Consider the following 121896-nt stretch of genomic DNA (forward strand, 5'->3'; position numbering starts at 1 on the left):
GTAAAAAATCACAGAAGGCAGCTTTGACCCCAGAGCTCAACTTCCTGAGAATCTCAGCTTGCTTTACTTAGAGAGAGAGAGAGAGAGAGGTTCTGGGAAATATTCAGTCCATGTGCGGAAGAGCCATTCAGAAGATGTGTCACCCCCTCGCCTCTCCCAGTTAACAAGGGAGAAGAAGGCATCCCACAGCCCACTTGCCTCGGTGGCGACTCATACCGCCTTGTCGCTAGACTGGGATTTCCAGAAGCAGGAGAAGAGGTTCAGTAGCCGTTTTAAGAGCAGATGCAGAAACCGGCTGCAGATTTTTTTTCCAGAAACCGGGGAAGGGGAGGGGAAAGACAGGCTCTCCCACCTGCCTCAACTAGGAAAACCAGAATGATGCAAAATAAGAAGCGCTGCACACATTTCCTCAATTTGCATTACGGGTGAGGGACGCTTATTTTGGCGCAGGTTTAGGATATGAGTCCTTGCGCCAGAGAGAGCACATAACCTCACTTGTCACAGGGAGGGGACTGCCGGGAGGCCGTCGGAGCTGGGCCTCAGTGTCTGGGCTGGACGATGTGGGTGGAGACGCTCCTTCAGGTCTACTGGGCTGAGGCTGTTTAGGGCTTTCAAGGTCAGGACTGACACTTTGAATTGTGCTTGGAAATGTCCTGGGAGCCGATGTAGGTTTTCCAGGACCGGTGTTATATGTATGCCCTCAGCCAGCCACTAGCTTCTTGTTTTTAGCCACACTAGAGAGAGACGCTGACTCCCAGCTTCCTCCTGCTCCTCAAGTCTCAAGTCTGCCTCACCAGGGTGGTGCATGCTCTGGTTATCTCCCGCTTGGACTACTGCAATGCGCTCTATGTGGGGCTACCTTTGAAGGTGACCCGGAAACTGCAATTGATCCAGAATGCGGCAGCTAGACTGGTGACTGGGAGTGGCCGCCGGGACCACATAACACCAGTCCTGAGAGATCTGCATTGGCTCCCAGTATGTTTCCGAGCACAATTCAAAGTGTTGGTGCTGACCTTTAAAGCCCTAAACGGCCTCGGTCCTGTATACCTGAAGGAGCGTCTCCACCCCCATCATTCAGCCCGGACACTGAGATCCAGCGCCGAGGGCCTTCTGTCGGTTCCCTCACTGCGAGAAGCAAAACTACAGGGAACCAGGCAGAGGGCCTTCTCGGTAGTGGCGCCCGCCCTGTGGAACGCCCTCCCATCACAGGTCAGGGAAATAAACAACTACCTGACATTCAGAAAAAACCTGAAGGCAGCCCTTTTTAGGGAAGTTTTTAATGTTTGATATTTTTGCATTTGATTTCTGTTGGAAGCCGCCCAGAGTGGCTGGGGAAATCCAGCCAGATGGGCGGGGTACAAATAATAAATATTATTATTATTATTATTATTATTATTATTATTATTATTATTAAGTCTGCTCCTGTAGCACTCAGGAGGGAAGAGGAGGGAGACCAGACTAGAATGGCTTAGCTCTAATGGTAACAAGAGGAATTACCAACAAAGGAAGAATGGTTAATTAAGTTAATGGAGTATGGGGAACTGGCTAAAAGGACGGGAAGAATCCGAGAACAGCGGGACCAGAAGTTCATCAAAGATTGGACTAAATTTGTAGACTATTCGAAAGACAATTGCAATCAACCAAATACATTGGTAGGATTGCATGAAGCCTTGTAAGTTAAATTATAAAAATCATTCCAGTAGCACCTTAGAGACCAACTGAGTTTGTTCTTGGTATGAGCGAAAGCTCATACCAAGAACAAACTCAGTTGGTCTCTAAGGTGCTACTGGAAAGAATTTTCTATTTTGTTTTGACTATGGCAGACCAGCACGGCTACCCACCTGTAACTATAAAAATCATTGTAGGGATGGAATTTTACTGATATATTTGGATGTTATAATTTTAAGCAGTGGTTAAGTACAGTGGTTAAAGAGACGTGGGTGGCGCTGTGGGTTAAACCACAGAGCCTAGGGCTTGCTGATCAGAAGGTCGGCGGTTCGAATCCCCGCAATGACGGGGTGAGCTCCCGTTGCTCGGTCCCTGCTCCTGCCAGCCTAGCAGTTCGAAAGCACGTCAAAGTGCAAGTAGATAAATAGGTACCACTCTGGCGGGAAGGTAAACGGCGTTTCCGTGCGCTGCTCTGGTTTCGCCAGAAGCGGCTTTGTCATGCTGGCCACATGAGCCGGAAGCTGTACACCGGCTCCCTCAGCCAGTAAAGCAAGATGAGCGCCACAACCCCAGAATCGGACACGACTGGACCTAATGGTCAGGGGTCCCTTTACCTTTACCTCTGGTTAAGTACTTAATTCGTTCTGGAGGTCCGTTCTTAACCTGAAACTGTTCTTAACCTGAAGCACCACTTTAGCTAATGGGACCTCTCGCTGCTGCTGTGCCGCCAGAGCACGATTTCTGTTCTTATCCTGAAGCAAAGTTCTTCACCTGAAGCGTTATTTCTGGGTTAGCGGAGTCTGTAACCTGAAGCGTATTTAACCTGGTGTATATAACCTGAAGCGTATGTAACCCGAGGTACCATATAATATAATATAATATAATATAATATAATATAATATAATATAATATAGAAATTAGTAATGAATGTAAGAAAACCATAAGGAAGGTTTGAAGGAAGTCACGGCCCTAAAAGTTGAGAGGAGAAAATGTAATGGAAATTATTATTGTATCATTGTAAAATGAATAAAAATAATTTGGCTAAAAAGAAGAAGAATGGCTTGGCTCTGCATTGCCGTTGGCTCTGGGTCCAGTCACAAAGAGCACCAGACACCACTCTGCGCATGGCTCAGGAACAACCATCTCAGTCAAGGAGAGCATGCAAGCATTGGGGGGGGGGGAATCGGCCACAGCATGCAGAACCGGGAGGGGAGGAGCAGGGCCTTGAAATAAACATGCTTCCCCAAACAAAGTTTTCTCGCGAAGCGGCTTGGCAGCGGTCCTCCGCTTCTCCGGAAAGCACTTGAGATTGCAATACAGTAAAAATTTATATGGCTTAAGACACTCAAAGGCGCCTGCCAGCTTCTCGACAGAGCAAGCGGCCAGAGGTATTTGAGGAACCCTAAACAAGAGAGCAATCTACAGGTGAAACTCAAAAAATTAGAATATCGTTGAAAGGTTCATCAATCATAGCAGAGGCTTGACAGCCACCTGTCAGGAATGCTTTGATGGTGTTTCCTGCTTGGCAGGGGGCTGGACTGGATGGCCCTTGGGGTCTCTTCCAACTCTAGGATTCTAGGATTCTGTGAACTTAAAAGGTGAAATTAATATAAGCGATAGACTCATGACATGCAAAGCGACATATGCCAAGCCTTTATTTGTTATAATGGTGATGATTATGGCGTACAGCTGATGAGAACCCCAAATCTCAACTTTGGGGTTTTCAACAAAGGTCCGTATAGTTAAAGCTATGGTTTTCCCAGTAGTGATGTACGGAAGTGAGAGCTGGACCATCAAGAAGGCTGATCGCCGAAGAATTGATGCTTTTGAATTATGGTGCTGGAGGAGACTCTTGAGAGTCCCATGGGCTGCAAGAAGATCAAACGTATCCATCCTTAAAGAAATCAGCCCTGGGTGCTCACTAGAAGGACAGATCCTGAAGTTGAGGCTCCAAGACTTTGGCCACCTCATGAGAAGAGAAGACTCCCTGGAAAAGACCCTGATGTTGGGAAAGATGGAGGGTGCAAGGAGAAGGGGACGACAGAGGACGGGATGGTGGGACAGTGTTCTCGAAGCGACTGGCATGAGTTTGGCCAAACTGCGGGAGGCAGTGGAGGATAGGCGTGCCTGGCGTGCTCTGGTCCATGGGGTCACGAAGAGTCGGGACACGACTGAACGACTGAACAACAACAACGCCATAATCATCACAATTATAACAAGCAAAGGCTTGACATATCTCTCTTTGCAGGTCATGAGTCTATCTCATATATTAAACTCCAGTAGCTAATGAAAACAATTGCTTACATAAATGGACTTTTCCACGATGTTCTAATTTTTCGAGTTTCACCGGTATATATATATAGAGAGAGAGAGAGGTGGAACCTTGAAGCTGAGTTCAGGATCACAGAATCATGGAATTGTCAAGTTGGAAGGGAACTCCAAGGCTCATCTAGTCCACCCCTTCTGCAATGTAGGAATCTCAGCTAAAGCATCCATGACAGGTGACCACCCAACCTCTGCTTAAAAGCCTCCAAGGAAGGAGAGTCCGCCACCTCCTGAGGGAGACCGTTCCAATGTCCAACAGCTCTTGCTGTCGGAAAGTTCTTTCTGATGTTCAGTGGTAATCTCCTTTCTCGTAACTTGAAACCCATTGGTTTGTGTCCTGCCCTCCATAGCAGAAGAAAACAAGCTTGCTCCACCCCCCATATTTGAAGATGGTTATCCTATCTCCTCTCAGTCTCCTGTTTTCCAGGCTAAACATACCCTGCTCCTTCAACCGTTCCTCATCAGGCATGGCTTCTAGACCCTCGGTCATCTTGGTCGCCCTCCTCTGCACACCTTCCAGCTTATCAGCATCCTTCCTGAACTGTGGTGCCGACAACTGGACACAGTATTCCAGGTGTGGAATAAGAGGTCCACCTGCAAACCTCGGTTTCCCCTCCCAACCCCATCCCACTTCCAGTTTGAGAAGGCAATGGACAATTGAAAGCCCCAACCCTCATTTCCTTCAAATGCCCTTTTCAACAGATGCTCCTCCTCCAAACCATTCTTGGCTTCTTCACTGGCAGTTAGTACTTCCTTAGTGGGGCAGATTTGGTAGCAGAGCAGTCTAGCTGCTAACTTTTAAGAAGAGAAGAAGAGTTTGGATTTGATACCCCGCTTTATCACCACCCAAAGGAGTCTCAAAGCGGCTAACATTCTCCTTTTCCCTTCCTTCCCCACAACAAACACTCTGTGAGGTGAGTGGGGCTGAGAGACTTCAGAGAAGTGTGACTAGCCCAAGGTCACCCAGCAGATGCATGTGGAGGAGCAGAGATGCAAACCCGGTTCACCAGATTACGAGTCTACCGCTCTTAACCACTACACCACACTGGCTCTCAAATATCATATTTTTCTATGTATAAGATGCCCCCTATTTGGGGGGACTCAAAATTAAGAAAACACCCCTCAGCACTACCCATCTCTAAGACGAGCCCCAATTTTAAACCTAATTTTTTGGTTAAAAAAAAACCAAAACCCTAGTTCAGTGGTGTCCAAACTTTTTTCAAGAAGGGCCAGATTTGATGAAGTGAAGGGCTGTGAGGGCCGACCAAAGTCATTGGCCATTTTTTAGGATTGAAGTTGTTGAAGGTTTTTTTGGGGGGGGGATTTTACCCCAGGAAATAACCTCCCACAGGAGCTGGATTAAATTGACCAGCAGGCCGGATTAAGCCCCCGAAACGGAGCTTGGACATGCCTGCCCTAGTCTTATACACGGGAAAAAATACGGTATCTCTTTCAGCACCTGGCTTGCGTTGACCAGATTCGGACAGCGGTGGTGAGACGACCACAAAACTATTCCTTTTTTTGACTCAGGTGTCCCTGCGTTCCAATTTGCAAAGGACGACACCTCTCATACCCTCCAACATTTCTCTGAAGAACATAGGAACATTAATAATAATAATAATAATAATAATAATAATGTTATTTCATAGAATCATAGAATCCTAGAGTTGGAAGAGACCCCAAGGGCCATCCAGTCCAACCCCCTGCCAAGCTGGAAACACCATCAAAGCATTCCTGACAGATGGCTGTCAAGCCTCCGCTTCAAGACCTCCAAAGGAGGAGACTCCACCACACTCCTTGGCAGCAAATCCCACTGTCAGACAGCTCTTACTGTCAGGAAGTTCTTCCTAATGTTCTGGTGGAATCTTCTTTCTTGTAGTTTGAATCCATTGCCCCGTGTCCGCTTCTCTGGAGCAGCAGAAAAGAACCTATCTCCCTCCTCTAGATGACATCCTTTGATATATTTGAACATGGCTATCCTATCCCCCCTTAACCTTCTCTTCTCCAGGCTAAACATATCCAGCTCCCTAAGCCGTTCCTCCTAAGGCATCGTTTCCAGGCCTTGGACCATTTTGGTTGCCCTCCTCTGGACACGTTCCAGCTTGTCAGTATCCTTCTTGAACTGTGGTTTATGCCCCTCCCATCTGACTGGGTTGCCCCAGCCACTCTGGGCAGCTTCCAACACATATAAAAACATAATAAAACACAGAACATTAAGAAACCTCCCTATCCAGGGCTGCCTTCAGATGTCTTCTAAAGGTTGTATTGTGACTTATCTCCTTGGTTGGGGGGGGGGGGAAGTCACATAACTCCATACCCTCCAACGTTTTTCCGATGAAAATAGGGATGCCCTAAGGAAAAGCGGGACGTTCCGGGTTCAGTTCAGAAACCAGGACGGCTTCTGTAAATCCGGGACTGTCCCTGGAAAACAGAGAGGTTTGGAGGGTCTGCTCTCTGTTTGGGGGTCCGTCCAGCCCTAGCCTAGTTTAAAGATAAAGGCTGCCAATTCACATCAAGCACATGACCAAGGAATCCTGGGAACTGTAGTTTGCCATGGGTGCTGGGAAATGTAGCTCTGTAGTGGGTAAACCTCAGGATTCAATTGTGTGTATTTGAATGTATAGTCTGAGCCACTGGAAGGACAGATCCTGAAGTTGAGGCTCCAAGACTTTGGCCACCTCATGAGAAGAGAAGACTCCCTGGAAAAAGACCCTGATGTTGGGAAAGATGGAGGGCACAAGGAGAAGGGGACGACAGAGGACGAGATGGTGGGACAGTGTTCTCGAAGCTACTAACATGAGTTTGGCCAAACTGCGGGAGGCAGTGGAGGATAGGCGTGCCTGGCGTGCTCTGGTCCATGGGGTCACGAAGAGTCGGACACGACTGAACGACTGAACAACAACAACTGAACCAGGGCCAGATTTAGCTTCGATGAGGCCCTCAGCTACTGAAGGCAATGGGGCCCTTTATGTGTCCAGCTGTCCTTTGTCAACAACAAATTGTCACTGTTTTTTGTGTTGAGTATATGCTAGATGGTCATTTATGGACCTAATAGGTATCTCAAGCCATTTGCCCATGTTGTCATGCAACCAGTCCATGCAGGATGTAGGCACCCTATATATAGAAAGGAGCAAACCAGTGATATTTTAGGGAGCAGGCTAGCAGGCGGGGGCCATGACTTACATCATAGGAGCCTACACAACACAAAACACTGTTGCTGTATGTAGGTTTTCTTTTATTTGTTTTTCATCTTATATTTTGGAAATGTACAGCCGGGGGTTTTTTCTTTAATTTTTTTGGGGGGTGGGGTGGGGGGCTAAGCTATAGCTTGTTTAGCTCAGTGTTTTTCAACCTTTTTTGGGCAAAGGCACACTTGTTTCATGAAAAAAATCACGAGGCACACCACCATCAGAAAATGTTAAAAAATTTAACTCTGTGCCTATATTGACTATATATAAAGTAATTTTTTCACGGCACACCAGGCAACATCTCGCGGCACACTAGTGTGCCGCGGAACAGTGGTTGAAAAACACTAGTTTAGCTTATACATAAATCCGGCACTGGTCTGGACACTGCCAACGAACGCCAAGAAAACAGATCTGAAAATACTTCCACGCTTCCCATCCACAGTAAGAACATCAGCAAACAGATTATGATATTAATGTCTTTTCCCCAGACAAAGACTCAAGGCAGCTCACAGATGCAGCCCGCAATTGCCTTGTCAGTCTCCCCCATTCCTAGGAGATGGAATGGAATGAGTCTCTATGTAAACCTTAGCAATTACAGTATTTCTAAACGTGCACCTAGGGCGTATCAATGACCATGTGGAAGCTCCGTGCTCTTTTGTCGCCAGCGAGCGAGGGAATAATCACCCTGTTCCCCAGACCGCGAGAAAACCCATTTCTTGCCTGAGTCGCCTGCTTTTCAAAGCTATCAAACAGAACCCTGGGTTTCCAAATGAATTCCGAGTTTGCTATAATCGGCTATGCAGTTTTGCTCCCAATAAGTAGAAGTTGGGGCAGTCCTGGAAACCAGTTCATAGCTGATGTGAGCGGCTGATCTGATACTCATTTATGTATTGGTGAAAACGGAGGAATACGTCCTGCCCTCGTTTCCCTGCCCTGCACTAACTCTACAGGGAGAAAGGAGAGTTAGCCTTGAGTTTACGCACTGTTGAAACATGTGCGCTGAACCATTATTTCAAGTGCAAAAATTCTTCCCTTAGGATTTTAACTTTGCACATCCCTGTCAACACTGGGGAGATGTGCTATTCATTAATTAGTGAATGAAGCAGTTGAAACAGTTGATCAACTGCTTCATTCACTAATTAACAAATAGCTCAGATATCAGTGTGTTTGGTATTCTCCTGACCCCCCCCCCTTTTTTTAAATAATATTTAAATCTAGGGAGAAATTCTTAGTCCAAATTAGCTGAATACTTGGCAACGCCCTTCCCATCTAACAAGAGGTATGAAAACTATTCTCTATCCAGGATCTGAGAGCCACCCAAATTTGTAAAGTTCGTTCGCTATAGGCTACATTAAGCCACCCAGAAAATAAATTCCCGACTCCGGTCCTGTGTTCTAGAGTTTCCACTTTGCCCGAACGCATGGTCCCGAGGAGGAAATGAGTAGAGGAATGTGCTGCTTTCAAGGTTGCAAGCAGAAGGGAAATGCTGAAATGCTTCCTGCCATGTAAAATGGAAAAGGAAGAGAGAGAGAAAAAGCTCCTTGCTTCACCGCAAGGAGAAAAACCTTGCCCTCTGTGTGCTGTGCTAGATTTCTGCTCGCGGGGCATTATCCTTTGCTTTCATTTTAATATGGGGGAATGTTGAAAACTGTGGCTGAGGAAGGGACGAAGCCCAGTGGTAGGGCAACTGTTTCGCACGCCAGGGTTCAATCCTTGGCATCTGGGGGGGGGGGGGGACTGCAAATGACCCCCTGTGTGAAACACTGGAGAGTAGATAAACCAATGTATAATTTCCTATGTCCCCCGCCACTCCATGCAGCCTGAAGGGTTATAATAAATCCATTCTACTTCCTCAGGATCCGACCCCCTCATTCTGCTGCAGGGATAGATCTGATTTGAGATGGCACGGGGGGGGGGGGGAGAGAGAGAGAAAGAAGGAAATGTACACATCTTTCGTCACCCTCCCATATTTAAGACACTAGTTCTCCTCTTGATCTGGTTTCTTTCTGGTTGTTAAAGCGAATCTCAGCAAGTTTGTCCTCAAACTCTGCATGTCCTCAAACTTCCACCCCCCCCTGCAAACCAGGATCTCGCCCTTCCTTAACAGCCCGGAAAACAAGAGAGAAGAGCCCCGTTGTCTTACCTTCGCAGTTCGCAGTCCAGTCTCTCCAAAAGTCACCGGTCAAAAAGTGTTCCAGAAAAAGCAGAGACCTCCGAAAGAATCGAAACCTGCAAGGCCAGTCATCCTTGCAAAAAAGAAAAAAAACCACCCAGAAAAACACAAGAAGAACACAGATCACCTCAAAGGGCCCATCTCATCCAGGAGAGTCCAAAAATAAGAACAACCCCCGCCCCAAATTCAGCAGCGACCCCAGAAAACCTCCACACCCGGCTTTGGGTTAATCCTCCTTCCGATTCCCAACCGCCCTGCAGGACTTCATTCTGCTTTCTGCATTCTGCCAAACCAGGGCAGCACTGCTACCCAAGACCCATCTCGTTGGTCCCTGGGGATCCAGACTTCGAGGGACATCGGAAACGGTCCGGTGGAGGACACCCAGTTGCAGATTCCAGAAGTTTTTGGCGGCGGCGGAGGGCGCTCCCTCTTCTGACCTCTCTCGTTCGCCTCGCCCCGAAGGGAGAAGAGGTCCTTTGGGAGTGGGGGGGGGGGAGAGCAAGCAGGTGGACTCCTGTCTCCTCCTGCCACCCACCTCTTCCCGTGGGCCAGGTGCGGTCCTCGCCAGCAGAGCCTCCCTGTCGGCACCTGGCGAAGCGGTCTCCCCCCCCCCCCAAGCTGGCTAATTTCCTGCCACTTCTTGCTGCTTGTCCCTGCGAGGAAGGTGGCCGGAGAGTCTTCAGGCCTCCAGAGGTCACACGGATGCCCTCTTCGAGGCAATTCTCCCGGCCGCTGGAAGCCGCAGCTGGAGTCTCTCTTTGCGCTGGTGCGCCTGCTGTGCGTAAACGCTGACTTTTTTTTTCTTCTCCTCTTCCTATCCAGCTGCCAGCCTCAATTCAGGAATCCTTTGGAGAGGGAACAGCAGGGTTGTTTGTGGTGGGGTGGGGGGTGGGGGGAGAAAGAAAACAAGAAACACACATGCAAAAAAAAAAAAAAACCCACACTCCAAAAAAACAACAACACCAAGGCTTCTGGATCTGTCACTTTTCAAGAAGTTATTTCCTTCCACAGCAGCTATATTCCTTCTCTTCTGCTTTGCATTTTTAAAGAAAAAAATCTCACACACACACACATTCATTCACCTTGGAGCTTCTGCCTTAGGGGGAAGAGAGAAAGGGTTTGCAAGTGTTTGGTGGATCCGTTCCTGCCTTCCAACTCTTTTTTTGTGGGAGGGGGGGGGGGAAAGAGGGTTGGCGGAGAAGGTACCGTCCACAGAGCTGAATGCACGAGGGGAGGGGTTTCGGCAAGCCCCGCCCTCCACCACCAAGGCTGGAGGGTGTCAAATTTCCCCCCAGTGCCCAAAGGATTAAGCGTGTCTTTCCTGAGACGATCGGAGCTGCTTCTCGAAAGGCATGGGAAGAGAGAAGGATGAGAGGGCTGGAAAATCTAGATGTCAGGGTGGGGGGTGGGTGGGGGGTGGAGAGAGACTAGAGGAGTGATTTTATTTTAAGTACCAGGTGAGGACGTTTTATTTGAAATAGTTTAGCGAGGATGTCATCCGGGCGTCTGCCGTTGAAGAGGCACTTTTTGTACACATCGTCGATTCTCAGGCTATCTTCCCCGCGGAGGCAAAAATATGGGAGGCAGCTCTCTGCCTCCTAGGAGCTTACAAAGTAAAATAAACAAACGAGGCGGCGGGGGGGGGGGGAGAGGACAGGGGGGAAACCAGGGAGTGGGTGAATACAGACGAGGGCAGTCAAAATTGCGAAAGGTGATTTTCGGAAGTCTAAAGCCACACAGGGAAGTCTTGTCTACAAACTGAAGAGTGATTTGAAGGAAGGAGAAAGTGCTGTGCAGGACCTGCTCCTTCTCCTCCACCTTTCTTTCATAGACTCATAGAATTGTAGAGTTGGAAGGGACCCCCCGAGGGTCATCTAGTCCAACCCCCTGCGATGCAGGAATCTTTTGCCCAACGTGGGGCTCGAACCCACGGCCTTGAGATTAAAGAGTCTCGAGGCTCTGCCAGCTGTGCTGTCCCAGGAAGCCACCAGTGGGTTAACCCCAGCCCTCTCTCACAGCCAATATTTGGAAATGCAACATTATGTAGTAAAAAATAAATAAAAATGCATTATTCCTGGACGTGTGCAGAGTGCCTTTCCTTCATTCCTGATCAATTCTCGCGAAGGAAATGGTGGTAGTTGTGTGAGATTTCGTGAGTCTAGTTGGAGGGGGCTCCTTGGCAGTGTCTGGGGTGAGATAATAATTTATATATAATAAATTATTATTTGTACCCCATCCATCTGACTGAGTTCCCCCAGCCACTCTGGGCAGCTGCCAATCGAGTGTTAAAAACAATACAGCATTAAATATTAAAAACTTCCCTAAACAGGGCCGCCTTCAGATGCCTTTTAAAAATAGAATAGCTGCTTATTTCCTGACCTCTGATGGAGGGGCGTACACAGGGTGGGCGCCACTACCGAGAAGGCCCTCTGTCTGGTTCCCTGTAACCTCACTTCTCGCAATGAGGGAACCGCCAGAAGACCCTCGGAGCTGGACCTCAGTGTCCGGGCTGAATGATGGTGGTGGAGACGCTCCTTCAGGTCTACTGGGCTGAGGCCGTTTAGGGCTTTAAAGGTCAGCACCAACACTTTGAATTGTGCTCGGAAATGTACTGGGAGCCAATGTAGATCTCTCAGGACCGGTGTTATGTGGTCTCGGCAGCCGCTCCCAGTCACCAGTCTAGCTGCCGCATTCTGGATTAATTGCAATTTCCGGGTCAACTTTGTAATGGAAAAATCCCAGGTGTGGAACTGCCCAGCCACCTGGCCCTTAGGGATAAGCCCACTGGTTTCTGCGGAGTTAAATAAAAGAAGTCCAGCCACTGGAGCAAGGACAAGACAGGGTTTATTGCGCAATAGGTTACAGTCAAAACTGCACACCCAGAGCAGTGTTACAAGAACTTTTAAAAACTCCTTATCATATCCCAGAATACAGTTTGGAAACATCATTACTACATCATCACTACATCGGGAAAGGGAAGGGTTATACATGATTGACATATAGGAAAAACAGGAAAAACAAGATTAACATATGGGGAAAACAGAGCAATATCAGGGAGATAGCCCTGAGAAGTGTGAATGGGTGTTAAGTATTGGCAAGGATACCTTGAGCACTTATCTGGGAGAGAACAATGGGATTCTGGTTGAGGGATATTAGCCTGAAGCACCCAGAGATTACCTGCTGAGGCATTTCCCTGTGTATGGTGGTCTCCCGCCTACTGGATCATGGCAGAGAGATGGGTCCCCTTAAGGGCATCACTCCATACCCCAAATGAGTTTACTCGGGAAGAGACTTTGCTTAGGTGACCCCCCCCCATAATTTCCGTAACAACTTCAAAGGTAGCCCCACGTAGAGTGCATTGCAGTAGTCCAAGCGGGAGATAACTCAAGCACTTCTCTTACACTGACTGTGTGGCAGCATTTAAAGCAAGAAAAACTGAATCTTCCAGGCAGTATAGAGAGGCTAAGAAACCAAAGGAGGAGATAATTCCAGCATGAACATGAAAATGCATGTGTGATTTAGGCAGAACTCGATGCTCTGCTGGAATTTCCCCCCGTGTCTTCTCCATCAGTTAAAGAGAAAAGTAAATTTCATTTGAAAACTAGCAGAGAACGTTTGGGTGAAATGTCGGGGTTTTACTGAGCTTACCTTCCAAGGTGTTGTGTGCTTGTGTGCGGACGTAAAGGAATTCAGAAGGTGCGCTGATCTCAAATCATTCCATGGTCGGTCTCCTCGGCTTCCCATTCTTCGCATTTCCAAGGGGAATGTTGTGTTTCAAGGAGGAAACAATATTAGGGGACCTCTGCAATTGCGTGCAAGTTTCAGATCAGAAAGCGCTGGGAAGTAGGGAGGCTAGAGAAGTGTTTAACAGAACAATTACAAGCACAACACTCTCAGCTTAGGGATGCAGGAGAATTTCAGGTCAGTTTGCATTCACCCTCGCAATACGTGGATCGAAAACCAGCCACCCTTTGACATTCACACTTTTCTGAATTTTGCAATGCGGTTCTCCGAGAGAACTGTTCAGAAATGCAGGTGCCCGGGCTTGCCGATCATAGAGGCTTTTTGTGTTGGGTTAGGTGCCTTTAAGGGACACGGGTGGCGCAGTGGTCTAAACCCCTGAGCCTCTTGGGCTTGCCGGTCAGAAGGTCGGCGGTTCGAATCCCCGCAATGACGGGGTGAGCTCCCGTTGCTCGGTCCCAGCTCCTGCCAACCTAGCAGTTCGAAAGCACGTCAGAGGGCAAGTAGATAAATAGGTACCACTCTGGCGGGAAGGTAAACGGCGTTTCCGTGCGCTGCTCTGGTTCTCCAGAAGCGGCTTAGTCATGCTGGCCATATGACCTGGAAATTGTACGCCAGCTCCCTCGGCCAGTAAAGCGAGATGAGTGCCGCAACCCCAGAGTCGGCTGTGACTGGACTTAATTGTCTGGGGTCCCTTTACCTTTTACCTTTTATAGGTGCCTTTAACATCTCCCGACACTTTTTATTCATTGGTTTATATTTTATACATTTATTTACATTTTATACATCCTTTTTTTTTTTACAGAGTAATAATCATAAATAAATAAATAAGAAAAATGTGCACCCCGCCTCCAAGACCATTCCATGATAACCTTCCAACCTCCCAACATTTCAACACCTCTTGCGATGGTTCAACCCCTTTCCGTTTTAACCACAAATTCACACTTTCCCCTGAAATTCACACTTTCCCTGAATTTTGCTAAGCCAAAGAATACGCGCATAAAGGCATCCTCTGGAGGAAAGTGAACATGATATAATGTTATGGCAAATTATCCCAGGCGAACGTGCAGCCAATCGGAAGCCGCGGAACCCATGCTGGGCCCATGCTGAACCTACGCTAGACGTTCGGGTTCCAAAGAACATTCGCAAACCGGAACACTCCCTTCTGGGTTTGCGGCGTTCGGGAGCCGAAACGTACCAAGGCGTTCAGAATCCAAGCTACGGCTTTATTTCAGACCCTCCAAGTGTCCCTATTTTCCAGGGACAGTCCCAGATTTACAGAAGCCATCCCAGTTTCTGATATGATCCCAGAACATCCAGCTTTTCCTGTGGCATTCCCATTCTCACTGGAGAATTGTTGGAGGGAATGGAGTTGTGCAAACCCCAACCCAAGGAGATAAGGAGATAACTATACAAGAAGAGTTTGGATTTGATATCACGCTTTATCACTACCCGAAGGAGTCTCAAAGCGGCTCACGTTCTCCTTTTCCCTTCCTCCCCCACAACAAACACTTTGTGAAGTGAGTGGGGCTGAGAGACTTCAGAGAAGTGCGACTAGCCCAAGGTCACCCAGCAGCTGCGTGTGGAGGAGCGGAGATGCGAACCCGGTTCACCAGATTACAAGTCTACCGCTCTTAACCACTACACCACACCGGCTCTCAACCTTTAGAAGACATCTGAAGGCTGCCCTGTATAGGTAAGTTGTTTTTTTTTAATGTTCAATGTTTTATGATGTTTTTATCTATGTTGGAAGCTGCCCAGAGTGGCTGGGTATAAATGATAAAGTTGTTGTTGTGTTTGAATAGGATACCCCTATTTTCATCAGAGAAATGTTGGAGGGTATGCTTGCCCTTCTTCTGATAGGAAATGCTGTGCAGGGGGGGGCATGATGAGGGTCAATTGTGGGGTGTGTGTGTGAGAGAGAAATGTCTCTATTTTAATCTTTATGTCCGAGGGTATATTTTTTGCATGCCATGCCTTTTCCGTTCATTCATAATATCCCGAATGCTTTTTTGGGGCGAATCACGCCAAGGCAATCAAGATATTTGCAGCGGTTCTGGTTTGTTATATCTCTTTCTTTCTCTTTGGCGATCCCTCGTAGCTGAGTAAGATTGTCTTCCGTGGTCTTAACAGTGAGTCCGTAAGTGACTACAGAAGAAGAAGAAGAAGAGAAGAAGAGTTTGGATTTGATATCCCGCTTTTCACTACCCGAAGGAGTCTCAAAGCGGCTAACATTCTCCTTTCCCTTCCTCTGCGAGGTGAGTGGGGCTGAGAGACTTCAGAGAAGTGTGACTAGCCCAATGTCACCCAGCAGCTGCATGTGGAGGAGTGGGGAAGCGAACCCAGTTCCCCAGATTACGAGTCTACCGCTCTTAACCACTACACCACACTGGCTCTCTGCAGAGACCAATTCTGGACCCACACATCCTTTCACAGTGGGGACAGAGGTTTCCAGGCAGGAGTTGATCCCGGTGAGGGTTTGCCTTCCTCTTAGCGCGTTTCTCCCTCGCATCCTGAGTTCGCGTTTCTTCAGAACCCCCGATTGATAAAACGAAAAAGAAGTTTGGAAAAAGAGAGACGGAGAAAAACCAAAACTGGTTCCACAGTCAGCCTTGCAACTTTCTGGCATGGGAGGCTGCTTTCCTCTGGGTTCCCTGCCATTTCGTTTTGTAGTCGTGGCTTCTTGTCTAAATTTATGTGAAACGGGCCTCCATTAAGGTTAAAAAGCTCTCCAGCTAAAATGTCATAAAACACAATTACAACCATAAAACCCCTAATAATAGCCAGACATAAAAAAGTGATGTTAACATCCAGCACAATCCCTGCGCACTCCTTCCTATGCCGCACCCACTCGATATATGTAAAGCACATTGAGTGCACATGGCTTGCCCCTAAAGGTTCCTGGGAACTGTAGTTTTCTTCTTCTTCTTCTTCTTCTTCTTCTTCTTCTTCTTCTTCTTCTTCTTCCTCTTCTTCCTCTTCTTCCTCTTCTTCCTCTTCTTCCTCTTCTTCGTCTTCTTCTCAGAGCTACCGTCCCAACACCCTTGGCAAACAACAGTTCCTATGGTCATTGGAGTGAAGCCCACGTTGTTCTGTCCCTGCTCCTGCCAACCTAGCAGTTCGAAAGCACGCCAGTGCAAGTAGATAAATAGGTTCCACTCCGGCGGGAAGGTAAACGGCGTTTCCGTGCGCTGCTCTGGTTCGCCAGAAGCGGCTTAGTCATGCTGGCCACATGACCGAGAAAGTTGTCTGCGGACAAACGCCAGCTCCCTCGGCCTGAGCGCCGCAACCCCATTGTCGTCTTTGACTGGACTGAACCATCCAGGGGTCCTTTACCTTTTTACCATTACCTGCAGATACGGACCTCCTCCCTTGTACTTGCCTTCCAGTCTAGCTGTTTCCAGAGGCAGAGAATCCTGACCATTAGGTCCAGTCACAGACGACTCTGGGGTTGCGGCGCTCATCTCGCATTACTGCCCGAGGGAGCCGGCGTACAGCTTCCGGGTCATGTGTCCAGCAGGACTAAGCCGCTTCTGGCGAACCAGAGCAGCGCACGGAAACGCCGCTTACATTCCCGCCGGAGCGGTACCTATTTATCTACTTGCCCTTTGACGTGCTTTCGAACCGCTAGGTTGGCAGGAGCTGGGACCAAGCAATAGGAGCTCACCCCGTTGCGAGGATTCGAACCCACGACCTTCTGATCAGCAAGCCCAAGAGGCTCAGGGGTTTAGACCACAGCGCCACCCGCGTCCCTTAAAGGCACCTAACCCAGCACAAAAAGCCTCTATGTATTTCTAATAATTTTGTGAAGAAATAAGAATGTTATAGGAATCCATTGCTTTTTCCTTTAAGTAACACACTAGTGTCAAAAGTGTTCTGCACAGCAACAATAAAAACCCACAGAAGAAGAAGAAGAAGAAGAAGAAGAAGAAGAAGAAGAAGAAGAAGAGTGAATTTCAAAGTACGTGCACGTCTTGTTTCAGAAAGTGCGAAGTATGGGGATTCTCCTTTAAAAGTAAAGGTAAAAGGTAAAGGACCCCTGGACAGTTGAGTCCAGTCAAAGGTGACTATGGGGTTGCGGTGCTCATCTCATTTTCAGGACGAAGTAGCCGGCGTTTGTCCACAGACAGCTTTCCGGGTCATGTGGCCACTTCTGGCGCAACAGGACACAGTGACGAAAACAAGAGTGCATGGAAACGCCGTTTACCTTCCCGCTGCAGTGGTACCTATTTATCTACTTTGCGCTGGTGTGCTTTCGAACTGCTATGTTGGCGGGAGCTGGGACAGAGCAACGGGAGCTCACCCCCCATCGCGGGGATTCGAACCGCCGACCTTCCGATCGGCAAGCCCAAGAGGCTCGTTGGCTAAATTTATTCCTACTGTGAAAGGACTCCGCTTCGTAAATCCAGTGCTTTGCTCAAAGCAACGGAGCTCTGGTGCATTTTTGTACACAGGCAACAGGAAGGTGGAGGAGTGGAGGGAATAGCGCAACAGCAGATTCCGAACCGGCAAGCTGTGTCTGGTTATCTCCCCGCTGCCCTCACATCCTGTCAGCCTCCTCTCGGAGGAGGGTTTTTTGGATCATCCCGGCTTCTCCGCGGCTTCTACCTAAGGCCCCTTTAATACCTCTGCACCACCTCGGGGACGCCCAGCCCGAGCCCTGAGTCATCGGCAGTAAAACAAATTCCGTCTTGCAAACCAGATGTCAGGGAAAGAAGAGAGGCCATCCATCAGCCAGCAGCCCCCAAGGCAAAGGTGGGGACCCGGGTGCGTGGGGTGGGGGTGGCTCAGTTGCGAGGCGCAGAGAGGTCAGGGTGTGACTCACACGCCGATGCCTGGTGGAGTCATGCCCATCAGGGCCATATTTAGGTTTGATGAGGCCCTAAGCTACTGAAGGTAATGGGGCCCTTTATATGTCCAGCTGTCCTTTGTCAACAACAAATTGCCGCTGGTGCTTTTTGCGTTGAATATATTTGTTGTTGTTGTTCAGTCGTTCAGTCGTGTCCGACTCTTCGTGACCCCATGGACCAGAGCACGCCAGGCACACCTATCCTTCACTGCCTCCCGCAGTTTGGCCAAACTCATGTTAGTAGCTTCGAGAACACCGTCCAACCATCTCATCCTCTGTCGTCCCCTTCTCCTTGTGCCCTCCATCTTTCCCAACATCAGGGTCTTTTCCAGGGAGTCTTCTCTTCTCATGAGGTGGCCAAAGTACTGGAGCCTCAGCTTCAGGATCTGTCCTTCTAGTGAGCACTCAGGGCCGATTTCCTTGAGAATGGAGAGGTTTGATCTTCTTGCAGTCCATGGGACTCTCAAGAGTCTCCTCCAGCACCATAATTCAAAAGCACCAATTCTTCTATACCCGGGGAGGACAATTGGTGATCCCGGCAATAAGAGCTTTTGTTGGGAAAGCTATTCCCCAGATGTTATATGGGGTAGAGCTCTGGGGGTGGAACCAGAGGCTGTTGGAACGGCTTGAAATCTTGCAAAATTACTATCTCAAGAGGATCCTAGGCCTTCCTCAAGGAACTCCGGCAGCTTACTTGAGAGTGGAGGTAGGATTACCTTCTGTGTCTGCCAGGGCCCACTTGAGATTTTTATGTTTTTACATCAACCTGGCAAATACCTCGAACACCTTACTGGCCAAACAAGCCTTTGTTTCTCTTCAAAAGAACACCACTTGGCGTCAAAACCTATCTGATATCCTGGTTAGATACACCCTACCGGAGTTTAATACACTCAAATTGTGGAGCCCGGACAAAGTTCGGGAATGGATCCTGGAGAGAGACGCCCTGTTAGACATCACAAAAATACAGAACCCAGGGTCCTCCCACTGGTTTCCCTGACTGAAATCAGTTAAAACCTGCGCCAATTACTTGGCGAATATCACCGATCCCACACTTCGGAGAGCTTTCACCATGGCCCGTTTTCAAACTATCCCTACGGCCTATCTGTCAGGCAGATATGCAAAAATCCCGGTAGAGCACCGTTTATGTCCTTGCCACATGAGAACCAAAGAGGACCTCACGCATTACTTGTTGTACTGTCCCATTTATTCGGCCTTCAGGGATGCGATCTTACAAACTATTCCCAAGTCATTAGTCAATTCTGAGGACCAAGTAAAGTTTCTGCTGGTGGATGCTGACCCACGGATTACCCACGTGGTAGCGGTTTTCATGGCGAGGGCTATGAAAACCAGGGTGGGGTTCCTGAATGAGGTAGTGAAGGCCCTCCCATCGCTCTCCTAACCTGTTGAATCCTTTTTCCTGTATGGGGGGGTGTTGGGTTTCATTTTTTGCCTCTTTGTTTTTTTTTTTTTTGGTCTGGATCTGTCCCCTTTGCTGCGACAGCGCGGCACAGGCTTTTAAAATCTTAAACCTATTTTAATAATTTTATTGTTTACTTTTTAACGGTGTTGTATGGTGTTTTGTGTAAAGGCATGGACCTCACAAACCTAATAAATGTTGTTGTTATTTACATGAGATGAAACTGGAGAAGGAAGCAATCTCAGAGACCAATTTTTCGGCGATCAGCCTTCTTGATGGTCCAGCTCTCACTTCCGTACATTACTACTGGGAAAACCATAGCTTTAACTATACGGACCTTTGTCGGCAAGGTGATGTCTTTGCTTTTTAAGATGCTGTCTAGGTTTGTCATTGCTTTTCTCCCAAGAAGCAGGCGCCTTCGAATTTCGTGATTGCTGTCACCATCTGCAGTGATCATGGAACCCAAGAAAGTGAAATCTCTCACTGCCTCCTACTGAATATATGCTATATGGTAATTTATGGACCTAATAGGTATCTGTGGGACGCGGTTGGCGCTGTGGGTTAAACCACTGAGCCTCTTGGGCTTGCCGATCGAAAGGTCGGCGGTTCGAATCCCCGCAATGACGGGGTGAGCTCCCGTTGCTCGGTCCCTGCTCCTGCCAACCTAGCAGTTCGAAAGCACGTCAAAAGTGCAAGTAGATAAATAGGTGCAGCGGGAAGGTAAACGGCGTTTCCGTGCGCTGCTCTGGTTTCGCCAGAAGTGGCTTAGTCATGCTGGCCACATGACCCGGAAAAACTGTCTACGGAAGTGGACAAACGCCGGCTCCCCTGGCCTGTAAAGCGAGATGAGCGCCACAAACCAAGAGTCATTTGTGACTGGACTTAATTGTCAGGGGTCCTTTTACCTTTAATAAGGGGGCAATAGAGTGGGGGCCTAAGCCAGGCACCCCCAAACTTCAGCCCTCCAGATGTTTTAGACTACAGTTCCCATCATCCCTGACCACTGGTCCTGTTAGCTAGGGATCATGGGAGTTGTAGGCCAGAACATCTGGAGGGCCGCAGTTTGGGGATGCCGACCCTAAGCTATAGCTTGTTTAGCTTATATGTTTATTTTATTTTATTGCTATGGCGAGTGGCCGACGCAAATAAAGATTCTATCTTCTATCTATCTGTTCTGAACATGGGACAAAGAAGCAAATATCAGCGATTTACACTCCCCTTTCTGTTTCCGCCAGGATGTTGTGCCGTCTCTCCATCGAGCTAAATCCTGCTCGGGAGAAACCCACTGAAATTAACAAACCTACCATAGCCTTGTCCGTTAATTCAGTGGGCCTGTTCTGAGTTGGGCTGGCATTAGACACAATTCCCAGTTCTCGGTCAGTAAAGTGGGCCAACACGACATTTGCTCATCTACTCGTTCCAAAACGAGTTCAGCCAGATGGTTAAAATTAAAATTTAATGTGGCATTTGTTTTCTGTAAGCAAGTATTTCGACCAAACTGTTCCCTTTTCAGAGAAAATGGTGGCAGGGAGGGCTGGGGGGGGGGGCTGGGGAGAGGAATAAAAATAGAAGGCAGGCTTTGCCTGGGGGTGGACATTTTCCTGCACGAAGAACCGTCAACCCTGTTTGGAACTTGCAAAAATTGGGTATTTCCATAGGAGATAACATAAAGAAAGGGGTCAGTATATTTCTGACAATAACATAAGGCCATTATAAAAATCTATGGTATAACTGCACTAGGGATATTGTGCTGAACCAGAATTGAAGAAGAGGAGAAGAAGAAGAAGAAGAAGAAGAAGAAGAAGAAGAAGAAGAAGAAGAAGAAGAGGAGGAGGAGGAGGAGGAGGAGGAGGAGGAGGAGTTTGGATTTGATATCCCGCTTTATCAGTACCCAAAGGAGTCTCAAAGTGGCTAACATCCTCCTTTCCCTTCCTCCCCCACAGCAAACACTCTGTGAAGTGATTGGGGCTGAGAGACTTCAGAGAAGTGTGACTAGCCCAAGGTCCCCCAGCAGCTGCATGTGGAGGAGCAGGGAATCGAACCTGGTTCACCAGATTACAAGTCTACCTCTCTTAACCACTACACCACACTGGCTCTCAGTTGGATGCCTCTTGAGATATCATCACAAAACTTGCCATGAGGGTTTCTGAGGCTTAGGAGGTGGAGTATAACCCTGCTTGGATACTGCGCACCATTTAGAATCAAGATAGCAGACAAAAATGTAACTTTGCCTGGTTTGGGGGGCATCGGTTGGGACACCTGTTGAGATACCATCACCAAACTTGGCACACGGCTTCCTGAGGTGGGGGGTGGGGGCCATTTTCACCCATATTTGAATGCCAGCTGCCATTTTGAATTGAGACGCTGAACCGAACCACTACTGTGGGGTATGACTTTGCCCGTTTTTTGGCCTCGGTTCGTCTGCATCTCCAGATGCCGCTGCTGAAACCCACTTTTTCTGGAAGCCGAACGTGCTCCGATTTGAGTGTTACGCTTCCGATTTGAGTGTCATGCTTCGGAACTGAGTGCCACACTTCCATATTGAGTACTACGCTGAGGTCTGTCTGTTTTTTGCATTTTGTTTTTACTGGGGTTTTTGTTTTTTTTGTTTTTTTGTGTTGTTGTTTTTTTGCTTTTGTAACTGTGTGGAACCCAGTTCAGCTACTGATCGATTCGATTTGTGTGACTGCAGAAATGGATAAAAGCTGCAAAGCCACTTCGGACAGTGCAGTTGTGTGTGTGAGGGAGTGATATTACCTTTTCATTTTTAACAAAATGACTCTGTATTGTATTTTGGTATTTGTTGGAGGCCGCCCAGAGTGGCTGGGGAGACCCGGCCAGATGGGCGGGGTATAAATAATAAATTATTATTAAATTATTATTATTATAACATCTACAATGCCGTTTTGCTGATTTTTGCAGTTGTTGTTCAGTCGTTCAGTCGTGTCCGACTCCTCGTGACCCCATGGACCAGAGCACGCCAGGCACGCCTATCCTTCACTGCCTCTCACAGTTTGGCCAAACTCATGTTAGTAGCTTCGAGAACACTGTCCAACCATCTCATCCTCTGTCGTCCCCTTCTCCTTGTACCCTCCATCTTTCCCAACACCAGGGTCTTTTCCAGGGAGTCTTCTCTTCTCATGAGGTGGCCAAAGTACTGGAGCCTCAACTTCAGGATCTGTCCTTCTAGTGAGCACTCAGGGCCGATTTCCTTGAGAATGGATAGGTTTGATCTTCTTGCAGTCCATGGGACTTTCAAGAGTCTCCTCCAGCACCATAATTCAAAAGCATCAATTCTTCGGCGATCAGCCTTCTTGATGGTCCAGCTCTCACTTCCGTACATTACTACTGGGAAAACCATAGCTTTAACTATACGGACCTTTGTCGGCAAGGTGATGTCTTTGTTTTTTAAGATGCTGTCTAGGTTTGTCAATGCTTTCCTTCCAAGAAGCAGGCGTCTTCTAATTTCGTGACTGCTGTCACCATCTTTTTTTTTGCAGTACCGTACATCATTCGTTGCTTTCATTTTGTGGATCAAAGGTCTCGTTAGACAATAAAATTCATGTTAAATTTCTGTTTTAGGGAGGCTTTTAATGTTTAATAGATTATTGCATTTTAATGTTCTGTTGGAAGCCGCCCAGAGTGGCTGGGGAAACCCAGCCAGATGGGCGGGTATAAATATATTATTATTATTATTATTATTATTATTATTATTATTATTAATTATTATTTTAGGGGTTGTTTTTAAAAGTCTCGAACGGGTTGTTCCATTTTGCATTACTTTCTGTGGGGAAGCGCACCTTGGTTTTAGAACGCTTTGGTTTTGGAATGGACTTCCAGAACGGATTAAGCTTGAAAACAAAGGTACCACTGTATTGAAACCAACAGCGGCAACAAGTATTGTTCCTGAAAGCGTTAAGTCTTCCCTGGAGTCCAGCCACTATTTGCCCCCAGGCCCTTGCAGAGCTCTGGGGATCTCCAAAGTCTTATAAATAAATAAGTATATAAATAATTTTCACAAAAGTTATGCTGACAAATAATTTTATTTCCAGGCTTGAACCGTATCTGCATATAAAGACAAAATCGAAAACATAGATATACAATAGTGCTTTTTAAAAACACTGTATTTTTCGCTCCATAGGGCGCACCTCGTTTTTAGAGGCGGAAACAAGAAAAAAATATTTTTTCTGGTTTTCCTCGTCTAAAAGCCCTGTTTTATTGAGGATCAGGATCAGCTAAAAGTCTTGCAGCTTTTTTTGCAAAGGGAAAAGCCCTGGGTTTTTTTTGAGGATCAGCTAAAAGTTTTGCAGCTTTTTTTGCAAAGGGAAAAGCCCTGTTTTTTTGAGGATCAGCTAAAAGTTTTGCAGCTTTTTTTGCAAAGGGAAAAAACCCTGTTTATTGAGGATCAGCTAAATGTTTTGCTGCTTTTTTTGCAAAGGGGGAAAAGCAAAGCTCCTTTTGCAAAGGGGGAAAAGCAAATAGGAAAAGGCCCGTTTTTATGGGGTTCAACTCACATTTCTGCAGCTTCTAAAGGAAAGGGAGCCTTTTCTACAGTTTCCAGACAGATAATCTAATCAGCCAGTCCCATGTCGCTGGGGAAACAAACAACCTCCCTCTGCAGCACATTCAACAACGGAGGGCGGGGCTGAAAGGGAGCCGGGGACTCTTATCTCTCTCCCGATCTCTTGCTGATCAGCTGCTGAGCGGGTCCTTTCAACACCCCCTTTTCTCTTTGTAAAATAAAAAGCATGATCCTCTTTTGGCCCCTGGGCTATTCAGCTCCAGGGACCACCATTCGCTCCATAAGACGCACAGATATTTCCCCTTACTTTTTAGCAGGAAAAAAGTGCGTCTTATGGAACGAAAAATACGGTACATAGGGAAAGGGATTGTTTTAAGTATTTACATTTAAATAATGGTGAGCGATTGTGAATATCAATCACCGAGGCCCCCTTTGGAATCGGAGGCCTGGGCCAAGTGGCCCATAAGACCCCCCAACTCTGTTTGGGCCTGGCTGCCCCCCCCCAAAATAGCCCATACCACGTGACCTTCCTGTAAATCTCAGGGTTGCACGAAGAAGAGAAATCTCAATGCTTTTTTTGCGACTCTGGTTTGAAACACCGACACTGTGTATATTTTTCATAGGATTTAAATTCCTTGACATCAGCCTTTATATAGCTGACCTGGATTTAGAATTATTATGATTAATATGTCATGTTTCCCCGTGGCACAGTTTTGACCATTTAAAGCGTCTTCTGGCTTTGGAAAGGTGTGGGGTCAGGAGAAGGTTTGTTCTGGCCCGGTCCCACAACATGCTTTCCCCTGGGGCACCACAGGGGTGAGTGCAAGGGGCAGGATGGATCCTGCAGCTTGAGGATTTCGCCCCAGGCCTGTGCGTTGATGGCTCCAAGCAAGTGCATTTCACCACAAAGGGAAGGCACACAGTTCTACGTATTCTTCCCAGTTGGCCCTGACAAATTTTTGGTCTTAAGATTGTAAGACGAGCTTGCTGAATCAGGCCAGTGGCCCACGTAGTCGTCAGGTGTGGCCCGTTCCAGTTTGCTGCCTGAGCTAAAATGGGAAAGTACCACCCTGCAATTGAAAATAGGGACATCCTATTCCATGTTTTCCAACATTTCCCTGATGGAAATAGGGACGTCCTGGTCCACCTCCTCCAACACTTCTCCTATGAAAATGGGGGCGTCCTCTTCCATCCCTTCCAACATTTCGCCAATGAGAAATGTGTGGTGGCACCCGAGAAGCGGTGGCAACGGGTTCCAGCGAGATTTTGAGGAACTCTCACGCGATCTCACAAAGCGCATGAGATCCTAGAATCCTAGAGTTGGAAGAGACCCCAAGGGCCATCCAGTCCAACCCCCTGCCAAGCAGGAAACACCATCAAAGCATTCCTGACAGATGGCTGTCAAGGCTCCGCTTCAAGACCTCCAAAGAAGGAGACTCCACCACACTCCTTGGCAGCAAATCCCACTGTCGAACAGCTCTTACTGTCAGGAAGTTCTTCCTAATGTTTAGGTGGAATCTTCTTTCTTGTAGTTTGAATCCATTGCCCCGTGTCCGCTTCTCTGCAGCAGCAGAAAACAACCTTTCTCCCTCCTCTATATGACATCCTTTTATATATTTGAACATGGCTATCCTATCACCCCTTAACCTTCTCTTCTCCAGGCTAAACATATCCAGCTCCCTAAGCCGTTCCTCCTAAGGCATCGTTTCCAGGCCTTTGACCATTTTGGTTGCCCTCTTCTGGACACGTTCCAGCTTGTCCGTATCCTTCTTGAACTGTGGTGCCCAGAACTGGACACAGTATTCCAGGTGAGGTCTGACCAGAGCGGAGTACAGTGGTACTATTACTTCCCTTGATCTAGACGCTATACTCCTATTGATGCAGCCCAGAATTGCATTGGCTTTTTTAGCTGCTGCATCACACTGTTGACTCATGTCAAGTTGATGGTCTACCAAGACTCCTAGATCCTTTTCACATGTACTGCTCTCAAGCCAGGTGTCACCCATCCTGTATTTGTGCCTTTCATTTTTTTTGCCCAAGTGTAGTACTTTACATTTCTCCCTGTTAAAATTCATCTTGTTTGCTCTGGCCCAGTTGTCTAATCTGTTAAGGTCATTTTGAAGTGTGATCCTGTCCTCTGGGGTATTAGCCACCCCTCCCAATTTGGTGTCATCTGCAAACTTGAGATGAGAGCTTGCCAGGAGTCGCCGCTGCCGCTTCTCCACCAACAGCGAAGGCAGTAGTTCAAGCTGAGATGCCCCTTGCCTTCATCTCTCCCTGTGGAGTTAGAAAAGTACTGCAATTTCCAGCCACATGGACTTGTCTCTTCGTTTCCAAAGGGGCGAGAAGGAAACACCGACAGAGCCCATCCCTTTGCTCTGCCAGCCACGCCAGTGCAGATGTTAAGAGTTAAGCCTTTCCAGCTGTCCCCAGAAAATAACGTTTCCAGATGGGGGAGGGGGGAGGGGCTCGTGGTACCCACTGGAGAGATGTTATGGGTGCCTTTTCTGCAAAAGAAAACAGAAATAGGACCTTTAAAAAGAAAAGGGGGGGATGTAAGTAACAAACCATTTCACATTATGCTGCTTGATCTATCTGGACCTTGGAGTCAGTCATCACCTAACCTACGCTGCAGGGTTGTTGAGAAGAAGAAGAAGAAGAAGAAGAAGAAGAAGAGTTTGGATTTGATATCCCGCTTTATCACTACCCGAAGGAGTCTCAAAGCGGCTAACAGGGGCGTACCCAGGATCAAAACTAGGGGGGGGGGGGCAAGCCATGGTCGTTCAGGTTCAAAAACAAAAACAGCTTCAAAAAACAAAAACAGCTTCAAAAAACAGAAAAACTTCCCCCCAAAAAACAGAAAGCCCCCAAATGGCTGAAAAACTCAGTTTCCCAGGATCCTCAGCCCTGGCAAAGGAACTACTCACCATGCAAGGGAACTCGGTTTGCCAAGCTCCCTTGCGACGATGAATCCCAGCAACGATGAATTCGCCCCCTGACACTGCCCAAGTCTCAACCTGCATCCCCGTTTGACCAAGCAGGGTGCAGGCTAGGATCCGGCCAGCTCTTTGTCAGCATGAGGGAGGGGGAAACAGCCGGTGCAACACACACACACACACACACACACACACAGTCGCCAACTGTGCCTCCGCAAGAGGGCAAGAGCTCAATTGTTATTGAGATTTTGGGAGGGGGAGAAAGACCAGTCTTGAGCTTTTTTCCCTTTTAGGCTGCCGATAACCATTTAATTTTTTTTTTTTGCTTGGGGGGGGGGGCAGCTGCCCCCCCGGGTATGCCCATGGCAGCTAACATTCTTCTTTCCCTTCCTCCCCCACAACAAACAGTCTTGTGAGGTGAGTGGGGCTGAGAAACTTCAGAAAAGCGTGACTAGCCCAAGGTCACCCAGCAGCTGCATGTGGAAGAACGGGGAAACGAACCCGGTTCCCCAGATTACGAGTCTACCACTCTTAACCACTACACCACACTGGTGAAACAATTAAAAAACAACAACCCAACAACTGTCACTTTGGACAGAGTTTAATTTAATAGAAGCAGGCGTCTTTTAATTTCATGACTGCTGTCACCATCTGCAGTGATCATGGAACCCAAGAAAGTGAAATCTCTCACTGCCTCCATTTCTTCCCCTTCTATTTGCCAGGAGGTGATGGGACCAGTGGCCATGATCTTAGTCTTTTTGATGTTGAGCTGCAGACCATATTTTGCTATCTCCTCTTTTACCCTCATTAAAAGGTTCTTTAATTCCTCCTCACTTTCTGCCATCAAGGTTGTGTCATCAGCGTATCTGAGGTTGTTGATATTTCTTCCGGCAATCTTAATTCCGACTTGGGATTCATGCAGTCCAGCCTTTCGCATGATGAATTCTGCATATAAGTTAAATAAGCAGGGAGACAAGAACTAGAATAGGCATAGGCAAACTTGGCCCTCCAGATGTTTTGGGACTACAACTCCCATCATCCCTAGCTAGCAGGACCAGTGGTCAGGGATGATGGGAATTGTAGTCTCAAAACATCTGGAGGGCCGAGTTTGCCTATGCCTGAACTAGAACCAGGGTTTTTTTGTGAAAAGAGGTTTCCAAACTCTCTCTCTCTCTCTCTCTCTCTCCCCCCCCCCCCCCGCTCTGCTTCTATGTTTCCTCTTCTGCAGTGAGTCTGGTTCAGATTAAGATGTTTGCTTTAGCAGCTACCGAGTCTGACCAGGACGGTCTGCATTTTATAGTTTGTTGTTGCTCTTCTGAAGCTCCAAGTCGTTTTATTTCTTTTCTCCACGAAGCCGCCCTGAATCTCAAATGAGGTATCATTACTCAGAGAAGGGATTGGTGGTGGGGGGCCTTCCTGCCCCTTCTCTCTCGCCCTCCAGACTTTGCCTGGGCCAGGCAAGGGAGGGAGAGGGTGAAAATCTGCCCATCGCATTCCCCCTCCCCTTCTCCTGCCTCCAGTCTTAAATTCGCTTCTCCGCGTTTCCAGATCACATCTGGTCACATCCAATACCATACATGTAAAAGCTCTCTTATACCGCTTTAAGAGTCGTGGTTCCACCCAAAGAACTCTGGGAACTGTAGTTTGTTAAAGGTCCTCATGAAAACTCGCCAGCGTTTCAGCGCAAAGTTCTCCTAACAGCATATCCGTCAACTGCCCGGGGGGGGGGGGGAACGGGGCATCCCATTTTTTTCTTGACGCCACCCCGATCTCGTGCAATTTCAGGCTCTGCTTTTTGGGGTTCGGTGGGCACTCCGCTATGGGGGGGGGAAACACATTTTGGAGGGCTGCAATCTCATGCAGGTCACATGACTTGCACAAGAGTGCAGACCAGGAAGGTGGTGGCCCAAATCTTGTGTTGGAAGTTGTGTAACAGACATGTTTTCCATATGCCGTTTTGGCACCTTGACATGGTTTCGCCATGCCATTTCCGTTCATACTTGTATGTAGGCTTTGCGAACGATGCAAGCGCATTGTTGAGCACATGTTGCGTTACTGGAGAAGCACACGGCTTTATGTGGAGAAGAGGACATTTTGAAGTGCAGCAGTTTCAGCTCATGTAGAGTTTCAGGACCTGAAGATTTGGCAGGTTCCCCTAACTTGCTTCCACCCAAGCAAGCAGGAGGCCATGCCTTCCAACATTTCTCAGAAGAACATTTGTTGTTGTTCAGTCATTCAGTCGTGTCCGACTCTTCGTGACCCCATGGACCAGAGCACGCCAGGCACGCCTATCCTTCACTGCCTCCCGCAGTTTGGCCAAACTCATGCCAGTCACTTCGAGAACACTGTCCAACCATCTCATCCTCTGTCGTCCCCTTCTCCTTCTGCCCTCCATCTTTCCCAACATCAGGGTCTTTTCCAGGGAGTCTTCTCTTCTCATGAGGTGGCCAAAGTATTGGAGCCTCAACTTCAGGATCTGTCCTTCTGGTGAGCACTCAGAGCCGATTTCCTTGAGAACGGATAGGTTTGATCTTCTTGCAGTCCATGGGACTCTCAGGAGTCTCCTCTAGCACCAGAATTCAAAAGCATCAATTATTCAACGATCAGCCTTCTTTATGGTCCAGCTCTCACTTCCATACATTACTCTCATTCTCAGAACATAGGGATGTCCTATTTGATAACAACAACAATAATACAGTTGTACCTTGGTTGTCAAACACCTTAGTACTCAAACAACTTGGAACCCAAATGCTGCAAACTCAGAAGTAAGTGTTCCAGTTTGCGAACATTTTTCAGAAGTCGAACGTGCTCCGTTTTGAGTGTTACGCTGACGATTTGGGTGTTACACTTCTGATTTGAATGCCACACTTCCATTTTAAGTGTTGCGCTGATGTCTGTCTGTTTTTGATATTTATTTGCCATTTTTGTATTTGCGGCTCTTTTTGTGTTTGTGTAACTGTGTAGAACCCAGTTCAGCTACTGACTGATTGATTGAATGATTATGTGGCTGCAGTACATTGTTTATTGCTTTCCTTTTATGGATCAATGGTCTCGTTAGATAGTAAAATGCATGTTAAATTGCTGTTTTAGGGGTTGTTTTTAGAAGTCTGGAACGGATTAATCCGTTTTGCATTACTTTCTATGGGAAAGCGCGCCTCAGTTTTGGAACGCTTTTGTTTTGGAACGGACTTCCGGAACGGATTAAGTTTGAGAACCAAGGTGCCACTGTAATAATTTTACACCCTGCCCATCCGACCGGGTTGCCCCAGCCACTCTGGGCAGCTTCCAACATACATACAAACAAACATAACAAAACACTGAACATTGAAAAACTTCCATATACAGGGCTGCCTTCAGATGTCTCCTAAAAGTTGTATAGTTCCTTATGACCTGGGCTTGGGAGTCAAATAACTCCATACCCTCCAACATTTCTCCGATGAAAATAAGGACGTCCTAAGGAAAAGCGGGTGGGACGCGGGTGACGCTGTGGTCTAAACCACTAGGCCTAGGGCTTGCCGATCAGAAGGTCGGCGGTTCGAATCCCCGCAATGACGGGGTGAGCTCCCGTTGCTCGGTCCCTGCTCCTGCCAACCTAGCAGTTCAAAAGCACGTCAAAGTGCAAGTAGATAAATAGGCAACGTTCCGGCGGGAAGGTAAACGGCGTTTCCGTGCGCTGCTCTGGTTCGCCAGAAGCGGCTTTGTCATGGCCACATGACCTGGAAGCTGTAGCTCCCTCGGCCAGTAAAGCGAGATGAGCGCCGCAACCCCAGAGTCATCCACGACTGGACCTAACGGTCAGGGGTCCTTTTGCCCTTTACCTTTATTCCAGGATCAAAACAGAAACCAGGATGGCTTCTGTAAATCTAGGACTGTCCCCGGAAAATAGGGACACTTGGAGGGTCAGTAGCTGGGTGTGGGAGGAGAGAGATGGGTTGAGGGCTAGCCAGACAGAAAAGTCTAGAACTGGAAATTGGAAGAATTACCTACGATTGAACAATGGCAGATGAAGATGTTGGAGTATTTGGAGCCTGCAGAAATGACCGGGAGAATCCATGACCAGAGAGACGAAGCGGTGGAGAAAGAATGGGGGAAATTTAAATTGTATTTAAAAGAATATTGTAAGATTTAAAATTAGGCGTGTTGAAGAAAAAGGATAGGCTGTCATTTATATAATTAGATTTAAATGATTTGAATGTTAGGAGAGTATAAAATTTAGAATTTAGAAAAAAGTTTTTTTTTTTTTTTTTGAAAGATCAGTTTTAAAAAGATGTGATAGATTTAAATTGGGAAGTTACGTAAAATGTTTGGTAAGGGACGCAATAAGGGGAAACAGGGGGAAGTCCAGTTAAAGATGTGAAGAAAGTAGATATTTTTAATAATAGAATATTTTTGTTTTTATTTTTGTAAAATGTTTTGTTTTTGTAGTTTTGTATTTTTCTTTTATGTATGTCTTTGTTGTTGGTTTTGAAAAATTTTAATAAATATTATTATATATAAAAAAAGAAAAGTCTAGAAGACCACATTTGCCCCCCAGGCCTGAGAGTCCCCAATCCCCCCTGAAAGGATTTCGACACCACCGTTTTATACGGTCACAAGAACATGGCTTTCCCGCGGCAATTTATCAGTGCGGACTCAGCAGCATGGGCCGAAAGATGCAAGCGAAAGAAAGGAGCTGAAACATGGAAGCAGCTGCGTTCATCCTCCGAGTCTGGAGCTGATATTAATTAGCTGTTTTAATTTTAATGTTTTTTACGCTGCTGCCTTCTGTGTTTGATTTTTTTGTGATATTATCGGAATTTATTGTTTCGGATTTTAGACTGGGTGTCTCGTATGTTAGGGTTTTGAACTGATCCAGGCCACCTCCAGCTTCTGTTATTTGTGCTTAGAAGATCGCTAACTTGCCATTCAGGGCAATTTAGAAAGGAAAGCAAGGTGCAGATTATTATTAAAGTTATTATCGGGGTTAAATCACGCAGAGGCAAAAATAACTTAATTCTGTTTAACAGATTTCACTCGATTAGTTCAAAAAACCTCGGGGGGAAAACCCAGAAGCCGTTCCCATAAAGCCTTGACACAGTAGTTCGTCTGTTGATAACTTCATGGCTGGACTGCTGCAGTGTCCTTCATGGGGGGCTTCCCTCGCCGTTGATCCGGAACTGGCAGAATGCTGCAACACAATTGCTGACACAAGTGAGGCCTTCTTAGAATGCAGTTCCTGTGCTCAGAGATCCGCACTGCTTGCCGGTTTGCTGCTGGACCAGGTTTGTGGTTTCGCTAGTAGTATAGAAAGCCCTCAACAACTTGGGACCAGTTTACCTACGAGATCATAGAATTGTAGAGAGGGACCCCAAGGTTCATCTAGTCCAACTAAAGCGTCCAAGACAGATGTCCATCCAACCTCTGCTTAAAAACCTCCAAGGAAGGAGAGTCCACCATCTTCCGAGGGAGTCCGTCCCACTGTCAAACGGCTCTTACTGTCAGAAAGTTCTTCCTGATGTTGAGTCGGAATCTCCTTTCTTGAAGTCGTTGGTTCGAGTCCTACCCTCCAGAGCAGGACAAAACAAACTTGTTCCCTCTTCCGTTTGACAGCCCTTGAGATGTTCGAAGATGGCTCTCGTATCTCCTTCTCACTCTCCTCTTTTCTCCAGGCTGAACATAACCAGCTCCTTCGACCGTTCCTCATCAGGCTTGGTTTCCAGACCCTTGACCATCTTAGAATCATAGAATCATAGCATTGGAAGAGACCACAAGGGCCATCCAGTCCAACCCCCTGCCAAGCAGGAAACACCATCAAAGCATTCCTGGCAGATGGCTGTCAAGCCTCCGCTTCAAGACCTCCAAAGAAGGAGACTCCACCACACTCCTTGGCAGCAAATCCCACTGCCGAACAGCTCTCACTGTCAGGAAGTTCTTCCTAATGTTTAGGTGGAATCTTCTTTCTTGTAGTTTGAATCCATTGCCCCGTGTCCGCTTCTCTGGAGCAGCAGAAAACAACCTTTCACCCTCCTCTATATGACATCCTTTTTATATATTTGAACATGGCTATCATATCACCCCTTAACCTTCTCTTCTCCAGGCTGAACATACCCAGCTCCTTCGACCGTTCCTCATCAGGCTTGGATTCTCCAGACCCTTGACCATCTTAGAATCATAGAATCCTAGAGTTGGAAGAGACCCCAAGGGCCATCCAGTCCAACCCCCTGACAAGCAGGAAACACCATCAAAGCATTCCTGACAGATGGCTGGCAAGCCTCCGCTTCAAGACCTCCAAAGAAGGAGACTCCACCACACTCCTTGGTAGCAAATCCCACTGTCCAACAGCTCTTACTGTCAGGAAGTTCTTCCTAAGGTTTAGGTGGAATCTTCTTTCTTGTTGTTTGAATCCATTGCCCCGTGTCCGCTTCTCTGGAGCAGCAGAAAACAACCTTTCACCCTTCTCTATATGACATCCTTTTTATATATTTGAACATGGCTATAATATCACCCCTTAACCTTCTCTTCTCCAGGCTGAACATACCCAGCTCCTTCAACCGTTCCTCATCAGGCTTGGTTTCCAGACCCTTGACCATCTTGGTTGACCTCCTCTGCACACCTTTCAGCTGGTCCACATCCTTCCTAAATTGCGGTGCCCAGAACTGGACACAGCATTCCAGATGTGGTCTGACCAAGGCAGAACAGAATGGGACTATGACCTCCCTTCATCTGGAATAGCGTTAGCCTTTTTTTGCTGCTGCATCACAATGTTGACTCATGTTGTGGTGCACCAAGACCCCTGGATCCTTTTCACACCTACTACTAGCAAGCCAGGAGCCCCAAATCTAAGTAGAGGCATGGCGGGCGTCTCTCAGGGTTGCTCTCTTGTCGTCTTCCATGGGGTGGACTAGATGAACCCTTAGGTTCCTTGCCGCTCAAGATTCCTGCAATTTCTGCGGCGTTTTGCTGGGGAAGCAAGGCCTCGGCTAGAAGGGAAGCCCTTTTTCCTTCCTCTCTTTTGCAAAGAGAGCCGTCATGCCTTTGGACACATGTGCCCAACATGTGGCTACCCCAATAAAAACAGTTGCCCGTAGCAACAGAAACTTGAAAGCTTTTTTGCTATTTCCTCTGAGTTATTGGTACGAAGAAAGCGGGGAGTTGGGGGGGGGGATCATCCAGGCTGGGGAGCGACGGCTTAGCATGGGGGGGGGGGAGTTGTGCCGGACAATAAATTTTCAGGGGAGGGGAGTGCATGCGTGAGAGAGGAAGGGGATGGGGGTCCCCTGCCATGGGAGTGATCTGTAAGGCTGGAGACAGATGACGAGTTTATATTCGTAGCGCTGAAAGGACTAGGATAGAGACATCATGGGGCTGTGTACACACCATATTGCCTCTGGCAAACAGATTTCGCAAACCTTTGTCGCGGCGCCTCCAGAGTTGACGAACGGGCAAAGGAAGTGGGCGCGTGCTCAGTGGAGGGGGGTGGGGACAGATATACCTCTTCGTTTTTCTAACTTATTTTCCAGTTTCAGAAAATAACAACAACAACAACAACAACAACAACAACAACAACAACAACAACAACAACAACATAATTTATTATTCTGGACCATCAAGAAGGCTGATCGCCGAAGAATTGATGCTTTTGAATTATGGTGCTGGAGGAGACTCTTGAGAGTCCCATGGACTGCAAGAAGATCAAACCTATCCATTCTTAAGGAAATCGGCCCTGAGTGCTCACTAGAAGGACAGATCCTGAAGTTGAGGCTCCAGCACTTTGGCCACCTCATGAGAAGAGAAGTCTCCCTGGAAAAGACCCTGATGTTGGGAAAGATGGAGGGCACAAGGAGAAGGGGGCGACAGAGGATGAGATGGTTGGACAGTGTTCTCGAAGCGACTGGCATGAGTTTGGCCAAACTGCGGGAGGCAGTGAAGGATAGGCGTGCCTGGCGTGCTCTGGTCCATGGGGTCACAAAGAGTCGGACACGACTGAATGACTGAACAACAACAATTTATTATTTGTACCCTGCCCATCTGGCTTGGTCTCCCCAGCCACACTGGGCGGCTTCCACCAAACGTTAAAATACATTTAAAATATCACAGTTTAAAAACTTCCCTAAACAGGGCTGCCTTCAGGTATTTTCTGAATGTCAGGTACTTGTTTATTCCCTTGACTTCTGATGGGAGGGAGTTCCACAGGGCGGGCGCCACCACTGAGAAGGCCCTCTGCCTGGTTCCCTGTAGTTTTGCTTCTCGCAGTGAGGGAACCGACAGAAGGCCCTCGGCGCTGGATCTCAGTGTCCGGGCTGAATGGTGGGGGTGGAGACGCTCCTTCAAGGTATACAGGACCCAGGCCGTTTAGGGCTTTAAAGGTCAGCACCAAACACTTTGAATTGTGCTCGGAAACGTACTGGGAGCCAATGTAGATCTCACAGGACCGGTGTTATGTGGTCTCGGTGGCCGCTCCCAGTCACCAGTCTAGCTGCCGCATTCTGGATTAATTGCAGTGTCCGGGTCTTCAAATATCTTAAGGGCTGTCACGTGGAAGAGGGAACAAGCTTCTTTTCTCCTGCTGTGGAAGGTAGGACTTGAACCATTAGGCTTCAAGTTACAAGAAAGGAGATTCCGACTCAGTATCAGGAAAGACTACCTGACAGCAAGAGCTTTTTGACAGTGGGTGGACTCCCTCGGGAGGTGGTGGACTCTCCTTTCTTGGAGGTTTTCAAACTAAGGTTAGCAGATTTTTTTCAATGAATCCGAGGACACTTCTCAACTTCAATGGATTTTCCATGGGGGCTGATTTGTAAATCCGGGGACTGTCCCCAGGGAATGGGGACATCTGGTAACCTTATTTTAAACAGTGTTTCAAATTATCATCTGTCATTGATGCTTTAGTTGAGATTCCGGCATTGCAGAGGGTTAGACAAGATGACCCTGAATTGTCTATGATTCTATGAAATGCAGAAGGTCCCGGATTGAAACACTTCCCCTCCTTCCAGCTTAAAGGGTTCCATACAGCAGAGCTGGGATTGGCTTCCTGAGTGAAGAGGAGCAGAGCAAGTGATCCACCCTATCACCTTGCTTACCACAGTAGCTTATCAGATGCCTTTTGGGAACCCCGTTGCCAGAATATCAAGGCAACAGTCTTCTAACTAACATAGAAAGTTGCTCATCTAGCCCAGTGTTGTCTGCACCAACTGGCAGCATCTTGCTAGGGAGTCTTTTCCGGCCCTACCCAGAAATGCAAAGGATTGAACCTGAGGACTTCTGCACGCAAAGCAGATGTTCCACTGCTGAGCTACTGGCCTTTCCCCGATTGTTTGGCATTTACAGGTAGACTGCTCCTGTACAGGGAGAGCCCAGACAACCACCATAACTAATAAAAAGAGGTTGTCCACGGGGACAACTGGGGGTTACATTTAATTGTTTATTAAGCCTGCTGTTTGGCTCCTCCAGATTACCGGGGGGAAATGCCTGGCCAAAGAGGGATCCCACTTCTGACACCACGTTGCACCAGGACTAGCAGCTGGATACCGGAGAAACACATTCCGATAATAAATAGCCAGTGTCATCTAACCTCCCCGCAAACAAATCAGGATGGATGCTCAGTAGACCAGTTGCTTGGGAGTGCTCTGGCCAATCCCAGCATCCAAGACCATCGTTTTGCCAATGATCCTCAACTCACTGCACCTGCTCAGAATTAGTTTTGTTCTAGAAGCAGAATTAAATTATCAGGCTTCAAAACAGATGCCTGGGCTCCGATGGTCCTGATGTTGTTGTTGCTGTTGTTGTTGTTGTTGTTGTCGTCGTCACACTAGTGTATAAAACCTACGTGCCTCTCCTCCTTTCCCGGCCTGGAGCCGTAATAATTTCCATCTGCAGCTCACTGTAACCCGATCAGCCGGGGGAACCTCGCAAAGTGCGCTTTCGCTCAGATCTCGCGTCCCCCGCGCTCGCAAATCTATTTTAAATATTTAGGCTGTCTTGTTAAATGGAACATGATCACAAATTAACTGGAGTCTTGGCAATGCAAGGCGGGACACTCTCTCCCCCCTCCCCCCCGGTCTCCCTGCTCTCTCCCTAAAGGGAGAGGGGATCCTGTTTGCTCAACTCTTTCACCAAGATGTGGCACAGAAAATGTTCCACATCCTTGGCGACCTAGGTCCATTTTTGCTGATCAGGTGAAGGAAGATTTGGGCAGGCTGGTATTTATACCCACAACTTTCAGCAGTAGCTGGGGGCAGCTTCGCACGCCCCCCTCCCATTCCTTCCTGTTCCTGAGGAAAGCTTGGGGGCCGGAGTTAATATTGTCCCCTCCGGTTCAGCTGAGTATTGGAGATGCAGATTCTGAACTCGAGCACCTGCAGAAGCTACCCGATAATGTGCAGTGCGACCGCAAGTCAGGAGTTAACAGTGGATTTCTGTCCTCACCCGCCGTTATAGTGCCGTTGGTCACAGCCAGGAAACCGGAGCCGTGTCGACACGTGTTGCCACAGTTCCTACACCAACTCCCAGATGTTTTCGGTGCAGATGTTGAAAGTCAGAGGGGGCCACGTGCTAACTCCAAACTGAGCTGCGGGAGAACATGCCCGTGCAGAGGAGAAACCCCCTTACCTGGTCTCGTGCCACTTTCTTTCTGTGCGCATTAGGCACGTAACCGTCTGGCCCTGCTATGCAACGCGGTCAACGGAGGGTTGACCAACAGGCCCTGTTGCTCCACGACAAATTCATTGCCTCGGCTCCGCTGCATCTGTCCTGCATTCTGCGCCTCCCGGATTTGAATTCAGCCACAGGAATTTCGAAAATCCGTTTCCAAAATTGAAGCGTGCTCGGTTTGGCACAGGGTTTGAATCATTTGTGTTTTCGGCATTACTGAGCTGCAGCCCTCTCCCAAGCAAAAAAATTAATAAATTAAAGTTAAGGGCACACCCACACTTAACTTTTGCCCTGTGTTTTCTAGGCATGTCCGTGCTTTAAAGCCCAGTGTCCGAGTGCTTTCCCCGCCCCCACTGCCTTTCCCCCTAGGAAAACCCACTCTCTAATGCTGAATTGGAACAAACAGCAATTTGTTCTTCCAGTGATTAAACCATTTGCTCCGATGCAGCTTTAAAGTGCATACCCTCCAACATTTCTCCAGTGAAAATAGAGACGTCCTAAGGAAAAGCAGGACATTCCTGGATCAAATCAGAAACAGGAATGGCTTCTGCAAAACCGGGACTGTCCCTGGAAAAATAGGGACACTTGGAAGTTCTTCTAATGCAGCAGAATCCATGTAATCATCTTCAAAAGTCAATTGTATTGCCAGATTGATTGATTGATTCCCTACCCATAATAAAACAATGAACACTGAACATTAAAAACCCTTCCCTATACAGGGCTGCCTTCGGATGTCTTCTAAAGGTTGTATATTTCCTTATCAACTTGGCTTAAAAGGTAAAGGTAAAGGGACCCCCTGACCATTAGGTCCAATCGCGTACAGCTTCCAGGTCATGTGGCCAGCACGACTAAGCCGTTTCTGGCGAACCAGAGCAGTGTACTGAAATGCTGTTTACCTTCCCGCTGGAGCAGTACCTACTTATCTACTTGCACTTTGACGTCCTTTCGAACTACTAGGTTAACAGGAGCAGGGACTGAGCAATGGGAGCTCACCCCGTCGCGGGGATTCGAACCGCCAACCTTCTGATTGGCAAGCCCTCTGTGGTTTAAACCACAGCGCCACCCCTTGGCTAGGGGGTCGCATAACTCCACCCCCTCCTAAGGAAAAGCGGGGCATTCCGGGATAAAATCAGAAACCAGGACGTCTTCTGTAAATCTAGGACCATCCCTTAAAAATAAGGGCACTTGAGGGTCCGAAAACCCAGACCTATATCTGGAAAGAAGCACAGCACAAAAGGAAGTGCGAATGAGCCCTAAGATCGCAGTCCTCGTGATTCTGAACAGATTTCAACAGGAGCATGTGCTCTTGCCACTGAACTGCAGCCTTTCCCACTCCCTTCGGTTCGCAGGAACTTTTAAAAATCTTTGGTTTTCTTTCTCACGGACCATCACCCAAGCTCCTGCCTGACTCGGCGGTGCAGCCCGACTCCAATCTTGTGAGAGAGAGCTCGGAAGACTGAAAGCCCCACAGTCCTTATCAGTCTGATCTCCCGGTGGCAGCGGCCGTGACCTTCCATTCCCGCTGCTCTGGTCGTGACTGATCCCCAAATCACGCTGCCTCCTCGTCTAATTCCGTCTCCTTCGCATCTTCCAGGACCGACTGGGAGCCTGAGAAGCACACGGCTGGCCTTGACGTATTTCTGATCTCCTCGCAGAGCCTGGAAGAAACCGGAGGCCCCCTTTCCCACACGTTGTCAGGGCGGATTTTCGCAAACTCAAGTGACGGGCCTCGGGTGGAACATGCGCCCCCGCCCTGCATGCGCACAGCCCTGCCCGTTGGGGGCATCTCTCTGCCAGCATCTTCGAGACTTCGGCGTGGGCCAAGGAGGAGATGCCCAAACATCACGTTTTTCTGCCCCCTGGAGGATCCCGCTCAGATGCAAGCGGGAGAGGGAGAATTGTGTAGGGTATGGAAAATACCACACTGAGGCCAACTTTTCCATTTACGGGTGTGTCAACAGCACGGGCCACAATCGAGTTGCATCCCCTTCTGCTTCTCAACTGCCCCAATAAATTAAAGGTAAAGGACCCCTGGATGGTTAAGACCAGTCCAAGGCGGCTATGGGGTTGCGGCGCTCATCTTGCTTTCAGGCCGAGGGAGCCGGTGTTTGTCCGCAGACAGCTTTCCGGGTCATGTGGCCAGCAGGGCTAAAGAAGAAGAAGACGAGTTTGGATTTGATATCCCGCTTTATCACTACCCGAAGGAGTCTCAAAGCGGCTCACATTCTCCTTTCCCTTCCTCCCTGACAACAAACACTCTGTGGGGTGAGTGGGGCTGAGAGACTTCAGAGAAGTGTGACTAGCCCAAGGTCACCCAGCAGCTGCATGTGGAGGAGCGGAGACGCGAACCCGGTTCCCCAGATTACGAGTCCACCGCTCTTAACCACTACACCACACTGGGCGCAACGGGACACCGTGACGGAAATCAGAGCTCACGGAAATGCCGTTTACCTTCCCCCTGCAGTGGCACCTATTTATCTATTTGCACTTTGACGTGCTTTCAAACTGCTAGGTTGGCAGGAGCTGGGACAGAGCAACGGGAGCTCACTCCATCGCGGGGATTCGAACCACCGACCTCCTGACCTTCTGAACGCCGGCTCCCTCGGTCTGAAAGTGAGATGAACAATGCAACTCCATAGTCACCTTTGGCTGGACATAACCATCCAGGGGTCCTTTACCTTTAGCACAAATAAAATTGTGTGTGTGTAAACAGGTGGAAGAGGGGGGTCAGAAAAGCTCAGGGCATTTTATCACACCCAAAACTGGGAGGGAACAAATGTCCACAAGCACTGGAAAGGGTGGGGGGGTGAGATGAAGCAACCGAGTCATCGGAAATGTCAAGCAGCCGTCGGGCTCCACATCGCGACACAAACAGATGAATCAAAGCAAAGGCATTAAGAAAATCCCGGAGAACTAACAGGATGTCATGATTAATCCCTGCCCATTCCAGGACAATCATACTTACAAACACAGCGAGGGGTAATAAAAATTATTGGATGAGAGTCACGTGAAACAGAGATTCCGCAGCCCTCTCAACTGACGCCGAGAAGGTAGGAGCCATAGGCACCAACTCCTAGGGGCCGAGGCAGTTTCGGGGCCCCGAATATATACACACACACACACACACACAGGTGAAATTCAAAAAATTAGAATATCATGGAAAGGTTCGTTTCTTTCAGTAATTCAACTTAAAAGGTGAAACTAATATATGTGATAGACTCATGACATGCAAAGCGAGATATGTCAAGCCTTTATTTGTTATAATTGTGATGATTATGGGGTACAGCTGATGAGAACCCCAAATCAACAATCTCAACTTGGGGGTTTCCATCAGCTGCACGCCATAATCATCACAATTATAACAAGCAAAGGCTTGACATCTCTCGCTTTGCATGTCATGAGTCTATCTCATATATTAAACTCCAGTAGCTAATGAAAACAATTGCTTACATAAACGGACTTTTCCACGATATTCTAATTTTTCGAGTTTCACCTGTATATTTTCTTATCAACTTGGCTTAAAAGGTAAAGGTAAAGAGACCCCCTGACCATTAGGTCCAGTTGTGTACAGCTTCTGGGTCATGTGGCCAGCATGACTAAGTCACTTTTGGCAAACCAGAGCAGCGCACGCAAACGCCGTTTACCTTCCCGCCGGAGTGGTACCTAGTTATCTATTTGCACTTTGATGTGCTTTCGAACTGCTAGGTTGGCAGGAGCTGGGACTGAGCAATGGGATTATTGAGCTGAGATTCCTTCATTGCATGGGGTTGGACTAGTTGACCCCCAGGATCCCTTCCAGCTCCACGATTCTAAGACTTTTTCGTTTCAACGGGCTTCTGGGAACCTGCTGCTTCCAATTAAAGGCCTGGTGACATGTTCTTTTCATTGTAATTCTCTGCATGGCTTTAATAGATTTTATGTGTATGTATCTGTATATAGATGCAGAGCTATTTTTTTTCTGGAAAGGAGGTGCCAGAACTCACCATAAACATGTCCCTCGTTGTCTTAGAATGGCAACGGCGTCCACCTGAGAGGCGCCGGAACTGATTTCTGGTGAGTTCTGGCTGAGAAAAGCCATACATGTGTGTGTGTGTGTGTGTGTGTGTGTATGTGTGTGTATTCTATTTTGTTGTTGTTCAGTCGTTCAGTCGTGTCCGACTCTTCGTGACCCCATGGACCAGAGCACGCCAGGCACGCCTATCCTTCACTGCCTCTCGCAGTTTGGCCAAACTCATGTTAGTAGCTTCGAGAACACTATTCTTTTGAATTCTGGTGCTGGAGGAGACTCTTGAGAGTCCCATGAACTGCAAGAAGATCAAACTTATCCATCCTTAAAGAAATCAGCCCTGAGTGCTCACTGGAAGGGCAGATCCTGAAGTTGAGGCTCCAGTACTTTGGCCACCTCATGAGAAGAGAAGACTCCCTGGAAAAGACCCTGATGTTGGGAAAGATGGAGGGCGCAAGGAGAAGGGGGCGACAGAGGATGAGATGGTTGGACAGTGTTCTCAAAGCTACCAACCTGAGTCTGACCAAACTGTGGGAGGCAGTGGAAGACAGGAGTGCCTGGCGTGCTCTGGTCCATGGGGTCACGAAGAATCGGAGACGACTGAACGACTGAACAACAACAACAACAACAAAGGTAAAGGTAAAGGGACCTCTGACCGTTAGGTCCAGTCGCGGACGACTCTGGGGTTACAGCGCTCTTTCCATGGGGTCACGAAGAGTCGGACACGACTAAACGACTAAACAACAACAAGGACCCTGATGTTGGGAAAGATGGAGGGCACAAGAGAAGGGGACGACAGAGGATGAGATGGTTGGACAGTGTTCTCGAAGCGACTGGCATGATTTTAGCCAAACTGTGGGGGGCAGTGGAGGATAGGGGTGCCTGACGTGCTCTGGTCCATGTGGTCACGAAGAGTCGGACACGACTAAACAACAACAATCTGTAAGCCAACTTGAGTTCCTGTCAGAGGAAAAGAAGGGACCTAAAATAATCATAATCATCATCATCATCATCATCAACATATTGGGGATATGTGGGAATGATCTGTGAAGATAGCAGCGTCGAGAAATGCCACCCCCAGAAGCGAAAGCAGCTCAGCAGAGAGGTCACAGAAGCTGTGCCAACTTCCAAGTCACGGTGACAGGATTTGGTGCCCCGAGCTATTCCGACTTCTCTGCCTTCTGCGCCAGGAAAGATAATTGTGGTACATAGTATAAGAAAAACTGCTCCCTTTCCCTTATGGGGTATTCTGGAGCCTGTATAGAGTCCTTTTTTTAAATTAAAAAATAGCTTTATTTAAATTCAAGATTTACATTTTCAAATGAATACATAAGAATTACACAGACCAACATAACTTACATAAACAAAACATAAATCCTGTGTCACAATTACATTCCCTGCCCTTGCCCCACCCTCACTGATTGCCCTCCCCCCTCACCCCCCGTTACTTCTCAACCTCCCCATTACAGCATTGGTATGAATCTTTACTCTATCTACATGTTCTTTTGTCCCTTATATCCATCGTATTCCTTTACGTCAATTATTTGGGTCTTTAACATTCTGCCAAGAGGTCGGCCTTCTCAATATACAATTTTGTATACTCTTTAAATGATTTCCAATTTTCCTCTCTCTCTATCTCACTTATCCCTTTTAACCCCTCATATTTAGATGCCAAATTGTAATATGTCAACATTTTTAAATGCCAATCCTCTCTGTCTGGTACCCTTTGCGATTTCCAATTTTTAGCTATTAAATAATCAATGTTGGCGTTGTAGAAAGGAAATAGGTACGTACATCCACATGTGGTGGCATTGTAACGAAATCAAAGTGTTTTGGGAAACTCAAGAAAATGATCAAATATTAATTTAGAAAAAAGTGGAGATGTTTCTTTTAGGTATGATGGACAGGGATATCAAAGCAAAAGATAGGCTTATACCGTATTTTTCGCTCCATTGGACGCACCGGACCATAGGGCGCACCTCGTTTTTAGAGGAAACAAGAAAAAAAAATTCTGGTTTTCCTCCTCTAAAAGCCCTGTTTTTTTGAGGATCAGCTAAAAGTTTTGCAGCTTTTTTTGCAAAGGGAAAAGCCCCGTTTTTATGGGGTTCAACTCACATTTCTGCAGCTTCTAAAGGAAAGGGAGCCTTTTCTAGTTTCCAGACAGATAATCTAATTAGCCAGTCACACGTCGCTGGGGAAACAAACAACCTCCCTCTGCAGCACATTCAACAAAGGAGGGCGGGGCTGAAAGGGAGCCGGGACTCTTATCTCTCTCCCGATCTCTTGCTGATCAGCTGCTGAGCGGGGTCCTTTCAACACCCCCTTTTCTCTTTGTAAAATAAAAAGCATGATCCTCTTTTGGCCCCTGGGCAATTCAGCTCCAGGGACCACCATTCGCTCCATAAGACCCACAGATATTTCCCCTTACTTTTCAGGAGGAAAAAAGTGCGTCTTATGGAGCGAAATGAGCGTTCCCCACATCAAAACGGGGTGCGCATGTTGCGGGGTTGCGAGGGGTCCCTTTGAATCATGGTGGCAGCTCCTGGCAGTTGGATTGGCTTCACCTTCCCAGGTTGGGATACCTGTGGACTCCACCTATGCTAGCAGCCGCCCAATCCCAGCTGGGAGGTGTTGCCAAAGGGGGATTGGCCAGGTAGAGGGAGGGATTATGCACTACACACAATAGATCTTGAGTCATACCTGGGAAGCAGCCGTTGGAGTCAGAGCTTCCCCACCCTCCACTCCCTCAACTGATGCTTACTTTGCAGGTTTAACCACCCTTTTCCCACAGCCACACAGGCACGCAGGCGCTGCTATGACAAGGTCGCTGTTGAAGGGCCGGAAAGGAATTTTCCTGCATTGGCAGGTTTCGCCTTTCCCGTAGCAATTCGTCACAACTTTGGCGGTTGCAGGCCTTGGGCGGATTCCTTTAGTCATTTACAGGATTGGGGGGGCGTGGGGCGGTGACCCCAGCCCCCATTGTGGCGGCGATAACAGGGTTCCCATTAAAGGGGTCTCAGGGGGAGGCATTGACCAAACGCCCAGGGTCGTCAATGCCCTCCCCTTCCAGCGGCAGCGAACATAGGGGGTGGGCTATCTGCTTGAACATATGTTCTCCAGACTAGCCCACTTCCCAATCATGCTGGATAACCCTGAAGGTACCCAGAACCCCGGCTGGGGGGCTGGGAAGGATAAACGCCCAATGCCTGAGCCAAGGTCTTCCTACATCTGAAATATTAATAAAGTTGTGGCCAATTTAATCCCATAGAACGTTGTCATGAGTCTTTATTTCCCTCAGGGGCTGCCCCGGGGTGCGGGGGGACTTCGCCTGACCGCGCAAAATACGGTAGGTACGTACATCCACATGTGGTGGCATTGTAACGAAATCAAAGTGTTTTGGGAAATGGTGTGTAAAGAACTCAAGAAAATGATCAAATATTCATTTAAGAAAAAGTGGAGATGTTTCTCTTAGGTATGATGGACAGGGATATCAAAGGAAAAGATAGGCTTATAATTATGAGCCTGCATAGAGTCCTTAAGTGGGTTCCCTATCGGTAGGAGAAAATAGCAGAGGCCAACCAGAGAATATTGAGAAGCAAAGCTGTTCGTAAGCCTGATCTTTATTAGAAGAACTGTTACAACAGGGTCCCCACTCCCCACACGCAGGAGGGAGGAGAACCCCAAACAGTGGTGCGGAAGCCCCTATATAGACTTTTGAAATTGCCCACCCTGTAACCCGAGACCACCCCCCAAAGCATCATATATACATCACAGAAAGAGGCGGTCTACTGCAGAAATCCTGCCTGCCTGCCTGATAATAGTCACCGATTGCATTTGCCTGGGCAGCCTGGCCATTCATTTGTGATGGTTAATCCTTTAGTTCCTGAGTCCAGGTCACAGGCTCACCCTGTTCATACACAAAATACGCCCTTAAGACAGTTAAGCAAAAGGCTGACTTCAGATGTGGAGCCAGTGTGGTGTAGTGGTTAAGAGCGGTGGACTCGTAATCCGGGGAACCAGGTTCGCTTCCCCGCTCCTCCACATGCAGCTGCTGGGTGACCTTGGGCTAGTCACACTTCTCTGAAGTCTCTCAGCCCCACTCACCTCACAGAGGGTTTGTTGTGGGGGAGGAAGGGAAAGGAGAATGTGAGCCGCTTTGAGACTCCTCACGGGGAGGGATAAAGCAGGATATCAAATCCAAACTCCTCCTCCTCCTCCTCCTCTTCTTCTTCTCCTCCTCCTCCTCCTTCTCCTTCTCCTTCTCCTCCTTCCTTCCTTCCTTCCTTCCTTCCTTCCTTCCTTCCTTCCTCCTTGCAGAGGAATATTTGAGGTCATTAACAGAGTCGAAATGGCTTCAGGATTGCTCTCCCAAACTATTTCAGACACATGGTTCATATACTTAGATATGTGTGCATTTATGAATATTTATTCTATATTTGAGACCTTAAAATTCCCATAACAATTGAGTAACGTGTCTGAAGAAGTCGTAGCCCACCGCCAGGGATGTTGATTGAGGGCCTTTCGGGTTCCACCGTCGCCACGGCACCCAGTCATCCTATCCAGCGTGAAGCCAAAAGAAGGTAACATGTTAACTGAAAGCCTGTATTCCCCGTGGATAATTGTAGGAAAAGTTGAGCAATTAAATATTGGGAGGCAGAGATGGGCAAGAGCAGGACAATGTCTGGAGGGGGCGAGAGAACACAAATGGGATTAAATTTTGACAGGAAGAAATTACCGTAAGCATCCCTTAATTGCCAAGCAATTAAAAGAAAACGTTTCCTGGAAACCTTTTGGCTCGCGGTGAATGCTCGTAGGTGTCTATGCAAAGCGTTGCAAGAAAGCCAGCTAAGACTGCTCAGAGCCGACGGCAGGTCCCGAGTGTCGCAACAAGTCCGGGCATTTTCCTACGAAGGGGACTTAAGAACCAGATGCACTTTATCCAACGTTGTCGTAACGTTGGTTGGCAACATCCAGGAGGATGTGACCTCAAAACATCAAAACAGCCCTGAAGGATCACACCAGTGGCCCATCGAGTTAGGCACCCTGGCTTCCAGATGTTAGGTACGCTTGGGACGCTGTGGTCTAAACGACGGAACCTCTTGGGCTTGCCGATCGGAAGGTCGGCGGTTCGAATCCCCGTGACGGGGTAGGCTCCCGTTGCTCTGTCCCAGCTCCTGCCAACCTATCAGTTCGAAAGCACACCAGGGCAAGTAGATAAATAGGTACCGCTGCGGCGGGAAGGTAAACAGCGTTTCCATGCACTGCTCTGGTTTTCGTTATGGTGTCCCGTTGCGCCAGAAGCGGTTTAGTCCTGCTGGCCACATGACCCGGAAAGCAGTCTGTGGACAAACGCCGGCTCCTTCAGCCTGAAAGCAAAATGAGCGCCGCAACCCCATAGTTGCCTTTGACTGGACTTAAACGCCCAGGGGTCCTTTACCTTTTTACCTTTTCCTACAGATGCCAGCCGGTAAGAAACCCAGATGCACAATTCGGGCATAAAAGCCCTCTCCTGTGGCTTCCTGCAACTCATATTCAGAAGCATTACTGTGGAAGCAGAGCAGAGCAGTTGTGGTTAGAAGCCCAGACCCTCCAAGCACCTCTTTTTTCCAGGGACAGTCCTAGATTTCCAGAAGCCATCCTTGTTTCTGATTTGATCCTGGAATGTCCTGCTTTTCTCCTTGTTGTTGTTTAGTCGTTTAGTCATGTCCGACTCTTCGTGACCCCATGGACCAGAGCACGCCAGGCACTCCTGACTTCCACTGCCTCCCGCAGTTTGGTCAGACTCATGTTGGTAGCTTCGAGGACACTGTCCAACTATCTCGTCCTCTGTCGTCCCCTTCTCCTTTGTGCCCTCCATCTTTCCCAACATCAGGGTCCTTTCCAGGGAGTCTTCTCTTCTCATGAGGTGGCCAAAGTCTTGGACCCTAAACTTCAGGATCTGTCCCACATGTCTGAAATAGTTGTTGTTTAGTTGTGTCCAAATCTTCATGACCCCATGGACCAGAGCACGCCAGGCACTCCTGTCTTCAACTGCCTCTGCTGTTTGGTCAGACTCAGGTTGGTAGCTTCAAGAACACTGTCCAACCATCTCGTCCTCTATCGTCCCCTTCTCCTTGTGCCCTCCATCTTCCCCAACATCAGGTGTCTTTTCCAGGGAGGCTTCTCTTCTCATGAGGTGGCCAAAGTCTTGGAGCCTCAGCTTCAGGATCTGTCCTTCCAGTGAGCACTCAGGGCTGATTTCTTTAAGGATGGAGAGGTTTGATCTCCTTGCAGTCCATGGGACTCTCAAGAGTCTCCTCCAGCACCATAATTGAAAAGCATCCATTCTTCGGCAATCAGCCTTCTTTATGTCCCTGTTTTCATTGGAGAAATGTTGGGTGGTATGGAGTTACATTACCTCTAACCCCCCCCCCTCCCCTCGAATATTACTTGCCAAAAAATGGAAAGAAAAAGAAATCCCAGAGAAAGAAGAATAGATACAGAAACTCATGGAATACGCAGAAATGGCCAAAAAAAAATAATGTACCGGAAAGATATGAAATCAAGATAGCAAACTTTTAAAATAAAAGGATGGAAAGGGTTTATGGAATATTTGCAAACAAACTGTAAACAGATAAGAACATTGGCAGGGTTATTGTAACAACCTGCAGTTTTATAAGAGCATTTATTTAAAGCAGATGAATATAGAAGGAAATTAAGTTAATTTGGATACGCAGAAAATGTTAAAAATAAATTTAAGGAACTGCAGAAAGGGGGGGAGTGGGAAGAGGTGGAGTTTTGAAATGTTAAAACTATTGAAATGTGTAAAATTGAAAACCATAAAGCAAAGAGTTATGAAACCCCCCCTCCCTCAGTCAAGGAGATAAAGAATTATACAGCCTTCAGAAGACAGCCCTGTATAGGGAAGTTTTAAATCATAGAATCATAGAATCCTAGAGTTGGAAGAGACCCCAAGGGCCATCCAGTCCAACCCCCCGCCAAGCAGGAAACGCCATCAAAGCATTCCTGACAGATGGCTGTCAAGCCTCCACTTAAAGACCTCCAAAGAAGGAGACTCCACCACACTCCTTGGCAGCAAATCCCACTGCCGAACAGCTCTCACTGTCAGGAAGTTCTTCCTAATGTTTAGGTGGAATCTTCTTTCTTGTAGTTTGAATCCATTGCCCCGTGTCCGCTTCTCTGGAGCAGCAGAAACAACCTTTCACCCTCCTCTATATGACATCCTTTGATATATTTGAACATGGCTATCAGATCACCCCTTAACCTTCTCTTCTCCAGGCTAAACATACCCAGCTCCCTAAGCCGTTCCTCCTAAGGCATCGTTTCCAGGCCTTGGACCATTTTGGTTGCCCTCCTCTGGACACGCTCCAGCTTGTCCGTATCCTTCTTGAACTGTGGTGCCCAGAACTGGACACAGTACTCCAGGTGAGGTCTGACCAGAGCAGAATACAGTGGTACTATTACCTCCCTTGATCTAGACGCTATACTCCTATTGAGTATATACTCCTATTGGGTAGAAATAATACAATTATTCTTGACGTTGTAGTGGAATAGGACGTCCCTGTTTTCATCAGAGAAATGTCAGAGGGTATGTCCTGGACACAAGCTTGCCTGCCTCACTTTGTGACTCAGGCTGACGGAACTCCAGAGACGGCAAAACACACACAAGCGCTCCAGAAAAACCCCCGAGTGTCATTCAACCCGCCGCAAACCTTGATTGTTTATTTGCACAGCGGTAATAAGATATAATTACTCGGAGGAAACGCTTGCTTTGGCTCACACGCGCTGTCTCTCACGCAGAGCTCCTGCCAAGAGCAACTCAAAGGGTCTCGTATAACATCCCCTTGTATTTATTTTCGGAGAGAAGCCGCACAAACGGAGGAATGAAGTTTAAGCGTTTGGGCTGGAGGAGTCGCTCTCCGATAAAGGGAGGAGGGGCTGGGAGGGTAGGTGCCTTGAGGGGGCTGGGGTGGGGCAGTGCAGTGGTTAGAGCGTGCAAAGTGCTGCACCAACAAGTACAAAACAACCCCTCTGCAGCGCCACAAATCCAACTCAGTGGTGGAATGTTGGAAAATGTCAATCACTTGTCCTACCTGGGCAGTTATCGTTCCACAAGGGCCAACATTGATGCCGAAAACCAGCATCGTCTGAGCTCTGTGAGCGCGGCTTTCTCTCGATTGAAGTGCAGAGTGTTTGAGGACTGGGACATTCTCAGGGAAACCAAAATGCTCGTTTACAAAGCTATTGTACTACCAACCTCACTGTATGCTTGTGAAACATGTTGTTGTTCAGTCGTGTCCGACTCTTCGTGACCCCGTGGACCAGAGCACGCCAGGCACCCCTATCCTCCACTGCCTCCCGCAGTTTGGCCCCAAACTCATGCTAGTCGCTTCGAGAACACTGTCCAACCATCTCATCCTCTGTCGTCCCCTTCTCCTTGTGCCCTCCATCTTTCAAAATAGAACATGTCTATTTTGGGGGTCCTGCCCTATGAAATTCTGTAGGGTTGGGTGCTGCAGGTAGAATTTCCCCAGACAACCTAAGTGATCGTACAAGCCTGTGCAGGGCCAGGTAACCCGGTTCCAGGTTGTTCAGAGCTTTTTATACATTTATAGGACACTATTTATTTGGTGGGAAGCGAGTGGCACTGTGGGTTAAACCACAGAGCCTAAGGCTTGCCGATCAGAAGGTCGGCGGTTCGAATCCCCGCGACGACGGGGTGAGCTCCCGTTGCTCGGTCCCTGCTCCTGCCCACCTAGCAGTTCAAAAGCATGTCAAAGTGCAAGTAGATAAATAGGTACCCCTTTGGCGGGAAGGTAAACTGCGTTTCAGTGCACTGCTCTGGTTCGCCAGAACCGGCTTAGTCATGCTGGCCACATGACACGGAAGCTGTACGCCGGCTCCCTCGGCCAGTAAAGCGAGATGAGCGCCGCAACCCCAGAGTCGTCCGCGGCTGGACCTAATGGTCTGGGGTCCCTTTACCATTTACCTTTATTTATTCGGTACTGTTCATTAGGGTCTGCATAGAGGCAACAGGTTCTTGCCCTGCTGTGGGGCAATGCAAAGATGGTTGTGTTGCCACCAACACGTGTCACAAAATAAACTTTGATGGTAAGCAAAACTCTCAGGCATCACCTCCTGGCAAATAGAAGGGGAAGAAATGGAGGCAGTGAGAGATTTCACTTTCTTGGGTTCCAGGATCACTGCAGATGGTGACAGCAGTCACGAAATCAGAAGACGCCTGCTTCTTGGGAGAAAAGCAATGACAAACCTAGACAGCATCTTAAAAAGCAGAGACATCACCTTGCCGACAAAGGTCCGTATAGTTAAAGCTATGGTTTTCCCAGTAGTGATGTATGGAAGTAAGAGCTGGACCATAAGGAAGGCTGATCGCCGAAGAATTGATGCTTTTGAATTATGGTGCTGGAGGAGACTCTTGAGAGTCCCATGGACTGCAAGAAGATCAAACCTATCCATTCTGAAGGAAATCAATCCTGAGTGCTCACTAGAAGGACAGATCCTGAAGTTGAGGCTCCAGTACTTTGGCCACCTCATGAGAAGAGAAGACTCTCTGGAAAAGACCCTGATGTTGGGAAAGATGGAGGGCACAAGGAGAAGGGGACGACAGAACAACAACAACAACAACAACAAAACTCTCAGGGCCAAGGAGTTTAGCCGGTCCGAGGCAGGCAGCAAATTGAAGGGTGTGACAAACTGCATAACAAGAGAAGGTGAAACGGCTTCTTATCCTTGAGCCAAAGGACCCACGTCGATCAAGAGGACCCAGAAGCCGGATTTCCACCGGCTGTGGGCCACAGCTTTGCCAAAACCAGCCTCAGTAGCCCTTTTCCTACGCTGAGCCCTCCCTCCGCCCAACACATGTCTAATTTCTCCTGGTTTTGAAACAGCAAAAGAACAGCTCCAAACAGTTGTTTTCCCCGCAAGCAATTACGATGGCATTTTCTTGGGGAGGCCCTGCTGGAACATTCTGGAAGGGCTGTTGTTTTCCCGCTTCGCAACACAGCTGCTCGCAAGCAGCCAGTTGTTGCGAAAACAGAGGAGAGCATTCGACGTGACCTCCCTTTTCGCAGCGCACGGAGCAACAGAGGGATCCCAGTCCATTGGTTCCACTTTAGGGCAATCAATGGGCATCGACGGCCCTTTATGGCTGGTGGCTACTAGCTAGCAACCAAACAAACGCAACGTCGCTCGGAACGAGCACCGGAGAGGAGAAAGCCACCAAAATCTGGGGAGAAGCTTAGATGGGGAGGGTTCTGGAAGCTTCCCTGCTCAGACCGTTTAGCAGTTTCGACGTTGGCGGCTTGAGATGGGACCCGTGCGCTGCAGAGGCCAGAGGGTTGGCTCCCAATGTGGGTTCTCAAAATAAGCCCTGGTCTATCTGTGTGCTTACACTTCGGCAACTGTTTAGATTACATAGATGAAAGCCAGCTGCGAGCCAGCACGGAGCAGCTATAATGGGGTGTTTATTTTTTTGTAATTGGATGGATCTGCGGCTGAAAGGGGAACGAGCCAGGAGGGGAGGGCAGGGGTGGAAAGGGGGGAAAGAAATGTCCCCACCGACTGAACGACAGGTCTTCTCTTTCAAGCTACCATCTGCCCTGGTGTCTCTGCAACAGGGATCTCCCATACAAAACTGATCTCGCGGGAAGGCAGCGGTGAGAGAGGCTCCTGTTTGATCCGCAGTCTGGAAAGACAATGGAGATCCCTTAAAAAACATGAGAAAAGGCTGCTGGATCAGGTCCACTTGGTCCAGCATCTTCTTGTTGCCTGCGGGAAAACAGCTAGCAGGATTCAACTGTTATAAGAAAAAACTACCACCTTATGGGGTATCCCAGAGCCCGTACAGTCATACCTCTGGTTGCATTCGCTGCGGGTTGCGTTCATCACAGGATACGAACGCGCCAAAAATGGAAGTTCCGGAACGGGTTACTTCCAGGTTCAGCGCTTCGCGCAAGCACAGAACTGCTAAATTGCACTTCATGCATATCGGTTAATATCTTGACCCTCCTCCACCAAAATAGCTGTTTACTTGGCTGTTTTCCTATGTCGTGAAGGCTGAAATTTCAGTTCAGTGGCGCACTTACTGTTCCCAACCTTAACCCTGTGGAAAGCCATCTCATTAGACTTTAATTTGATTTTGAGATGTTTTTTAGGAGGTAATTTAATGATTGTTTGATTTTATACCAATGTTATGTGCCTGATGTTAGCCACCCTGAGCCCGACTTCGGCCGGGGAGGGCGGGATACAAATAAAAGTGTTTTTTATCATTATTACTTTTTATTATTCCTTTGTAAGAAAATATGAAATAACGTAAAACCATTTTTGCAGGGGGGGGGAATCAATGGTGGGGGTGACAAAAAAATTTTTTGGCCCCGGGTACCAATTTACCTTGCTACGCCCCTGCCCCCACCTGGCATGCACCGAGTTGAACAGATGACCATGGCATCTCTGCCTCCATCCAGAATAATAATAATAATAATAATAATAATAATAATAATAATAATAATAATTAATAATTAATAATTAATAATTAATAATTAATTTTTATTTATACCCCGCCCTTCCCCGCCAAACCAGGCTCAGGGCGGCTAACACCAATAAAATCACAACGAAAACATAAAACACTTCATTAAAATACAGATTAAAATACAATTTAAAATTAGATCTAAACTGCAGCCTCATTTTTCAGTAGTCCACCAATCGCACCAAAAGAACGAAACATCAGGGTTAAACTGAAACCAACCCAAAGGCCAGGTGGAACAGCTCCGTCTTGCAGGCCCTGCGGAAAGATGCCAAATCCCGCAGGGCCCTGGTCTCTTGTGCCAGACTGTTCCACCAAGTCGGGGCCAGTACTGAGAAGGCCCTGGCCCTAGTTGAAGCCAACCTAGCATCCTTGTGGCTCGGGACCTCCAACTAATTATTATTTGAGGACCTTAAGGTCCTACACGGGACATACCAGGAGAGGCGGTCCCTTAGGTATGAGGGTCCTAAGCCGCATAGGGCTTTAAAGAAGAAGAAGAAGAAGAAGAAGAAGAAGAAGAAGAAGAAGAAGAAGAAGAAGAAGAAGAAGAAGAGTTTGGATTTGATATCCCGCTTTATCACTACCCGAAGGAGTCTCAAAGCGGCTAACATTCTCCTTTCCCTTCCTCCCCCACAACAAACACTCTGTGAGGTGAGTGGGGCTGAGAGACTTCAGAGAAGTGTGACTAGCCCAAGGTCACCCAGCAGATGCATGTGGAGGAGGAGAGACACGAACCCGGTTCCCCAGATTACGAGTCTACCGCTCTTAACCACTACACCACACTGGCTCTCAAAGGTCAAAACCAGCAGCTTAAACCTGACCCTGTACTCCACCGGGAGCCAGTGCAGCTGGTGGAGCACTGGATGAATGTGGTCCTGCGGCAAAGACCCCGTGAGGAGCCTCGCCGCGGCATTCTGCACCCGCTGGAGTTTCTGGGTCAGCTTCAGGGGCAGCCCCGCGTAGAGCGAGTTACAAGGCTGAGTGGCAATTGCTTTCTGCAAAACGCCTCTCGGCACAGCTGGTCCCTCGCCCATCTGCATTGCAGATGTCAAGATTCTCAACACACACACACACACACCCCACACACACCCCTGCCACATCATTCCTCCTGCTGCTTCTCTCCGCCCCCCCCCCCCCAACCCTGCAAGGCCAGTAAAGAACATCAGGAGATTGGACCCTCCAACATTTCTCCGATGAAAATAGGGACGCCCAAGGGCGTAGGGAGCCGCTTTGCCGCCCGGGGCAGAAAACAAGGGGGCACTCCCCTGGGGGTGGGGCGCCGCTCCCTGGCGCGCGTGGACTGCGCATGTGCGGACAAGTTTTAAGGCTGCAGCATGCAAACAGCAGCACAGACGCTGTGCTGCTGTTCACGCGCTGCAGCCTTAAAACTTGCCGCGCCCCACGCACGCCGGTGGCGCCGATCGCGGGGGCGGGGCACCACCCCGAGTGTCACCCCCCCCGCCAGGGCAGTACCTGGGACGGACCGCCCCCCGCCCCCTTGCTCCGCATTGTTGCTCTGGCCAGGTCTGCCTTTCTATTGGATGCTGTTGGAGTCTTCATTCCTTTTGCTGGTGAGGTATAATAGGCGCGCCATTATTTTGCCTTTATTCTATATTTTAGGCATGACAGGTGTGGGTTTTTTTAATTTTTATGATGCCAGGTCCTTCCTTGATGGTCATGTTACGCTTGGTATTAATTTGATGCTGTTTGGTGCAGCGGTTATGGAGAACATCAGTGTCCGCCGCACACACAATGGGAAACATTTATATATATATAGATGGTTTCCTGTGAGGAGTTGGAGGACGTGCAGTCCAGCCACTTTCTCCTGGGAGCGGAGTCTGGTGTCCGGGCCTCCCACATGGCCCAAAACAACTGGTGCCCCTTGGCAGACCTGCTGGCCCCTTCATCATCTCGCTCCGGTTAATGGATTTCCCCGTTTCAAGGCTCAGAACTAAGGTTTCGCTTCCCAGATTTGAAGAACACAAAGCAAAGCTCTCCGCCCGCATCGGTTTCAGCTACGGGTCAGCGCTGGTTGAAGACAGCTGGGAAAGGCCGCCGTTATCGTGTCCTGGCTCTTAGTGACAGGACAAGACAGAAAGCAGACAGGGTACTTGAGAATCAAAGGAGCTTCATTCATCAGTGGTTATCTCCGTCGGCACATAGGCGGGGGAATGGGGAAGAAGCCACGGTCAAAGATTTCCATTAGACGTTCCTCTGCGATCTCCTGTCCCAACCGCAGTGAGCTTTTCTCCTTGAGTGACCTCCAAGCCTTATCTTGACAAGGCGATGACTGAAGCCTGGCTGGAGATCAGGGGGAAGGCTTCCCCCCGGTACATCGAAACCGCACCGTGTGTGGCCTCCCAAACAGCAGCGCCCATGTTCAACACAAGGCCTGATTAGATAACGGTCAGCATCGGAGCAAAGCCATGCTTGCTTTGACCAGCGTGGAGACAGGGTGGGGTCAAGGGAGCTGCCTTGGGCGGTGGTGGCAGAAAATGTTGAAAGCAGATATTACTAGGGGGGCATCTTACCCATAGAGACTAGTGGAGTGGGGCACCAGGTTCTGGAGGATGCCAGGGAAGAAGCGGAGGCTGGACTCTTTTTTTATATCATAATTTTTATTAAATTTTTTAGTTAAGACATACATAAACAAAAACACAACTAACACAAAAAAATACATAACAAAAACACTAACATATTACTTCTCTAAAAATATAATCTTTCCTCACATCATCACGGGACTTCCTCCTATCTCCTCCTCCTGCGTCCTTTGTGAATGTCTTTTGCGTAACTTCCCAAACTTATTCCTATTCTAATCTTTACACTAAAATCATTTCTATCTCGTACCTCTTAACATTATTATAACATTGCCTAATAATTAACTTATATCTTATCTTCATCCTTGTTGTTGTTGTTGTTCAGTCGTTCAGTCGTGTCCGACTCCTCGTGACCCCATGGACCAGAGCACGCCAGGCACGCCTATCCTCCACTGCCTCCCGCAGTTTGGCCAAACTCATGTTAGTAGCTTCAAGAACACTGTCCAACCATCTCATCCTCTGTCGTCCCCTTCTCCTTGTGCCCTCCATCTTTCCCAACATCAGAGTCTTATCCAGGGACTCTTCTCTTCTCATGAGGTGGCCAAAATACTGGAGCCTCAACTTCAGGATCTGTCCTTCTAGTGAGCACTCAGGGCTGATTTCCTTGAGAATGGATAGGTTTGATCTTCTTGCAGTCCATGGGGCTCTCAAGAGTCTCCTCCAGCACCAGAATTCAAAAGCATCAATTCTTCGGCGACCAGCCTTCTTGATGGTCCAGCTCTCACTTCCGTACATTACTACTGGGAAAACCATAGCTTTAACTATACGGACCTTTGTCGGCAAGGTGATGTCTTTGCTTTTTAAGATGCTGTCTAGGTTTGTCATTGCTTTTCTCCCAAGAAGCAGGCGTCTTCTAATTTCGTGACTGCTGTCACCATCTGCAGTGATCATGGAACCCAAGAAAGTGAAATCTCTCACTGCCTGCATTTCTTCCCCTTCTATTTGCCAGGAGGTGATGGGACCAGTGGCCATGATCTTAGTTTTTTTGATGTTGAGCTTCAGACCATATTTTGCGCTCTCTTCTTTCACCCTCATTAAAAGGTTCTTTAATTCCTCACTTTCTGCCATCAAGGTAGTATCATCAGCATATCTGAGGTTGTTGATATTTTTTCCAGCAATCTTAATTCCGGTTGGGGATTCATCCAGTCCAGCCTTTCGCATGATGAATTCTGCATATAAGTTATCACCTTCTAATTTATTCATCTGTCTTCTACTCTACAACTTATCTTATCCTCAGGTTATATCTAACTTTCCATCGTACAATGATCTTTCAAATACAATTTAAATTTCTTCCACTCTTTCTCAACCGCGTCGTCTCTCTGGTCACGGAGTTTCCTGGTCATTTTCTGCAAGCTCCATATAGTCCATCATTTTCATCTGCCATTCTTCTGTTGTTGGTAATTCTTCTGTCTTCCAGTTTTTAGCTATCAAAACCCTAGCTGCTGTTGTGGCAAACAAAAACAAATTTCTATCACTTTTAGTAAGAGGAGGCTGGACTCTGCCCCCAAACACTTGGTAGATGTGCGTGGCGTCGTCAGCCTGTCAGTCACTTCCAAGGACATTTGTAACACCCTCCATTAAAATTAGATCTGTCTATTTTTAGATCTGCTCTGGTTGCCATCTTGTTGTTCGGGGAAGGGGGAGAAAGAGGGAGGAAAAAAATGACACCATAAGTGTGTGAGCCAATGGTACGAATGAGCAAATCTTTTCCGTTGCGGCCCGGTTCTAAGGCAATAACCATCGCAATTCAAGCTCCGTATTTCAAAAAGGCCAATTTAATAATTCAGGGTGTTGATGGCAGGACTATTCCCTGTCCCGGAGATTGGGACAGGAAGTATGAAAGGGAGAGAATGATGGAAGGCTGGAATGAGAAAAGCCAGACAGCATCTTCAGGGAAATCGTTGGGAGTGTGAAGTGACACTGCTGAGGGTGCCTGCCAGCCAGCCAGCTGTGCCCTTTTCCTTCAACTCCATTTCATTCCTTCCCACTCGCTTTCCCCTCCCGCAGTCAGATTCCTGTGCCCCTTACATTCTCCGTTTTCATTGAAACTGTTGTAACGTGGGGATCGTGATTCAGCAAGTGATTTCAGCTCTGACATAGCAGGCAGGAGACAGCTTCTTCATGTAACTCTCTTTATTCAGACAAACAAGACTGGGGAACTGAGGAGAGGGATGCTACATTTATAGGGACAGAAGACTGGCTAGAAAGGATGCATTTTGGAGGGAACAATCTCAAGCAATCGCAAAGCTGCCTTTTGGTGGGAACCAATAAGACTGGGGATCCAAATGCAGCAACTTAAATGAACCAATAGTAGCTGTTCCTTCTTGACTTTCCCCTAATGTGAATACAGACAATAATAATACAGAAATGATAACCCTTGAATCAATACACAACAGAAACGTTTTAGATCCACATGCACACTTTCTGGTAGTTCGGCAAGCCTCGGGTTTTACGTAATCATTTATCGCATTGGATAACATCAGAAGGTCGGCGGTCCGAATCCCCGCAATGACGGGGTGAGCTCCCGTTGTTCGGTCCCAGCTCCTGCCCACCTAGCAGTTCGAAAGCACGTCAAAGTGCAAGTAGATAAATAGGTACCGCTCCGGCGGGAGGGTAAACGGCGTTTCCATGCGCTGCTCTGGTTCGCCAGAAGCGGCTTAGTCATGCTGGCCACATGACCCGGAAGCTGTACGCCGGCTCCCTCGGCCAGTAAAATGAGATGAGCACCGCAACCCCAGAGTCGTCCGCGACTGGACCTAACGGTCAGGGGTCCCTTTACCTTTATGTATCCTTTAGAAGAAGTGTCTTTTTATGGACTAGAGAATGTAATCAGTGATTTTATAGTCCCTGTTTTATATTCCCTGCCTTATGACTTTCCATTATTGTCACGGAAATTAAATCCAAGTGTGCACTGCTGCTCACAAACTGTTAAAATACCTTCTACCACCACAGCACTACCTACTGAGTCTACAAATGAAACGGTGACAGGGGCGTAGCAAGGTAAATTGGTACCCAGGGGCAAAAAAAAATTGTCAACCCCCCCCCCCAGGCATGGGAGGGTCAGGTGGTAGCGGTGTGGAAAATTTCTTGTCAACCCCCCCCCATTGATTCCCCCCCCCCCCGCAAAAATTGTTTTACATTATTTCATATTTTCTTACAAAGGAATAATAACAAGTAATAATAATAATAATAAACTTTCCTTTATATCCCACCCTCCCTGGCCAAAGTCGGGCTCAGGGTGGCTAACATCAGATACTTAACATTGGTATAAAATCAAACAATAATTAAATTACCTCCTAAAAACATCTCAAAATCACATTAAAGTCTAATTAGATGGCTTTCCACAGGGTTAGGGTTGGGAACAGTAAAGTGTTCTCTGAACTGAAATTTCAGCCTTCACGACATAGGGAAACAGCCAAGTGAACAGCTATTTTGGTGGAGGAGGGTCAAGATCTTAACCGATATGCATGAAATCTCATATATGGCTATATAATCCCTAGTATAGTAAGATAAGACCTTCGGAGCAGGCATTTTCAAAAAAATTTGTTCCTTGATAATTTGTCACCCCCTCCATTATGGAATCCGGGGCGGCCTGCCCCCCTTGCTACGCCCCCTGAACGGTGAATACACACAAGATGAAAATGATGTGCCGCTGGTATATTACCCCTACAAAATTAGCAAAAATGTATAGAACAGGAAACAAGAAATGCTGGAAGTGTAAGATGCAGGACGGTGACTTCTATCATATGTGGTGGGGGTGTGAGAAAATTAAGCAATATTGGGAATTAATATACAATGAGTTTAAAAAGATGTTGCAATACACGTTCCAGAAATTACCCGAAGCCTTCTTACTAGGAATGGTTGGAACCGAAATTATGAAAACTGACCAGAGATTGTTCCTATATGCCACCGCAGCAGCTAGAATACTGCTAGCGCAAAAATGGAGAACACCGGATCTACCAACAATTGAAGATTGGCGGGTAAAATTATTAGAATATTTTGAATTAGCCAAAATGACAGGAAGAATAAGAAACCAAGGTGAATATTTAGAATTGGCAAAATTAACAGATATAATAAGAGGTAAGCCCAGAAGTTTAGTTAAAAATGAGTGGGAATGCTTGAACGAATATTTTAAAAAAAACAAGGATCAAAATCGACAATCTGGTTAAGTTTAGAGTGAAAGAAATTTGTGAAGAAAGGAAAGAAAGTAGGAGGATTTATTTTGAATTAAAATTAAGAAAGATAAAAGATAGGGAAATGATTTAAAGCAGACGGAAGGATGAATCTGAAGTAAAGTACTGTATGGAAGGTGGAAGTCACTGTATAGACTATTTGTATGGAACTGTATAGATTATTTGTATTGAACTGCAGCAATGCAGGGAGGAATATAGGAAAGATAAAAAAGTTGAATAATGTGTAACTAGAATTAATTAAAACAAAATAGAAAATTCTTTCCAGTAGCACCATAGAGACCAACTGAGTTTGTTCTTGGTATGAGCTTTCGTGTGCATGCACACTTCTTCAGATACACTGAAACAGAAGTCACCAGATCCTTAAATATAGTGAGGGAGTGGGGAGGGGTATTACTCAGAAGGGTGGTGGGAATGGGTGATCAGCTGATAGGTGTGGAAAACCTGTTGACGACTCTTAACGGCTGCAATTAGTCTTGCAGGGAAAGGCAAGGGGTGAGATGGCTAAAGATAGCTTTGTCATGTATAATGAGATAAGAATCCAATGTCTTTGTTCAGACCAGGTTTCTCCATGGTTTTAAGTTTGGTGATTAGTTGCAACTCAGCCACTTCTCTTTCCAGTCTATTTCAGTAATAGAATTAATTACTGCTTTTTGTTTCCTTTGTTTGTATCTCTCTTGCATTGGAAGAAGTTTCCTACGTGACTATACACTTAGTCTTCCTTTTTCTTTTCTTTTTTCTTTTCTTTTTTCCTTCCCCCTTTTCTACTTCTTGTGGTTCTTATTTCTGTTGTTTTTGTTTTCGGTTTTTTTGGTTTGTTTGTTTTGTTTGTTTTTTACCTTTTGTGGTTGTTGTCATTCCTTTGTATTTGCATCTGCGAAAGGTTTTTAAATTCGTTGTGAAATTGTTAATTCTAAATCTAAATAAAGTTGATATTATTTAAAAAAGAATAAAGAAACCAAGGCGACCAAAGGGTTGTAACAGAGTAAGTTTATTGGCTACTTAAAAAATCATTGTAATAACATGACAACACCAACAGGATTTGACAAAATACTTGCAATGTGATAGTGAAACATAAATTTAAAATTAATGAAATATGTTAGATTAAGGAAATGTGAGGATAAATAAAGCGTAAGAATGAAGGGAAGTAATAAAAACCAGAGTTGGAGGGGAGGGAAGCCAAAACACTCGGCGGAATATATGTCTAGATAAGGAAAAGGCGATGATATAGAAATGTGCTATGTTTCTTTCTTTTTACTTTTTGTTTGTTTCCTTCAATTGTAATACAGAATAAAAACTTTTTTTAAAAAAGAAAAAACGCAACACAACGCAGTTTCAATTCAACGATTTATTCAATAAATTCAATAAATGAACCGCAGACGAATTCAAAGCGAACTCCTGAAAATTAAAAGAAAAACAGAACTGTTAGTCAAGGAAAAGCAGATAGACACCTTTTGCTCCCGACCTCAAAGAAAAACGCCACCTCCCTTAACACCACCCAAGTTCTTACAACCCCTTCCAAATAGGGTGCCCACTTCCTCTTACCTATGTTATTTTCGGGGGGGTCTCAGCAGCAGCCACAGCGGTGCAGGATATTGATGTTCCTGCAAGAAAGAAGGAAACTTTGTCCCAGGCCGTCCCAGGTGGGCAAAGGGCTCTTGGGCTCTGGGAGAAGAGGAGGATGGACCAGGCGGGCCCTTGGCCTCATCCTGCGGGCCCTCCTCGTGTGTTTCCCAAGGCCCCCCTCCTCCCCCCTGTCCCATTACCTCTAAGGCGAGAGGCCTTCTCCTGGGCTCCACTCCCTCCCGGGATCCGGCGGCTCCCAGCCTGGCCCTTTCTCTCCCTGCAAAACAAACGGAGACGTCAGTAGATGCCTGGCTCCCAGCCCCATAGCCCCAGTCTGGGCCAGGAGGGTGGGGGACTTGGGAAGGGGGCATTTCCTCCTACCTGATTTATAGAATTTCCATAGCTCCTCCACCACCTCCGTATGGGCATTTTGGATGCGTCCCGGCCGGCTTGACGCAGAAGCAGCAGCCAAGGTCTCTGCTCTGGAGCTGGATCTTATAGGTGGGAACCTTGGCTGCTGCTTCTGCGCCAAGTCGGGCTGGGACGGAGGCACACCCATACGGAGGTGGGGCAGCGGGGAAGCCCTTTGAGGGTCAGGATCCGGGAGCCGCCGGGATGGTCTTTTCTTCGGCCCGGGAGCCGGATGTGGAGCCTCATCCCTGGGGCCGTGGCTCTGTGGAGGAAGCAGGACATGTTATAAGAAAGGGCTGGGGGCGGACCCAAAACTACTTTCACAAGGACACCCTCCCTCCCTTCAGTCCCAGTACCTGATGTTCGTCGCCACGTCGCCCCAGGGATTGGGCCAGGATGAAATAAATGTTGGGGAAAGGCTCCCTCTCTGCAAAAAAAATAATAATGGAGGAATTAGCAAGCGCCTGGCTCCCCGCCATGCTTGCACCAGTCTGGCGCATGAATGAGGGGGGGGGGGGCAAGGGAAGGCAGCATTCCTAAATTTTAACACAATTGGCATTTCTACTTACTTGAAGTGGGAGCCTTTCCCCGTTCATCCTGGCCGGCCTCTCGCCTAAGGAAGAAACAGGCTCAGTTAGTGTGTTTGGTTGGAGGAGCCGGTTTTGCGCCCCACCTGTGCCCCTCTCACCACCCCCTAACTACGGTCCTGCCTGGAAAGGGAGCCCTGACCCAAATCCCTGGGAAACACTGCCCCTGCCACGGAGGCTCACAGCTTACCTCCTCTCTGCACCGCTGGGCTGCTGCTGCTGCTGCTGGGGGGTTGGTGGCTTTGGCTTCCCCAACCCACGTCCCTGCAAAGGAAGAAGAACATCGTGCTTTTTAAGACGCAGGGGTCCCGTGGGCCTGCAACCCCCCAACCACTCAGGTCAGCCCCACCACCTCCCTGCACATGTGGGGGGACGGATTCCCCATGGAATTAACTTACCACAATGCTAAGGGGTGCCTCCTCTGGGCGCTTCAAAATTCTCTTGTGCCCTAGGAGACAGAAAGGAAAATAAAAACAGAGGTTAGAAGTGGGAAATATCCAGGAATCCCAAAATCAGAGGCCCTGGCTTATAGGTTGCACAGGTGGATTCTGGATCCACCCTGGACCTCAACCTTCCTCTGTTCCCTCCCTGTGTCGTACTAAAGATTGTAAGCCCCTCGGGGCAGGGACCTTTTGACCAAGGGTCACGTGCAGCGATGGCGCAAAAGAAATCTCACTAGGCTCCTGCCCCGTTGTAATAGGCAAAAATCTGCCCTTATTCCCTTATGGGGTACACAAAAAGCCCTTTGTAGGTTCTACATGGGTAGGAGAATATAACAGAGGCCAACCAGAGAAGATTGAGAAGCAAAGCCTTTATTCTGGCTATTGCAACAGGGTGCTTTCCTCACACACAGGTGAGCAGGGAAGAATCAAGGACAAAGGTGTGCCTGCCCTTATATAGACATTTAAATTTCCCACCCTGGAGTCCAAGACCACCCCCCCCCCAGATGCATCATGCATACATCACAAAAGGGATGTAACCCATGACCAACCCCAGATACATCATATATACATCACAAAAGGGATGTAACCCAAGACCACCACCACCACCACCCCCGATACATCATGGTTATATCATGAAAGGGGAGGTCTGGTGCCCTCCTCTTGCCCTCCACCCAACACCCACCAAGTGAAACAAAAGAGATATTTACCCATTTCCCTGTTTCCCAGGCAAGTTAATCACACCCTTTTTATGGCACTCAGGTATCAGGATGCCAGGGATATTATAACTTTAATTCCTGAGGCAATGGGAAGGTTACCCCCACCCTCTCCCTCCTTGCAGAAAAACACTTTGGTCACCTTGGGAGTAAAAAACGGTGTCAGGCCTGTCTTCCTGTACTGCTTCAGACATGTGGCCTCGTTTGCTTGGCACACTTATGAACTATATATATATATATATATATATATATATATATATATATATATATAACACACACTTAAAATTCTTAAAATATATATATCCTTAAATACCCTGTTTCTCCTAAAATAAGACATAGCCATAAAATAAGCCATAGCAGGATTTCTATGCATTTGCGAAATATAAGCCGTTCCCCAAAAATAAGCCATACCCCGAAAATAAGCCATAGTGACGTGGTACCTCCCATTAAAACACCTGGAGAGGCGTGGCTGTGCAGCGTACCGATGCAACACGGTTAAAATAAGACATCCCCTGAAAATAAGCCGTACTGTGTTTTGTTGAGCGAAAAAAAAAACATAAGACGGTGTCTTATTTTAGGAGAAACACGGTATATATATCCTTAAAATTCACCGTGTAATAATAATAATAATAATAATAATAATAATAATAATAATAAACTAGGCCTCCTACCAGAACCATTCATACTGGTACAATCAATTAGTGATTGTCTCTCTGTCATCTGACAGGCATCCCCCCTTGCAGGGCATTTATAAGGCTTTCCTAAAAATCAGCACTTTGTGACATCAGCTGGCAAACAGGGGCCAGGCTGCCTTATTAAGAAAAATATTTTTCTTAATTAGGCAGCCTGGCCCCTGTTTGCCAACTGATGTCACAAAGTGCTGATTTTTAGGAAAGCCTTATAAATGCCCTGCAAGGGGGGATGCCTGTCAGATCAAAGTGTGCTGGGATGAGGCCACCATGGGTCAGGCAAGAGGGTCTCACAGACCTACAAATCCCAGAACCCCTAACAAACTACAACTCCCAGGATCCTATGGGGGGAAGACACCTGCTTTTTAGAACAGGGAGGAGAACCTGCAGGTCACTCCCCCCAATTTCCTAAGAACCAGGAACGGGAAGCTCAAGTGCTGCTAACTGGGTGACTTCACAGAGCAGGGTGGATAAAATATTGCTCCAAAAGTTGGGTGCCTCCCCTGGCTGTACATTTCTAAAATAAAATATAAAAAACAAAACAAAATAAAACCTACATAAAGCCAGAGTGTTTTGTGTTGTGTAGGCTCCTGTTTGTTATGAGCAAATGGCTTGAGATACCTACCGGTATTAGGTCCATCAATTACCATATAGCAACACAAAAAAACAGCGGCAATTTGTTGTTGACAAAGGACAGCTGGACATATAAAGGGCCCCATTACCTTCAGTAGCATAGGGCTTCGTCAAACAGGCGTATATACAAATATAATAAAACATTTTAAAAAAAGCTTCCCCATAAAGGGTTGCCTTCAGATATCTGGGGTGGGGGGGTGGAAGTGGTGTATTAATGGAATAAATAAATAACTCTGTTGCAACAGAATCAACAGGAAGTCCCGTGGTTTGTTTTGTTTTGTTTTTTTGCTGACCAGTTGCAAAGGCATTATCTATCGAGTCTCTGTCTGTCTGTCTGTCTGTCTGTCTTTCTTTCTGGATCAACGCGCATGGCCTAAGTGATCGTACAAGCCTGTGCAGGGCCAGGTAGTCATCCGGTAACCCAGTTCCAAGTTGTTCAGAGCAAACTCGGCCCTCCAGATGTTTTAAGACTACAATTCCCATCATCCCTGACCACTGGTCTTGTTAGCTAGGGATGGTGGGAGTCGTAGTCCCAAAACATCTGGAGGGCTCGAGTTTGCCTGTGCCTATTCTAGTTCTTGTCTCCCTGCTTATTTAACTTATATGCAGAATTCATCATGCGAAAGGCTGGACTGGATGAATCCCAAGCCGGAATTAAGATTGCCTCAACAACCTCAGATATGCTGATGACACAACCGTGATGGAAGAAAGTGAGGAGGAATTAAAGAACCTTTTAATGAGGGTGAAAGAGGAGAGCGCAAAATACGATCTGAAGCTCAACGTCAAAAAAAACTAAGATCATGGCCACTGGTCCCATCACCTCCTGGCAAATAGAAGGGGAAGAAATGGAGGCAGTGAGAGATTTTACTTTCTTGGGCTCCGTGATCACTGCAGATGGTGACAGCAGTCACGAAATTAAAAGACGCCGGCTTCTTGGGAGGAAAGCAATGACAAACCTAGACAGCATCTTAAAAAGCAGAGACATCACCTTGCCGACAAAGGTCCGTCTGGATAAAGCTATGGTTTTCCCAGTAGTAATGTACGGAAGTGAGAGCTGGACCATAAAGAAGGCTGATTGCCGAAGAATTGATGCTTTTGAATTATGGTGCTGGAGGAGACTCTTGAGAGTCCCATGGACTGCAAGAAGATCAAACCGATCCATCCTTAAAGAAATCAACCCTGAGTGCTCACTGGAAGGACAGATCCTGAAGCTGAGGCTCCAGTACTTTGGCCACCTCATGAGAAGAGAAGACTCCCTGGAAAAGACCCTGATGTTGGGGAAGATGGAGGGCACAAGGAGAAGGGGACGACAGAGGATGAGATGGTGGGACAGTGTTTTCGAAGCTACCAACATGAGTCTGACCAAACTGCGGGAGGCAGTGGAAGATAGGAGTGCCTGGCGTGCTCTGGTCCATGGGGTCACAAAGAGTCGAACACGACTAAACAAGATGTTTTTATCTATGTTGGAAGCTGCCCAGAGTGGCTGGGGCAACCCAGTCAGATGGGTGGGGTATAATATTAATATCAGTATAGCAGTATATTAATATAATATAATATAATGTAATGTAATGTAATGTAATGTAATGTAATGTAATGTAATGTAATGTTGATATATTCCTACATTCCTATATTATTTTATTAATATTTTGATATATTAATTTATAGATATATTAATTTATTAATATTAATAGAATAGGACACCCCTATTTTCATTGGAGAAACGTTGCATGGGGGAGATGCATGCTCAGTAAATGGGAACTCAGCTATACAGCTGCAAGTAAAATGTTTTCAATGTGATGTGCAATATACAAATGTGACACTAGATGGGGGCAGCGAGCTATGCAAAATTCGATGTATTTTCCAAAACTTTTTTAAAGCATTTTCGCAGTGTTTCCCCCCCCCCCCCAGGCGTGTAGATTCCACCCGGGTCACATGGGAGGTACCGAAGGGTAACGAAGCTCGAATCCAAACTTTGACCCGTGATGAGGCTGGACAGCAGCCGTAATTTCTTGGCCGCATTCCGGCACAGACTGCACATCTATCTCTGCTTTCAGAGCAGCAAGGCCTATTTTGGAAAGTTAACCCCCTCCCAAACACACACACCGAGAGAGAAATAACGAAAGCGCACGTGAGCGAGTTGCTGACATTTACGAGGTGATGAAGCGAGAGGCTTGGTAGCTGGAGCAGGCGGGTGATGGGAAAGAGGCGGCCAGACCACATGCTTGTTCCATCCAGCTTCCACTTCAGGGCCATTCCATGAAAAATGAGCCTGATAAGAATGCTAGATGAACGCTGGACTTTGGTGAGGAAGTTTCCAAACGTGCAGTCTAACCATTTTTTTTAAAGCTAAAGACAAAAGAAGTTTAGTTTATGGACCTTCTTTTCAAAAGTCCTCACAAAAGTGTTCAAGTTAAAAGTTTTCAGATGATTGTCCCACCCGTGACAGCATTTCCCCCTTAATTTCGTATCGTTAAATTCCTTAAACTTAATTTCTGATTGCATAGTTGTAACCAATAAACATTGATTTAAACAGATGTGCTGAGTTCATCAGCTATGGTTTTCCCAGTAGTAATGTACGGAAGTGAGAGCTGGACCATACAGAAGGCTGATTGCCGAAGAATTGATGCTTTTGCATTCTGGTGCTGGAGGAGACTCTTGAGAGTCCCATGGACTGTGAGAAGATCAAACATATCCATTCTTAAAGAAATCAGCCCTGAGTGCTCACTAGAGGGACAGATCCTGAGGCTGAAGCTCCAGTACTTTGGCCACCTCATGAGAAGAGAAGACTCCCTGGAAAAGACCCTGATGTTGGGAAAGATGGAGGGCACAAGGAGAAGGGGACGACAGAGGATGAGATGGTTGGACAGTGTTCTCGAAGCTACTAAGATGAGTCTGACCAAACTGCGGGAGGCAGTGAAGGATAGGCGTGCCTGGCGTGCTCTGGTCCATGGGGTCACGAAGAGTTGGACACGTCTGAACGACTGAACAACAACCACATCCACAAAGCAACCAATACATGAACTACTGTGTCAAGGCTTTATGGGAACGGCTTCTGGGTATCCCCCAGAGGTTTTTGAACTGATCGAGTGAAATTTGTTAAACAGAGTTAGTTTTTTTGCCTGCATCTCAGCCCTGCCTGAATCCTGACTCAACCGAGACAATAACTTTAATAATAATCTGCAGCACCCTGCTTTCCTTTCTAAAGCGGTCATTGTCCTAGAAGGCAAGTTACTGATCTTCCAAGCACAAATAATGTAAGCTGGAGGTGGCCTGGATCAGATAAAACTCTGAGACACCCAGTCTAAAATCCAAAACAATAAATTCCGATAATATCACAAGAATCAAACACAGAAGGCAGCAGCGTAAAAAAAAAACATTAAAATTAAAACAGCTAATTAATATCAGCTCCAGACTCGGAGGATGAACACAGCTGGCTCCATATTTCAGCTCCTTTCTTTCGCTTGCATCTTTCTGCCCGTGCTGCTGAGTCCGCACTGATAAATTGTCTCTGGAGTGTAGGACTCGAACCAGTGGCTTCAAAGTCCTGGAACGAAGAGTGCGGGGAGCACTGACCAAGCCAGCTGGGAACCTGGTGAGGAGGGGCATGGGTTTGTACCTGGTGAGCCAGAAGAGAGGGGGGAGGTGAATGGGGGGGCACAATGGCTCAAGCGGGGAGGCCGAGGATAGAGTGAGCAAGTGAGTAGAAGCAGGCTTTTAAGACTGTAAACATTTTGAGGCATGGATGAGGCCTAAGTGTGGGAAAAGAAGCAAAGGCCATTTCAACAGCGGAGGTGGAAGGGACCAGGGACGAGGAGATTAAGCAGGATGTTCCAAACTGGGGGAATCCCTTAAGTGCATTCTAGGACGGCAGGAATTGTAAAGCTAGGGAAGAAGTATGGATCTGGCAGAGAGCTGACACGACAAGGGAGTAACAACTCCCAGAGGACCAGCTGGGGTGGTAGGCTTGTTGTGCAACAAAACCCCTGGCCCCTGGGAAGGCAGAGCTGATGGATTGTTGCACAAGCAACGTGGGGGGGGGGGAACTTTGCAAAAGCATTGCAGGAGATCTTGGGGTCCCTACCAGGCCCCGGTGACGAAGGTGGTCCCAATAGATTGCGAACCACCTGAAAGAGTCTCCTGCTGCTATTTTCTGCAGGTGCAATAGAGGCGGTGAAGAAAGTCTTCTTCGCCGTCGCTATCGCCACTTGGTAGGCTCCAGGGCCGTCTCGTCCATTGGGGCTGGTGGCGCGGTGCGCCAGGGCGCAATGGCCTGGAGGGTGCCTCCGCCCTCCAGCCCCGCTGGCAGCGCCCTCCGGCTGCCCGGCGGAGCAAGGGAGCTGGCCGGCCACGCCACGCCCTCCGGCTGCCCAGCACATGCAAATGAAGGACTGAGAGTGCCGTTCACGGATTGGGTAGCTAGAGAGAGTTGTTACTGTTGCATGTTACTGAGTACTATATAAGCAGGCTGGCTCAGCCCTTCAGTCCAGTTCTTGTTCCAGCCTGAGAATAAGGAGAGCTGCTTGGAGAATCACCGTGTCGTCTGCTATGTCCACCCACTACTTAATACACAGTATCCATAAGGAAGAAGAGTTTGGATTTGATATCCCGCTTTATCACTACCCGAAGGAGTCTCAAAGCGGCTAACATTCTCCTTTCCCTTCCTCCCCCACAACAAACACTCTGTGAGGTGAGTGGGGCTGAGAGACTTCAGAGAAGTGTGACTAGCCCAAGGTCACCCAGCAGCTGCATGTGGAGGAGCGGAGACGCGAACCCGGTTCACCAGATTACGAGTATACTGCTCTTAACCACTACACCACACTGGCTCTCAAGGATATAAGGAAGACATGCAGGATCAGGCCAAAGGCCCATTTAGTCCAGCGTCCTGTTCTTGAGCTAAGGTGGCAGCTGAAACGGCTTGTTCGCTGCACTTTCGAAGCAATAACTTGCGTTTAACTTAGAAAACAATACAAAAGTCTTGTTTTCTAAGTTAAACCACAGTTATTGCTTCGATAGCCTTGGCCTTAAGGCAGTGTGATTTTCTGATGGGCAAAGGCAAAAGAGAGCCATTTGTTAAAACAAATTGGGCAAACCGCATCTAATAGTTGCATAAACTAGACAGGGCTCTCGTTCAAGGGCAAAGCTGAAAGGGGATTAAGAGGCCATCGCTAATGAGAGCACTCCATTGGGGCTTTCCTGCTCCTTGAAATCATATCCCTCCAGCAATGTGCTAAGGGCTTAGGGGTCCAAGCCCCAATTTGCTTCAAAAGATCTGGGCCCCTGAACACACACAAGCAAAGGGAGTAACTGATATTCTTAACATATACCCCATATTTGAAGCCACGTCCAGATAATAATCCCCCTTCCTTGCCCGTACGGAGAGCTCTCAACGACACAAAATGCAAAAAAAAAACTTTTAGCACAGGAGAGGTTTGCTGTCCGAGCTGGTTTTCTAAACGTTCCCATCCTTCAGGAGTGAGGAAAGTTTCCAGCCCAGAGGACCACATTTCCTCTGGAGCAACATTCCCAGGGGGCTGTTTGCCCAGTAGTGGGTGGGACCAGGGGGGAAAGGTGGGGATGAAGAGAGTCAAAAGTGCGAGGAACAATGGATGTGGTTCTTGCCTTTGTGCAAACCCTTACATTCCAGTTGTTGCAAAAGTCAGGTTCTTTGATATCCCACATGTCTCTCGATCCATGGGTGTAGCCAGGATTTTTGTCCTTTTTATTGTTGTTGTTGTTGTTAATGCATAAAGGTAAAGGTAAAGAGACTCCTGACCGTTAAGTCCAATCACGGACGACTTTGGGGTTGCGGCGCTCATCTCGCTTTACTGGCCGAGGGAGCCGGCGTACAGCTTCCGGGTCATGTGGCCAGCATGACTAAGCCACTTCTGGCGAGACAGAGCAGCGCACGGAAACGCCATTTACCTTCCCGCCAGAGCGGTACCTATTTATCTACTTGCATCTTTTGGCGTGCTTTCAAACTGCTAGGTTAGCAGGAGCTGGGACCGAGAAACGGGAGCTCACCCCGTCGCGGGGATTCAAACAGCCAACCTTCTGATCAACAAGCCCTAGGCTCTGTGGTTTCACCCACAGCGCCACCCGCTATTTTCATTAGAGAAATGTTGGAGGGGATGGAATATGACATCCCTATTTTCATCAGGGAAATGTTGGAGGGGATGGATTTTCATCAAGGAATTGTTGGAGGGGATGGAATAGGATGCCCCTATTTTCATCAGGGAAATGTTGGAGGGGATGGAATAGGACGTCCCTTTTTTCATCAGGTAAACGTTGGAGGGGATGGAAGAGGACACCCCTTTTTTCATTAGGGAAATGTTGGAGGGGATGGAATTTTTCAGTCGTTCAGTCGTGTCCGACTCTTCGTGACCCCATGGACCAGAGCACGCCAGGCACCCCTATCCTCCACTGCCTCCCGCAGTTTGGCCAAACTCATGCCAGTCTCTTCGAGAACACTGTCCAACCATCTCACCCTCTGTCGTCCCCTTCTCCTTGTGTCCTCCATCTTTCCCAACATCAGGGTCTTTTCTAGGGAGTCTTCTCTAGGATGGAAATGGACGTCCCTATTTTCACGGGAGAAACGTTGGAGGGTTGTTTGCAGCTATATAGCTGAGTTCTTCAGGAACCCCTGGAACAAAATTGATTATTTTTTGTTTGTTTGTTTTTTGTTTTTTATTTAAAGAGTGCGATTGTATTCCAAATGCAGAAATCTGAATTTCCTGGAGGCAGGATTTGCGGGGAGCGAGGACGTTTGCTCAGATTATAGCTGGTACTTTGGACGGTGGGAGACATCTCCCACTGAGTTATTTAAGGATCTGGTCGTTAGACGAAGAACCAGAAGGCTGCAAAAACCCCATCCCTTTCCCCCAAACTGAGCATAGGAACAGAAAAGGGCACGTGCTGCCCTCTTCAGGTGGCGACACCAAATTGCATGCAATCAATTTTTTAAGGACATAATTTTCCATTTATATTCAACTCTTTTATTTCTCGACAGAGCTCTGCGCGTGTTTTATTTCGGGCCTTTTTATCCTATCTCCCATTGCGGCTTTGGACGTTTTGTACATTTTAAAATTGCTGTTGCAACATTTCGCTAGTGGTAGTCTTATTGGGGATTTTTAAATGAATGAATGAATGAGTGAATGAATGAATGAATAAAATAAAATAAAATGAAATAAAGTTTTATTGAATTTTGTTGTTTTTTATCTTTTCCCGTAAACCACTTTGAGCGTTCCTGCTTCCCAAACACAAATTCAATGACATTTTTATTCTCAATCACGTCTATCTATTAAGCCCCGCCCCCGAGGCCACGCCCTCCCGCTTTCCCCCCAATCCCAACCCGCCCCTTTCCGCTAAGCCCCGCCTCTCCCTCCTTCCCAACCTTCTCTCTCGCGCAAGGTAAAAAAAAACAGCGGCGGGAGCTTAGACGGAACCTCCGGCAGGGGGCGCTAGAATCCTTTGCCTTTCCTCCTTCCTCCCTGGTCGGCGTCGCTCTAGGACCTTCGGCCTCCACGCTCCAGGGAGAGGAACCGGAAGCGTCCGGAGAGCTTCCGGTTTGGGACCGGAAGCGCCCGAAGCCACGCCGTGCGGCTGCAGTGGGGTCGCAGCCCCCTGTCTGAATTGCTCTGAAGGCGGAGGGTGTGGGCCTGGGGAGGGCTGTGGGTGTGTGGCCCTCGTCCCCACCCCAATGGAGGCTGCTGGGGTGGCCCCTATCAGAGCCCAGTGAGTATTAGGGTGCCCACCCAACCTTCCCTAGACACCCCCCCTCCCTCCCTCCTTCCCTGCCCAGGTTCTGCACCCCAAGGAACATAGGAAGCCGCCCTATACTGAACCTGGGATTTGGGGTGGGGGGGCGTGTGACCCTGGAATGTTGTTAATAATAATAATAATAATAATAATAATAATAATAATAATATATTTTCTATACCCCGCCCATCTGGCTGGGTCTCTGGGCAGATCCCATTACAGTAGAATATTACCTTGGGCCCGCCCAGTACTAGGCTGATGCCCTCACAATAATAATAATAATTATTATTTATTTTTTTATACCCAGCCCATCTGGCTGGATTTCCCCAGCCACTCTGGGCAGCTCCCATTAGAATATTACCTTGAGAACACCCAGTCCTAGGATGATGCCGAAATAATAATAATAATAATAATTTATTATTTATATCCCACCCATCTGGCTGGGTTTCCCCAGCCACTCTGGGCGGTTCCCAGCAGAATATTAAAAACACAATAAATACACCAAACACAAAAAAACGCCCTATACTGAAGCCGCCCTATACTGAACCCATTGGTCCCTCATGCTCAGTATCTCCTGCACTGACAGGCAGCGTCTTCCCTGGGATTTGGGGGGGGGGGGCGTGTGACCCTGGAATGTTAATAATAATAATAATAATAATAATATATTTTCTATACCCCGCCCATCTGGCTGGGTCTCTGGGCAGATCCCATTACAGTAGAATATTACCTTAGGCCCGCCCAGTACTAGGCTGATGCCCTCACTATTATTATTATTATTATTATTATTATTATTTATTTTTTATACCCAGCCCATCTGGCTGGATTTCCCCAGCCACTCTGGGCAGCTCCCATTAGAATATTACCTTGAGAACACCCAGTCCTAGGATGATGCCGAAATAATAATAATAATAATAATTTATTATTTATATCCCACCCATCTGGCTGGGTTTCCCCAGCCACTCTGGGCGGTTCCCAGCAGAATATTAAAAACACAATAAATACACCAAACACAAAAAAAACGCCCTATACTGAAGCCGCCCTATACTGAACCCATTGGTCCCTCATGCTCAGTATCTCCTGCACTGACAGGCAGCGTCTTCCCTGGGATTTGGGGTGGGGGGGCGTGTGACTTTGGAATGTTAATAATAATTTATTTTCTATACCCCGCCCACCTGGCTGGATTTCCCCAGCCACTCTGGGCAGCTCACATTAGACTATTACCTTGAGCCGGCCCAGTCCTAGGCTAATGCCCAAATAATAATAATAATTATAATTATAATTTATTAAAACAAAATAAAAATAAAAAATCCTTCCAGTGGCACCTTAAAGACCAACTAAGTTTGTTCTTGGTATGAGCTTTCGTGTGCATGCACACTTCAGATATTATTTATACCCCACCCATCTGGCTGGGTTTCCCCAGCCACTCTGGGCGGCTCCCAGCAGAATATGAAAAACACAATAAATACACCAAACACACAAAAAACTTCCCTAAACAGGGCTGCCTTCAGATGCCTTCTAAAAGTCAGATTGTTGTTTATTTCCTTGACATCTGACGGGAGGGCGTTCCACAGGGCGGGCGCCACTACCGAGAAGGCCCTATGCCTGGTTCCCTGTAACCTCGCTTCTCGCAGGGAGGGAACCGCCAGAAGGCCCTCAGAGCTGGACCTCAGTGTCCGGGCTGAACAATGGGGGTGGAGACGCTCCTTCAGGTATGCTGGGCCAAGGCCGTTTAGGGCTTTCAAGGTTTGAACCCGAGGCCTGCATGCAAAGCAGGCAGCCCTCCTCTCCACTGACTGTAAACTCCCCCCCTGCAAAAAAACAACCACCTTCATTTTCCCCTTCAACACCACCACCCCCCAATTTCAGGCTGCTGACCCTGGCTCCTGCTTCAACTGCTTCCCCGCTCAACCCCCACTCCAGTAGGAAGCCGTTAAAAGCAACAGCACAGGGCAGCAGATTGGCGCTGGGGGATTTTTTATTGGTATATAACTGGTTGAAAGCCTTTGAATGGTGGTGGTGGTGGGTTGTTTTTTTTTAAACAAAGTTTCTGATTGGATAAAAATATCGATTGGCCCATTTTAAAAAGCGGGAGGGTGGGGAGGGTTAAACTCTCAGTCAGTTTGCGAAACAGACCATATACACCCCCCCCAACACAGCTCTTTGCTTAGAAAAAGCTGCCCCATGCCAAGTTGGACCAATGGGACCACTCAGTACATTTCTTGAGAGCCAGTGTGGTGTAGTGGTTAAGAGCGGTGGACTCGTAATCTGGGGAACCGGGTTCGTGTCTCCACTCCTCCACATGCAGCTGCTGAGTGACCTTGGGCTAGTCACACTTCTTTGAAGTCTCTCAGCCCCACTCACCTCACAGAGTGTTTGTTGTGGGGGAGGAAGGGAAAGGAGAATGTTAGCCGCTTTGAGACTCCTTCGGGTAGTGATAAAGCGGGATATCAAATCCAAACTCCTCCTCTTCTTCTTTCTGAGGGAGTTCGCCACGGTCTAATGCAAAGCAGGGAGGGTCTTTCCCAGTTTAGACCCTTTCCAAGGAAGATGAGCCCGGAGTTTCCCCACATGCAGCTTCCGATAATCTGCCTACCACGTGGTGCAGCAATAAAACTGCGAGCACATTTGCAAAGCTAAGCCGAGTCCGGTATAGTTTCAAATTGGATGGGGGGATCGGACGGGACTGCATGTTGGGAATTCCTGCATTGCAGGGGGTTGGACTAGATGATCCTCGGGGGTCCCTTCCAGCTCTACATTTCTATAATCCTATGAGAGATTTAAGATTGTGATCAATGGTTGCAAAGAAAATGGTATCTCGGTAGCTTTGCAACATGTGCGGCAGGGCTTCCTTTACAGGAGGAACCCAACTCCTATGAATGCCTCTGTTCGAATGTTTCCTAAACCCATAACCTTTGTTTATGACACAAATCTCTTGATGGGTCATTTTCTCTTTTAAAAAGACAAAGCTTCCCAAACATGTATGCACGGAGCTTCTTGGGGCATGTGTGGGATTTTCATCTTTATTTGAGAGCCCACAGGGTGGAGTACTGACTAGAGCAGTGTTTTTCAACCACTGTTCCACGGCACACTAGTGTGCCGCGAGGTGTTGCCTGGTGTGCCGTGGGAAAAATTGAAAAATTACTTTATATATAGTCAATATAGGCACAGAGTTCCTTTTTTTAACATTTTCTAATGGTGGTGTGCCTCGTGATTTTTTTCATGAAACAAGTGTGCCTTTGCCCAAAAAAGGTTGAAAAACACTGGACTAGAGTATTTGACTAGGATCTGTGAAACCAGGGTTCAAATCTCCTCTCAGCCAGGAAGCTCAGTGGGTGACCTTGGAGTCAATCACGGTCTCTCAGCCTTCACAGGCTTGTGGGAAGGATAAAATGGGGAGGAGGCAAAGGAACATGTATGTAATCCTGAGGCCACTGGAGAAAAGATGGAAAAAATAAATGCAATAATAAGTAAACTATAAAAAAAGGTTCTTGGGGGTTGGGGGTGCAGATTTTTCTGATGGGGAATATTTTTGTCACCGCGTGGTAAAACAGAACCCTTATACGGTGGTACCTTGGTCCTTGAAATTAATCTGTTCCGGGACTCCGTTTGACTCCCGAAACCATTCGAAAACCAAGGCATGGCTTCCGATTGGCTGCAGGAGCTCCCTGCACTCAATCGGAGGCCGCGTCGGGACGTTTGGCTTCCGAAAAACGTTCACAAACTGGAACACCTAGTTCCGAGTTTGCGGCGTTCAGGAGCCAATTTGTTTGACAGATAAGCCGTTCGGGAACCAAGGTACCACTGTACAGGTGAAACTTAAAAAATCAGAATATCGTGGAAAAGTCCATTTATGTAAGCAATTGTTTTCATTAGCTACTGGAGCTTAATATATGAGATAGACTCATAACATGCAAAGCAAGATACGTCAAGCCTTTGCTTGTTATAATTGTGATGATTATGGTGTGCAGCTGATGAAAACCCCAAAGTTGAGATTGTTAATTTGGGGTTCTCATCAGCTGTACGCCATAATCATCACAATTATAACAAATAAAGGCTTGACATATCTCGCTTTGCGTGTCATGAGTCTATCTCGTATATTAGTTTCACCTTTTAAGTTGAATTACTGAAAGAAATGAACCTTTCCACGATATTCTGATTTTTCGATTTTCACCTGTATTTAAGTTCTGATTTAAAAACCGGTAAATAAATCACAAAAATGTAGCCCTCTGCTGACTTAAACCCCCCTCACTGTCTCTATGAAGCATCACTTGTAGGTGATGTGGTGTGGACACAAGCCTTCACAATCCTTCTCCCCTATAGGTACCTCTCTACAAAAGAGAAGTTCCACACGTACCTTGATCGGGAAGGGGAGGTGACGAACGAGAAAGATGGCGACACGCTAACTGCAGAGGACAGTGCAGAGAACAATACCGGCGGAGGCTTGAATGAGCCTCCTGCCAAACTGCAGAAGCTGGGGGAAGATGGAAGCAACACAGAAGAAAAGAGCCTACCAGAAGAGGAAAGCAGAACTGCAAAGGAGCCTCGGGGCCAAAAAAGGGCCCGGGGGCAGAATAAGGGCCGCCCTTGCATGAAGCCGACTCACTACGAGAAGAACCGCCTCTGCCCATCAGTCGTCCAGGTAAACTACTGTATTTTTCGCTCCATAGGGCGCACCGGACCATAGGGCACACCTTGTTTTTAGAGGAGGAAACAAGGGGGAAAAAACATTTTTCTGGTTTTCCTCCTCTAAAAGCCCTGTTTTTTTGAGGATCAGCTAAAAGTTTTGCAGCTTTTTTTGCAAAGGGAAAAGCCCTGGTTTTTTGAGGATCAGCTAAAAGTTTTGCAGTTTTTTTGCAAAGGGGGAAACGCAAAGCTCCTTTTGCAAAGGGGGAAAAGCAAAGAGGAAAAGCTCTGTTTTTATGGGGTTCAGCTCACATTTCTGCAGCTTCTAAAGGAAAGGGAGCCTTTTCTACAGTTTCCAGACAAATAATCTAATCAGCCAGTCACATGTAGCTGGGGAAACAAACAACCTCCCTCTGCAGCACATTCAACAAAGGAGGCCTGGGCAAGGGAGCAGGGCTGAAAGGGAGCCGGGGACTCTTATCTCTCTCCCGATCTTTTGCTGATCAGCTGCTGAGCGGGGTCCTTTCAACACCCCCTTTTCTCCTTGTAAAATAAAAAGCATGATCCTCTTTTGGCCCCTGGGCAATTCAGCTCCAGGGACCACCATTCGCTCCATAAGATACACAGATATTTCCCCTTACTTTTTAGGAGGGAAAAAGTGTGTCTTATGGAGCAAAAAATACGGTAGGTACGTACATCCACATGTGGTGGCATTGTAACGAAATCAAAGTGTTTTGGGAAATGGTGTGTAAAGAACTCAAGAAAATGATCAAATATTCATTTAAGAAAAAAGTGGAGATGTTTCTCTTAGGTATGATGGACAGGGATATCAAAGGAAAAGATAGGCTTATAATTATGAGCCTGCAGAGAGTCCTTAAGTGGGTTCCCTATCGGTAGGAGAAAATAGCAGAGGCCAACCAGAGAATATTGAGAAGCAAAGCAGTTCGTAAGCCTGATCTTTATTAGAAGAACTGTTACAACAGGGTCCCCACTCCCCACACGCAGGAGGGAGGAGAACCCCAAACAGTGGTGCGGAAGCCCCTATATAGACTTTTGAAATTGCCCACCCTGTAACCCGAGACCACCCCCCAAAGCATCATATATACATCACAGAAAGAGGCGGTCTACTGCAGAAATCCTGCCTGCCTGATAATAGTCACCGATTGCATTTGCCTGGGCAGCCTGACCATTCATTTGTGATGGTTAATGCTTTAGTTCCTGAGTCCAGGTCACAGGCTCACCCTGTTCATACACAAAATACGCCCTTAAGACAGTTAAGCAAAAGGCTGACTTCAGATGTGGAGCCAGTGTGGTGTAGTGGTTAAGAGCGGTGGACTCGTAATCTGGGGAACCGGGTTCGCGTCTCCGCTCCTCCACATGCAGCTGCTGGGTGACCTTGGGCTAGTCACACTTCTCTGAAGTATCTCGGCCCCAGTGTGAGGATGATTAGGACTTGATGAACAGATTGGAAAAATCTGAGAGCTCCTAGCCCTGTTAACGGCATGGGGATGCGAGTGGCGCTGTGGTCTAAATCTTGCCGATCGGAAGGTCGGCGGCTTGAATCCCCGCGATGGAGTGAGCTCCTGTTGCTCTGTCTCAGTTTCTGCCAACTTAGCAGTTCAAAAGCACGCCAGTACAAGTAGATAAATAGGCACTGCTGTGGCGGGAAGGTAAATGGCGTTTCTGTGCGCTCTGGTTTCCCGTCTTGGTGTCCTGTTGCGCCACAAGTTGTTTAATCCTGCTGGCCACATGACCTGGAAAGCTGTCTGCGGACAAACGCCAGCTCCCTTGGCCTGAAGGCGAGATGAGCAGCACAACCCCATAGTTGCCTTTGACTGGACTTAACCGTCCAGGGGTCCTGTACCTTTTGACTAGTTGAAATATCGAACTCATTCCCCTAGGAGGCAGGCATGACCAACTTGGATAGCTTTCAAAAAGGATTAGACAAATTGTTACTGTTATTCATTGAATTTCTATACTGCCCTTCATTTGAGGATCAGCGGGCGGTTTACAGTATAAAAAATATATGCTTTTTTTTAAAAAAAATCCTTGAGGTCTAGCAATGCAAACAAAACAGATAAGAACAAGTGTGAGCATAACCTTCAGAAGGTATCTTATAATGATAACATTAAATCGGCTCTGCAAGGGACAGAAATTGAAAAGGTGAAAATAAAAAAATTCTTACTGGAAATATATGTATATGTCAGGAAACCCCCCTCCCCACGGCCGGTAGCATCCCAGGATCGTTTGCAGTACAGGGAACCACCCCCTTTGTTCAGCAGTTCGTCATCCCCCTCCTCAGGAGGAAGCGACCATTCCTCCAGTGGGGAGGGGGAGTTGGAGGCAGGAAGTCGGCACTGGGGTTGTGAGGGGATCGCAGAGCCTGAGCACCAAGGGGGAAGCGGGGAACAGGGACAGTTTCCCACGCCCCGAGTTCGCAGACAGGAAAGACGTGGAAGGGGGAGGCGGGGGTTTAGAATCCCGCGCCTCTTTTGCTGGACAAAGAACCGAAAGAGTTCATTCCCGGACTCTGCAGAGGGATGAGATGGACGTTTCAACTTTTGCTCCACTGTAAATATCTTTACAATAAAGAACTTAGCTTTTAGAAGTTCTGCGTTTGGCTGATGACTCAAGAGCAACCACTGAACGTCCTTACAGTATATAACAACGTTGATGATGGTTTGTATTTCATAAAAATAGTATGTTCTTGATAAGATTTTTGTTTTAACTCTATTCTTTTCTCTTTCTTTTGTGTAGATCTCTTCATTATAACAGAACACTGTATTTCCATTATGTGTAATTTTTAATGTGTAACTAAAGATTTTTTTTTTTTAAGGTTTTTGCCACAGGTCACTTGTTGGACGTGAAGGGATTAAGTTAGGACTAAATAGGAGGTTGCTGGATTGTAGCGTGTAAGATGTTCAGGGCACGACCTGCAACTTCACACTGCATATATTTAAAAACCTATACTACTACCCTCCTTTAAAGCAGCCTCTTTCTCTTGTTGAAGGAACGGGCCGAAAAGTGCTTCTTTGGCTCACGCTGCCGTTTCCTACACAGCGTCAAAGAATATATGGCCACCAAGCCACCGGACCTCGGAGACAGCTGCATACTCTTCCAGATGTTCGGCAGGTGCATGTATGGGGTCACCTGCCGGTTTGCTGCAGCCCACCTGGGCAAGGACTACGAGAACGTAATCAACGAAGGCCTTTTGAAGCAGCGGGAAGGGAAGCCGCCAGCCGTGAGGAACAGCCTCGACAAAGACCTCCAGCAGCAGCTGCGCAAGAAGAAGTTTCCTTTCGACAAGTCCAACCAGTACCTCGGCCGCTTAGCTAAGCCCAACCATGCGAAGGGCGCTGGGAGCCAAGCCGCGGTCGCACATCCCACCGTGGGGAGAGAGGCCGCAGACTCTTCCGGCTCCCCAGGAAGTGTGGATCTCAAAGCTGCAGGAGAAGAGGTGGCAAAGGTTGGTTCTTCGTCGCCAGAAGCAGGTCCCACGGTGGAGGAACCGGAGAGTGCAAGTCAGCCGCTGGCCGCAATGGAATCCGCACTCAAAACGTCTGGGGTTGTGACAGATGAAGATCTTGTGAAACTCAGACCGTGTGAGAAGAGAAAGGTAAGGGCTGTTTGTGTTAACATTTTTCTTTTAGTTATTCAGAGCGGTGCAGAGGTTTCACCCTCGAACCTCAGGGATGAATTCAGACTCCACACGCAGGACTTGAAGATGAATCTTTACTCGTCAGGATGGCAACAATTGAGCCGTTTGCATTATTCATATATATTAAGTCCAAGGCAATGCATTTCTCGCCCTTGAGCCCAAGAGAGGGTTTAGTCCTTTTGCTTTCAAAACTCATTCGTGTTGTTGTTTAGTCGTGTCCTCCTCTTCATGACCCCATGGACCAGAGCACGCCAGGCCCTCCTGTCTTCCACTGCCTCCTGCAGTTTGGTCAGACTCATGTTAGCAGCTTCGAGAACACTGTCCAACCACCTCGTCCTCTGTCATCCCCCTTGTGCCCTCCATCTTTCCCAACATCAGGGTCTTTTCCAGGGAGTCTTCTCATGAGGTGGCCAAAGTACTGGAGCCTCAACCATAGCTTTAACTATACGGACCTTTGTCGGCAAGGTGATGTCTCTGCTTTTTAAGATGCTGTCTAGGTTTGTCATTGCTTTTCTCCCAAAAAGCAGGCGTCTTTTAATTTCGTGACTGCTGTCACCATCTCCAGTGATCATGGAGCCCAAAAAGTAAAATCTCTCACTGCCTCTGTCCTCCCCTCTGTCCTCCCCTTCTCCTTGTGCCCTCCATCTTTTCCAGCATCAGGGTCTTTTCCAGGGAGCCTTCTCTTCTCATGAGGTGGCCAAAGTATCATTCGTAGCAGTGCATAAATTATTAGCCCACAGCTTACCCTTCCTGACCCATGACTTGCATATTCATGATTTTGTCTTACAGCTGGATCTCCGCGAGAAGCTTTATTTAGCTCCTTTAACAACGGTAGGTAGATTGTTTGTTTGTTTGCTTGCTTGTTTTATAGACGTTCCTTCATCGCAAGATCTCAGGGTGGTTCACAGCCTAAAAATACAAGGTAAAAGCACACATAAGCAGTTAAAACAAAAAGAAAATAATAGCCCCTGCTCCCACAAAAACATTTACAGTGGTACCTCGCTAGACGAATGCCTTGCTAGATGAAAAACTCGCAAGACGAAAGGCATTCGCTACCGAAAGGCTGTCTCGCAAGACGAATTTTCCTATGGGCTTGCCTTGCAAGACGAAAAATTTCCGCGATTTTTTTTTTTTTTTGGGTCAAACCACTCTTCCCCCGTTGGTGCTTCGCAAGACGAAGTTTTCGCTATACGACAAGCACTCGCAGAACGAATTAATTTCGTCTTGCGAGGCACCACTGTAAAAGGCTGTAGAATGTTAATCAGCCAAAGGCCTGGTTGAAGAGGGACGTTTTCACCTGGTGCCTAAAGATATGTAACAAAGGCACCAGGTGAGCCTCTCCGGGGAAAGCATTCCACAAGCCGGGAGCCACTGAAGAAAAGGCCCCGTTCTCGTGCCCCCCCCCCACTGGCTTTCCAACTCCCCTTTCCTCACCCGAGAATAGCTGCCCTTGTTACTCGTACGTAGCTGAATCTTTGTCGCCTTTGCAAATTCTTAACAGCAAAACCTGCATGCCCCCTGGCTGCTTTGACAATTAAAGCATGCTAGTTTGGGTGTGTCAGGGGGAGTTCCGCTTAAGGCTTACAAAAACAAGATACAGTGGTACCTCGGCTCTCGAACAGCCTAGTTCACGAACAACTTAGAACCCGAACGGCGCCAACCCGGAAATGAGCGATTCCGATTCTCAATTTATTTATTTTTTGAAGTCGGACGTGTCCCAAGCTTCCGTTTTTAGTGTTGTGCTTCCGTTTTTAGAGAGATGGCGCCGATTGGGCCATTTAGGAAAGGCGTTCCAGCAGCGCTCTCGAGACCAGCCGCTTTGATGTGTGTGTGTGTGTGAGAGAGAGAGAGAGAGAGATCTCAAAAGATTGGTGTTGATTGGGGCGGTTGGGAGAAGCGTTTTAGGGGTAGTTTTTCAACAGCCTGGAACGGATTAATCTGTTTTGCATTGCTTCCTGTGGGAAAGCGTGCTTTGGTTTTTGGAACGGACTTCCGGAACGGAACCAACGCACCGCTGTGTCGGAACATTTGGCTGCGGTCTGGTTAGGATCAGGTGAAAAGCTGGAATTGTGAAGTGGTCGAAACAGATGGAAAGAGCCCTGGCACTTGGCTGCAGGGCTGCAGCGCCAGCAGCTATTCCCGTTCAGCCCTCAAACGCCGCAGATCGGGGCCGTGCCTTTGTTTAAACGTGGTGTCTCGCTTGTGCTGGCTCGAGACCTGCCCCAAGGCAACCGTAACACTCCATTCTCCCGATTTCAGTGCGGTAACCTTCCTTTCCGAAGAATCTGCAAGCGCTTTGGGGCGGACGTCACCTGCGGCGAGATGGCCGTTTGCACGAACCTGCTCCAGGGGCAGTCGTCCGAGTGGGCGTTGCTGAAACGACACCACACAGAGGATCTCTTTGGCGTTCAGGTAAATTGAATGCAGACTCGCAATACTGCCACATTGGGGGTGGGCAGGGGGGAGCGAAAACAGGAGCAAGCCGCTTCTTCTGCGGCTGATGGAGATGCCCTGCTGGTCTTCTCCTGGCTGCCATCTTCTGCCTGGCTGCCATGATACGCAGAGTGGTCCCAACGAAACAGAAAATAAAAAAAAATCCTTCCAGTGGCACCTTAGAGACCAACTAAGTTTGGTATTGGTATGAGCTTTCGTGTGCATGCACACTTCTTCAGAGGGAGGAAGACCTTTCTTTACCTACAGACATCCACCCAATCTTAAACAACTCATCACCCACAATAATACGACAACAGGACTTAACATGGACACTGGTACCAGAGCCTGCAATAAACCCAGATGCCAACTTTGCTGCCACAAACACCCGGACAACACCATTACTGGCCCCAACAACATCAAACGTACCATCTCAGGATTATTTAATTGCTCAGGTATCTGAAGAAGTGTGCATGCACGCGAAAGCTCATACCGATAACAAACTTAGTATATCTCGCTTTGCATGTCATGAGTCTTATCTCATACATTAGTTTCACCTTTTAAGTTGAATTACTGAGAGAAATGAACCTTTCTACGATATTCTAATTTTTCGAGTTTCACCTGTATAAGCTGCTCTCGTGATTTGGTGCCCCCCTTTGACCCTCCTTCACCCTTCGCCTCTGCAGCTGGAAGGAGCGTTCCCAGACACCATGACCAAGTGCGCAGAGCTTCTCAACCGGACCATCGAAGTGGACTTTGTGGACGTCAACGTGGGCTGCCCTATCGACCTCATCTATAACAAGGTAGCCCGTTGAGCCCTTCAAGCACTAGGAAGTATCAAAAGTATTTAAAAGCGTCAAATGCAGCGCCATGTCTCAGAAGGCCCATAGATCAGTGGTGGAGCATTTGCTTTGCTTGGAAGATGTCCCAGGTTCAATCTCCAGCATCTCTTAGGAGAGAGACCTCCTGTCTAAAGCCCTGGAAGGCAGCTGCCACTTAACATATACAGCAGTGGACCAGTGACTTGGTCTGACTCACTGTCAGGCAGTTTCCTATGTTCCATTTCCAGCCTAGTTCCCACAGAGCTTAGCAACCTGTTTCTGGTCTAGGAAGGGCTTGCAGAATCGATAGATATCCCTCCACGTAGAAGCTTAGCATGTCAAGGAGAAGGTACCTTGAGCCATGTAGTTTGACTCCCAAATGCTGGGCTCCAAGCTTTTCCCTTCTAATTTGTTTCTGAGGGTGTCACACTTGAAATTATCCCTCGGATTAAAGGTAAAGGGACCCCTGACCATTAGGTCTAGTTGTGTCCGACTCTGGGGTTGCAGCGCTCATCTTGTGTTACTTGCCGAGGGAGCTGGCGTACAGCTTCTGGGTCATGTGGACTAAACTGCTTCTGCAGAACCAGAGCAGCGCACGGAAACGCCGGTTACCTTCCCGCCGGAGCGGTACCTATTTATCTACTTGCACTTTGACGTGCTTTTGAACTGCTAGGTTGGCAGGAGCAGGGACCGAGCAACGGGAGCTCACCCCATCGCGGGGATTCGAACCGCCGACCTTCCGATCAGCAAGCCCTAGGCTCTGGTTTAACCCACAGAGCCACCTGCACCCCTCGGATTAGCCCCCCCTAATTTTCCCTTAAGGGATGCGGATGGCGCTGTGGTCTAAACCACTGAGCCTAGGGCTTGCCAATTGGAAGGTTCGCAGTTCGAATCCCAGCGATAGGTTGAGCTCCTGTTGCTCGGTCTCTGCAGTTGGAAAGCACGTCAAAGTGCAAGTAGATAAATAGGTACCGCTCCGGCGGGAAGGTAAACGGCGTTTTCATCTGCTGCTCTGGTTTCACCAGAAGCGGCTGAGTCATGCTGGCCACATGACCTGGAAAAACTGCGGACAAACGCCGGCTCCCTCGGCCTGAAAAGCGAGATGAGCGCCGCAGCCCTAGAGTCGTTCGCAACTGGACTTAACTGTCAGGGGTCCTTTACCTTGAATTTCCCGTTCACAATTCAACTCAGCCCATTACTTAGCTTGGAAGCAATGGGGAGCCTAAAGGAACTTCTCCAAGTCTTACAAAACTGCAACCCAGCTTTTTCCTTTTTAAGCAAAAGTTATGCCAACTTGGCACCTCTCCCACCTTCAAGATGAAGGACCTGTGGCAAAACCTATGGGAAGCCCCGACCATCAAAGACTGAAGTCAGTTCTGAGATTATGACCTTCACCCTCCCGCCCCCCCAGTGATCTTTCAAAACGTGCTTCACTCTCCTCTCCTTTCTCTTCCCAGGGAGGAGGATGTGGCTTAATGAACCGCCCCAACAAGTTCGAGCAGATTGTCCGAGGCATGAACTATGTAAGTTGGGGTTGGGTGCGTGTTTTTTTCCTCTTTTTAAAATTTTTAAAAACAACTTTATTCATTTTAATTTCATACAAGACATAAGAAGAATAAAAACTATACAAACTATACAAACATTCAATCACAAAAAATATATTCTCCCATCTTTTTACCCCCTAACCCTCCCTCCCCACTCCCCCTCACCTATGTATGATCTCCCTAATTCTTCCTTCACTTTCCTATCTTTCGCTGTGTTATTTATTCCAATACTGCTATTCTGTTTTGTTCATTTCATCTTGCTTACCCCCACCCGTTTCAATCCATATTTATCAAAATGTCAAATCCTGAGCACTGCTTTATCATATAATTCTTCACTCCTTGCCATTCTTTTATTACTTCTTGATTTGAACGGCCTCTTATATCGCCTGTTAATTTTGCCAATTCTACCAGCTCACACATTTTACTTCTCCACTCAGTTAATGTTGGGGTTTTCTCCCCTTTCCAGTTTTTCGCTATTAATAATCTGGCCGCCGTTGTCGCATATAAGAATATATTTATATTATTTTTTGGGACCTCATCCGTAATTATTCCTAATAAAAAAGATTCTGGCTTTTTTGGAAATGTGGTTTTAAATAATTGCAGTTACAGGTGGGTAGCTGTGTTGGTCTGCCATAGTTGAAACAAAATAGAAAATTCTTTCCAGTAGCACCTTAGAGACCAACTGAGTTTGTTCTTGGTATGAGCTTTCGTGTGCATGCACACTTCTTCAGATACCTGAATATCTGAATACCTGAAGATATCTGAAGAAGTGTGCATGCACACGAAAGCTCATACCAAGAACAAACTCAGTTGGTCTCTAAGGTGCTACTGGAAAGAATTTTCTATTTTGTTTTAAATAATTGGGTGCGGTTTTTTTCCCCTTGGCTGTCTCCTAGCAGTCCTGGATTTCATTCGTCCTTCTGTTCCCCCACGCTGCACCTTCTTGCAACCACAGTCATCCCCTTCGTATCAGCTTTGCACAGCGTCACATAATCTGCAAGCTTTGACCCGTTTCTTGGCCGCTGCTTTGTGGTGAATGTGTCCAGGGCCCAGGGCAGACCAGCAAGATGGGTGGGGTATCATAATCACCACAAGATTATTATTACAAGGCCCTTGTGGTGGGGCGTGGGGTTCTTCCTGCTTCTCTCAGTTGTGGGGGGCTGGCTTTTGAGTTTCCCATCTGGTACAGAAGCCACTCTGGGACACGGGTGGCGCTGTGGGTTAAACCACAGACCCTAGGGCTTGCTGATCAGAAGGTCGCAGTTCGAATCCCCACAATGACGGGGTGAGCTCCCGTTTCTCGGTCCCTGCTCCTGCCCACCTAGAAGTTCGAAAGCACGTCAACGTGAAAGTAGATAAATAGGTACCACTCCGGCAGGACGGTAAACGGCATTTCCGTGCACTGCTCTGGTTCGCCAGAAGCGGCTTAGTCATGCTGGCCACATGACCCGGAAGCTGTACTCCGGCTCCCTTGGCCAGTAAAGCGAGATGAGCGTCGCAACCCCAGAGTTGTCCGCGACTGGACCTAATGGTCAGGGGTCCATTTACCTTTACCTTTAAGGTGCTACTGGAAGGAATATTTTTATTTTTTATTTTGTTTTGACTATGGCTTGGCTCATTGTTCCCCTTTTCCTCGGCAGGTGCTAGATGTTCCCTTGACCGTGAAGATCCGGACCGGGGTGCAAGAGAAAACCAACCTGGCTCACAAACTAATTCCCAGCATCCGGGAGTGGGGTGCCTCTATGGTCACGGTACAGTAGCCTTCCTTAAGCCACATTCAGATGAGCAGTAACTTATTTTTTAAAAAAATAAAAAAACAGCACACACTCTACTAGATCAGAAGTTAACCCCTCGTGCTCAGTGCTGCCTTTGAGAAGCCCCTAAGCGAGACACAAAGGCTTCAGTCTTCCCCTGCTCTTGCCCTTTGGCAGTCAATATGCTAAAGTAGACTGTTACAGGTAAATAGCTGTGTTGGTCTGCCATAGTCAAAACAAAATAAAATAAAAAATTCCATAAAATAAAAAATTCCTTAGCACCTTAAAGGTAAAGGTAAAGGGACCCCTGACCATCAGGTCCAGTCGTGTCCAACTCTGGGGTTGCGGCGCTCATCTCGATCTATAGGCCGAGGGAGCCGGCGTTTGTCCGCAGACAGCTTCCGGGTCATGTGGCCAGCATGACAAAGCCGCTTCTGGCAAACCAGAGCAGCGCACGGAAACACCGTTTACCTTCCCTCCGGAGCGGTACCTATTTATCTACTTGCACTTTGACGTGCTTTCGAACTGCTAGGTGGGCAGGAGCTGGGACCGAGCAACAGGAGCTCACCCCGTGGCAGGGATTTGAACCGCCAACCTTCTGATCAGCAAGCCCTAGGCTCTGTGGTTTAACCCACAGCGCCACCTGGGTCCCTTAGAGACCAACTAAGTTTGTTCTTGGCATGAGCTTTCGTGTGCATGCACACTTCTTCAGATACCTTGTTCCTGAGATTATCTATGGCTCTCCTTTCAGCATGGATTAGATTTTGTTGTAAGCGGTGGTATCTGAAGAAGTGTGCATTTCACACGAAAGCTCATACCAAGAACAAACTTAGTTGGTCTGTAAGGTGCTAAGGAATTTTTTTGTTTTGTTTTGTTTTGACTAAAGTAGACTGCCTCTGCATGTGGAGGTTCGTTGCACCTTGTGGGGGGGGGGGTTGGTGGGCCACATCTCTGTTCTTACCTAAAGATTTCCAAAAGCGGTGTGTATTGTCATTTGAATCTGTGGCGGGGGCGTCAACTGTGCCTTTTCTGACCCTGTTAGCTTCATGGCCGGTCGAGAGAGCAGCGGTACACAAAGGCGGCAAACTGGGAATATATAGCAGAGTGTGCGAAAATTGCCAGTCCGATGCCTCTTTTCGGTAGGTAGTTCTGTCCTTTCCGTGCACTTCCATAAACAGGTCTGCCTTCAGGTGTCTTCTAAAAGTCAGATAGTTGTTTATTTCCTTGACATCAGATGGGAGGGCATTCCACAGGGCGGGCGCCACCACCGAGAAGGCCCTCCGCCTGGCAAAACTGCATCTGAAAGCATTGGGGATTGCTTTGGTGACCCCTGAATTATTATTTTTCCTTTTGGCGCAGGGAACGGAGATATCTTGTCTTTCGAAGATGCCAATCAAGCCATGCAGAGTGGAGTTTCGGGAATCATGATTGCTCGGCAAGTGTCTTCCCTTCGTTTTGGGTGGTCTGGAGGAGAAAGCACCCTTCGTTACCCTCGTGGGTTCCCCCCCCCCCAAGCAGGAGGTCCAGGTTCAGTCGGCTTCTCCAGCTATGTCTGGGAAAAGCTCGCACCTAAAACCCTGGAAAGGCAGTCAATGGCTGGGTTCACACACATCTCTAAGCCTTGGATCAGCCTTGAGCAATTCAGTCTGTGTGTGATCTCTGTGCTGGGACGCGGGTGGCGCTGTGGGTTAAACCACTGAGCCTAAGGCTTGCCGATCAGAAGGTCGGCGGTTCAAATCTAGTGGGTTCTTGCTATGTAATCTAGATTGGAAAAAAAAAAATCGGTGATGTGCTTGTGTTTCTCCTCGCGCACTTACATTCTGCCAGGGCGGCAGGCATACTGCTCAGGGACTTGGCTCTAGAACCTGAGCATTTCCGTGTGTGTGTGCGCGTGTGCGCGTAGATTCTGCTCATGGTTTTCTCACGGATGGTCGTTCTTCCGGGTCACAGGGGAGCGCTGATCAAGCCCTGGATCTTCACTGAAATCAAAGAGCAGCGGCACTGGGACATCTCGTCGGGAGAGAGGCTCGACATCCTCAGGGACTTCACCAACTACGGCTTGGAGCATTGGGGATCGGACACACAGGGAGTGGAGAAAACCAGGAAGTTTCTGCTGGAGTGGCTCTCCTTTCTCTGCAGGTAGAAGTTCCTCCTCAGCCCTTGCTAAGTCGCTGCATTTTGCCTTTCCATCCAAGTAGTAATAACAGCTGGCCTTGGGTTCCTGTAAGGGATTATGTCTGTTCAGGTGCGAAATTTTTCTTTTTTTTGTAAGGTGGGCAAGACTGGATCCTGCAACAAACATCTTAACGCACTACTAAGTTTCTGCTGTGTGTGACATGCTGCAGGGACATCCTACTCATCAGCTGCTTCTCAGGCTTTGGAGATTTTGAGAAACAAGTCCATGTGTTTTAAAAGCCTAGCTTGACACAGGGGAAAGCTAGAAGTTTGCTGCTAATGACGACCAGATACAGTGGATGTTTTTTAAAGCACTATATATATGCCTAAGGGACTCAGGTGGTGCTGTGGGATAAACCACAGAGCCTAGGGCTTGCCGATCAGAAGGTCGGCGGTTCGAATCCCCACAATGACGGGGTGAGCTCCCGTTGCTCTGTCCCAGCTCCTGCCAACCTAGCAGTTCGAAAGCACGTCAAAGTGCAAGTAGATAAATAGGTACCACTCCGGCGGGAAGGTAAACGGCGTTTCTGTGCGCTGCTCTGGTTCGCCAGGCGCGGCTTAGTCATGCTGGCCACATGACCCCCGGCCAATAAAGCGAGATGAGCACCGCAAAGAGTCGTTCGCGACTGGACTTAATGGTCAGGGGTCCCTTTACCTTTATATATATGCCTGCTAAGTATGAGTTCATAGTATCACTGCAATTAAAATTGGGGCAGCATCAAGAGAGAAGACTCAGTGGCATCTTCTCCTCTCACTTACTCGAAAAGGCAGGGCTTCGCAACAGCCTTGTTTGACTCCTCCCTGTATCTCCCATGCTTATAGCAGCAGCTAGATTTGAGTAAGCCTAACTTCAGGGGTGAGTAGGAAGAGCAACCAAGATGAGAACAGAGTTCTTTTGAACAGTAGGAACTTCTTGATGGAAAGAGTTTGACAATAGGACCAATGGCCTTAATGGAGGTCTTCCAGTGGAAGCTGCATCTTTGGCGGATGAAAGAGGCTGGACTTGGTCAGTTCTGCGAAACCTTTGACCCTCAGTATGTTGCGGTTTGGCGCTGTGGTCTAAACCACTGAGCCTCTTGGGCTTGCCGAACGGAAGGTCGGCGGTTCATATCCGCACAACGGGGTGAGCTCCTGTTGCTCTGTCCCAGCTCCTGCCAACCTAGCAGTTCGAAAGCACGCCAGCGCAAGTAGATAAATAGGTACCGCTGTGACGGGAAGGTAAACGGCGTTTCCGTGCGCTCTGGTTTCTGTCACGGTGTCCCGTTGCGCCAGAAGCGGTTTAGTCCTGCTGGCCACATGACCCGGAAAGCTGTCTCTGGGCAAACACCGGCTCCCTCGGCCTGAAAGCGAGATGAGCGCCGCAACCCCATAGTTGCCTTGGACTGGACTTAACCGTCCAGGCGTCCTTTACCTTTGCCTTTTTTTACTTTGGCAGGTACATTCCAGCCGGCTTACTGGAGCGCTTGCCTCAGAGGATTAATGAAAGACCCCCTTACTACATGGGCCGGGACTATTTGGAGACCTTAATGGCAAGCCAGAACGTGGGTGACTGGATTAAGATCAGGTAAAAAAACGGGTTTGAACTTTTGCCAAACAGTTGGCATGTTTTCTGTGCATGTTAAGCACACAACTGCATTAGCTATGTAGAAGTGAGGAGGAAGACAGTGGGAGAGAAGACTACATCAGCTGCTACGAAGGCTGATGTAGAACCAGACCAGAAATGTGGGTTTTGCCCCTTGAAGGGAGTGATTAGTTAAAGCTGGAACTGGATCCTATTGCCATGGGGCTTCCTGTCTCCCAAATCCATGAGGGCCAGTGGCCACTAGCTTAGGCTTCTGGGCTGTTTTTGAGGGCAGTCCCACTCACAGCATATTGGCTCCCAGTACGTTTCTGAGCACAATTCAAAGCGTTGGTGCTGACCTTTCAAGCCCTAAACGGCCTCGGTCCAGTATACCTGAAGGAGCGTCTCCACCCCCATCGTTCTGCCCAGACACCGAGGACCAGTGCCGAGGGCCTTCTGGTGGTTCCCTCGCTACGAGAAGCCAAGTTACAGGAACCAAGCAGAGGGCCTTCTCGGTAGTGGCACCCACCCTGTGGAACGCCCTCCCGTCAGATGTCAAAGAGAAAAACAACTACCAGACTTTTAGAAGACATCTGAAGGCAGCCCTGTTTAGGGAAGCTTTTAATGTTTTAATATATTATTGCATTTTAATATTCTGTTGGAAGCCGCTCAGAGTGGCTGGGGAAAACCCAGCCAGATGGGCGGGGTATAAATTTATTATTATTATTATTATTATTATTATTATTATTATTATTATTAAAGTAGTCAAGAGTGGAGGTTACAAAAAGCTTGCATCAGCTAGGCAACATGAAAACCAATGATTCTGGCCAAACTGAGAGAACGCAGTGGGTGAATTTGATTTCGCAGAACACACACACACACTTTCTGGATGGGTGAGGAGGGTTATTAGAAGGGAACAACTTTTCTGTCCCAAACAAGGACAAAACTCTTCTAGCCCAGCTGCGTGGGAAGAGAAGCTCAGATCACTCGCCTGCGAATCTCGCTCGGATGACCTTGGGCTAGTCCTGATCTCCCAGCCTAACTTAACCTCACAAGCTTGTTGTGAGGCGCCAATCTCACTCTGAGCTCTTCAGAGGAACAAGAAGTAGAAGCACAAAAAGGGCAATGCAAATTCTCTCCCAGCATCCCAGCTGAATTGCATCCCATTCTTTCCATAGTTCCTTATAGAAATTGGGGGAATGGCATGCAGCGGTCCAAAAAGTGCACCTCTGAGATTTGTGTCATGGCATTTGTGTGCCCTGTGGGGGTTTTCATTTCATAATAAGAGTTCAGTAGCCTGTCGTGCACAAACTATCATCACGGTTGTGTGTGCTGTTGGAAGAATCTATAGAGATGTGTCTGCATTTTTATCCATTTCTCCTCCTCGCAGTGAGATGCTTCTGGGTCCCGTTCCTGCCAGCTTCACTTTCCTTCCAAAACACAAGGCAAATTCTTACAAGTAGGAGGACCGTCATCGTCGGGACAAGATTGGGGGGGGGGGGGAGCGCCGTCTCCAAGGCATATCTTACGTATCTCTTGGTTTTGAATAATAATAAAAAAAGTTTTATTTTTGATTTGGCTGCTGTGATTTCCCCCAACAACCTCTCCTGGACATTTCAAGACCGCACCAATCCAGTTGCTTTTACTTGCTAATACATGCATTCCATTGTCTGATCCCGCGGGGGGCGAAGGGGTGCTGTTAGCTGTTAAATAACACATACGAAGTCCAGAGTGAAAAGTCTCAACAATGGTTTCAACTGGGGAAAGGGACAAAGAGGTTTTGCCCTGCCCTTATGCATTGCAGGAAGACGTTCAGCGAAACATACAGGAGGAAAACTCCCGCAGAATCGCACAGCCAATTAGAGCAGGTTCAATCTCAGCATCAACACCCCCCACTCCCTTAGGTGGAGAATGATTAACCCCTTAAGTTATAAAACTCTTGGGGGGGGGCCAGTCGCTGCCTCTGTCAGCTGAACTTAGCTTGCAGGGTGATGGTTGTGGATAAAATGGGGAGGATAAATATGCCCGCCCATCTTCAGCTCCTCATAGAGGAAAAGGTGGGTAGCAGAAATAATATTATTGTAGCATATTATTATTTAGACCTTCCAAGTGCCCTTATTTTCCAGGGACAGTCCTGGATTTACAGAAGCCGTCCCGGTTTCTGATTTGACCCCGGGATGCCTTGCTTTTCCTCTTATTTTCATGACAGAAATATTGGAGGGGATGGAGTTATCAGACCCCCCGACCCAAGGAGATAAGTCACTATAAACAGGGGTGCCCAAACTTTTTTCCAAAGAGGGCCAGATTTGATGAAGTGAACATGCGTGAGGGCCGACCAAAAGTTGTTGGAACTTTTTTAAGGATTGAAGTTCTTGAGCTTTTTTGGGGATTTGACCCCAAGAAATAATCTGCAACAGGATTAGGCCCCCAAAAAACGGACTTTGGACATGAAACCTTTGGAAGTGTTCCGGTTTCCGAACGTTTTTTGTAAGCCGAACATCCAACGCGGCTTCCGCGTCGAACATTTCGGAAGCTTCCTGAACGGATTAAGTTCGACAACCGAGGTTTCATTGTATATATACTGTATGTTGGAAGCTGCCCACAGCGGTTGGGGCAACCCAATCCGATGGGCAGGGCATAAATAATAAAATTGAAAGGTCGGCTGGTGTGTATCATTGCAGGCAGATGCTTTTTCTGTACGCTTGCTGAAAAACAACAGCCCCACTCCTGCTTGGACAACTCTAGAAAGTTGAGGTGGTTTTAATCTGTTTTATAGCGTTTTGACTTTTCTTATTAAAGTATGGCTGCAATTATTATTGTTATTATGATTATTTGGTCTTTTCGTATACCGCTTTGAAGGTTTGTTTTCAATACTCAAATCAACGTAGTGTGTGTGTGTGTATATATATAATGAAATAAATAAATAATAAATTAATTAATATTATAAAATAACACAAATTAATGAAGATAAAGGATAAGGAACTGCAACCTCCCCGCCCCCTATTTCCCCCCCCCCAATCACGTCCTAAAGCGGCGCTATAGCGCCACACCTCCATGAGGACTAGCGCCCTCGCTGGCCTGCCTCCCTCAGAGCGTCCGTTACAGGGCAGCGGCTCGCGCTCTTTCTCCGAGCGGTCTCCTTGGCGACGCGACACCCGCCTCCCCCTCGCCTCCCCATTGGTCCCTCCCCCTCCTCCTCTACCCCGCTCCCGCCATCGGCATCTCTCCTCGGCCGGCTCAGCCGCGCCTCGCCATTGGCCGAGGCGATCCCGCGCCGCCATTGGCCGCGGCGGCTGCCAGTTGCCGGAGAAGCGGAGAAGGGGGAAAAAAGGGGGTTTCCGGTTCCGGTGTGGCGGCGGCGGCGGCGGTGGTGGTAGCGCAGGAGGGAAACGAAAAGGAGACTCTCGCGGGCGCGGGGGGGGGGGAGGGAAGGGCAAGAGCGCTGAGGAGAGGCTCAGCAGGCCCCGAACCATGAGGCGGCGGCGGTGGCCTGAGGAAGAGGAGGCGGAGCAGCAGAAGAAGCAGCAGCAGCCCTGAGGGGAAGCCAGGCTAGGCCCAAAAGCCCAGGAGGACGGAAAGAGAAAGAGGCGGGCGGGCAGGCCGGGCCCAGCCATGGACAATCAGGTGAGTGGAGGGGGGGAGGGGCCGCCGCCGCCCCTCCCTCCCTCTCCACAAGAGGGGGGCGTGGCTTGGCTGCATTGGCTGCCCTGTAGGCCCCGCCCCCCGCCTTGTAGAAAGGGGGCGGTGCTTTTTTGTTGCCCCTGGGGGGCGTGGCGCGGCTTCACGTTGCCGCAGAGCCCTGGCTCCTCCCCGTCCCCCGGTGGTGGGCGGGGCTTGCTGCTGGGTGAGGGGTCTTTTTAAATAAGCCTGGTGGCTACGCCCCTCCCCCCCCCACACACACACGGGAGGGGGCGTGGCTCTGCCTCGTGGGCCGGCTCCCAGGTGCCAAAGGGGCGTGGCTTGTCACCATTGGATTTGTGGAGTTGGGAAAGGGGGACCGCGAGGGTCATCTAGTCTGACCCCCTCCCCTTGCGATGCAGGGGCTATTTATTTATTTACCCAACAGTATAGCTCCCTCCTCCAGTTTATAAAATGGGGAGGGGAACAGGCCCCTCTCCGCCAGAGTATGGAAGGAGGAGCTGCAATGATCCAGGAAGGGGGTGTGGCTTTGCTCCATCATCAGAAGTTTGGGAGCTCCCCACCCACCTAAAAAAAGAGTAAGGAGTGGAATGCTTGGGGGAGATGAGTGGCTTGCCCTCCTTCCCAGCCATATCTGAGGGAGTGGAGTTTGGTTCTGCTGCCCAAAGGCACAGTTGTGTTTTTGGGGAGCTCCATTGTTCTGTCCTTTGCTCAGCCCTCCGTTCTGTTAGCTGTGAATGGGAAAAGGGGTGTTTCCACTCTTGGAAGTGAGAGCTTTCATCACCGCCAACCCTTTGATGAGCAGCTCTGCTCCACAGCTGCTAAGAATGTAAGAAGAGACTGCTGGATCAGACCAATGGCTCATCCGTTCCAACATCTTGCCCTCGCAGCGGCCAGCCAGATGCCTGAGGGCTATCATGGATTCCGGCAACACATATTTGGAAGTGTTGCTGGCCTCCCAAGTGTGGAGGTGGAGCATAGATAGCCGTGTTGAGGGGGAAGGGGTGTGTCTTCCTGAGAAGGGGAGGAGCTTGCTACTCAAAATTAGGGTAAGTGAGAAAGACTTGGGGGAGTTTTGAGTGCTTGGAGAAGGAGGGCAGACAGCTGCCCCCTCCCCTTTCATGTACATGTAAGTATATCTGTGTGTGTGTGTGTATATATACACACTAGCATGTATATCTGCACGTACACCCCAAAAATAAGATGAGGAAGGAGAGCTTTGCTTTCACGTATTGTCTTGTTGCGGTCTATGCAGCAGCTTTGTAGAGTTGACCAAGTAGTACTGTTTTCATACTTCTCATGGTTGCCCAAGGCATGGCTGGCCTAACCCTACGACTTTTTGAGTTCATGGCAGAAGGCGGTGTTCAAACAAGGAGCTTCACAGCTCTTACTCATATCATTCCCACTAGGCCTGCGTGCCCATGTTGCGCAGATGGGCCTTTGCTGATAACGTGCACCCACCTCGTGTCTATATAGCCGATTACATATAAGTATATATTCAGCAACAATGGGCACATGTGTCTGTATACACACCTTCTATTTTATGTTTTTTGAATATCTTTAAATTTACGATTCAACAAACATAGGCTACATGGGCAGCACATTCCACACACATGCCGAAATATGCATTATATTGAATAAAGGACCCCAGACAGTTAAGTCCAGTCACGAATGACTCTGGGGTTGCGGTGCTCATCTCGCTTTACAGGCCGAGGGAGCCGGCATTTGTCTGCAGACAGTTTTTCGGGGTCATGTGGCCAGCATGACAGCCGCTTCTGGCGAAACCAGAGCAGCGCACGGAAACTCCGTTTACCTTCCCGCCGGAGCGGTACCTATTTATCTACTTGCACTTTGACGTGCTTTCAAACTGCTAGGTTGGCAGGAGCTGGGACAGAGCAACAGGAGCTCACCCCGTTGCGGGGATTCGAACCGCTGACCTTCTGATTGGCAAGCCCTAGGCTCAGTGGTTTAGACCACAGTGCCACCCGCTTCCCGATATTATATTGAATACACATTATATAAACACACAAGCACATACAGTTGGCTATATGTGACTGTGTTCATGTAAGCCTGCATCTAACTTATCTACAGTTACAGGTAGGTAGCCGTGTTGGTCTGCCATAGTAAAAAAAAAAAAAAATCCTTCCAGTATCACCTTAGAGACCAACTAAGTTTGTTATTGGTATGAGCTTTCGTGTGCATGCACACTTCTTCAGATACACTGACACAGAATTTATCTAATACATTTTGTATCATGTGAATGCAAGGGGAACGTGATGTTTGTATAAATGCATATTTGATACAATTTGTATATTGAATGTAAGATAAGGAGGCAGACTTACTCTTGTTGGCTATCAGTGAACTGGTTCCTACATGGCTGTTCCACCACTTTATATCTTAACTGTGAAGTAGTCATTACAGTTCTAACACCAGAGGCCCATTTTTCATATCTCCTCGAAGGCTGTGTGTGTCAGCAGTTCCCAGACATAGAGGTCTGATTCATTCTTGATTTCTTGCCTCCTGAATGACTGCACTCGATCGCTGGTAGCTGAAAGGTGAACAGACTCCACTGCAAAGCCCTGTGTTTTGAGGAGATGTGAGGAATTCTCCTTGCAATGTTTTATCTGCAATAGCCCATCCACACGTGCAAGTTACTTGTGGATATTGCAGTTACCAAGCAGTAGCCATGTCTGTGTCACCTAGAGCAGTTCTCAAACTCTGGTCTGCGGCCCACAGATTTCATTCAGGTGGTCTGTGGCATTTCTGCAATAAATCATAATTGATTTTAGCTGCAGTTTTATTGCTTATATTGTATTCTATTGCATTACAGTTTGTATTTTGTAGAATTCAACACATAATACAATAAAATAAATAAAAGAAGCAATAAGAAATACAATTAAAAATCACACAGCACATTATAATTGCTACAGTAGGAAAGAAAAACATTAAGTGATTCGCCAAGACCCCCGGCAGTTTTCAAGTGGTCCATAGCGAGTAAAGGTTTGGGAACCACTGCCGTAAAGGCAACCTGGACATCCCCCTATTTGCACTCTTCAAATAATCAAAACTAAATAAAAAAAATTCCTTCCAGTAGCACTTTAGAGACCAACTAAGTTTGTTCTTGGTATGAGCTTTCGTGTGCATGCTCATACCAAGAACCTGAAGAAGTGCGCATGCACACGAAAGCTCATACCAAGAACAAACTTAGTTGGTCTCTAAGGTGCTACTGGAAGGAATTTTTTATTTTGTTTTGACTATGGCAGACCAACACAGCTACCTACTTGTAACTGACTCTTCAAATAATGTTCATATTTATGTACATTTATGTGACCTCTCTAAAACACACACTGATGTTCTGGATGCATCATTTTTTGTTCTGGCACAAGCATGAAAGCAGAGTCTCTCTGCTTTTCTTCTGTTCCTGGAGAAGCATGAGGACTCTCTGTGATGCCAGGCCAACTTCAGAAGCATGAAAGATGGAAGTAATGCAATGACTGTCCCTGGTGTTGTGTTGAACATGGAAGATGCTTGGGAGAGCCGTGAGAGAGCTTCCTGCTGAATATATGAAGCTTAGCTGCCTTGGGGGTTAGTTCCCATTCCTTTCCTCAGCTGTGGAGGAAGGCAAGGGGCTCACATACACACTTGGGCTCACCTTTGAGCTCATATGTCAGAAGACTCTTATTCCCTTTAAAGGGGAGCATCTTGACAAGAGCAGGTTACCAAGGGGAGCCCAGATTTGTTGACAGGGGCACAAATATTGGCCCTTTCATTCTCAGGGGCTGTATTTCAACAATACAGTTAAAGGGAAGACCAACCTTTACCCTTCCTCCTTACATATTTTTCGGATTTCCTTACTAGGAAGTGACCCAGGTTCACTTCCCTGCTCTGCCACAAGCCTTGTTGGGTGCTTGTGTTTCGGTTGAGGGTGCTCAGCATGACTGATAGGGAAGCAGGGCAGCACTCCAGCACAATAGGATGTTGAGTGAGAGGTCTGCACTGTGAAGCCTGTACAGGAGAGGGAAAGTCTTCTGAAAGTAAAACAAACATGTCAGTGCTTCATGTTTTGCCGTCATGTGTGTCCACCTTAATGCCCCCAAAGTGCCTTTGCACAGCAAGATGCACACGTTTCAGGTGCATGACCAGCTTGTGAGTCTGTCCAGTTCTGCCCTTTTGACTACTTACAGTGGGTCAGTAGACCCATTCTTTTTGGGGGGAGAAATGATGCTCACTAATTCCAAACACGAAGGGCCTTCGGATATGCACCTTATCCATATCTGCATTGAATCATAGAATTGCTGGGTGCCTTTCAGACCATCTTAGTTCAGGCGTAGGACACCCTTGGTCCTCAGGATGTTGCTAAACTATAATGCCTGTCAGCCCCTCAGCCCCAGCAGGCTTAACCAATAGCCAGGGATGGCGGAACTGGCTGTTCAGCAACAAAGGTAAAGGTACCTCTGACAGTTATATTGAATAAGGGTATTATATTGAATAAAGGTAAAGGTAAAAGACCCCTGACAGTTAAGTCCAGTCACGGACGACTGTGGGGTTGCGGCGCTCATCTCGCTCTGTAGGCCGAGGGAGCCGGCGTTTGTCCGCAGACAGCTTCCGGGTCATGTGGCCGGCATGACTAAGCCGCTTCTGGAGAACCAGAGAAGCGCCCGGAAACGTCGTTTATCTTCCCGTCGGAGCGGTACCTATTTATCTACTTGCACTTTGACGTGCTTTCGAACTGCTAGGTTGGCAGGAGCTGGGACCGAGCAACAGGAGCTCACCCTGCCATGGGGATTCGAACCGCCGACCTTCTGATCAGCAAGCCCTAGGCTCAGTGGTTTAGACCACAGCGCCAAAGCGCAACATACTGAGGGTCAAAGGTTTTGCAGACCTGACCAAGCCCAGCGTCTTGCATCTGCCAAAGATGCAGCTTCCACTGGAAGACCTCCATTAAAGCCAGTGGTCCTATTCCATCAAGAATCTTCTACTGTTCAACAGAACTCTGTTCTCCTGTAACGTAATCCATTTGATCTAGTCCTGTGCTCTGAGGCAGCAGAGAGCAAGTCGTTGCCTTTACTGTGGGATAGCAGCCCATTGGGGATGTGAGGAAGGCTATCATATTCCCTCCTCAGTCCCCCCCCGCCCTCTCCAGGATAAATATGCATAGTTCATTCAACCTTTTGCCATAAGGCATACCGTATCAGGGTACCGTATTTCTTCTTGTCGCTGCTGCCTCGACTTTGACATTCCTAGATGTTGCCTGTCTCCTTCCTCATTCGGTAACTTCCTTTGCCTTCCTAGTGCACGGTCCAGGTGAAGTTGGAGCTGGGGCACCGCGCCCAGCTACGGAAGAAGCCCACCACCGAGGGGTTCACCCATGACTGGATGGTGTTTGTGCGTGGCCCAGAACAATTCGAGATCCAGCACTTTGTGGAGAGGGTGGTCTTCCGGTTGCATCAGAGCTTCCCTAAACCGAAACGTGGTGAGTGCATGTGTGTGTTTGTGTTTGTGTGTGTGTGTGGCATGTAGCTTTCTCTGTAGGTGTGTTCTGGCATACTTCTAAGCACACAAGCACTCCCATGGGGGACGGAGTACACATGCAAACCCTCCCCTTCCCCCAGTATCCCTCCCCCCTTGCTAACACCAAGATATGCTCAGTCCCTGACCATCCCTATGTTGAATGGGATCTGCCAGGAGCTTCTCCTTGTGTTTGTTTGAACACAACCAAAATGCCTCTTGTGGCTGGGGAATCCTCCTTTATCATGCAGAGCAGTGAAGGGTACCCTTCTTCATCAGATGGACAGGAGTAGAAACCCCCTGTAGATCTTCCCCCAATTGCCACAGGGGTGGTTGTCGGCTGTTCATGGGAGGGCGTTGGGGTGTGTGGCTTGCTTGCGAATCCTTGCACCACCCATCCTCGTATGCAGGGTCAGATCCAGCACTGGCCCACTGAAATGATGTGCATGGCCTGCTTGGGTCCACTCATTCCAGTGATTGTGCTCCGAGTAGGATTTAGCTACATTTAGCAGCCCGCAGATTTTGCATGTTTTGACAAATACCTGAACTGTCAATGAGCCAGAAATACCTGCAGGCCAGCTGTGAATGGCTCCTTCCTCATTGTAGTCCTGCTCCTTGAGTGAGAACAATTGTTGGCCTAACACAAGGACGATATGCTTTGATGCATTATCATCATCTCCATATTGGACTGCGGGTGTCAGGAAACCCCCCTCCCCGCGGGTGGTAGAATCGCGGGAGCGTTTGCGATATAGAGAACCCCCTCCTCTGTTTGCCAGTTCGCCCTCCCCTTCCAGCTCCGGAAGCGACCATTCCTCCAGTGGGGAGGGGGAGTTAGAGGCAGGAAGGCGGTGTAGGGGCTCTGAAAGGATCACAGAGCATGGACGCCGAGGGGATAGTGGGGAACAGGGTCAGGTTCCCACACTCCGAGGGCGCAGGCAGGAAGGACGTGGAAGGGGGAGGCATGGGTTTAGAATCCCGCGCCTCTTTTGCTGGACAAAGAACCGGAAGGGTTCATTCCTGGACTCTGCAGAGGGATGAGATGGACGTTTGAACTTTTGCTCCACTGTAAATAACTTGCACAATAAAGAACTTAGTTTAGAAGTTCTGCATTTGGCGTTTTACTCATGAGCAGCCACTGAACGTCCTTACAGTGGGAGACCCTTGCCTGAAACCCTGGAGAGCCGCTGCTGGCCAAGACACCAAGGTCCAATGCAGCTTCCTTTGTTCCTGTAATAGGTTACTGTTTTCAGTAGTGTTGAAAATGGAGTGTTTCACATACATGATCTTGTAATCCTTACAACAGACCTGTAATTGCTATCTGTATTGTTCTAGGTATTCTCTAGGTAGGTGTGGAGATGATCAGATTGGCAAAGAAAGAGAAGCTTGCCTAAGGCTGCATAGCGTAGAAGCTAGCCAACCTGTCTGTTTCTTCTGTGATCCAACATTCCTGAAGTTTTAATACTTAATTTCTGCTTTTCTTCTCAGTTTGCAAAGAACCTCCTTATAAGGTGGAGGAGTCTGGCTATGCTGGCTTCATTATGCCCATTGAAGTCCACTTCAAAAATAAGGTATGATTTCTGTCAGGGAACTGCCACCTGGCCCGCTGAGGGGAACGGAGGGTCCGATAGCATACAGAGAGCCCCGATGCCAGTTCAGCAGCAGCACCTCTTCCAGCGGTAGATCACTGGATGTCTGTGGTAGATCACTGCTTCCCCAAGAAGCTCAACAAGTTTGGCTCCCCCAAAAGAAGCTCAACATTTTTGCCCTGGACCCCTTAAAAACGTGGCTTTCCCCTCCCCCCAAAAAAGCTCAACAACTTCAACCTGAACCCCCCCAAAATGGGCCTTCCTAAAAAAGCAAAAAAGCTCATCAACTTTGACCTGAACCCCCCAAAAGGGGGTAGATCACTGGCAGTTTTTAACTCTGAGTAGATCGCTGTCTCTTGGAAGTTGGCCACCCCTGCTATATATAGTTGTTTAAACCCCTTCATAAGGCTTTTCCTCCTTTTGCTTTCAGGAGGAACCGAAGAAAGTTTGCTTCACCTACGATCTTTTCTTGAACTTGGAGGGGAATCCGCCCGTCAACCACCTGCGCTGTGAGAAGCTGACCTTCAACAACCCCACCAAGGAATTCCGCCGAAAACTAATCAGGGCTGGTGGGGTGAGTAGCCGAGACAGATGCACCCTGGTCTTTGCATGCTCCGTGTAATGACTGTTTGCTGTTCTTTGGATCGCTCTAGCCGAACGTTCATAGCAGAGTGGGTTTTGTGAAGTGCTGTTATCCTCCCCCCCCCCTAGGCTGGGAAACAGGATGGGGGTGATAGAGGTTTGTTGTGTGGTGCAGAGAAAATGACTGGATAGGGAGTTTCTGGGATTTGCTGGCACAAAGATGTGGAGCAGCATTAACATCCAGGTTGTCTTTCCCTAGGTGGTGGTAATGCCAGAAGGTGCCGAAACAGTGTCCAGGCCCAGTCCTGACTACCCCATGTTGCCCACGATACCGCTCTCTGCCTTCTCTGATCCGAAAAAGACCAAACCGCCCCATGGGTCAAAGGTGAGTCACTTGGGAAGAGGGTGGGAATCTCCTTCCAAAACGATGAGGTCTAGAATGTTTCATCGTTCCCATTCTGCAGAGACGCTAAAGCCCTCCAAAGAGGCATAGAATTATGTGCACGCTATATATATATTCCCTTTGGCCTCCGCATTGTATTACGGCTGGGTTGAACTAATGGCTGGAAATCACAGGAAATTGGATTTCAGGTAAACTTTAAGTGAATCTGCACTACTCCAGACCATTCAAGAGTGGGCCAGGCTGCTTAATAACAACAACAACAACAATTACCATTGACATCATCATCACTTATTTAGTTATTCATGCATTTATTTATTTACTGTTTGTTTGTTTGTTTATTATACCCCTCCCATCCGGCTGTGTTTCCCCAGCCACTCTGGGCAGCTCCCACCCCCCCTTGCTACACCCCTGTCTATGGAGGAAGGAGGGGCCTTCCTGGATGCAGCCCCTTCCTGTTGCAGCCCCTTTATTCCTTTGTTCCATTGTATATTTTCTGCTAGTTTCTGTCTGTCTACTATTTTGTTTTCCTCTGAATTTGAAAGAACACTGCCATGGTGAGATATGACTTAACTGATTACCTAAATGCTTCCTGCATGGTGGGTTTCCCTTTGGAGGAAGATTCCATTTTCTCCGCAGAACCCAATCCTTTCTTACAGGATGGGGTAATTAAACTTTGCCGGTCTTTTTATTTCTCCTTCTCTGGTGCTTAGGAGGCCAACAAAGATGGCAGCAAAGCTTCCAAGCCACACAAGGTCACCCGAGAGCATCGCGAGAGGCCCAGGAAAGACTCGGAGAGCAAAAACTCCTCCAGAGATCTTGAAAGGGAGCCAGGTAAACCTGTCAAGGACTCCTCCAGGAAACCCACTGAGAACAAGGTGCCCAAGGAGGAGAAGGCCCTCCCAAAAGCTGCTTTCAAGGAGCCCAAGCTGGCCCTGAAGGAGCCCAAGCTGGAGAACACGTCGCCAAAGGGTGGTCCTCCTCCACCGCCAGAGATGAAGCCTTCCAGCAAAAGGCCCTCCGCGGTGGAGTCTCCGAAACCCAGCGCTAAGAAGCCGAAGAAGAGCAGCTCCAAAGGAGCCAAGACCGTCCCGGCAACGTCCCCTCGGACTTCGTCTTACGCCGAGAAGAAGCCAGCCAAGGAGAAGCCAAGCGCCAAAGTGGAAAAGATGAAAACGGAGAGCGAGACCAAGGCGATAAAAAAACCCATGGAGGTGGCGGTGGCAGAGGACTCCAATTCTGAGGACGAAGCTTCTCTGAAGTCAGAGGTGAGGGGCCTGCTCTCTTCCCTGCAGGGTATAGTGTCTACTGAGTGTAAGCAATTGAAAACAACCCATGCTGAAGACAGACTGTTTGGACCTGGAGCTCTTGTTGAGTTTCAGTCCCGCCCCTGCCTTCTCTGCCCTCTAGTCCTGCTAATATCTCTTCTAAGGATTCGTAAAGGTTTTTCAGAGCGCAGGGAAACCCTAGAGGTGAGGTACAATGGTGGTTTCCCTCGCTACCACCCTAACATGATTAAGAAACAGCCAGTTCTCCCCCCCCCCCCCCAAGATTCCAGCCTGAGAGGGCTCCTGGGGAACTGAATGGCTTTTCAAAACTTTTTCTTTAACCGTATTTAAAAAAACAAAAATGATTAAGCCACTCTTTTCTCCGACACACTCAGGACATGCATGTCTCTTCCCCACTCCCCCTTTCATGATTTTAATATTTTTATTATTCCTGTGCCGACCATCCGGCTGGCTTGCCCCAGCCGCTCAACAGATATTAAAAATGCAGTGGAACTTGGAACATTAAAAACTTCATTGCAGCCACCTCATTGGCTGTCCCAGGCAGCCAGAGCACTGACTAGACCCTTGGTCACTTTAGCTTGTAAGCTGCCCTGGGACCTCAGTGTGAAGGCTGGGTAATAAATTGCAATTGTTTAGTAGGGGGGCCCCTTGGTCCATAGTACTACCCCATACACTCTATCATTCTTACTACATCCCACTACTTGGGTATCTTCCAGAACTGTGTCATAGAAGAAGGTCTGGCGTACCACCCTGGGAAACCTTGGGTCCAGTCAAGCAGCCCGCACACCATCCTCGGGCTCAGGGTGGATTTGATTTAAATCTCTCTTTTTTACAGAAAGGCTCATTCTCGATCTTAATACAGTCATGCCTCGGGTTACGGCCACTTCAGGTTGTGCGATTTTGGGTTGTGCACCGCACTGAACCCGGAAGTAACGGTTCCGGCACATGCGCAGAAGCGCTAATCACACCTTGCGCATGTGCAGAAGCGCTGAATTGCGTCACGCGCAGACGCAGCGGCGCGGCTTGCGAACGCGCCTCCCACATGGACCGCATTTGCAACCCGAGCGTCCACTGTATTTACAACCAGACAAAGGTTTCATTTTTGGAATAATAAATTTTCAGAGTAGCTTTTACAGTTATATCAAAAATTACCTACTGATTTGGTTATTATAATGTTAGAAATACTATATTATTATTCTGAGGTTTAATAAGTTAACTGTATTTGGACAACTTTCCTGCTGTACTTCATTGGAAGGAGAAAAATAATCATTTCCTTAATAACAATTTAAACTATTTGTTTAACTAAAACCATAACGTTATAGCATATGTATCCATGTTTGTTAACTGATGCAGTTCAACCATTAAAAAAAAACTTAGACTGAGTTTTAGCACACATGAAAAACTTTAAACAAATCCTTATATCCTGATGAATAATCTTTGGACTGTAATGTAACTTAAATGGAATACTATCTTTATTTTAAAAATCCAGTTTAAATAAATAAAAAAACCAATTTAAATTTTAAAAATCATTTTTTAAAAAAATTCATTGATTTTTATCCATCCTGCTCTGGCTCTTACACCCTAAGTCAGGCACAGGCAAACTCGGCCTTCCAGATGTTTTGGGACTACAACTCCCATCATCCCTGCCCACTGGTCCTGTTAGCTAGGGATGATGGGAGTTGTAGTCCCAAAACATCTGGAGGGCCGAGTTTGCCTGTGCCTGCCCTAAGTCACAATTGAACGAGAAAGCAAAGAAAGATAGGAATGCTTCCAAAGTAGGGAAATAGCAAGATGTATAGAGAAAAAAGAGTGAAAGGGGAACAACCTGACAGGATTGGGGGGGGGGAGAAAAAACTTATTAGCAGTGGAAGTTAGGATGCATCAAAGGCCATCTACTGAGAGTCTCACAGCTCAAGGACACTCAGGAAATCTTGCCACACAGAGATGCAAGGTATGAAGTATACCCAGGCCTTTGGCTAATAAAACAATCTGTGGCCTTTTAAACTGGGGGTGAGTATTGTTTCTGTTTGTTACTGTGCTTTGTATTTTTGTGTTTTTATACTGTAAATTGCCCTGTGATCCTCAGATGAAGGGCAGTATAGAAAATCCAATTACAGCTGTCCGTCCCCCCTGACAACATGTAAAAGGTAAAGGGACCCCTGACCATTAGGTCCAGTTGTGTCTGACTCTGGGTTTGCGGTGCTCATCTCGCGTTAATGGCCGAGGGAGCCGGCGTACAGCTTCCGGGTCATGTGGCCAGCATGACTAAGCCGCTTCTGGCGAACCAGAGCAGCGCACGGAAACGCCGTTTACCTTCCCGTCGGAGTGGTACCTATTTATCTACTTGCACTTTGACGTGCTTTCAAACTGCTAGGTGGGCAGGAGCAGGGACCGAGCAACAGGAGCTCACCCCGTCATTGCGGGGATTCGAACCGCCGACCTTCTGATTAGCAAGCCCTAGGCTCTGTGCTTTAACCCACAGCGCCACCCGCGTCCCTCCAACAACATGAGGGTCCAACTTATCCCTGTCTTTCTTAAGTCCTGAGAAGAAGGTTGAGCAGACTTCCAAGTCTGTGATTTAATCCTCTTGGTTACTAAAGGACAAAACTAAAGAACCCTCCATGGGAAATAAAAGAAATGGGGCTGGGCTGGGCTGCCATCTCTCTCTCTCACTCTGCCATTCTGCTGTACGGACCAAAGGGGTTGAAATTATTCTCTCTCTCTCCCTTCTTCCTTTCTCTGTGTCGACTGAAGTCTGCCCCATCCAGCCCTTCCAACTCCAGCTCCAGCTCCGACTCCAGCTCTGACTCTGATTTCGAGCCATCTCAGAACCACAGCCAAGGTGCGTTGCTGTTTGGAAATCTCACGTGAGTCTTGGTGTCAATTAAGCCTACGATGCCTTCCCCTCCCCCCCAAAAAAAGTACAGTGGTACCTCGGGTTACAGACGCTTCAGGTTACAGATGCTTTGGGTTACAGACTCCGCTAACCCAGAAATAACGCTTCGGGTTAAGAACGTTGCTTCAGGATAAGAACAGAAATCGTGCTCTGGCAGCGCAGCAGCAGCAGGAGGTCCCATTAGCTAAAGTGGTGCTTCAGGTTAAGAACAGACCTCCGGAACAAATTAAGTAGATTTTGTTCCTTGGAACTAGGCAGGAGCGGCACGCAGGGGGCAATTTGGTGGGCTGCCTGGCTGGCTGGCTAGCTTGCTAGGTGTGCGGGGGTTTGGGGAGGGGAAGAAGGAAAGAGGCGTGGGTCAAGTGCACACATTAAATACCCAAGGCCGCTTCTTCCCACCCCCTTCGGGGGCCTGTTTCAGCCTGCCATGTCTGGAGAAGCTCCCGCCGGCGACCAGGCTGCTGAATATGTCCCAGAAAAAGTAAAGAAAGCTGAAAAGAATCTAGAAGAGAATCCATATGACCTTGACGCTTGGAGCATTCTCATTCGAGAGGCACAGAATCAACCTATAGACAAAAGCACGGAAGACCTATGAACGCCTTGTTGCCCAGTTCCCAAGTTCTGGCAGATTCTGGAAACTGTACATTGAAGCTGAGATAAAAGCAAAAAAAAACTATGACAAATTAGAAAAGCTGTTTCAGAGGTGCCTTATGAAAGTTTTACAAATTAAGTACGTAACCAGAGGTACCACTGTACGAGGTTTTTGTTTGTCATAATGGCCCAATAATAGCCACTGGCTCATAAAACCCAGCACTCAACATTGTGCTTCCTGAATGTTGAAAGCACTAGGCATCCACCTGCACCAGCCATCTTTTAGCACAACCCTGCAACTGAGGCTGAGAGAGAATGACTTGCCCTGCCTAAACTGGGCGCTTCCAGTTTTCCAGCTCAGTCTCTTGACTTACATCCAGCCCTTGTCGAGGTTTTCTGTGCCTTTAGTTAAGTAGCTTCCTTTTTTTTAGAATACCGCCACTGTAGAAAGTCGTGCCTCTTGGCTAGACATACACGCGACAGCTTCACCAGTTCCCTGAAAACCCCAGAGAGCTGCTGTCTGCCAGCCTAGGCCAGCCCTTCTCCAACCTTGCGGGCTCCCGATGTTTCAGTCAGCATGGCCGGTCATCGAAGAGTTGCAAAAATAACTGCTCACCTGAGGGAATCTTTAGAAAAGTTGCTGCTTCTTCCACCACCACCACCACCCCTTTGCAAAAAAAAGGGCCATGTTAGGCCAGCGGCGTAGGAAGCCTTTTTGCTGCCCGGGGCGGCAGCATGGAGGCACCCCCCTGGGGGTGGGGGGTCACGGGGCATTTGGGCTGGCACTGCTGCTCCTGTGGCGAGCCGGCGAGCGAGCGGCGGCTCGTGGGGCTGCCCCATCCGGACGGGGTGCCGGGCGGCAGGGGAGGGGCTGGGGAGTGTCACCCCCTGGAACCTGGGGCACAGCACCCCGTACGCCCTGCCCTTCCTACACCACTGTGTTAGGCTGGCAAAAGACTGGTAGGGCAGGAACTGATTTGCAGAGTTAGCCATGGTGTACCTGACTTGCTTCACCTGTATCCTCTCCACCTGGCACAATTTCAGCTCAAGTTGTTCATCTCTGGTTACTTAGGAAGCAGATAGTTGCGTGTTCACCGCCATAACGTGGGAGTTACATTCCACTGTCCTCCAGCCGAGACAGTTCTTGCCAGGAATCACGCAGCAATCTGGCACAGTCCGGAACACACTCTGAGGACAGTCCAACACACAGTCCAGGGACACAGTCTGGGCCCATAACCGTTGTGAGCATTAAAAGCCCATTCGCAGATAGCAAACTCAGTCTTTTACAGCAAAGTGCAGCAGAGGCAACTGTGGTTGTAAAGTAACATCTAAGGTTTTATTTATAAAGCAAATAACAAGACAACAAGACAACTCTCACATCCATCTTCTTCAGCAGAGGGGTAAAAAAGAGAGAGAGGGAGGAGACATTTAAATAGTTCCCATACTCATGCATCAATTAAGTAATTAAAGGCAACCCGCAACATTATGCAATGTGAGAATGAGACATTACAATACTGACATCTTCGGGGTGGGTGGGGGTGTATCAACAAACGGAAGCAAATGTGGGTCAACATCAGGACCAACAGTGGCGATAAGCGCTAAGTTTCTAGCCTTTGAGGCTGTAATGGTGATAGCCCTGGTTAATAAAACAACTCGTTAGCACTAATTCTGCCATTTTTTTGGTACTAAACAATAAATAATACTTAGTATTCGTCAAGTGCTTCTTTAAAGTGTTTCACATTATCCTGCTGTAATCTCTACAACAAACTTTCAAGGTAGGTCAGTGTGATTCCCCAGATTGTTTGCGGGGTGGGGTGGGGTTTGAGTCTGCCTTTGCCACAAGTCTGCGGCAGATGCAAGGTTTGAAACACGGACTTCCCGAATCGCAGCACCATCTCTCCGCTGCTATGTCAAATCACCTCTCTTGACACAAGAGATGTGCTTGCCTCTTGCCTCTTCTTCTGTCTCCCACCCCCCTTAAGAAAGAATTCAGGACACAAGCTGGCGGGTGGGTTAACTGGCATGCACGTGGGGGGCACCCAAGGGAGAAGGCAGAGCCATGTGATCACCAGTCTTGGAGCGGACAGCTTCAAATAGTCGAAAGTTTGCAGCCTTCTCTCCTCCTGGAATCCTGAAGAGAGTCTTCCAAGCTTCTACTGCATGGGTGGGAGACCTTTGACTCTCCATATGTCGCTAAACTACAGCTCCCACCAGTCATCCCTGGCCATTGGCCATTCTTGCTAGGACTTGTGGGGGTTGCAGTTGAGTGTCCGGACAGCTAAAGGTTCCTCACTCCTGCTGTACTCAGCACCTTGTATCACACTTAACTACCGCCACCATTGCAGGCGCAACAAACAGAGCACGAAAAAGAAACCTCCACAGATGTAAACAAGGTTTATTTATCACAGGCCTCCCAGTGGTGTTTAAAACTCTGTAGACAAGTATTTTGGAGGCAGGGAACTTGTTGTTATAGTGCAGACACGTCCAACAGGTAGATCGTGATCTACTGGTAGGTCACTGGACATCTGTGGTAGATCACTGGCTCCCCTCAACAACTTTTGCTCCCTATAAAAAGCTCAGCAACTTTGACCTGAACCCCCCCAAAAAGGGCTTTCCTTCCTAAAGAAGCACAGCAACTTTTACCTGAACGCCTAAAAAATGGGGCTTTCCTCCTCCCTAAAAAAGCTCAATAACTTTGACCCGAACCCCCCAAAGGGGGTAGATCACTGCCAGTTTTTAACTATGTGAGTAGATCGCAGTCTCTTGGGAGCTGGCCACCCCTGTTATAGTGGAACCTCAGTTTCCGAGCATCTCGGAAGCCGGACGTTTTGGTTTCCGAGCGCCGAAAACCCGGAAGCAATTGCTCCCATTTTTGAACGCGCCTCGGAATTCGAATGTTTTCTCAGTTTTCTCGGTTGAAATTGCCGGCCGTCCATTGCGCCTCAGTCGTCGGAACGTTTCGGAAGCCGAATGGTCTTTTGGAACGGATTACGTTCGACAACCGAGGTTCCACTGTAGAAGGGTTTCTAAAGCCGTTTCCTTTTGTTCTGAAATGTCTGGTGTTAACACAGTGATTTTGCTGTCAAACCAGAGAGATTGGGGGGAGAGGGGGGGACTTAGGAGAGTCGCAAAATGTCTGCTTGCCTGTGGGGCAGACCCAAACCACCTGTGGCCCTCAATGCTGTGTGAATGGCCCTCTTCCTCCACATTGTGTCCCGTGGCTCAACAGCCACCCTGTTTACTGTTCTAGACTGGTAGAACAACGAGCTAAACAGGCCTTGTGGTGGGCCCATCTCCCTGTCTCACCATCAGGCTGTGTTTGGGTTGGGGAGCCCTCGAGCTGTGCCACCCTGTGTACAGGCCAGCCCAGATGTTCCTGGGGTGGCCCAGTGGGAACTGAACAGAGCCCAGACGACAGTGCCTGGTATGCAACCCAGCACAACTCCGCTTAGCGTTGAACCTGAGTTTCCCTGTCCTGTGCCCGTTTTTAAACTGGCTTTCCTGGCTTCTGAACCCCAGGGCCTCTGCGCTCCATGGTCGAGGACTTGCAGTCGGAAGAGTCTGACGATGATGACAGTTCTTCTGGGGACGAGACGGCGGTCAAGGCGGCTCCCATCAGCAGGGATGCCAGGTGAGAGCAGCCCAGGTTTATTTATGTGCTGTTTTTCCCTGTGTTTAAGGCAGGGGTCAGCAAACCTTTTCATTGGGGGCTGGTCCACTGTCCCTAAGACCTTGTGCGGGGCCGGCCTATATTTTGAAAAATGTAAATACCCTGCAAGCCGGTCCCGCAGCTGCCTCTGGACCTGGAGGAATGCACTCTGCACGCGCTCAGGAGCGTGTCTCGGCACCACCCGCTCACCGGCGTTGTTGATGAGCAGCAGCTACTCCATCGGCCTGTCCCCGCAGAGCTCCCAGGCGGCGTGCACCATGTGCTGCGGCCCGTCAGTGGGCAGGCTGCGCACGTGGAGCATCGGGAAGGTGGAGCGCAGCTCACCCTCCGGCTGCTCTAGCGCGGCCACCGAGTGCGTCACCAGCAGCAGCGCCAATGCGCAGGACCAGAAGGCGTGCCAAGCTCCGGCTGAAGCCCCGCAATGCGCCTGTCACGATGCCCATGGCACAGCCCAGACCCGCCACCCGGCCTCTCTGTCCATGCACGCGCCGGGTTTACCTCAGAACTTCCTGCAGCCAATCCGAAGCCGAATCAGCATCGCGGAAGTCTGTCCCCGCACAGCGAGGCGTCCGCGGCTTCTTTTCAAGGAAACGCTGTGCCGGTTTAGCTCAGCGCAGGGACTGGCCAAGTGAGCAGCAGGGTCCGCAGGCTGGATTTACGAGCCTGGTGGGCCGCATCTGGCCCCCGTGCCGTAGTTTGCCAACCCCTGCTTTTAAGGCAATCATGGTTTCTCAAATTAGCTCGTAGTCTGGCTTACAGAAACACAGAATGAAAGGGGGGAGAGAGAGAGAGAGAGAGAGAGACAGGTAGAGAAGGGAGTTTAATCTTCAAGGCCAGAACAGTTGGGGCCACCTGACCTTCCAGTGATTTTGTTTGAACAGCAGTTGTTAGCTCTTGTACATTTGGCTGGTGAATGGGGTCAGGGTGTCCTTCCCCTGCCTTCTGCAGCCCCAGAGTAGCTGTCAGTTGGCCCACACTACCCTCTTTGGCGAGAAGGGAGTCAGGGGAGTTTGCTCCCTGCAGCCGCCTTCTTTTCTGGCTGACGGCTGGGGCTAGGATGGTCTTCCAGGCAGCTTGGTTCGCTGAGCCAGTGGCAGAAGCCAGAGTTCACTGCCCTTCATTTCTGCCGTCCCAGCACAACAGCCAGATGAAATTGGCTGTCTTTTGTGTTCAGAACTTGTAGCTGTTGCCTACCTAAAGCAAACAAAAGACGTAGGGTCAAGCTTCCGTGACTTATTTGACCTGAACAGATTGTTCAAGGTTTTCATAAGAGTGGGTCGTGGGCACGTCAACTTTTAGCCAGTGCTAGTTCTACCCAGAAATGAATGAATATGATTAAATTGGGCCCATTAATATCTGTGAGTGCTCTGTGTGGAACCAGCATTGGATTCAACCCTTTGCTGCTTATGGAAGGGATGGAAGAGAAGCAGCAGAGGAGACAGCCTTTTGCCATCACCCCATCAAGCTCAGGATTGTGTGCACCCGGAATTAGCCTCCAGACGATGTCAGCCCCTCCCAAGTCCCATCAGCCCGAGCCAGCATGGCCCAGTGGTCAGAGGTGATGGCAACTTTTGGCCAGTAGCTTCCGGAGGGTGCCACAATGACTAACCTCAGCTCTGCACTGACCGGTAGCTGCATTCTGGGCATTCATCCTGAAGTTGCTTGCTTACAAAGCATTGGCTGTAGCCACTGAGCTACTGGAGACAGAGAGGGGCCTGTCCAGAACGTGGGAGCAGAGCTGCCTCCTCCTTAACCCTGCAGCCTTCCAGGACAGGTGTGGGAAACCTGTAGCCCTCCAGGTGCTACTGAACTACAACTCCCACCAGCCCCAGCAAGCACAGCCAGTGGCCACGGATGGTGATGAAAATTGCAGCTCAGCAACATCTGGAGAGGCACACCTGCCCTGGAAGGCTCCCCCCATCCTCCAGCCCGCACACTGAGGTCCAGCACCAAGGGCCTTCTGGTGGTTCCCTCACGGTGAGAAGTGAGGTTACAGGGAACCAGGCACAGGGCCTTCTCGGTGGTGGCACCCGCCCTGCGGAACACCCTCCCGTTAGATTTCAAGGAAATTAAGAACTATGTTTGGCTTTTAGAAGACATCTGAAGGTAGCCCTGTATTGGGAAGTTTTTGATGCTGTGTTATTATGTTTTTAATATTTTGTTGGGAGCTGCCCAGAGTGACAGGGGCAACCCAGTCAGATGGGCGTTGTTGTTGTTGTGTTTTTAATATTTTGTTGGGAGCTGCCCAGAGTGACAGGGAGAACCCAGTCAGATGGGCGTTGTTGTTGTTGTGTTATTATGTTTTTAATATTTTGTTGGGAGCTGCCCAGAGGGACAGGGGCAACCCAGTCAGATGGCGTTGTATTATTATTATTATTATTATTATTATTATTATTATTATTAATTGCCTTTTCAGACTCAGCCACAGCGATAGCGACAGTGACAACAGTGAGGACTCCTGCCTTCCGAGTCGGGAGCCTCCTCCCAGCCAGAAACTACCCCCCTCTAACAATAAGGTAATTGTGCGGCAAAGGCAGTTATTCTTTCTACTCACCCCAGCCGTCTGGAATTTGGCCCAGGTATACTAAAGGAGCGCAAGGCTGGGGTGGGGGGGCGGGGAACACAGTTGCAGGAGTGGCTGTTTTTGTTTCGTAAGCAGCGGAGAAAGTTGAGAAGAGGAAACAGAAGGCGAAAGGACCAAAGAGAGCAAAGTTACAGAAAAGCAATAGCGAGGGAAGATTGGAAGAAGGGTTAGTTCATTTATCGGAGGAAGCAGGGAAGGAGTTGCAGCTCTTTGGTCCTGTCCTCTCGAGGGGACTTAGAACACCTGTGAGGGCAGGCATAGGCAAACTCGGCCCTCCAGATGTTTTGGGACTGCAGTTCCCACCATCCCTGTCCACTGGTCCTGTTAGCAAGGGCTGATGGAAGTTGTAGTCCCAAAAACATCTGGAGGGCCGAGTTTGCCTATGCCTGTGTGAGGGTGTTGAAACAAGGCAGGAACAGAAATCGGTGTGTTGCTAGCTTGTTTCAACAAATCATTAAACTAACCACAGTTTGGGTTTGGGCATAAGCTGCGGTTAGTTTTAAGGCAGGCAGAGAATGTTCCCAATGTCCTCCTTGCAGCCTGGCTCGGACTACCCTTTTAAATCATGATTTAGGTTGTAATTATGAGATACCATAATTGATGTCTTTTTATAAATTTATGAACAGAGGGTGATGTTTTGTTGTAAATTTTACTGTTTAGTCTGTTAACTTAAAAGTTTTATGGAAGTCTTATTGTTGAAAGTTTAAGTACGTATATGTTGTTTTGGGAAATTGTTGCGCGATGGGCCAATGGCCGTAATAATAAATATCTATATCCTCCTTGCAGCCACCCACAAGCCAAAGGCTTGTCCGTTTAGGTCAGTGCTATGTTTTGGTGGCAGGGTTTGTAAATAGGGGCGCAAGACACCCAAACAATTGATGACCTCCCCTCTTGGCAGAGACAAGAGTACAGAGGCCCTGTAGGAGAAACCACTGTCGCCATATTGCCGCCTTCTCCAAACTGGTGTCCTCCAGATATTACTGGACTACAACCCCCATCATCCTTGCCCAGCGGCCATGATGGATGCAGCTCTTAGGATGGAACATCCATGGAGTACACTGGGTTCAAGAAGGCTGCTGGCTGGCATGAGGGCATCTGTTGATCATCTCTGAGTAGAGATTTGAATGAGGCGCTTTCCTCGTTTCCTACTCCTTGCCCCTACTCCCACGATGACTCAGTCTAGTTTGGGGAGCTCTGGCTGGTGGTGGGGAAATTCCTCATGGGGGTGGGGGCAGAGTTGACTCGTCGTTACGAGAAGGGGAGAGAACCTGCTTGCTATATTGTGCCTTGTTTCCGGTGTGAAAGGAGCACAGTCTTGGCACCTTATCATGGCTCTGCTGCAACGGTTGCCTTTTGTCCCCTCTGAACTGGCTCGTGAGAACATCCCCCTCTTTAACTGCTTTCAGGTAACTGGGAGGAAGAGTCCAGAGTCCTGCAGCAAGCCAGAAAAGATTCTGAAGAAAGGGACCTATGACAAGGTACCTCCATGGAGAGGGGCATTTAAATTGTAGGAGGGAAGGAAGGAGAAGATATCTGTTGGCAGAGGGAGTCCTTTGCTGCTCAGGATAAACCAAGCCAGCCCTAACGAGTCTCAAGCCACCTCTTTTGAAATGTGCAAAGCTGTCTCCTGCAGAGCCAGGCCTTTAGTTCATGAGAGCCAGTGTGGTGTAGTGGTTAAGAGCGGTGGACTCGTAATCTGGGGAACCGGGTTCGCGTCTCCGCTCCTCCACATGCAGCTGCTGGGTGACCTTGGGCTAGTCACACTTCTTTGAAGTCTCTCAGCCCCACTCACCTCACAGAGTGTTTGTTGTGGGGGAGGAAGGGAAAAGGAGAATGTGAGCCGCTTTGAGACTCCTTCGGGTAGTGATAAAGCGGGGTATCAAATCCAAACTCTTCTTCTTCTTCTTCTTCTTCTTCTTCTTCTTCTTCTTCTTCTTCTTCTTCTTCATGCCCAATATTGTCTCCCTGGCTGCCTTTTCTAGCCCTACTAGATTTAAGAGCTCCCAGTACTTTCTTCTCCCACACCCCAAGCTTCTCCCTGGGCAGCAGGAAGGGAATATACAGATTCTTTTTTTCTTGATTGGGGGTAGGGGGCATTTATTCCCAAACTTTTTCAGCAGGGGGCCGGTCCACTGTCCTCATAGCTTTTGGGGGCTGGACTATATTTTTTGGGGGGGGGGCAATGAACAAATTCCTATGCCCCACAAATAACCCAGAGATGCAGTTTAAATAAAAGCACACATTCTACTCATGTAAAAACACCAGGCAGGCCCCACAAATAACCCAGAGGTGCATTTTAAATAAAAGCGCACATTCTACTCATGTAAAAACACCAGGCAGGCCCCACAAATAACCCAGAGGTGCGTTTTAAATAAAAGCACACATTCTACTCATGTAAAAACACGCTGATTCCCGGACCGTCCATGGGCTGGATTGAGAAGGCTGATTCCCGGACCGTCCCTGGGCTGGATTTAGAAGGCGATTGGGTCAGATCCGGCCCCCGGGCCTTAGTTTGCCTACCCATGATCTAGGTGGTGGGTGTGGAAAATCAGGTTCCTTTTTATTTATTTTTCTCCTTTGAAACAAAGGAAGAGGATCTGGTCTTTTTATAAAGAAACTTCATACAGAGTAGGTGCCTTGCTGCTGCTGCTGCTGCTGCTGCTGCTGCTGCTGCTGCTGCTGCTGCTGCTGTTGTTGTTGTTGTTGTTGTTGTTGCTGCTGCTGCTGGAGCAAAGCTTCAAATAACCCTGTTGTTCAGCCCTAGCAGCAACACAGGCTTTGCTACCAGAGACGCTTTGATGCAGTCGTGGCCCTCCAGACATTGCTGAACAACAACGCCGCTCATCCCTGGTCATGGGCCATGTTTGCTGGGACTGGTGGGAGCTGTACTTCAGCAGCATCTGGGGACCCAAAGGTTCCCCCATACCTGCTTTAATGGACGCCAGAGATTGTACCTGCTGCGCTGCTTGTATGCATACAAGACTTGCCTTCCCGTTTTCTTTTAGGCTGGTTTTTGTGTTGCCGTTTCCAACCCCCCAACCCTTTGTACAACTCCACAACGTGCTCGTGTGCAGTATAGGAGTTCTAATTCACTGGGCATCACTCCTTTTTTATAATAATTTTTATTATTTTATACTCTACTACAGCAAAGAAAATCAAACATGCATTCACATATATTTTCCAATTTTGGCTAACATAGCCGTGACTTCCCTCAGACCTTCCATATGGCTTTCAAAATTATATCTTAGTATTATACTTCTTTAATCAACCATTGCTTACATTATCATAAATCTCATGCTTGCTCTAACTACCATACTTACAATAATATTTCTACACATTAACTACAAAACTTCTTGGAAGTCCTATTAGCGTATTCAATTGTAAATTGTCTTTCAAATAGTTCGCAAACTTTAACCAGTCTTTGATGAATTTCTGGTCCTGCTGTTCCCGGATTCTTCCCGTCATTTTGTCCAGTTCTGCATATTCCATCAATTTCACTGTCCATTCTTCTTTCGTCGGTAATCACTGGGCATCACTCCTAACCCCCCCACCCGCTGTGTCCATTTTTTGCCAAGGAGGACAAAAACTGGCAGCAGCCTATTTGCCCTTCGGGCTATTGGGGGGGGGGGGTGAGCATTAATTAGCTTTTTGATGGCGAGAGGCCTGAAAACCTCAAGATACAGAGTTCTCCTTGCTAATGCTCCTTCTTCCCTCTCCAAGGCCTACACGGATGAGTTGGTGGAACTTCATCGGAGGCTGATGGCTTTACGGGAACGAAATGTGCTTCAGCAGGTAAGGACATGTTAGATGGTTTTGGTGTGGGATACAAGTTGGAAGCCAGAGTGGAATGTTAAACGTTCTCTTTTGCCACAGTGCAATGAATTGGTGCTGCTGTTGTTGCTTTCAGATTATCTTGTCAAATCAAATCAAATCAAACTTTATTCACGTAGCCAACAGGCCACTGCGACTAAGAATACAGATAAAACAGATAAAAATACTGGAGAAAGACCAGTCAAGTACACAAATATATAAATATACTGATAAATCATATGAAACCCCCAGGCTAAAAGGCCATTCAGATAGTGACCTCGTTCTCAGAGAGTCAAACGATTTTCTCTGTTATCGTTTCTGTTCCTGCTAGAAATAAGGTAGACAATGAGGTAGACAATTTGGCGGCCTGAAATAGTCAGTAAAGATGGTACGATACTCTCGTTCCTCAGAGCTATATAGATAAGCCGATCAAGACAAATATAGATCTCAGGTGCATGGGCTAGTCATATATGTTGAGTTGTCTTTCAAATTGAGGCCCTTAGTCTCATTGCCCTCTCAATGAATCTGGCGACATTCTCTGTTGTCTGGGTGTTCTGGTCTGCTAACAAGTAAAACATAGCGGCCGCTGATGAGAGACCTGGGACGGAAAGTAGGAGGGGAGTAATAATCTCGCTCCTCAGGTCTTTGTACAGGGGGCAGGTCAGAAGAACAGATTATCTTGTTCAAGCACCTTATGCATATATCCTAATGTAACCTGTAATAATAATAATAATAATAATTATTATTATTATTATTATTTATTATTAAGTTCCGTGGCCTTGCAAATTCAACGGAAGCTGTCCTGGGAGCACAGGCGGGTCTCAAAAGTTGGATAGGCTAGCACAGGCATCCCCAAACCTCGGCCCTCCAGATGTTTTGGACTACAGTTCCCATCATCCCTGACCACTGGTCCTGTTAGCTAGGGATCGTGGGAGTTGTAGGCCAAAACATCTGGAGGGCTGCAGTTTGGGGGTGCCTGGGCTAACAGTTTGAAAGCTGAAGACTGAAATGCATCCCCACCCCACCTAATAATTATATGTAGGCGAGGGATGGGGAGATTTCTGATGAAATGATTCTGTGATTCCCCCCCCCCCCTTGAAGTCCTGGGAAGACTTTTTATGAGTCCTCTTGTTCCTGCCCCCAGGCAGATGCGTGGTCTGCCTTTGCCTAGCCATGGCTGTCTTCACACCTTTCAAATCAGCAATTAGCCTTGCCCACAAGTAATGTCCAATGAGGATAATTACATCTCTAGCCAGGAAAAGTGTTCTGCCAGCAGGACTTAGATATGAATCTCCAAGTTGGCATCAGGGACCAGTCTTTGAAGTCTCCCAATTTGCTATTGCCTTGTTGTTCTGCTGCAGTGCAGCCAAGGTAGTTTGTGTCCTATGCCGCGAAGCAGCCTTTCATGGAGACAAGAGGGTCAGACCAAGGAAGTCGGGGGGGGGGGGTCACCGCACATGGCTTTTTAAAATGGTGCACAAAGTGTGAACGATTGGTCCCCGTCTTAATTTCCACAGTGGGACAGGCAATGAGAGAGAGAGCAAGGGCAGAGGACAAACTCTGCGATGGGTTGGCACAGAATATTGGTGTCTCACAGACCTAACATACAGAATAAGAGAACCAGAAGAACATACCGTATTTTTCGCTCCATAAGACACACTTTTTTCCTCCTAAAAAGTAAGGGGAAATATATGTGTGTCCTATGGAGCGAGTGGTGGTCCCTGGAGCTGAATTGCCCAGGGGCCAAAAGAGGATCATGCTTTTTATTTTACAAAGAGAAAAGGGAGTGTTGAAAGGACCCCGCTCAGCAGCTGATCAGCAAGAGATCGGGAGAGAGATAAGAGTCCCCGGCTCCCTTTCAGCCCCGCCCTCCGTTGTTGAATGTGCTGCAGAGGGAGGTTGTTTGTTTCCCCAGCGACATGTGACTGGCTGATTAGATTACCTGTCTGGAAACTGTAGCAAAAGGCTCCCTTTCCTTTAGAAGCTGCAGAAATGTGAGTTGAACCCCATAAAAACGGGGCTTTTCCTCTTTGCTTTTCCCACTTTGCAAAAGGAGCTTTGCTTTTCCCCCTTTGCAAAAAAAAGCTGCAAAAAAATTAGCTGATCCTCAAAAAAACCAGGGCTTTTCCCTTTGCAAAAAAAGCTGCAAAACTTTTAGCTGATCCTCAAAAAAACAGGGCTTTTAGAAGAGGAAAACCAGAAAAAAAAAATTCCCCTTGTTTCCTCCTCTAAAAACGAGGTGCGCCCTATGGAGCGAAAAATACGGTATGTTTAAAGAAGATTGGAAAATGTTTATTGAGTATACGGAGGGAAATTGTGTGCATTTGAAAGCGCTGGCAGCATTAAGATAAATTCAGCTGTATAAATAAGTCTTGATGGATTACTGAATGGTTTAGTTTATGTAAAAATATGCAGCGATTTATGTTATGCACGATGAACCATGAGAAGAGAAGAAGGGAAGCCATTGATATGTTAATGTTGTTTAAATGACTCTACTAAAATACATACATACATACAAATCCTTTATTCGACCGATAGTCAGGAAAAAGAAAAACATTTCTCAATACAAAATTATAGAACTAAAAACATCAGAGGGATACACAATTAAAAATAGGGCAGCACTGGTAAACCTCATACAGATAACCCACATCGAGACATTCAATTTTGCGCTTCCGACACTTGAGCGCCAGGAAGAGGAATTTAGCCACAGATAAGGCTATTTTCCCAGTGGGGTTATTCAGCAGATATGCTACCTGCCTTTCTCTTAATCGAGAGCTAAACTGAGGTAAATATGGGGCTATGAGATACTGCCTTAAATCGTTATAAAAGGGACAACATAGTAGAATGTGTTCTGTGGATTCTACCTCTCCTAAAGCACAATGGCAGGTTCTCTGATCATATGGAACTCCTCTAAATCTTCCCCTCAAAACCGCCGAATCAAGAACGTTCAGTCTGGCCGCAGTGAGTAGTCTGCGGTATTCCACATAGTGGATATCTGCCAGGTAACGGGCTGACTCTACTAAAATGTAAAACAGAAAATTTAATGAAAATTATAAGGGGGAGGAAAAAATATTTGTGTCTCACTCTTGTCCTTTACTCCCCCCCCCCCCCGGCCTAGATTGTAAATCTCATTGAGGAAACCGGACATTTCAATGTCACCAACACAACCTTCGACTTTGACTTGTTCTCCTTGGACGAAACGACCGTCCGCAAGCTGCAGAGCTACCTGGAGGCCGTGGCCACGTGACGCTTGGCTTCTGACTGAAGCGGGACGCTTTTTTTTGAAACCAGAATCCCCGTCTCTTCGGTACCAGGAAATGGACTCGTGGACCTTGGCCGCCGCCTTATCCTCTCGATTCACCTGAAGCACTGCCTTAGGGATCAGCCACGCTCTAGGAACACGCCGCTGCTGCTGCTGCTGCCGCCGCCGCCGCTTCTGCCGCCGCCACCAGCCACGCTCCTCCTCTTGGGCTTCGCTCGCCCTTGGCGGGCCTGTCCTCCTTCGCTTCGGAAGCTTTGCTTGGAACTGGTAGAGTAAAAGCTGCGCTGGTCCTAGCCGCGACACCGCGCTCTCCTTGGTTGTTTGGTTGTTGCTGTTTTTTTTAAATTCCGGCTTTTTAAATTTTAGAACGAGATTCTCTTACGTGTGTGTGTTTTTTAAAAAAACAGAATGCACTTTTGAGGCATCGTCTTTTAAGTTCGGGATAAAAAATCTCAGCTGCCGTTTCTGTGCGGAACCTACGGACGTTACAACAACCTGGCCTGTGGGCGTCGCGAGGCTTGCTGCCGCCCCCGGCCCTCCCCCCGCCGCCGCTGCCGCCTCTTCCCGCTGCCTCACCCCCCCCAGGTCACATGGAGAGACGTTGCGATCAGATCAGGGCAGGCGTCGGTGCAGCCAAATCACACGACTTGCCCAGAGGACAGCCACCCTTGTCGGGGCCGGTGGAGTATTGTGGGGGGGGGGCGGGTTCTGTGTCCCGGGTGCAGCGGTGTGCCGCCCGGCCTGAACTTGCTCCTCTGCGCGTGGGACGATTTCCGAAATGTACTTGCGCCCACTGGCGGCGCCCTGCATCTCGCACTTGAGGCTTTCGATGTGGTGCTGGATCCAGTTCCCCCAAACAAGAGCCTTGTTCCTTCCCCCCTGTTTGATCTGCTTTAACTGTAAGGACTATGTTACTGTGCGCTGTCCTGTCCT

The 121896-nt window shown here is 48.0% G+C and overlaps 3 protein-coding genes across 4 annotated transcripts; all 3 read left to right on the plus strand.

The window, feature by feature from the left end:
• Positions 1-72415: 72415 nt before the first annotated feature.
• Positions 72416-92642, plus strand: DUS3L (dihydrouridine synthase 3 like). Of its 2 annotated transcripts, XM_033136712.1 has the most exons (13): positions 72416-72556; positions 76901-77219; positions 80214-80819; positions 81651-81692; positions 83121-83273; positions 83978-84094; positions 85570-85635; positions 87297-87407; positions 88453-88549; positions 88770-88845; positions 89361-89549; positions 91021-91149; positions 92537-92642. In XM_033136712.1, exons 1-13 carry the CDS (start codon positions 72522-72524, stop codon positions 92607-92609), a joined length of 2013 nt encoding a protein of 670 aa, XP_032992603.1. In that variant the 5' UTR covers positions 72416-72521; the 3' UTR covers positions 92610-92642. The 2 variants fall into 2 exon arrangements, with proteins under 2 accessions (XP_032992603.1, XP_032992602.1); XM_033136711.1 differs by lacking the exon at positions 83121-83273.
• A 2002-nt stretch (positions 92643-94644) lies between these two features.
• On the plus strand, positions 94645-121344 carry MLLT1 (MLLT1 super elongation complex subunit). Its single transcript, XM_033136474.1, has 12 exons — positions 94645-94770; positions 100078-100258; positions 101779-101861; positions 102310-102453; positions 102721-102846; positions 103575-104129; positions 106905-106992; positions 111157-111268; positions 113724-113823; positions 115298-115369; positions 117612-117683; positions 120820-121344. The coding sequence occupies exons 1-12, from the start codon at positions 94759-94761 to the stop codon at positions 120946-120948; spliced, it is 1674 nt and encodes a 557-aa protein (XP_032992365.1). The 5' UTR covers positions 94645-94758; the 3' UTR covers positions 120949-121344.
• Positions 107329-107768, plus strand: LOC117039390 (cleavage stimulation factor subunit 3-like). Its single transcript, XM_033136475.1, has one exon. The coding sequence runs from the start codon at positions 107474-107476 to the stop codon at positions 107639-107641; it is 168 nt and encodes a 55-aa protein (XP_032992366.1). The 5' UTR covers positions 107329-107473; the 3' UTR covers positions 107642-107768.
• Positions 121345-121896: the final 552 nt, after the last annotated feature.

The sequence above is a fragment of the Lacerta agilis genome, chromosome 18, assembly GCF_009819535.1.
Source record: "Lacerta agilis isolate rLacAgi1 chromosome 18, rLacAgi1.pri, whole genome shotgun sequence".
NCBI lineage: Eukaryota > Metazoa > Chordata > Lepidosauria > Squamata > Lacertidae > Lacerta > Lacerta agilis.

Coding starts and splice junctions, on each gene's coding strand:
- LOC117039390 (XM_033136475.1), top strand. CDS start 107,474: ATGTCTGGAGAAGCTCCCGCCGGCGACCAGGCTGCTGAATATGTCCCA.
- MLLT1 (XM_033136474.1), top strand. Junction 101,862..102,309: donor AAGTCCACTTCAAAAATAAG/GTATGATTTCTG, acceptor TTTTGCTTTCAG/GAGGAACCGAAGAAAGTTTG. Junction 102,454..102,720: donor AACTAATCAGGGCTGGTGGG/GTGAGTAGCCGA, acceptor GTCTTTCCCTAG/GTGGTGGTAATGCCAGAAGG.
- DUS3L (XM_033136712.1), top strand. CDS start 72,522: ATGGAGGCTGCTGGGGTGGCCCCTATCAGAGCCCA. Junction 85,636..87,296: donor TTGTCCGAGGCATGAACTAT/GTAAGTTGGGGT, acceptor TTTCCTCGGCAG/GTGCTAGATGTTCCCTTGAC. Junction 91,150..92,536: donor GGTGACTGGATTAAGATCAG/GTAAAAAAACGG, acceptor TCCTCCTCGCAG/TGAGATGCTTCTGGGTCCCG.